Source organism: Grampus griseus, assembly GCF_964374135.1.
Source record: "Grampus griseus genome assembly, chromosome: 21".
Lineage (NCBI taxonomy): Eukaryota > Metazoa > Chordata > Mammalia > Artiodactyla > Delphinidae > Grampus > Grampus griseus.
The window spans coordinates 10436906-10580751 of NC_139015.1; the positions used below are offsets into that span (position 1 = coordinate 10436906).

A 143846-nucleotide genomic window follows, 5' to 3' on the forward strand; every position below is an offset into this window, starting at 1 on the left:
TGCTGCAGAAATGTGCCTTCAACTCCCAGAAGCTGTCAGGCAGCAAAGAACTCACTAACCCGCTTTGCAGGGGTTAATTCTTTCAGACTCTGAGGGCGGCGCTGCCAGCCCAACAAACGCACGGCACCGCTGGGGCCTTGGGCGGGGGCCGCAGGGGTGTGTGCACCCGCCCGCAGGGTGGCGGAGGGGATGAAGGGAGAAGAGGTTTCCCAGGGAGCAGGAAACGCCCTGGGCCCGGATAGAACTGACACACGGGTAAGGAAACTTCCAGAAGAGGACCACGCAATCATCTACTCAGTTTTCCTTCCATATTCACTCAGTTTTTGTTTTGTTTTTTTTTGCGGTACGCGGGCCTCTCGCTGCTGTGGCCTCTCCCGTTGCGGAGCACAGGCTCCGAACGCGCAGGCTCAGCGGCCATGGCTCACGGGCCCAGCCACTCCGCGGCACGTGGGATCCTCCCGGACCGGGGCACGAACCCGTGTCCCCTGCATCGGCAGGCAGACTCTCAACCACTGCGCCACCAGGGAAGCCCTCACTCAGTTTTTTTTTTAAAGAAAGTAAGTGAAGTGGCTGCGATCTCCACACACTGCTTCCCTCAGGAGCCGTGACCTGGCATCTGATGGCGGGTCTATGTCAATGCAGAGCTCCCGCTACTTTGAAAGCTTTATGCCTGAAAAATACCCAGTTTTATGAAATGCTTTCACGCGTGTATAAATCTAAAAGCCATCCAAAAAATGTGCAGTCGCTAGGGCTTAAATTCTGTCCATTTGACAGGTGAGAAAACTGCGGCTATAAATTATCCCTCTGTCCTCAGGATCTATAACATTTTTATCAAATTCAATATATGAAAATATTTACAGAAAAAGATACTTTGGGACGTGATTTAGAGAATCAAATCAGATGATTCCACTTGCAAAGAATCCCATTTCCTGCAGCTTGTCGGAGAGAGAAGCAGTTACACGTACTAATTCAGGGAGTCCTCCAGACCAGCATGAACTCTGTTCAGGCCCGGAGTCCTGTCACCGGAAAGAGACCATCTGGAAGGAAACCTCCTCTCCGGGCTCCAGGGTCCGGACTCCTGCTGTGAGCACTGCAGGTTCAAAAGGCACGGCGTCCCTCCCCCGCGCTGGAACCAGGGCTTCTCGGCAGGGCCGGGTCCCGGAGTGACTACTCACACTTTAATTAAAAGCTGGGAATAGAATAAAGTGATATTGAAAGCTTCACCACACAGCTGGAAAGTAAAACCTGGTGAAGTGACAGATGGGCGTGAGGGACAGCAAGGCTTTCCTGAATACGTCACCAATATTACAACGTAAGTGGAGACCTCGGCTGGCACTATTTTCATTGTTTACTTATTTATCCCATAAGAAAATGTGTACTTGTGAGTTGAGGTTTTTGAGGTACTGATGAAGACCAAACAGTCTTTGAGCATCAAGGTTTAAGTAAAAGGCATATCCAAGTACTTCTGTTTTATGTGGACACTGAAAACACGGAGAAACTGTATATTTTTAATCAGTGCGAACGATATGGAGCTGACTTTAGACACTCCTCTTCATATTTTATATTAAACTAATTCAACTCATGACGTCACTCAAAATAAAGACTGGCGCGCCTCTAGAGAGTTTCTCAGCACCGACATGGGATTCAAAGCGCTCTTTGACACGTACATTGTGCCCCTCTCTGGAATCCACACGTAAACTCCCAAACCAGCACGTGGGGATGCCACATTGGAAAGGACCACCTGACCGTCCCTCGAACCTAACTGCCCCTTCGCGTTTCACAGGAAAAAAGGCAACTCACGATATTGTATTTTTAAATAAAAAGACTTTATTCATGAAATAAGATAGCAGCTAATAGTTTAAGGAAGGCTGGGGGAGATATTTCTTTCACATGGGGGCACACATGCACCTTGGAAAATATTTGGCAAAGTCATAAAATTAGCATTTTTAGTCACCTGTAAAGTGCTGAGACATTAATCTCGGGTGGACCTGCATTGTTTTTCTTAACCATCCAGTAAGTAGAACATTGATAGATAACTACACGTGGAGCACAGCGAACTCACGGATCACTCGTGCACGACGCCCGCAGAAGGGGCCCTAAGTGCCAGTCTGCCGACCAAGGGCCACCTTTCCTGTGTCCTGTGTCCGCCGCCAGCACCGGCGCCCACCCTGACCAGCACCGTGCATCCTTCGGGATGTGCATTCAAAGCTAGAAGCGCTCCTGGTCGACAGATGCAAACACAGCAGGAAAGGATGGACCAAGACACCTTCTACGTCTCCTGAGACACTAAAACACACGCATCTCCAACGTGGGTATTTTGGCATTGACGCTTGAGTCTAAATGTTGACAGGCATTGAGGATTTTGGTTCAAAGCAAACGTTATTTGTGAAACGTTACAGATAACATAGTGCCTAAAAGTTTGTTAATATTTTTAATAGAAAAATGCGATATAAAAATACTACTTTGTTAAAAATATACAGTACACGCATTATACCACTTTGGAAAACGCAGTTCAACTCAGAAAGCACATAACGCCACCCGGCCTGGTATGTGTTACGTGGCTTTCTTCATTGTTACAAATTCTATTCTGGAGTTAAAAGATATACAACATAAATAAAAGTAGTGAATCTGAATCAAGTACAATTACTTTAAGAATTGTTAATACACCCCTCCACCAGTGAATATGCTGTATTTCCCCGTGAGTTCTGAGTCTGCGAGTTCTCTAGGTGACAGGCTACGAGAACAGGTCTGCAGCGTCCCGTGTTTATTAAGGACCACGGGGGTCAGAGGGGGAGCATCCTCCCGGGACCCCCATCCACTCAAACACGGCGTCCACCCCCCTTCCTCATGCGCGTTCACACGGGGCTCCCCTGCCTGGGGTGGAGGGAGGGGCTGCCGGAGATGCCGCCTTGACGATATTGCACTTTTCGGCCCCGAGACGGCTGGCGATTCACGCCCAGCCAGCTCAGAGGCGGCGGGACCGCTCGGGGTGTGTGACTTCACTGAAAGGCCACCCCCGAATCTCGACCCTGGCTCACACATTCAGCAGGGGGATCTGCCAGACCATGACGGACGAGGCCAACTCCTCCGGCCGCTGCTGCCTGGCCTTCCTGCTCACCCGCCGGTGGCCCTGTCCCCCACAGGCCACCAGCACGGAGCTGGCCTTAGCCTTCCTGGCCCGCCGCCCTCGGCCGGGGGAGCTGCAGGGGAGCCGCAGGGGGTCCTGGACGAAGCTCTCCTCTGAGCGGGGCCCCAGGGAGCCCGAGCCCTGGGAAGGCGTCGGGGACCCAGACGTGGAGGAGACGTCGCTGGCCTGGGCGAGGGAGCCCAGCGAAGCCCCCAGCCAGACGGCGTCGGGGCCGCTGCGGCTCGGGCAGGGCCCGGGCCCCTCACCGGGGAGCGTGTCCCTCTGGTCTTCATCCTGGGGGTCGGCACCGGGGGGCGGGCTGTCCCTGGGCTTGTCTCTGTCCGCCTTGGAGGCGGCTGTGGCCACGACCAGGAACTTGACGGGCCCATTGTGAGCATGGTAGGAGACCAGGCCTCGACCTGAAAGGACACAGCGCTCAGCAGGGCTCCGCATGCCGGGCAGGGCCCCGGGCACCCCCCGTCCACACGGCAAAACCCTGTACTCGACAGCTCAGAGTGAAAACAGCTTCCAGACCACGTTCTCGTGGATTTCTAGTGAAGTCCAAGAATGCTCTCAAAACCATGGTCTAAAATACAACCGTGGTTTTCGTCATTGGTATCTCAGTTCTGGTACTTGCGTGGTACTTTTAAAGGGATAAAGTAGATATTTTCCTGTTCTCTGTATAAATGCCTTCTCGCCTGCTCTAAGATAATATATTTAGGAAAAGTTTCCCTAAATCTTGGTTTTAAAAACTTAAATGCCTGGGGCTTCCCTGGTGGTGCAGTGGTTGAGAGTCCCCCGGCCGATGCAGGGGACACGGGTTCGTGCCCCGGTCCGGGAAGATCCCACATGCTGCGGAGCGGCTGGGCCCGTGAGCCATGGCCGCTGAGCCTGCGCGTCCGGAGCCTGTGCTCCGCAACGGGAGAGGCCACAGCAGTGAGAGGCCCGCGTACCGCCACAAAAAACAAAAACAAAAACAAACAAAAAAATCTTAAATGCCTGAAACATGTCAATGCTAGGAATAAGATGCCTAAACTATAAGTAGTTTCCTGCCATTTTTCACTTTAAAAAGATTCTGTGGTTTAGAATAAGTTAGTCCTATGGTGTCGATTAAAATGGGGGCTCTTCAGTTCAAGGGTGATGTGAGTTCAATTTTAAAAGAAGCACCAGAAGCTCCCTGTAGGCCTTTTTTATGAAATGCAGACTCCCCCATAACAGCGGGACTCCAAGGGCCAGGCGGGAACGGGATGTCCATTTTTAAGCGCCTCGCAGGTGAGGTGACAGAAATGGGGGTAGATGCCCTTTTCACCAAATGCTTTGAGGCTGAAACAGGGCCCTAGCACCTCCCTCCCACTCTGGCCGAAGCAGAGGACGTTACAGGATTCCTCAGCTGGGCGAGGTGACTTCCTCCATGAGCTGAAGGACAAGTCAAGAACTCCTCCAACAGCGGGTACTGGGGGAGGGTGAAGGGATGGGGACGCCCAGACACCAGGTATGGAGGTGCGATCTGACGCGACAGCCCAGGGGAACATCCCAGCATCACCGGGTGAACCTGAATGTGAGTGTTTCCTACACACCTGTGGTCCCCTCCCGGACACACAGCCAGAGGAACCCGAGTCCCTATGAGAAGGGGTGGCCAGAGGAACCCCCACAGAGGCATAGCACGTAACACACAGAACAGGACACAACTGAATACCCACTGTACGTCACATGGGGAACAAAGCCACGCTACAGAGCAGTGACACGCATGAGCTACGGTCACGTGACCAACAAGGATGCGCCTCAGAAATAACATGGAAAGAAAGCAGTCGGAGAGGAATACATACACTACGAGACGATGATAGAAAATGTGAAAATGGCACAATTAAAGACTTCTTTTTTAAAAAAGGTACAAGTTAGCAAAACTATGGAGAAAAACCAATGGAACGGTGACGTGAGACCCAGCAGGAGAACGGCTATGTTTGGTTGTCGGGGAGAAGCGTCCCCAGCTGTGACGGGAAGGGCTTCTGACTCCTGGGCCTTTACCACTCAAACTGCCCGTAGTCATCACGTACAGCTTCTGCATGTATCACAGGCAGGTCATAACGAAGACAGCAGTTAAGAAATGAATAAACCAAGTTGGAATTCCGTGATCCTAACAGGTGGATCACTGACAAAATAGGAATTTATCTAAAGCACAGACCTATTCGCAGTAGACCCGTGAAAGCTTGTTGAGGGAAGGAAGGGCTGCCTGCGGTCAGAGTGAAATAGTCCAGCGTTGACAGTAGAAAGAAACTATAGACAGAGATCTTTATTAACATTTCAATGAGTTTCCTACAAATCTTTTTCTCTGAGAGTTATTACATAATCGACATAAAATTTTAAGATCTTGGTTTTACTTAACTTACAGAATTAACATTTCTCTGTATCATTCCAAGCTCTCTGCAAACATCATTTGCACTGGCTGTGTTACATTCTAAAATGGCAACGCGACCACTGTCTTAGGCGTCTCCCTACTCCTAATTTTGGATGTTTAGGCCGTTTCCTGTTCTTTCTGCATCATGGTTTATTCCTAGAGTTGGCTGCTTCACGAGACAGAATTTCCTGAATTGGAAACCCTGACTCCTGACGCAAAAGCATCTTCAAGTCCTAAACACCAAAGTGCTTTCCAAAAAGGCTGTGCCCATTTGAGCTCCCCGCAACACTGCAAAACAGCACAACTGAGCTTTCTCAGATGCTGGGCCTCTTTCTTTGCAAAACATAAAAAAGCATCCATTTTCACTGAGCAAAACTGAACAGAATGATCAAAACCAACAGGTGGCAAAAAAGGTAACGTGAAAACACGTCCTGGGGATAAGGGTCTCCCTGGACCACTGACGTCAGAAACAGGAAGACAAAAGTATGACCTGATGATTCAAATTAATAGACATAGTCTTTACAGTAGGAAAGAAAGGAAGGAAAAAAGGAAGGGATGAAGGGAGAGAGAAAGCCACCTAAGTAATTTACACTGTTTAAGCAAAGACACAGCTGACCACGGACCCATGGGCTTGACGAGAGTACAGTACAGGACAGAGGCCTGGGAGACGCAGGCACTCGGGGGGTGCACTCACCGGTCACCTTGGGGATCCCCTGCAGACGAGGGACGGGCAGGGCCACCACGACGCCCAGGCTGGTGCCAACCATCAGCAGGCCGTGGCAGACGAGCAGGCTGGTCACAGACAGCCGCTGGTGTCCTGGGGGACAGGAGAGACTTGGCCCCGCAGTCTGGCCTCTGCAGCCCACACGCTGGGGCAGGGGCCCCGGGCACTGCCCAGAAACCCTACAGACCTGCCACAATGCTCCCCGGGCAGCCCCGAGCCCTCCCGGCCAGCGGGTGTCACCGGAGCCCTAGCCACACACCGCGGCTCCTTCAGCCGGACGAGCAAGAGAGAGATCTGGGGGGCGTCCTGGCTGCACCCCGGCAGAGCACGGCACGTGGCAGGCACGGCCACGGCCTCAGGACACGTGCACGGTGCTCTCAGCACCGCTGGCGCGGCCCTTCCAGAGCCGATCACACACTCCCGCCCCGAACCGTCCACGTAAATCATCCACTTCCAGGCAGAGCTGCACACACACACGTACACACACGCGCACACACGCACACACACGCATGTCAGACGGCAGCCCCGTGTGCGCAAGAGCCCACCTAGGCAGGTAAGAGGGAACCTCGCAGGTAGGACGGGCTCCCAGCGCAGCCCGCGCTCAGCATCACAGGGGAGAGACGCAAGCGAGCACCCAAAGGTTCCGTCGGAAGGAGACCATCCACGGCCTCGGTGGGAAAGTCCGGGAGGCGCGGACACCCAACGCTGGATTCCAAGGGCTTTGGAGCTTCTGGCTGTCTGCTCCGCCTTGTTTTGTTTTGTTCTGTAGTCGAGGCTCTGAGGCCCAGAGAGGTGGGTCAGCCTGACAACGTTAGGAAGTGGAGGGAAAGGTGCGTGCCTCCCCGTGACTCTCGTCTCAGGGACTGAGTCTGGGCCCCGAGCATCCCACCCCTGCCCTGACCCTGCCCACAGCACCACCACCTTCGACAGGGGCTTTAAGCCCCTCCTGGCGTCTCTGCTCAGCGCTCAAGCTCGAGAGCAGAGAAGGGTCACGCGGCTGCTCCCAGGAAGGCATGGAGGGCGCTTCGAAACAGCTGGGTTCTTCTGCTCTCTGGAAACGAGTCATTTTCAGTATCTCTGTGTTTGACCTAAGTTCATCTTAGATAAAAAGCATGGAAACAAATGGTCTCAACACCAAAGCCAAAGGCAGGTCACCACGCCCACTGAAGTTATTTTATGATTATTTAGGCAACGGAACACTGAAGCCAAACCCAGACAACAGCTACGAAAACTAAAGATCTGGTTTTACCTCTAAATACAGGCATATTTTTTGAAGAAGAGCTAATGTATTAAGTTCATCCAAATGCGTGCCCGTGGAAGCAGCTGGGGCTTCAGAGACGCCTGGGACCTGCGTGTCTGTCTACACCTGGGCCGGGAGCTGCCATTTCCAAACGCCAGGGAGAACTGCAGAAGCCATTTAGAAACACGGCTCTGGGCACAGCTCACGATTGCTATCCAGGGGCAGGTGGTCCCATCGTGGGGCAGCCCTTCGGAGAGGAGCTCCAGGGACCAGGGAACGTCCCAGGACACACGGGTGTGCCTTCCAGAGCAGAAGCCTCACTTGATGCCACGTGACCTAAAGATTCCCCACAGCTACGCTCGAGACAGAAAGCAAACCCGCAAAGCGGAGACCCTCCTCTCCAACCCTCTGGGAACCTTTGGTGGAAGCAGCTGATGGAGGCGACTTTTGGAACTGGCTCACTGCTCTGTGTTTTGTTTTGTTCCAGTGACGTACGGCCTCCGCCACTACCCTGGTGCACAGGGGCGGCAGGTTACATTCCATCTGGATATCTTACTTCTCAACACCAACGTGGAGAATGTCATGACAACGGGATGGACAGGGGACAGAGCTATTATTTCCCTTTTGCAGCCACTTTCTGAAGCTACCCTCCTGGAAGGAATACAGAAACTGGGGCAGTGGTATAGTCCTGTGGTCCTAGACGTGAATAAATTTCCTTTTTAACACACGAAAGTACTGGCAACAATAAAAACAAGCAGACTCTCATGACGTGGTCTCAGGGCTCGGTTCCGAGGTTGGCTGTGGGTTTTTATATCATTTAAGTCCACCCACACCCTCATTTTGGTAGCCAAGTCCTGCATATAAGCAAAAACTGTTTGTATGAATAAACTGTTTTGTGATTTATTTGATCGTCCTGAAATATTTTGGTCTGGGAAACTGAGTTTCCTTTAATTCTTCTCCAAAAAAGGAATTTGTGAGTTAAATTTTCTTTCACAGAGAATATATCATTTTTAAAATATCGGCCTAGGACTATTAAAGAAGCATCTGAAATACTTTTAATCTACCGCTTGGCTTTAAAGAAAACTAATGAGGAAAAGGGAATTTCAAACAGCCCACCTCCACAGTGAGAATTAACAGATCCTCGTAACATATGATGTGAAATAGTTCCAACCACTAATAAAAACATTAAGAAGATCTTACTTTCAAATTACAAAGGATAAAAGTTTACTACTTATTTTCATTCATAAATGCATTTTGAAAGTGACCTTCTATCCCCCTTAGGAATTTTCCCGCCTCTTTGCCTGTAAATAGCATATTAGGAACATCTGACTTTTCATCCTGTCTCCAGCTTTTACATCTGTGTTACGTTATATGCAGTGAAAATCTGGGAAACTCTCTAGTCTCTGTAAAGAAACTCTCTCCAGAAGTGGATCTCTCTAAAGAGAAAGGACAAAACAATTCAAAGGTACAGAAGGTGCCCTGTGTGGCGTCGGGATGGGGAAAAGTCACCGTGTGGGGAAAGGTTACGAAACATGACGAGAAGGGGAAAAACTACATGGTCGGTGGGAAAGACCAACGGAAACAACCCCGGGGCTTCTGGGAGGTGCTCCTGGGAGGACAACCCCAGACCTTCACTTCATCATAACAAACGCGAAAGCAGGGAAAACTGGGATGTTTTTCTTTCTAACTGGTTTGAAAGCCGTCAGTTCCAGCGAATGATGGTTTGTTCCATTTTCAAAGTAGTCTAGGATTCATCTTTAATTTCACATATGAAAGTTTAACTGAATGGTAATTAGGGAACGTGGAGATTTTCCCATTCCGGAGGGTCTGCAGACAGAGCTGCTGAGAGGTGTCCAGGCTACTCCTTGTGGAAGCACCAGCTGTGGCCTTCTGAGCTGGCCAAGCTGCAGGCAGAGGGGCCACCCACTCAGCATCGAAGGGGGCGGCGAGGTGGGAGGGGCGGGGCAGAGATGCCGACAAAGGCTGCAGTTGGCATGGGCCAGAAGTGAGTTATCAACGAAGGGGCAGGGGGAGCTGGCCGCTGTGTGATGCACGCTCTCCAGAAACCCTGCTGTCCTCTCACACGGGGACACAGGAGCACAGGAGAGGCCGCCAGGTTTATTCAAATGCTCACGAGAAACACACAAACAGGGGAGAGAATAGGAGAAGCAGCCAGCCTTCCAAGTGTGCTTGGAAAGCCTATGACTGGAACCCACTCCTGGCTCCCACCCGGGACAGAGACCAGGGAGGCGGGCAGGTTAGCGCAGGATTAACTGCTGGTTAAAGAGCCGCTGGTTAGCGCAGGATCAACTGCTGGTTAAGGAAGCTGCTAGTTAGCTCAGGATCATCTGCTGGTACAGGAGCTGCTGGTTAGCGTGGGATCAACTGCTGCTTAAGGAGCCGCGGGTTAGCGCGGGATCAATTGCTGCTTAAGGAGCTGCTGGTTAGCGCGGGATCAACTGCTGGTTAAGGAGCCACTGGTTAGCGCGGAATCAACTGCTGGTTAAGGAGCCACTGGTTAGCGCGGAATCAACTGCTGCTTAAGGAGCCACTGGTTAGCGTGGGATCAACTGCTGCTTAAGGAGCCGCTGGTTAGTGCGGGATCAACTGCTGGTCAAGGAAGCTGCTAGTTAGCTCAGGACCAACTGCTGGTTGAGCAGCTGCTGGTTAGCGCAGGATCAACTGCTGGTTAAGGAGCCGCTGGTTAGTGTGGGATCATCTGCTGGTTAAGGAAGCTGCTAGTTAGCTCAGGACCAAAACTGCTGGTTGAGCAGCTGCTGGTTAGCACAGGATGGCACCAGAGCCCAGGGGACACAAAATCCACTCCTCGGTCTGTTCCCTAACTCATAAATAACCTTGAGTCTGGTTTAAGTTGCTGAATTCCCTTATGATGTGGTTGATGGTACTTAGAAGAGTTACACTGACTTTTGTATTACATAGAAAATCGTGCCACTTGATTTGGTTACGTCACCCCTGGAAAGCAACGTGCTCACTCAGCGGGGACCTGGGAAGGCTAATCTGACAGGGGGCGGGGGTCTCAGCACTTTTTCATCCAAATACCCTCCCCTGACTGTTCTGGACAAAGAGGAAACAGCTGCATCCTGACATGACTCACGCAGCCTCCTGACCCGGAGGAGATGCCGCCCTCTGAACCACGGGCTGTAACCACCTTGGGGGCCGGGAAGGTTGACCGACGGCCCCTCGAAATGTGTGTGCTGACCCCAGGCGCCGTCATCCACTGTGTCTGCCAAGTATGATGTGGTTTACGGCAAAGCGCTCGAACTAGTGGTGCTCAGAACAGAGCCCCAAACCAGACAGAAAGATGCAGCTCAGCACACGAGTCCCAGTCCACAGGGGAAAGCACGCTGAGACCTCGAGGGAACTAAATAGGTTCTCAGTTCTGCTACAAAAAGTCACGAGTTACAGTATAGTATAGTAATTTTTTTTTTCCAATTGTGTTCTTTTTGGCCTGGGAAGGCTTCATCTCTAGAACCTACTGGAATTTTATATTCCAGTGAGAGCACGAAAGGACAGTTTACACGTTATTGCTATATATACATAAAAACCCCACTTGGGCAACATCACGAACACAACTCTAGAATGAGGTTTACACACGTGTCCAGGATGACGGTGGTCCAAGGACCTGCAATTCCACGGGCTCACATAGGGTGCAAACACGCACTGACACAAGTATTGAAGTGTCAGAGAGGACACAATGAAACACTTCTCACCGCGAAACACTGGCCCAAGGGTAAGGCGATTCAAAGAAGGACAGACAAGACGTGGGTGTCTGGCCTCCCTGTTCCCAAAAATGCAAGAAAATCAGACCAACGTCAGACGCCTTTCTGAGGACCACATTCAAGAACCACTGCCCAGGCGTAGCAAGAGGACTCTCATTCTAAGTGCTCCTGATTTCTGCTCTAACTGTCCACCTTCCTCACATCCGCCAGGTCTAGCAGCTACAAACCTGGGAGTAAAACATGAGATGCAGAGAAAGCACAGAATCCCCGGATACTGGTGAACCTGGACGTATTTCGCACACAGCAGGCAGATGCGGGAGAACACGCCACCCAAAGGCCCCTTCTGCATGGGGCTCGGGCTCGGGAGAAAGAGCCCTAAGTCCTGGCACAGGGATAAGAGGCCCAGGGCGGCGGGGGCCCCAGGGGGGGCAAGGACTGTGTGTGGTGATGGTGACAGCAGGCGGGGCACACCTGCCAAGGGGCCCAGGGACGTGGGGCCGCCAAGTGTCCCCACCTAACCACACGGTCTCCTGGCTCCACAGGAGCCCAGGCGGATCCTGACCTGAACAGTGAAAGCCACGCAGGTGGATAAGAAACAAGGGAGTCGTTAACTGGGGGATGGAAAGAAGGAAAGAAAACAAGATGAAGTACAGCCGGTGGCCCAGGTGCAAACAGGTTACGTGGCCACGGGTATGTGACCGCTGGGCTTTGGTACAACAGGGACCGGGGATTCGAGCACCCTGGGAGGGCTTCCCGCACAGGTCTGTTCACGCGGTGTGGGTGGCAGCCCACGTGCTGCACACCGGATCTTTCTCTTCTCCAACCGGGAGCCAGGAGACGCAGCCAACGTGGGAAAGGAGGGGAATGCCGTGCGGCGTGAGCCTGGTCCTTAAAAGCCCCGTGGAGACGTGGGCCAGTACACACCAGGCACACACACCTGTACACAGCAAGCAACGCATATACACACGAGTTACATACATACACACATTTGCAACATGCTTACACACACTAGCCACATGCCCTGCACAACAAGCCCACACGTGTACATACTAGCACACACCCGTACATAACAAGCCCAGGTGTACATACTAGCCACATGCCAGTACACAGCAAGCCGTGTACATACTAGCCACACGCCCGTACCTAACAAGCTCACGCATGTACATACTAGCCACACACCAGCCACATGCAGCCCCCACACCCCACTCCTGCACCTTGGCTCGTTTGACTCCCACTGCCAGGAACACCCTTCCCGCGTGGGGCTGGCGGAGCCCCGTGGAGCCCCCCCACCAGAGAGTCTCCTTTTCTCTGCCCTTCAACCTCAGATCCTTGCCCCCGCCCCCCGCCCCAGTGCTTTACTAACAGCACTAAACCGTCTGTGATGGGCGGCTCTGAGCTCTAAGAAGGGCGCTTTAGTTCGGGTCACCCGACAGCCCCGAGCCCCGGCCCCAGGGGATGTGGCACCGCCCACCAGCGCCCCAGGGCCCACCTGGCAGCATGTGGTGGACCGGGGTGGCGACGTTGACGTCCTGGAGATGTTTGAGCGTCTCTGTGTGGAAGAGGCGGAGCGTGGACCCCGAGGTGAAGGCGATCCAGATGCCCACGCCGGCAATGGCCATGTGTGAGACCACCATGCCCTCCTCCTGGTGGGCCTCCAGCTGGCTCTGCGGAGACCAAGGAGAAGGCGACGGCGGGGTGTCGGGGGTACAGCACGGAGCTGCACCCCACGTCGCCGTCACGGACCCGCCCTCTGGGCTGCGCGTGAAGCCTCGGGTGGCGCTGTTGTCCCCACCATGCCTGCGTGTCCAGCTGGCGCCCCGGATCTCACCTGCCCTCAACCACCTACAGCAAGGGCACCGTCACCCCAGATCCGCAGGTGCTGAGCAGCGCCCTGGACGCCTGTGGACCATCAGCACCCCCAAACCTGAGCGGGAACGAGGGCCACGTCTGCCTGCGAGGAGGCCTGTACAGGCAGCTAAGCCCCTGCCGAGCTCGCAGGGTCCCCTCGGTGTCCAGCCCCGTCTGGTCCCCGGATGGCCACCTGCTGCTTCTCCGTTTGGCCAGGCCCTTCCCGAGCCTCCGGGCTGGGCTCTGCTCCAGGTCTCCATCCTGACAACCCTGCCCACGGGGCCCCCGGGAGGGAACTTTTGGAACTTGTCCCCGTGGTGGATGGGCTGGTGCTGGGCAGCTGTGGTCACTGCCTACCAGGGATTGGCGGGGGGCCGGTGGGGTGAAGCTTGGAGACACAGTGAGAAGAAACACTACCCTCAAAGAAGTCCTCTTAGCCCACAGCACGTCACAATCCTGCACAGCTCTCTAGCCTGAAAAGAGGTAACTTAAAACCCCCTAGGAAAAAAACAGGCTTATGCCTCTGTCCCCTTCCTCAAGGACTGAGAACAGTGCGGGACGCTCTTTACAACCCACTATGCGGCCGAGGGGGCCAAAGGCGCCATCCTCGCACGCCTACCCGCGTGGAAAGGGCTCGCCGGTTAGCCCCTCACGCTGCACCCACGCCGCGCGGCACTCCCGAGCTGGACCGAGGGGGACACGTGAGTCTCTGATTTTGTCGGAAGGGAGGCTGCCCGTCCAAGGGCACCACACCTTGTTTTAAGTGAAGACTGCAGCTGGACAGGCAGGGCTGAAGAGCGGCCTGGGGGTCGTCCTGAAGCCGGGACTCAGGCGTGACAGTGATTCTGGAGTTCGCAGACGCCCCCGATGGCCTGAGCGCTCAGTCCTGCCATCACCACCTGCCCGGGGCCGCACGTTACCTCCGGAGTACCCGCGCACCTCCCGGGAGGGAAGACGAGGACCCTGCTCTCGGGACGGACAACTGGCTCAGGCCCTCGGCCCCTCCTGCAGCCAAAGCCGGGGGGCCGCCGTTTCCTCCGAGATGCCCGTGCTATGCTCACCTCCACAGACATCTCCCTCCGCGCACGTGTGCACCCTCCCACAAAGCGACCCCGATCATCACAGGTCTAATTTAAACACGCGTCAGCGGGGACGAGCCGGTGCCGGCGGTTAGGAAGGACCCCCGAGTTCTTAAAGAGTGAGTCCTCCTGAGTAAACACGTATGACTGGAAACGCTGGGCCACACGGCAACTCCACGTTTCACTTTTTGAGGAAGGACAGACTGTTTTCCAACAGCTGCCCCATGTCACGTCCCCATCGGCGATGCGTGCAGCTCTCGACTTCTCCGCGTCCTCTCGGCACTTGTTAACGTCCCTTCTCTATTGCTGTCATCCTCGTGGGCGTGACGTGATGTCTCATGGTGGCTTTGGTTTGCATTTCCCTAAGGACTAAGGATGGTGCACCCCCTTCCCTGTGTGGCCGACTGTGTATCTTCTTTGTAGAAATGTCCGTTCGGATCCTTGGTCCGTGTCTGAACTGGACTATTTTTCTTTTGATCGTTGATCTGTAGTTATATAAGCTGTTTGTTACGCACTGTCGGCAGATACACGATTCTTAAGTATTTTCCGCCATTCCGTGGGTCGTCTTTTCACTTTGCGGATGGCCCGTGGAAGTGGCTTGGGCTGCCCTGTACCACAGAAACAGACATGGCTTTCCTCTCTGGCAGGCTTCAAGGGGGATAGCTTCCATGCTGTTTTGTGAACCGGCACAGATCCCCTCGGAGGAAGCCCACTGCCGAGACCAGGGCTGCAGGAAGCGGTAGTACTTTCGCGTCCCACTGCCCTGTGTGTGTATCACCGCGCAGTAAGGTTTCAGCAGCAGAGCGGGGCTGACGGGGAGGAACGGGGCAAGCGGCCCACCCCTCCCACATGCGCTGAGTCTCGGCCTCACGGCTCTGCGTCTCTGAAGAGGAGAAGCCCAGCTGGTCCTTCGGGTCAGCTCAGGACAGAGCGCTCCCTGCTCCCGGAAGGCCATCTCTGGCAGAGCAAGGCGGCTTCCAAAGAGAGGTTAAAAAGGGAAGAAAAACGTCACGTGATGCTGAGAAGTCCTTGTGCTACCTGAGCGTAAAGGAGCACAGGTACTCGCTCTCCCGGCTGCTGGCTCTTTCACAGTTACTGTTGAAACTTCTTGTGGAAGAAGAGAGAAACTCGCGGTCTGCTGGTCCTCAACCCCCGCTTCTTTCTAAGAACTCAGCAAGCCCGGGGAGGAGGCAGCCCAGAGCCGCTGCTGGTCGGGGCCCACCCCGTCCCTGCCGTCCAGCGGCTCCGTTCGGTTACTGCCTTGGCCGCCCCACTCCCATCCTCTGTCTTGCGGGCCATCTTGTCCCACGCGTCCTGCACGCTGCTTCCCGGCCGTCCTGTGGCCACCTCCACCGCTGCAGCGGCTGCCCGGGTCCACCACTGTCTGCTCACGGGTCTTCGGCGTCTCACAACTGGCTGTTTTTCTTTACAGAAGTGCCTCGTTTTGCAAAGTCTACCTCAGATTCTCCCTCTCTGTCCTCCACCCACGGGGAGTGGAATTCTCCCGACAGAGCTCTGGAACAACCTTCTCAGTGAGTCTTCAGTCCCCAGTCTCACCCCCCTTTCAACTCCTTGCAAAAAAAAGTCCTCGGAGAAGACAGATTTCCTGGCGTCTGTCCCTTGGTTAAATCCCCACATGGCCCCCGTCGCGCACAGCGTGGCGGGGCTCAGGACGTCACGCGCCGATCTGCCCCGGGAACCGAGCCAAGCGCGGCTGCCCTCACGGTCACGGCCTCGGCCTCACCAGAGCTGCCCAGACGGGCCCCGTGAGCACTCACGGCAACAGAGGCTGAAACCCCGGGAACCGAGGCGGGGACCGCACGCTCCTGCGTGCGAGGGACCAGGTGCCCTCCGACCACACCTGCGCCAACCCCACGTCCCCACGCGCGGACTCACCCTGTTTCTGGGCAAAGGTCCTCCAGGAACTGCCTTCTCGTGTCCTGACACACAGCACTCCTCCTCTGAGATGTCGTGCGTTTTTGCCGCCCGCTGAAGTCCTCCTCTCCCCGGACAGGGCGGCTTTACGGGCCTGTGACCCTCGCGGGGTCTCAGGCTCAGAGGGCTCCGCACCTGGCGTGATGCTCGGGCTGCTGGCATCTCGGAGTCCGGGCTAACTGACGTTGGACGTGGGGCCCTGCAGGTGCCGTAGTCAGTCCTGACCCCAGACCTGCCCCCAGGGGCCAGGTAGCTGGTGCTGCCCTCACCTGTTCCGGCACGGCACCTGGGCTGTGAGTTCTTCCTGGGCTTTGGGTTTTTTTGGACAGCACTGTACTTCTTAAATGTGTGACACGTTTGTGCTGGATGATGGGTGATGTGAACGATAATTTATCTCTGGGATGCTGGCCATTGTCTCCCACCTTCTCAGAGGCTTGGTCTTCTGTGTGAAAACAGGAACTTTGGGCAACAGGGTGTCGGAGTCTCCTGCCACCTTGAAATCATGCGGATCTGAAGGTCTCTGCAGGGTAGGGTAGCAGGGCCGGGACCGGCAGTAGGTGTTCAAGAACCGGTCTGCCTACCAGCTTGGGCCTGTCGCCTCTGTGCCCTGCATTTGTGTCTTTCTATACGATGACGGGAATTTATCTCATCAGGAAAAAAACGCATCAACTCAGAAAACGCTCTGCTACTAGGTCACCTTTAGTATCGTATCCATTTCATTCTTTCATTCTATTTTTGTCTTCAACGTTGGGGGTAGGGTTGGAAGGAAAGCTTTTTCTTCTTCTCCTGTCCTTCTGTCTGTCTGTCCTGAGTCAGGAACACTGCACATTGCAGAAAATCGAGAGTAAGGAAGGACAGGTCTTACTTTAAACAGCTCCAGTAATTAAACCGAAACTACCTGTGAAATCGGGGCTCCGAGAAACAAAGCTGTGAGGTCAGCACCCGCCGTATCCTCAACAAACCGCCCGCTCTTCAACGTCAGGTTGCTTTCAGAGCTGCGTTCATGTTCCTAAAGCTCAACGTTTTCTTAAAGGGCATGAAGTAAACCCCGTGAAGAAGGCCCTACGTAGCTGGGAAGGAAGAAAGAAGGCGCCCCCCCACCCCAGATCCAGGTGCAATGACTGCAGCTTCATTACGTGCATTTAACGCTTATCCTTCCCCGTCTGCTTCCCCTGACCTGGCGGGAAGGCGGGGAGTTTTATTGCTGCCGCGCTGGGCACGCACAGCCCGCCTGGCTCGGCACCTCTGGGTGAGGTGCTCGGCGCTGCCCCATCAGAACGTCGAGCTGGCACTGCAGCCCCGCTGTCCCCGCTGCAACTGTGCCAACCACTGCCGTGCAGAGGCCACCGCGAGAACGTTCATGCCCCTGGACATCAGAACTCACACCCTGCTCAGCCCACCGCAGAGCGAGTGCAGCCTCGTGGCCCCATGTCGCTGGCCCTACAGACAGGGCACATTCAGGGAGTTTCCCTGTAGCAGCTGCCCTCACCCCAACCAAAGAGGCTGCAGACGCATTGCGGTTTCAAGCCTGCAGAGCTGCACTGGTACCCCAACTGTGGTTTCCCTGCCCGGCGGAACTACTGGATAAATTACGTTTTTTTAATAACAGAGTAGATTTTGCTTCTCTCTCTATAAACACATTTCCTCATTTTGGTACTAAAAATGCACAGAAAGGAGGCTCTTATTTAAATCCAAATATGTTACTTCTGAGCCTTCAAGATTTACAGCATATACATCCTTTGGAGCATGTGGAAATAACCCTTTAATGATAATAAGGTCATAACGTTATGTTAGTCTGGAATCGCCTTGGCGGCAGCTATAGAAACCATCATTCCGGCTTTTGGTACGAATTTATGGCAAAATTAACGTATTGGTTTTGGAGAGATGTTCTAAAGAAAGATTGTTACGTTATTATTCCTTCTCTGTGAAAAGAAACTGAAATACAGTTAACAGAATGCTATTTCTGGCTCTTGTATATTTACTCTAATAATAATTTATTCTAGTAATAAATGGCAACCACTACTGGGGTGCTCTTTGCTGGCAATATTACCTCTCATTTTGATGAGGAAGTTGGTTGATCGCCAGCTTGTGGATCAGAGCCTGAGGCCCAGGTGAGCGGCTCACCTGCGACCACCGTGCAGTGCAGGGTTGAGTTAGGATCTGGAATCTGACCCTCACTACGTCACCGATAAGGTGCGACACTGCTGGTGTACAAGGCAGTGGAATACAGCCCAGCAGTGGTTACAGCGTCTATAAAGTGCCCTGCACAGGGGCCGTGGTTAATGACCTCTCCACACCCCACTGAGGGCTTCTTATTACTCTGAGGCACGTGAAGTAAAAAGGAGCAGGTGGAGAGAAGTAGAAACAAGAAGTTACCATAAAAATACTGGGCAGAGACTTCCCTGGCGGTCCAGTGGTTAGGACTGCGCTCTCACTGCCAAGGCCCTGGGTTCAATCCCTGGTCAGGGAACTAAGATCCCAGAAGCCACGCGGTGCGGTGGGGGAAAAAAAAAAACAAAAAAACGAGCAAAAGCAATTTCACAGGTTTGTCTCCTGCCTCCTATTCTGGACATCAGCCCCATCTCCTCTATGGCTGGCCGGCTGACCGGCTGACCCCGTCACTTGAGGAGGCTCCGTCCTGCGGGCCCCTGGGGAGCTCACGTCGGAAACAACACAGGTGGAAGAACGGTTTGCGGTCTAACAGCAAGAGTGCCAGCCTAGAGTCCATGCGGGACCGAGCTCCTGGCCGCAGCACCTCGGCTCCTGGGCGTGGACCTGTTCCCCAAGCCGCCCACAGGGATTCGGGGCAGCATCTGAAGAGGCCCCGGATCCACAGAGAGATGGGCCCACCCCCTGCAACCCTCACCTGAACACACTTCCCTTCCCACTACCTTCCTTGTGAGGGTTGCGAGATTTTCACTTGTGAGGTAGTTCACTGGCTGCAAAAGCACCCGTGTTATAGGAGTTTCCTTAGGGCAGAGCGGAGCGAAGAGACAGACGGTGATGAACAGGTAGGAAATAAGTAGGTCTGTCTCATCTTTAACAATAAAAGGAGTAATATGGCTAAACACATTACATGTGTATCGCATGTTTTAGTAACATGGCTAAAACATTCAAGAGGTCCAATGAGAAGTGAAATTCATCTTCTCCATGTGTATATATGTACACACACACATACACGTGTATGGCTACATGTTTACGTACGCCCACGTGTGAGTACACTATCTGTGTGTGTGTATTGTGAGTACGTCGCCTACTTGTATTTCTTCTTCTGTGAGCTGCCTGTTCATGTCCTTTGAACGTTTTCTATTAGCTTGGTTTCTTCTCTTTAACTTAGCAAGAATCCTCTTTCTATAAGAACACTAACACTTGGTGGCAGGTGCAGCAAATATTTTATCAGTTTTCATTTACGAGAGTTTTGATACAAACAACACACAGTAGATGTTAAAAAAAAAAAAAAGGTTCTAAAACTTCACCAAATTTATCATATTCTTTACCGTGGCAACTTCTAGGTATACGACGTATCTGGAAAGATCCCCCCACTGCAAAGTCACGGAACCATCCTACTGTTTGTACCTTGTCAGTCTGTGGCTTTGTTTGTAATTCTAACATCCCTCGCTCCAGAATGCCGCCAATGGTGAACAGCTGGGGCCTGAGACGCAGTCTGGTTTCTCCCAATGACTATGATCTCTACTGAATAATCCATTTATCACACTGACTTGAAACGCCTCTTCAATCAAACACTAATTTTCCACATGTCCTTGAACACTTACTAGTATGTTCATACCGAATACACCTTTTAAAGTAACGTCTGTGTTAAAGGTAAATAACAATCAGTCCCTGGATGTGGCTAGACAAGGGCTGTGGGACTTTCGAGTTAATCCTTCCTTCTAAGCCACACTAGGAGGGATTTTCTTTCCGCACAGAGCCGCAGGCAGGACACTGCCTGACCTTTCTACCCGCGAGGGGCGATCCTCGACATCAGCCTGGGAAGTTAGTCGCACTGGTTCTGAAGTGCATCTTCCCGCACTGTGTAGCCACTTAAAATGACTTACCTCCACGGCGTGAGTCTCCACGCTGATTACAGACACTTGACCTCCAGACGCCGCCCACAGTGTGTCTTCCATCATTAGCAGACTTCGAACTGGGAGGATGCCTAATTTTATCACTGTTTGAGGTTCGGAATTCCAGGATCCATCTTAAAAGAAGATATTTCTTTCAATTTCATTCAAATTCAGTTTCTCAAACAGACATCTCTCCAAAGAAGAAATACAGATGGGCAACAGGTACATGAAAAGGTGCTCAACATCACTCATCATCAGGGAAATGCAAATCAAAACCACAATGAGATGTCACCTCGCACCTATCAGAACAGCCATCATCAAAAATACAAGAAAATACAAGTATTGGTGAGGATGTGAAGAAGTGACAACCCTTGTGCACTCTCGGTGGGAATGTAATAAATTGGTGCAGCCACTGTGGAAAACAGTATAGAGGTTCCTCAAAAAACTAAAAATAGAACTGCCGTACGATCCAGCAATTCTAGTCCTTGGTATATAACCGAACAAAACGAAAACACTAATTTGAAATGACACTTGCACCCCAATGTTCAATGCAGTACTATTCACAGCAGCCAAGACCTGGAAGCAACCTAAGTGTCTATTAACAGATGAACAGATAAAGAAGATGTGGTACCTACATACGATGGAATATTACTCAGCCATAAAAAAGAATGAAATCTTGCCATTCGTGACAACACGATGGAACTTGAGGGCATTATGCCAACTGAAATGAGTCAGACAGAGAAAGACAAATACCGTATGATCTCACTTTTATGTGGGATCTAAGAAAGCCAAACTCATAGAAACAGAGAGTAGAAGGGTGGTTGACAGGGGCTGTGGGTGGGAAAATGGGAGATGTTGGCAAAGGGTTCAAACTTCAGTCATAAGATGAATAAGCTCTGAGGATCTAGTGCACAGCATTACGATTACAGTTAACAACACTGTATGGTACACTTAAAAGTTGTTAAGAGACTAGATCTTAAATGTTCTCACCACAAAAAAGCAACGGTAAGTATGTGACGTGATGGAGGTGTGAGCTGGCAGACGGCGGTGATCATTTTGCGACATGCATCTAATCAAGACACTGTACACCTCAAATCTACACAAAGTTATATGTCAGTTACAGCTCAATAAAGCTGGGAAAAAAGGTTCAAATACCCCCCTCTCCAATTAAATAACTCAAAGCCTAAATACATTCATAACACTGGAAGAAATGGACACAGACACTCCAAATCAAGTTGGGAGGCCTGCTAGACCAGACATATTATAGTAATTTCAAAATTTCAACTTGTTAATAATTCCCATGAAATTTAATCTCTACCGGATCAGTGGAAAAAACAACTTGAATGAGCAAAGCCGTGCTACCAAAGCCAGATAAAGGTCGAAGAGAAGAGAAACAGAGAATCCCACGATAACCACTCACATGGTTCTAAATAAACGTGTATTTAAACACAAATCCCATCCAGCAGGAGAGAAACAACGCGTCCTCGGCAGAGCAATCATGCCCCCCGAGGTGCCCCTGATCCTGACACCCACCCCCATCCCCCGAATCCGCCTTCAGAAGGAACGGCTCCTGCCCTTCCAGCCCCTCGCGTCCCAGGGACCTGCAGTGGCTCTAGCCTCAGGACTCCTGAGATGGACGCTCCTCCTCCAGGGCTCGCCTGACTGCCGTCCTCCAAAGAGCCTGGACCCCAATGCCTGCAGGCGCTCCTCCCAGGGCTCCTGAGCCCCCCAGTCTCCCCCGCAAGCTGGCCTAAGCCCTAGTTTTATGGTCTGTTTATGGTCCAACCCCTCAGGGTGTGAGAAGTAGGACTGCTCGAGTCTGTGGCCACAGGGGATCAGCCCAGGGTCTCCGGGCCCCCAGCCTGGTGACAGCCACACCACACCGAAGGGGCATGCACCTCACTCCACCCCAAAGAGAAGCCCCGAGGGCCCTGAGCAAGGGCAGGATAAAGGCCTGCACTGAACGCATCCCTTTGAGGAACACGGAGAAGCCAGCAGGAGGACTGACTTTGCAACGATGGCGGGTGGCTGTCTGTCTCACACACTCCTTTAAGGACCGAGCGAGTCACAGGTGCCTCGGGACGAGGGGTGATAAAAGCCGATGAGCCTCGCGTTCTGCGAGGCCCGGTGCAGAGTGACACTCCCTCGGCCCACCCCAGGCGCGGCCGTGGCCCCTGCCGCCCTGCAGACGCGCCTGTGTCCCGCTCACCGTCCGCCCTGGCGTAGATGGCCACGGCCCCGTTGACCAGGCCGGCGTACAGGCTCTGGGGCGTGCAGGCCAAGCTCATGACCGTGGATTTCTCGGGAGTAAAGAAGTGCTGGAGCCGCACCTTCTTGGAGCCTTGGCTGCTTTTATAAATGGAAATGCTGGAAAAGAGAAATGGCAGCTCATGGGTACGTTTGCTCACAGGAAGTGCAAGCCCGCCGAGCAGAACCACGTTCGACCTTCCTGTCCTTCCCCCGCATCCTGCCACTCCTTCCAGAAACATCCCACTTGGCCGTGTTGTAAAGACGGCTACCACTTTGATCTCCCTCTTTTTTCTTTTAAAAGAGAAGTTCTCCGTTATTAAACAAACAAACAAACACCTTAGTTCTTCCTGTAGATCTAGGAACTTCACATCAGGAAAATCATCGTAACTCTCCTTTATACTCTGACCATGTTCCGTGTGAGAATAACACAGAACAAGGCTCTGTCTCATTGCAAAGTGTAAGCGTGACGTGCACTTTAAAGCATGAACAAGGATGAAGCGTGTCCACGGCAAAGGGCAGGAAGAACTAGAACTTTCCCCGCAAGGAGCTGCTGCCCCCCTGGGTTTCCTAGGGTGACTTCCTCAGTCACTGGCTCCTTCAAAGTCCTGGACCCAACAGTCTCCACCCGCGTCCCAACAGAGGGGGGTCAGGGAGGGGCTGGCGGACTCCGCCGCCTCGCGGCTGGCAAAGCCGAGGGGCCCGTGTGCGACGCTCACCTCCCCTCCTCCGTCCCCAGGCAGACGGTGGGGATGCCCAGCACTCGGCCCCCCGTGCTCTCGGGCTCCCGGAGCCTGTCCTCTGCGGGCACATACACCATGCACAGGACGCGGGACTCCACGTTGAAGCACTCGATGACCTTGGGGCTGGAGTTTTGAAAGGAGACGATGGCTATCTGACCCATCTGACTGGTGCAGCTTCCGATCTGGGGGGTTCGGGAGGGAAGAAGTGGGCTGCAAGGGGCTCCACAGCACGTGCACGGCTGACACCCCACAGCCACGGCAAGATCCGGCTCCCACGTGGGAACCAGCTGGCCGATGAGGACCAAATAACCTTTAAACAGTCTGCTCACAGAGCCCCGCTCCCTCTGCAACATGTTTAATTAGGTCATCTTTTTCTTTTAATTTTAATAACAAGAACACAGCTTTGTTTTTATAAAAGTCACATTTATATCCTTTAAAAACCACACACCTAGCACCACAGGATGGTAAAGGCCTATCCGTGCACAGTTCAAAGTCTGAAAAAGCAGGCTGGTGTCAATTTTACAAGAGGCCTTGCCTGAAGAAACAAGGGCTTAAAAAGAGACAAAAAGGGGTGAGACTGGATCTCAAAGTGGGTCCCCGGCATTTAACACATCAGGGAGTGTTGCTGTTTTTCTAGAACTTGTACTACTGCTGCCATGATATTTATGAGCCCCCTGTTTGCTGGATCACTTAGGAACACTCGGCAAGGTTTGTTTCCCAACTTAAACCTAAATTTGATCGTCTTTTCAGTGGGAAGGAGCCGGATCCTGTTACCAGGGAAGAGCACGCCTGGCTCTACACGAGAACGCTCGCCTGGTTCCGGGCAGTGTGCGTTCTTCACAAATACCTCTTCTTTTCCATCAACATTGAGGATGTCGTGACCCTCTCCTTATTCTAACGGATTTTCCCCTTCTGATCAATAAGCTTCCTGCCTTTCCCGGGACAATGTCGAACTGCCAGGCCCGCTCGGGCCTACAGGAAGCGGGGGTCTGACCAGGTGCGGTCCTGAAATGGAAAAAACCTCCTCTAAAATTCAAAAGCCCTGAGGGAATTCAGCCCATCCCTTCGTTCTGGGCTGAGTGCAGAGAGCTATCAGCTCATCAGGCTGTTTTCTTTCCAAAACTCAACCAGGGACTCCAAGCAGGCCAGCGCTCTGGCTGTGAGACGGGGCGGGGTGTGTGGGGAGTTACGCGGGGTCAGGACACCCGGGAGAGAGCCAGGTGGGGCTGCAAAAGGACAGAGGGCCCATCGTGGAGGAGGTCTGGCAGCTCCCCACAAGGGGGGCACCAGGAGACCTGAAAACGCACCACAGAGCAATTCCTCTGGTTTGCATGAGCCAGCAACGTCTACTGCAAACGCAGGACCCTTCAAAGGCAGCGCTTCACTTGGAAGAAACTAATTTTAACTGCTAAGTTCCCAGCGTGAACAGCCAGCATTGTCTTGGAAGAGAAAAAACTCCATGCCATTTAACCGCCCAAACTGAAAAAATATTCCAATGCTTCTAGTAGTTAATGGACTTTGGATTGAATTTAATCTGGTTAAGTTTTACAGGAAAAAGAAAAGAGAGAAATGTTTTAATGCCTTAGAACTCGACACCTTTTCCAAAAGTGATCAGCCCCCTTTCCTGTTTGTGTCCCCCATGTTTATAGACACAATTTGGGACACACCAGCCACAACGAGCTATCGGACCACTCAAATCTGCCATTTCTCATCTCATTAGCTGTGGACATGGATTCTTCGTGAACTTGCATTAAAAACAAACAAAAAGGGGCTTCCCTGGTGGCGCAGTGGTTGGGAGTCCGCCTGCCGATGCAGGGGACACGGGTTCGTGCCCCGGTCTGGGAAGATCCCACATGCCGCGGAGCGGCTGGGCCCGTGAGCCATGGCCGCTGAGCCTGCGCCTCCAGAGCCTGTGCTCCGCAACGGGAGAGGCCACAGCAGTGAGAGGCCCGCCTACCGCAAAAACAAACAAACAAAAAACAAACAAAAGCATCTTACCCACAGGAAACCATGAGCCGTGGAAAACGAGTCTGGCTGATTCTCATTATTTAGGTAAGGCTCAGGATTATAAACGGCACATTCGATCTAAAGGGGAGAAAAAAATCAAAGGCCCGAATTTCAAATGGGACTCAGAGGAGGCCAGAGGGCACGTCTCACAGGGATGACAGCGTTCTGACATAAACCACGGCAACTCCAAAGGCTAAGAGAGGGAAAGATCGATGTATGAGTCTCAGAAATTTGCTTTTTAGAAGCAACACCTAAGTGTGCCCCGGGCAGCTGCAGCTCTGGGTTGAGGCCACACCGACAGGGCCCTCGCCTCTCCCGGGGAGCAGGTTCTGCCAGCGGGAACGGTCCCCATCAGCTGAGGGAGCTCCAGGGAAGCCCGGGTTCCAGGACTGAGTGTCGGCCAGAGACCAAAGTGAGAAAGGAAAATCCGTTTCTTCGAGAAAGACACACCCACGCGTCTCTGCAGTCTGTGTGGACACCGGCCGCAGTGCTTGGGTCCACTGCACAGCGACACCGACAAAACGCCACCCGCAGACGGGGTCTGCTTCAGCCAAGAGCGGCACCATGCCTCGGGCCACCGAAAGGTCTCCAATTATGACCACGTGGAAGCCGGGCCGCCCAGCGATGGGCACGGAGCTGCCGGACCTGAGCCGCGGGGCCTGAGCGCGGGGCCTCGGAGGAAGGCCCAGCACCGGCTCCGCATAAGCAGCCTCTGGCTTCAGACCACCACCCTCCTAAATGACTTCTACACAAACGGGCCCCGGAGGGGCCACGCCCAAGGCTGCCCCGGCGCCCCTTCCTGGTAACCGCCCGCCGCCCGTCACCTTGAACTCCTGCTGCTTGGCCACCGTCACGGGCATGTGTCCCACGAGGAGGGGGTGCCTCTCCTTCTTGATCTGATTCCCGTCGTCCTCCACGTAGAACCAGCCCAGGTGGTTCTCTTCCTCTGTGCCCGCGCCGGGGGAAGGGAACAGAGGTGGGCAACGAGCACAGCCCCGGGGGCTGGGGGAGAGTCTGGCCCCTACTTTGGGTAAGACTGGAGAACTGAGGGTTTTCCTTCTGGAAAACAGCACAGCCTCTTCTCACGGGGGAGGCTGCAGACTTGCGGCTTTATGAGGTAAGCGCTCTGCCCTGAGTCTAACGGACGCCCACCGCCCCGTTCCCGCCTTGTGGACCAGCCATCGGCTGGGGGCGGGGGCGCTGCGAACCATCAAAGCGCAAACCACCTGGGTCTGGTCTGTTTTCCTCTGTCCCTTTTTCAAACTAGCTGAGATGTTTAGATTCAAACACCAGGGACAGAGTGAGAAGTTTTCTAACATGGCACAAAACCATGGGACAAGAAAGTACGACGAAATCAAGAAATGTTTTACTACAAAGCAAGTCATCCATCTCAGCTTTGAAAACGTGACGCATCTGAAGATAAACGGGAGCTTATCCTCAGAGCCTATCCGTGTCCTTGTTCACGGGGTCACCCCGAAGCTGGCCTGATAAACCACTGAGTCATTCGGGGAGGGAGGGAGCCCTGTTCCGAGGATCACATCCCGGATGGCCTTCCTGCCACGAGCCTCAGATCACAAGGCCTATTTCTCTTCCGTATTTTATTTTCAGTTAACATTTCAGATTGTTTTGCACCTGAATGAGAGTTTTACACACACATGGACGCAGGACATCCCCGTGTCCTGAGTAACAGACCTGTGTGTGTGTAAATAACATCCAGGTATCTTATCCCACCCACCCATCTATCTAAATGTTTGCTACACAGATCAAAAGAAGGCAAGGCTAAAGGGACGTAGGGACAAGAAAATAATCAGAGCCACTCCCATCTCTGATAGAACCACAGGACTTATTTTTCATGCTTAGAGGGTCTTCAGGGACAATTCGGTCCACTCCTGTGTTTTATTTCACAGGTGAGGGGTGAGGAAACAGGCTGAGATGAGCCATCACTTTCTCATCCTGTGGGCCAGACCCTGGACTGGGTCCTTTCTCACAGGCCACAGACTCAGAGGACTTTCACTTGTGTTGAACCATCTCAACTCATATTAATGTTTTGTTATAATAAAAGTGAGGGTTTTTCCCCTACAACCCTTAACTTATAACACAAACGTCTTAAAAATCGCTGCACTAGGGTTGATTTTTCCCACGTGGAAACATTCTTTCAGGTGAATGGATGAACCTGTTGTAAAGTTTACTTCTCAGCCGTGACCTCGTCCTCTCGGGCGTGCATTTCATCACAGAAGAGGAACGGGCATTGTGCCTGGTTCGAACATGCCTCATTTAGCTGAGATCAACCGGCTCTTACCGAGGGCGAGCTTGGCCATCTGCAGGTTGTTGATCCAGGACTCCTTGATGGCGGCGGTGAAGGTATTGAACACGGCAGTGAAGAAAGTCGGCCGGCCGCACCTGCCGGGGAGAAGAAAAGACACTGCACTCCACGCAGTGGGCTCTGTCCTGTGAAACCCAATCACGGGGCCTGCCCCTCCGATACAATCCCCAAACCGCGAAGACATGCACGTCATGACAAAGGGCCCCGTTCTCGCTGCTGGCCCGGAGGCTCCCTTCCGACGTTTACTGACTTGTCCTGTTTCCCCGGGAGCTGTAACTGGATCCGACAGCAGTCGGCCGCTCTGATCTCCTCTTCCTTCTTCAGAATAAGCCTCTGTAACCCCGAGGTCCAGTCGTGGGCTACCGACTGGTTCAAATTCTAGGAAGGAGACACACAAGCACACGTAAAGGTGTTAATAAGACGGGACCATCCCGAGGGAGAGAAAAAAAGGGATGCTGAGACATGAAAAACCCAGGGAGACCAGTAACACTCATCGGATCAGGAAGAAAGCACCTTTGGGAGGCGGGTCACGTGGTGCTGGGACATTCCTAAGAGAACTGACGCTCAAGTCAGCCTCCGGATGAACAAAAGTTACACCAAAAGCGCTTCACCTTCTCCGAAATAGGAGAAAATACACAATCAGATGGATTCTTAAAGTAACATCAGTTCTTGCTTTTGACAGAACCGGGAGGGTGGGGTCCCGTGCTAACAATGACTTAGAAATTAAAAGAGAATTTGAAGCCAAGTGGCTTCGACCGTCACCTGATAGTTTCCTTTGAGGTTTCCAACCAGTTGAGTGATTTGACCGATGACATTTAAGTCATGCAGCAAGTTTTGTAAATCTTGATACAGCTGCCCCGGCCCCATGTAAACTCTGTCTGCAAAACAAGACAACAAAAAGAGCACAAATTTCAGGCGTGTTCACGCCGGGGCTTGAGGAAGGAGACACAAGAAGGGAGTCTCGTTCATCCAGATTTTTCTAAAAGTGAACGTTTTCAAGTAAGTAGATGCTTTTCCCTTTCCGACCTTTCATTTTGACGTAATTTTAGACTTTACAGAAAAGCTGCAACAGCACAGAGTTCCCTGCACCAGGTCTTGGATGTTAACCTTGTAGAACCACAGAAGCATCGTCCAAAGCAGGAATTCCCATTGCTGCAGCAACTCCAGCCAGCGCGGGCTCTACTCAGACCTCACTGGCTTCCCCGCGGAGGCCAGCTTCCCAGGGACGCGAAGGCGGGTCCCACGACGCATGAAGCTGTCACACCTCCATAAGTCTCCTCCAGTCTGCTAGGTCAGTGCCTCAGGCCATCTCTCTCTCACGACCTTGACATTTTTGAAGGACGCTGGTGAATTAGTCCATCGGATGTATCACAATTTGTATTTTTAAAGCACCGTTGATGTAATCACTATTAGTAAAAGATCCCTGGTCTCTAGAAATGACCTTTAATCGCAATCAAAGTTTCAACAACCGCGCTCTTCCCAACGCCAACCTGAGCGCCCCAGTGAGCCTTCTCTAAATGCTTTTCTAAAAGGATGGAGAGGAGGCCTGCAACGAGCTGGGTGGGTGCACAGGCTCCCAGCGCCCGCGAGAACAGCACCCACCGCTGACTTGGGCTGATCGCTTAGCCAAACGATCTAAGTCTGGGAACACATTAAGCAAACGGTTAGCACACAAAGAGTTCTGAAGCTACTGGAGGGTTTCGGGAGCGAAGTGGGTGGATGGTGAGGATGGTGACTTTCTACGCACCTCAGTGTAACTCTTGCCTGACCGGTGGAATCATCTGGAAGCCCTGTGTGAGCAGCCATCCCAGGGGGGACAGTGCAGAGCTTTGGAGCTGATTTAGAACTCTGCCTTCTGTGTCTGTAACCAAGACGATCATAAATGAATAGGTACCTGTAAAGCCTCTTTATTCTTTATCAGAGAGTAGGTAAAGTGCAAGGTTCAGACAGAGACGGCAGAACAAGAAAGAAAAGGAAGGAAGGAAAGAAAGGGCAGATTCCTCTGTGCACCTTCTGAACGCACAGGGACGCCCTGGAGGTGGGCGGATGGTCCTCGGTGTGAAAACAAGAAGGGCTTGGGCAGCCCCAGGGCAGCCGCACTCGGACTCCTGGGTCACCAGGAGCCTCCTGCCAACCCGACACACTGGACTGAGGCTGTCCACCACCCGGCAGCTGGGACCCGACAGGCCCAGCCTGTCCAAGCAGAGGGAGGGCGGGGTGGGAGCCAGGGAGGATGAGGCCCAGCGTCCAGGGTGGTCTAGAGTCACGTGTTGGAGCAGAGAGGTCGGCGGGCGCCAGGGACAGGCTCTGGAGACGGGGAAGGACAGGAAACGGGAGGTCACAGGACTGGGCCTGGTTCCTCCTTAAAGCTGCGTTCACGAGGCCCCACCAGCCCCATCCTATCTCATCAAGGATAAAACCAACGCTGCCTGAGTCACCCCATCCCCAGAGGGAGAAGTGGACTTTTCCTGGCGGGTTAGAGAATCTTCCTTATTGGGCAGAAAGAGTTTCTCTGCCTTTACCCAACGCGAAAACATCTCGAAGTTCACACGTGTGGTGAGCGTCAGAGATGCTTTATGGAAGAGCACGCTAGGGACACAAACACACAAACAGCGAGTAAGACGCTAATGAACCCAGAGGACGCGCACGAAACACCACAGCATCCACTCAAGTCACACAAGACAGAACAAAGAGCCGTCGTTCTTTTCCCAAACGTTACTTTCAGTTTAGGAAAGAATCTCTTTTTCTGGCTACATTCATATAAACAACAGATCTGCAAATCAAGATTTTTGTTGGGTGGACTTCCTACCATCTGGTCACAATGCCCAGCACCCTGGGTTTCTGGGAGCAGACGGCTTCTCACTGCGCCCGTCTCCATGGAAACCCCTGCAATTTGGCTTGAAAATTCAGGGTTTGAAAGCTAAGTGGAGTCCATGTGGCCAAGGAAACAGCAACACTGCCCAGAGACTCCCCGTGGTGCGGACTCAGGCCCCGGCGGGTGTGGACCGGCTGCAGCTCTGAGGCCGAGGCCCCTGCGTCACACCAGCCACCGAGGTGGTGGGAGAGTCCGGGCCCAGGGGTCTCCAGGCAGGAGGCGTGGCAAGGAGGAGTAAACGGGGTACGGAGACACTGCAGATGGAATCCAACCCAGAGACAGTGGGTGGTTCTGGGGTGGCGAGAGGGATGCAGGGCGGGGGCTGAGTAAACACCCCACTGAACGAGAGAGGCAGACCTGCCCCACCCAGCAGTCAGCAGGCCTCGGGACAAGCTCTCCTTTCCAGAACTTTCCTTTCATTCAGAAAAGTTTGATATCTTACAAATCAAGGACTTTTTTTTTTACCGAGGAAGAACGGACTGTTAAAAATTACACATCTTCGGGGCACAGTCTGGCGACCGGATACGCACACTTCTGTGGGAGCCTCTCTCCCACCCTCCCGCCTGGACTGCGCGGTGGCCTCTGCCCGGCAGACCAGCCGCCGCCGAGCACCCTGTCCCTCTCGGGCAGCTGCTTCCGCATGGGGAACACACTTCTCTGCTTCCTCTGATGGCGAGGCTGGTGCCTACAAAGGAGCCCGGGTCTAACAGGGAACTTTCCCTCCTTTTCCTTCCAGAATGGAGTCGACCCAAAGTCGCATCTGCAGCCGAAAGAAAGCTTGACGCCCTGCAGAGCGAGCATCAGCTCCGGCCCTGGACCCTGGGTCCAGGGCCCCTCCGTCTGCCTCAGAGCTGGCCTCACGTGCAAGATTACAGCCAACCTCATGCAGGTTTCACTTCTGTTTGTATCATGAAGAGCACCTCCTCCCTGCCCCTGAGCACCTGCTTCTTGTTTATTCTTCACACTTTGTCTTCAGCTGGGCTCACTTCTCCGGTCTTCGGTTTTATCTGCCCTTCTCCCACCCCGGCCTCTGCACTTGACTGTGGAGACCCTCCCTGCGTCCCCAGAGGGGCTCCGTCCCCCGCACCCCCTGCCCAGATGCTGCTCCCTGGAGTGTAAGGATGCTCAGGGCTCTTCCGGCTTTTTTTCTTTTTTTTAAGATTTTTTTTTTTTTGGATGTGGACCACTTTTAAAGTCTTTATTGAATTTGTTACAATGTTGCTTCTGTTTTATGTTTTGGTTTTTTGGCCGAGGACGCATGTGGGATCTTAGCTCCCGGACTTGGGATCGAACCCGCTCCCCTGGCATTGGAAGGTGAAGTCTCAACCACTGGACCGCCAGGAAAGTCCCTCTTCCAGCTTACTTTTTTTTTTTTTTTTTTTGCGGTACGCGGGCCTCTCACTGTTGTGGCCTCTCCCGTTGCGGAGCACAGGCTCCAGACGCGCAGGCTCAGCGGCCATGGCTCACGCGCCCAGCCGCTCCGCGGCATGTGGGATCCTCCCGGACCGGGGCACGAACCCGTGTCCCCTGCATCAGCAGGTGGACTCAACCACTGCGCCACCAGGGAAGCCAGCTTACTTTCAATCATGGCAGTAGCCCCCTCCCTCGTTCCTGAGCTGCTGTACCCACTGCCCCGGCTTCCCCCTTCACAGCCAGATAGCAGGGATCTCGGCACCTGTGTTAGATTTCAGCCTACAGGGGACACGCCGTAAATGCTTCAGGATGGGAAGTGACACTGTCAGGCTGGCCTTCCATTCTCTCTGCAAAGTTCCTGATGGCAAACAAGGGCCCCATTTCCAAACAGGGGCGGCGCCTGGCTCCCTGGAACTGCCATCTGTTCCCCCGCAGGCTGCCGGCAGGGGCGGGGGGCACAGGGCAGACCACCGCCGACACGCACGTCAGCGCCATGTCCACCACGGCTCTCCCTGGCCTGCGTCCCTGCCCCACGACAGGAAAGCTCCACAGCTGGACGCTGGTCCAGCCGCTCAGTGCCCCAGAGCCCAGGCCGGTCCTGTGCCCCTACAGTGTGTCTCACTGTGCGACAAAGAGGCCCAGCTACGCGTCTGGCTTTTGCTGCCCATTTTAAGGATTAAGTAACGAAGTGGAGAGCAATGGGTGCGATTTTTACAAGACGGCATGTATCAGTATTTGCACATGAAAAAGTGCTTCCCTTTAAACCAGATCTAGCTGCTTCTCACCTGTTGAAATGCCTCAGGAACCTCTCCTTGGGAAGCGTTTGCTGCTGGGTGGTGAAGGTTTCCCTTCTTGTGTACGTGACTCTCTGAGGGTCCGGCAGCTCATCCCCCCAAGGCCCCTGCGGAGCCGGCACTGTGGCCACGGCCCCTCACACCCTCCACGGCGCCCACCTGGTACAATTCCTTGCAAACTGGGGGCGCTTTAGGGCCCACTTGTGGGAACTAAATGAAGAAAACACTCTACAGCGTCACCTTATTTCTAGCAAAAGGGAAATTTATTTTCTCATAAACCCACCTCCTGAGAAAGCGTGGAGCAGGGTGAAAATAAGACGCTATTAGCACAGAATTTTGCAAAGTCAGTTCCGGGGGTTGGAAGCTTAAACCAACCCAGGGAGCCCAGCTTGCAGGGCCCTGCACTAGAGGGAAACGTTTAAGGCCATCACGTGTCACAACTCAAGGACACGGAGGGTGCAAAGCAAAGGCACGCAGCAGGGGTCACGCTGTCTCCACCGCTGAGTAACAGACCCAATCTTGCAGCACTGAGCTTCAGAACAGAGTCGTTCAAACAGCAGAACAGTCACATGAATATCAACGGGGAACAGGACTTCTAACTTAGCTGACAGGGCTTGAGTCCCGTCTTCCAGCACATTCAGAATTAGCAAACTTTAGTTTGTTAAAAACCATTTTTTTTTAATCTAGAAGGCATTTTGAAAACCATCTACTCCACACTCCCCTTTCACAGCTCAGAGCTGAAAATTAAACCCACTTTAAGGATGAGGAAACTACAGAGGCACGCGCTAAACCAGGATCCCAGGCAAACATCTGCGCCCACGGCGCTGACTGCGTCTCTGCCAGCATCGCCCCGATCTCCAGACTCGGTACCCAGAGCATCCTGTCCCCCGCCCGCCCCCCACACTGTCTGTCCACTTGGCACCTCGACTGGTAACACCCTGCACTCAACACTGGTGAACTGTGTTCACCTGTATCATTTTTTTCTGGGTTCTGCATATAAGTGATATCATATGATATCTGTCTTTCTCTGACTTACTTCACTCAGTATGACAAATCTCTAGGTCAACCAGAGGGAAAGAATCGGGGGGAAGGATAGTTAGGGAGTCTGGGATTGACATGTGCACACTGCTATATTTAAAATAGATAACCAACAGGAACCTACTGTGTAGCACAGGGAACTATACTCAATATTTTGTAATAACCTATAAGGTTAAATCTTACAGGGAAAAGAACTTGAAAAAGAATAGATACATGTATATGTATAACTGTATCACTTTGCTGTACACCTGAAACTAACACAACATTAGATTGTTAATCAACTATACTCCAAAATAAAATAAAAAGTTAAGAAGTAACATGTATCTAAGACTATTAAAAGAGTTTTGGACAACGTGAACACCAGCATGGGCAGCGGCTCTGCAAAGCGCCCTTCCCAGGACAGGTGGACCGAGAACATGTCCTCCCCGGGAGTCTCCCCACCTGGATACCTGCACCAAGACACCAGCCAGTCAAACTCCCACTGTCACAACCTGCTGATGACACAGACCTGTTAAGGGACGAATGGGCACCTTAATTCTTTCTCCTCAAGAAGCCAGCATTGCCTAAACATTAACAATCCCCTTCACTCTGCTCTCCTTTATTCCAAGAGACAGATATTCTACTGCGTTATCAGCAACTGTTTTGTTTTCCTTCTCTGACCTTAGCCTTTGTTCTCCTGGCGTCCGACCACACATGTAATGGAAACCATAAGAGTAAGAGGATCCTTGGATGGAGATGGATCCAGGGTCCCCGATTCTACAGCAACTTCTCAGGTCTTGAGGTCTATCTGCGGACCACTCAGTGGTCTCGGTCCTGCCTTTAAGGACTTAGCAGTATCACCAGTTGTAAAGCCAGAGTAAGCAGCTAGATAACCTGGAAGCAAAGTTCTCCTTAAACTCAGAATGAAGAAAAAGATGTACTCTACAGAGTGACATTTTCTTTTGACAGACAATGAGGATTACGTATCTGCATTTGCCACAGCTGACAGGAGCTCGAGATAACGTCTAGGGCCATAGCTGACAGGAGCGCGAAATAACATCTAGGGCCATAGCTGGCAGGAGCTCGAGATAACATCTAGGGCCATAGCTGACAGGAGCGCGAAATAACATCTAGGGCCATAGCTGACAGGAGCTCGAGATGATAAGATGTAGGGCCATAGCTGACAGGAGCTCGAGATAACATCTAAGGCCACAGCTGACAGGAGCTCGAGATAACATCTAGGGCCATAACTGACAGGAGCTCGAGATAACATCTAGGGCCATAGCTGACAGGAGCTCGAGATAACATCTAGGGCCATAACTGACAGGAGCTCGAGATAACATCTAGGGCCATAGCTGACAGGAGCTCGAGATGATAAGATGTAGGGCCATAGCTGACAGGAGCTCGAGATAACATCTAAGGCCACAGCTGACAGGAGCTCGAGATAACATCTAGGGCCATAGCTGACAGGAGCTCGAGATAACATCTAGGGCCATAGCTGACAGGAGCTCGAGATAACGTCTAGGGCTCAAATGCAGCAGGAAACAGTCCAGGTTCTTCCTCGCGTGTAATGTTTTACAAATTAAGTCATCCTGCTTTCTGCTTTTCGATACTGCTGACTTGAATCTTATTCTAAGTTGGCTCAGAACGAACCATAAATTAGAAGTTGAACGTGAGAACGCAGTGTTCCCTGTAACACAGCATCTACTTCATGGAGCGAAGGCATCCTTGGAGATCTGAACACAATGAGGCAATCTTGATCACAAATCCACCTTGGGATTGCTTCCACTGTAATACACACAAAGGCATTATTTTTGTTCACAAAACCAAGACATAAATAGGATTTGCTATACTTCCGAGTAATTTAAACGGATTTTTAAGAACATTTAACACACAAAATCTTCACGTTGCTCTTACTAAGTAAAATTTTAATCAATCAAGTCAACTGGGAGACCGCTTCTCCCTCCCGCCCTTTCCCACTCTGTCCCCCTCCCAAAACCACTCCTCAGCTGGTCCCTCCTTACAAAAGTCTGTGATACAGTTTGGTATTTCGATTGTTAGTTGAGACGGTATGCATGTTATTTAAACAGGAGCATGATTTTTTCGTCAGCAATTCAGGAGTTTAGGAGCACATGCTCAAGGAACTAGCATCCCAAGCAGACCACCAAACCGCAAGACTGTTAACATCAGGCAAAGAAGAAGAACAAACAATGAAAGAGACGCCCCATCAGATGGGACCCAACAGTCACCGCGACCTGTTCCTGTAAACCCAAATGAACGTGCGTGTTCGCTCAGAAAAGCTGCATCTTTCAAAAGCAGCCTCCTTCTGACCGTGTCAGAAACAACACAGTCTAAAAGGTCGTGGAACACAGGCTCCGGACGCGCAGGCTCAGCGGCCATGGCTCACGGGCCCAGCCGCTCCACGGCATGTGGGATCTTCCCGGACCGGGGCACGAACCCGCGTCCCCTGCATCAGCAGGCGGACTCCCAACCACTGCGCCACCAGGGAAGCCCTGACACACTTATTTTTAGTATTATAAATTTAAACATAAAGGCTCATTTTATATATAAAACCATTTATGGAAAGTTCCCATTCACTGTACTCTAAGTGCTCCACAATTCAGGGGCCAAGGCCAGTGAGTGAGTAAATTTAGCCAGGCTTTACTTGGATAAAAACAAAGCAAAACAAAAAGAAAACAGAAGAAGAAAGTAATGATTATGACACCAGGTTCAAAATCTAGAATCTTCAGACCGTTTAGTAACAATAACTGTATTATAAGACTGTTGGGCAAGCGCCGGGACCCTCTTCCCCCGATTCTCTGTGAAAGGCACAGGCGGGCACCACCTCCGTGGAGACCGAAGGGGAAGGGGTGGCAGAGCTGAGACCACCACCCAGGCCCACGCTCTCTCGGACCTTCTCTGCATCCACTCAATGCACCCTCCGGAGAGAGCAGGGCCCCCGCCGCAGCTGCTGGCGGGAAGCGCAGGACAGGACGCGAACCAGGAAGATGGAATGCATCCCAAGGGCAGGGCCCCCGCCCCCGGACCCTGACGGGGACAGGCTCAGAGAGGAGCCTCCCGGCTGGCACGTGTGTCCACGTGCGCCAGCCAATGTTAATAAGCACAGGCTCTAGGACCGTGTCACCCGACAGATTTACCATCTTAACCAGGTCTCCTGACACGGTGAGGGGCTGAGGACCGAGCAGGTTACATCAGAGCCAGGGCGGCCCCAGACCTGCAAGCGCGTCCCAGACGCATCACTCACTTGGCTTGGCGCCGGCCACCACTGCCAGGCTCTCGGGCGCGGGCACCACGGGACCCCTGCCATTCTCCCCCGCGCCCTCGCCGCCGCCGTATTCTATCACTTCCACGTGCCCGAGAGGGACGCTCCACTTCAACAAATACCTCTGGCCGGTCGATGTCAGGGCACCGCTGTCATGGGAGGTGCTGCAAGGGGCAGAAACCCTCGTGTCAGGCACAGCCAAGGAGTCAGTCACGGGACGCCTCATCCCTTGGAGACTCAAGAGAGACGCCTCTGAACTGCGGGCTTGGGTGCTTCTGGCGTTCCCACCAGGACTGACCACGTGGTTCCACAGTGGGTTTTCAGAGAGTATAAATATACCCAATTTTTTTTCTTTCTTTTTTTTTTTTTTTTTTTTGGTGGTACGCGGGTCTCTCACTGTTGTGGCCTCTCCCGTTGCGGAGCACAGGCTCCGGACACGCAGACCCAGCGGCCATGGCTCACGGGCCCAGCCGCTCCGCGGCATGTGGGATCTTCCCGGACCGGGGCATGAACCCGTGTCCCCTGCACCAGCAGGCGGACTCTCAACCACTGCGCCACCAGGGAAGCCCAATATACCCAAATTTTATAAGAAAAACCATCAAAAGCATATTTATAGAAAAGCAACTAATGAGAAAGGATTTGAACGATGATACGGACAGGAACCATAGCTGATTCAGGATGGCTAGAAACGGAGTTCGGTTCAGTTTCCAGCTCTGACATCTGCCTGATGTTTACAGAGAAAACCCACCCACGCGCCCCTCAGCTCCACCAGCAGTGAGTCGGGGACCCTCCCTGGACCCATGCAAGTCACAGGATGAGAGGCTGAGCTCTGCATACACATCTGTCCAGAGTGAAGGGGAAGCGAAGGCATCCGCTCACCGAGACACAGACCGCCTGTGACCACAGAGCTCCCCGCGGGGCCATGCATCTTACTGGACGCTGACCTACTGGGCGCTGACCTACTGGGTGCTGACCTGCCGGGCGCTGACCTGCCGGGCGCTGACCTACCGGGCGCTGACCGTGGCGCACATGAGCACGTCATTCAGCATGAAGAGCCGGCGCTCCTTGGTTTTCACGATCTCCCCCCGGTCGTTGTAGACGGTTTCTACCACGTCGTCGGAGCGGACGAGGTAGCGACTCCCGCTGCTGAGAAGCTGGACGTTCAAAGACCACCGAGAAAAAGAAAAACAATGAGAATGAAGCCTGGCAAAATACACGAGCAGACAACGTCAAGGTTTTATAGATTCTTTCTTCTCTACAGATAATCCTTATATTCCCAACCACGCTTCGTGCACGTACAGTATAGAGTTCAAAAAGTGGCTTTTTTTTTAAGGAATCTACACAGTGGCAGGGATCTAACTTCCTGACGTGAGCAGTTTCTCTGGCTATGAGATGCTCACGCAGCCACGGGGGCTCCGCTGGTTTTCACCCGTCACTCGATGTGCTCTCTCTCTCTCAGGGACTCCTCGGAATACACGCTCCGATCCTTACAGACGGTCGCCCCAACCTTTCTGTTACTCAGGACGCCGTATCAACCGGGAATGTCTGGGATTTTACTTTTCCCACGGACAGCAAACTGAAGAAAACCTCCTGACTGCTCATGGTTTGCCACGTTTTACTTCTCTGGGCCAAACAGAGGACTCTTGGTTCTCTGGAAAGAGGCTCCATATTTACTAGTGAAGTGACATAGGTCATACAGAACTCATTTTGGCCGTTCAGCCCAGAAGGAAATCCGGAGTCCTCGGCCCAGACGTCCACACGGGCCGGCCGACCTCACGGGGGTGAGGCTGCACCCTCACCAGCGCAACGGTAAGCAATGCGTCACCTCTGAGGGCCCTCGGACTGTCGGGGGTTCCCAGACATTCGGGTAGCATGGGAAGCAGGATTTTAAACAACATGGGCCACCTGGAGAATATCAGCGAAGGGAATTTTCTGCCTGTAAAAATTCCTGTACAAATCCTTTGGAGAATCAGGGAAAACCAAAGCTTAAAACATATGACAATAAAGTTCTTGTAGTTACATCACTGGATGTCAGTATCCAGTAGGAAAGTACCCCTGCTGACAAAACAGAATTATTTAACACGGCTCATATCCATTAACCTCTTCCTGTGGACTAGAGCTTCAGATAAAAACGGCAAAGCCTACGTGAAACTGGATTGTGGTGGCAGGAAGGTGGCTTTGTAAACAGGAAGCTGAGGTACAGCTGTGCTGCGGAGCGGCTTTCATGCTGTGTCCTGCGTCCCTTCTTCATGATAAATACAGCCCAGTCCACGCACCGTGGACACAAGTAAGAGTGCACGTGAGTGTCTGTGCTTCAAGTAGGACTGGGATGAAACGCTGCATCGTGAGAGTAAAATCCGGCTGAAAGAGTGGCTCTTAACCTTTTTGGGGTCCTGGGTCCATGTGAGGACCTAGTCAATCTGCGAGCCCCTTTCCTGAGAAAACGCACAGACTACGAAGGCTCTGTGCGCACCGTGCAGCGTTCGTGACCCCGAGGCTCGCCACGGACCCTCAGTCAAGAACTCTGGGCCAAGGGACTGGCCGAGAGGTTCCAGGAGGTTAGTGATAAGTGGCTCAGAGGGCGAAGGCTCGTTAGCACGAAGCAGGGCAGCCTCAGCACAGAGAGGAAAACTCCCCACCTTGTTCAGGTACCGCTCATTTATGGCTTTTGCGATCTGTTTGATTTCGCAGCGTTGATCAGCGTCCCTCTTCCTCTCGTTTAATTTCTCCGCCAGTGTCTCGAGCTCCGTCAGCGCCATCTGGAGGGGCAGCCGGTCGGGGTGTCCTCGGGGCGTGTTCTTCAGCATGTCCTTGAGGAGGAACAAGGCAGAGGGGAGGCGGACGTGTGATGCGGGGGTGGCAGCAGCGGGCGGTCACCGCGCACCCCCGCCGACAGCATCCCGCGACTCTGGCAGCCGGAGGCTGGCCCTGGCATCCGCTGCTTCTGGGGAATAAAGTAAGCCCTGGGAAAGGGTAACAAACTCAGTGAGTCACAATCTGGCTGAACGTTCAAAGCTCCTTTTGCAAAAACAAAACTGCCTTATTAAACGGGGATGGGAATGGAAACAAGACACCATTTTCCAGGAAGGGATCCATCCCTGCGGCGAGCTCGCCAGGACCTCAGAAATCTCTGCTCTCTGGTAACGGTCAGGCTGCTGTTCTCAGCGTGAGCCAGACCAGTGGACCCACAGACGGCCGGAGTCCCCTTCCCGCTGGTGGGTCTGCGTCCTGAGCGCCCAGCTCTGAGCCGTTGGTTCCGGCGGAGCGCGGCGGCCCTGCAGGAGCACAGCACAGGCACCAACGGCACCGCGAGCGTGGTGAGAGCCAACTCCAGGCTCTGAGTCAACTTTCGAGGGGGACGTCTACGCACCGGGTGCAGTCACCTTGCCGGCTTCGCAGAGGAGGGCGAGCCAGACCGAGGCCTCCCTGCCCGGGCCACCCGGCCCGCCCGCCCCCGGGAGCTTCAGCAGCCCTGTCTTTTTAAGCTTCCTGTTCTCTTCGGTCTGGAAAGAACTCGCCTAACGATCGCATGTTCCCCGTCTGAATGAACAACACACACTGCTCCACGCAATGGTTTCCCTGTGAGCCACGTCAAACCCTACAAGCAGAATGAATCATCTTCGCAGGAGCTCTGGTACCAGCAGCGCAGCTGGGTCGCGCCCGCCCGGATCCCAGCACCATCTGCAGAACCAGCGCCGCACGTGGACGGACAGCTGAGCGGAGGAACGGGGGGTGCGCGGCGGCTGCCAGGCTGTTACTTATTGGGGTACAATACGGGGGAGAACACGGGAGTCGGGATAAAGACAGAGCCTCCTGGGGGACCACGTGGTGGAAACCGGCAGCCCAGAAAAGCCACGGCCACAGCCTGATCCCGAGCTCTGGGGGACGGCTATAGGGTCATCGCAACTACAGGTAACAGGCCCCGAGAGCCAAGGAGGGTCAGGTGTGGTGAGACGAGGAGAGGCAGGGGAGCGGCCGGGGGTCAGAGGCACAGGCCCCTCCACGCCATCCCCCTTCGCCGCCCCCTCGGCGCACGCAGGCGCAGCAGGGCTCGGAGCTCGGCGGGAGGGAAGCACCTGCCCATCTCCCACCCCGTTCCTCTCCAGGACCAACTCCCAGGAGCATCTTACCCGCAGAGCAGGGTCCCTGCACACGGACCTGTAGGTATCTCTGAAGTACGGAAATACAGAAGTACAGACACCGCCCCTCTGACGCCGACTGCGTTCTCCTGGGAACCGGCCCTGCTCTGTCTGAGCCCCCTGCCCCTGAGAACTGCCTGTGCTCAGACCACAGGAAGGACTGAACACCTGCCCACGGGAACCGCATTCACACAAACCTGGGACCAGCCGTCTGGGTGCTGTGCCGCCATCAGGCCGGGGTGAAGGCTGTTTCCTGCCCTGGAGGGTCGGGGGCGTGGGAGGGGACGAGCCGTACAGGAAGCTCTAAGGGACCCGGGAAGGGCCAGGCCCAGGGGCCGCGTCTGTCCACGAGGACGTGTGCTTAAACCAAAACCCTGGAGTCTATCGTAACTGGATTCGGACTTTAAGAATTTTCATCTGTTTCTGCTCAGCAAACTGAAACATTTAGAGGGAAGTAAAAATAAAAATAAAAGGAAAGAGCAAACTTCTTACAAGAACCAATTTTTAAAATTTGGAACCGTGTGACGGGCGGGCCCAGCGAGGCCTCAAGGCCTTTGACGCACCCTCCCTGTCCCTGGGGATGGTTTCACGGTTCATCTTTCATCACTTTTAATGACTAGGGAAGCCAACAAGTCGCCTGATTTAACTCTAGAAACGAGCTGAGTGTTCACTGAGAAACCGGAAGAGGCGGAGGCCACTGCAGACCCTCCTCAGAAATAACCGATTCAAACGCCCTGACGCTCATCTAAGGAGGGTGAGCCCTGAGCCCGCAAGGCGCACGGTCCCAGGTCTTGGGGGCCTGACAGCACGTCACACGGCAGGGCAAGGCCTTCCTGATCCGACGATGCTTTATGTCTGCACTCAAAGCCAGCTCTACTCTTTAGATCAACGCACGTACCTAACTGAGAACTCTTAGTCTAAAAAAACGTACGGTCGGAGTATCTGGGAAATCTCTCTGCGCAGCTCCCGCTCTCCAAGCAGCGGGTCGGCTCTGCGGCTGACCGGCAGCTTTCTGGGCCTGCCCCTCCCCACTGGGCACACACCTGACCCCAGAGCAGGACCCTGGACATCTTGTGTCTACCTGCCTGGTGACCAGCCCGCCTCCCCCAGGGCACGAGCGCGTGTGGTTAATGAAAACTCACTCGGCTTTGCCCCCGTTCAGGTCCCTGGCCCGGGGCCCCTACAGCCCTCGGAATTTCCTGAGGGATGGGGGGAGGGGCATGTGGTGTTCATAACAAGTCCCTCTCACCCCCCCAGAGTCTATGCTGACGAGGGGGGGTCCCGACGGGCCCAGGAGAGGAGCTCAGCACGGGTGGGGGCCAGAGGGACCGGCAGCTGCAGGCTGGGGTCTCGCCGCCCCTGGCCCTGCCCTGATGTAAGCAACCTGGGAGCGGGGAAAGCTGAGAGCCTGCCGTCTCCACGAGGAGACGCTTGGACACGGAGGGACGGACGACGGCACGACGGGACCACTGGCCGGATCGCGCAGGAGGCCTCACCTGGAGCAGGAGGATGAACTGCGGGAACCTCTGGATGGGCTTCATCATCAGGCTGTGCAGCGTGACGCGGTCGGGGCTGGCCTCCTGGCACTGCTGCGGGGGACAAAGGGCCGGCACTCGCGGCTCCCGCCTGGACGCCGCCCCGGGGGGAGCTCGCCCCTGCTCCCCTCTACGGAGAGGCTGCCTCCAAACCTGCTCCAAACACCTTCTACACCTCACACACCGCCAGTGCACGCTGACGTCATTCAGGCTGCGGCGAGCCCGGGCTGGTTTCTGAACTGAAAGCTTCAATGTTTTTATTTGATGTTTTAAGAGCCATTTATGAGCTGATTTCAATACTCTAAGAGTCAAACTAGTTTCTAAGATTCTACAATCACAACAAAGTGCAGCTCCAAAAAAAAAAAAAGAAGAAAGAAGAAGAAAGTGACAGAATCCCAAGTTGGAGTAGCACGGGCCTCTAAAGGCACCCGCCCTGCACCTGGGGCACAGTCCCTGCGGCTGCCGCGGCGTGTCCTGCATTGGGACAAACCTCCCCACTTCAGCCCTCGCTCTGCCGTGGAGATTCGGGGTGTGGCTGGGGCGTGTCCGTGTCCTGGCAAGTCTCCCCAAGGGAGGCCGGGGGGGGGAGGGAGTCCAGGGCCAGGCGCCCCCTTCCCTCCGCAGGAGAGGCTTCTCTGGCAGGAGGGGACACCCCAGGCTGACCATTTACAAACTGGGGAGGAGTCCCCAGCTCTCTCCAGCTGAGGGGCCACGCGGTGCGGAGCCCAGAGCCCGGCTTGACCTCGTGGACACCAGGCGCCTGGGGTAGGACAGGGGACTGGATGGCCTGCCTTCCTAGGCCGCCGGGGGCTGGCGGCCTGACGGTGGGGCTGCGGTGGCCTCCTGTCAGCTACTGTCGGCACCAGCAGGACCACAACAAACTCCTCAGAAAAAGTATACTTTAGGTCGTCCCGTGTTTCCTTTCTCCTGCTGTGACAGGGGAAGGCCAGAGTGCCGACCGCAGCTTTCCAGAGTGGGGTCGATCTAAGGACGGGCCACCTCCACCCGGGTCCTGCCTCAGTGGGAACCACCATATCACATGAGAGGGAGGGGGTATAGCTCAGCCTAAATAAGTCTTCACCCTGGGCGAGGACACCCCCCAGGGTTCACTGTGCAGGTGGCAGAACCTTCCAAGAACACAGTTCACGTAACAGGAACAGGCTTTGGTCCCAGGTCATAATGCAAACTGGAGCCTCAGGCAGATGAGACTCTGGCCCCGGCCCGGCCCCGGGACTCAGTATCTGAAGGGGAACTTTATCCTGGTTCCACGGGCAGAGAGCCCTCTGGGCATGTTTACGTCCCAGCCTCGCTGATTCAATGTCACCCATCGACACCCGATGTCAGAGGAGGAGCGGACCATGCAGCCCCCCTACCCACCGCGGGGGCTCATCTTTAGGGGGTCTGCTCACTGCCTGACCCAAAGAAGCCACGGAGCCCCCGACCGACTCCAAAGCCCCCTTCTGTTACCCCTAACGCTGTGCTGAGCAACAGCTGGCCGCTTGGTTTGGGGTCTGATCTCCACTTCCTGACCCCTCCCATCTATCCACATATGTCTAAGGATGTGCAAATGAAGGTTATTTTCAAAGAGCTATGCTGTCACTAGAAACTTCATCATCCTTTCCAGCCCTGATCCAACACCTAGGGTCCTGCTGGTGCTAAAATCTTCACAATAAATAACATGATACATTTAGAGGGAAGGTTTGGTGAAATTTCACTACAAAGTATCTTGACATCAAAGCTGTTATCAGAGGGTGATAAAACACACAAAAAAATGTTTAAGTGCCTACCTTTAAAAATTCAAGAAAAGCAGGTTTTGTAGCACACGTTTTCTTAAGGATTGCCACAGCTGTGCTAAAATTATTCACATATTCACTGTAAGCATCCAGCACCATGGACTTAGAAAACTGCAATACAAGAGGAAATTGAGAAATGTCAGTAATGCAGAATCCAACTGCTTCCTCTCCAAGCTCACAATAAAAGGCCGGAACCCGTGCTGACGATAACCGCTTGGTCACCGTGATGTTTTCATAGGATAAACTTCATTATGACTGTGTGTGATCATTGTTTTCTTAAGCAGACTTGCTAGGGTTTTTTCAATGGCTGGTTGATCTTATTTGCCAATGGTCTTTAAGGCTGCCCTGCTCAAAACTGTGGCAAGTTTGGGTTTCAGTTAAGAAATGTTCCTGACTACAGTCTACAGTCGTATAAAGATGGTGTTTACAGACATCCTCCTTTAAATTCCTGCTGACTGGCACTTTGTGGATTTCACCTCCAGGACAGAATGTCCTGCACCTCAGCATGTGGACGTCCCAGCATCCTGACCTAACCATCCCCTTGAGATGCCCAGGGGAGGACAGCTGACCACACCTGTTTCCCCAGGCTGAGGGGCAACGCCACATAGGTCCACTGCCCAATTTTCCCAGAAGCGCAAAGGTCTCCAGAGGCAGAGACATTGGCCTCACTCCCTTTTATGCTTCTAAGATCCCACATATTCTTGAGGACAGACAGCGAGTCCCATAAGTAGATGTGGGGCCACTTAGAGAAGAAATGCTTTCATCTAAATTATATATTTTTAAAAAAGATTTTCTTCTACATTAAAAAAATGTTCCCAAGGTAAACATTTTAAGAAGGACAGACTAAGAGTTGAAACTAATATATAAAATAGGCAGAAATGCAATAAAAAAGTAAATGTCCGATATCTCTTCTTTGTTTTTCATAAAGATCACTGAAGGGGGTTATGCAAATTCATTTTAGTAAGAACTCTCTTTCCACGTTACGTTCAAAGCATACTTTATACACCTCATTAAGCACACGCACAGAATATATAGAAAAAAGGTTTCACGTATCACATTACAGCACTCCTCTAAGTATACGGACACTTAAAATTCTTTCAAGCTCTTGTCTCTTGACAGTGCTGTCCTCAATCAACTTCAGAATCCCTCTGCTACCTCTAGATAGAAAACTAGCCAGTCCGCAGGGTGGACGATTCACAAACGGGCCGAAGATAAAGGGCTCGGAGCCACCCAGCGCTGGAGCTCAGGGCTGCGGCGGCTCCTGCTGGGAAAGGTCAGCGCAGCTGTGGGACCAGCTCGTGTCGCCTCGCGTCCTGTGTCACCGCGGGGCCCGGAGGCTGCACCCGCACAACGGGACACCAGGTCAGGGAGCACAGGGCTGAGGGAAACAGGTGGGTATCTTCCCACAAGGCAGTTCCCAGGAGGGGTGAGACCCTGTGAGGGCTTAACGCCGACAACCCCACAAAACCGTTCACAAGCAGGGCCCTGACTCGGCGATGAAGACATCATCAAGGTGCCTGTGATGCCTCCCAAGCTGGACGGTGTGTAGTCTGAAGTGTTCCAGGGGCAGCTCCACCGGAGCCTCTGGACGTTTCTCTCTACATCCTTCCCCTGGGCGCACACGCGTGCTCAGCTTCCCGACCTCAGACCGGCCCCCGCGGAGAGCTCCGCAGGGTCAGCCGGGGCGCTGTGGGGTGCAGCTGGGCTCAGGCCGGCAGGACACCCACCCTGAGGCATCCGTGGGAGAAGGGAGGGGCCCTGAGCCCAGGGGAGCCCCGCAGACCCTCTGGGCACGCCGGCTCGGTTACCGAGGCCACGAAGACGTCTCCGATCATCTCCACCGAGTCCCACTCGGCCACGCGGCTGGCCAGCGCGATCTGGAACATGCAGTGGCACTGCAGGACCTCCTTGACCCGGTAGAAGACCGTCTTCAGCTTCCTCTCGCTCAGGATCTTGGGCTCCATCTCAGACAGCGGCTTCTCGTATTGCTGAGGCAGAAATGCACAAGGACGGCCCAGGCTTTTCTCAGGGTTCATGAAAGAACGCGGAGAAACTCACCTGTGCAGCTACGTTTGTGCCCCAACAGACCAGGCGACCTTTGATGTCAATACACAGACACAATTCTCAGATTCTTTTAAGAATTTTGCCAATTTGAGTATTTTATAATTCACAGGTTCACGAAACATATCCGTTATACAACGTGGCGTTTAGATACCTCCAGAATCCTCTTGAGGGCATCCACGTAGCTCTTCTCACTGTCAACAACCGAGCCCAGAATGTATCTTCTTACGACCTGTTGAGAATTTGAAAAGACAACAGTCAAAACCTGCCTCAGAAAACACAACAGATAAATGTGACTTCTGTTGAGGCTTGTGGACAAAAAAGTTTTTTGTTTTCAAGACAGTACATAAATGAAAACTCCCAAGGCCTTAAAATATATTAGTGCATTAACTACCTACCACTATGGGCACAAAACGGTGGTTCCCCATCACTACAATTCTGTTATTTGTAAACCTCAAATCATAAACCACAACTACAGTAACACAATTAAATCACGGCATTAACAACAATTTCATTTACTCATCCAACAATAATGAACTGAATTAACGGGTTGTATTTTATGTGCCGAGTATGGAATGACATGGTATTTCATGTATACATTAAGCATAGAAAAAAAACCTTCCAGTCTTGACTCAAAGAATGCTATTACCAACACATCTAAAATCATTATTCCAAAGTTTTTTAAAAAAAAAAAAAACTTTTGGAAGGTGGAGTATAGTTTTGTTTTGAGGCCATTCGAAGCCTACAAGGCTAGGAACGCAGAGAGTAAATTACCAACGTCAGTTCCAGGTGCAAAAACTCCTCCAGACCTGAGATGCCTGCATTTCAAACAGTGACATCACTTTGGGATTTGTTTTCATGACTGGAGGACACACAAGCACAAGTTTCTGGCTGTAAGATGCCTGTTTAAGGCCAATGACGACACTGGGCACTTTTGTCCAGTTTACACACCATTTGCAAAGTTGTTTTTGCCAATAAATGGCAAGTGGAGCATAGAAAGGACAAGGCTGCTCCTAACCCCACCCCCGGCAGCCCCATCCCAGGAACCGCGACGCCACCTGGCGGCAGAAGGCACATCCTCCGGGGGCGCGCCTCTTGTCGAGTCACCGACATCCACAAGGGAGCGACTCCTCTCCTTACGAAAGGGCTGCTCCTTCACAAAACGAAGGCAAAAAGCAACCTTCAAGGACACTTAAGGAAGAAAGTGATGTGTGTAAAAGGCAGATGAGTCTGGAATTAAAGCACAAGCACACGCAGCCGCAGCGATGACCCCTCCCTCTGAAACGAGGGTGGCACCCCACGACCCAGACACCCCCAAACTGCGGATGGTCAAATGTGGACCAGCCTTCTCCCAAAATTCAGATTCCCACACACTGTCTCAACTCTGGGGTCAGGATATTTCAGGATTTGGGCGGGGGGGGGTCTCACCTAGGAATTAAATATGTTTTTTTAAGTCCTGAGATGACACTAATGTATCAGGTCAAAGGACCTGGAACTGGTATTACTGAAAAATACAAAATAAAACCCCAAATCTCCCCCAGATCCCAGGGCTCCCGCAGGTCAGGTCAGCCCCTCAGTTAAACTCAGTGCGTGGACAGCACAGCCAACACGGGTCCCCAGGCCTCAGGCTTCCCGGGACCCTGACCCCGAGGCTGCAGGGAGATCTCAGCCCTGGACTGAGATCCTACGAGGCCACGGGGACCCACGGGAGATGTGCCTGGGCCAAGAGGTGATTAGAGCAATGGAGGAGGAGAAGGAGGGTGTAAAGGGGGGAGGGGAGAGGGGGAGGGGGGGAGAGGAAGAGGATAAGGAGGGGGTAAAAGGGGGGGGGGAGGAGGAGGAGGGGGTAAAGGGGAGGGGAGGGGAGGGGTAAAGGGGAGGGGCGGAGATGAGGAGGAGGAGGAGGAGGAGGACAGCAGCCCCTCCCTATGCCTGGACCCTGGATCAGAGGCTGGACGGCAGAGGATGCTGGCCTCATCCTTCAGCTTCAGTGCCACCTTTCAAGTAAATGACAACCCAGGAAATAAAGGCTTTCCTCCCACCAAACTGGGCATGTAAAGAACGCTTCACATGCAGCATTCTTCCTAACAGATATGTTACTTTATTTCAACTTTGGAAGAAAAAATTCAAAGAGCACTGACATCGGGTTTAATCTTTTAATGGAAAACTCCCCAGAGAACAAGCAGTAACCAGTGGGGAAAGCAACCTCTGTGAACCAGGGGGTAAGAAGGGAGCCTGCGGGGAGCGGCGCAGAAACCAAAACACAAACCCTCTCTGGCCGTCGTGCGCCTGGCATGGCGCCTTCAGCCGAGGGCCACCACACGCGTCGCGTCACTGTCTTGTGGGGCCACGAGGAAGACACCGCAGACGCCATGTCCCCGTTTCAAGGGAAGGAGGACAGCGCTGGTGGAACAAGTGAGCGGCCTGGCGGGAGCTTCCCCTGCCCCAGTGCAGAGCCCGGGGTGGGAACTGGGCCGGGGTGGGGGGCGCCTACAGAGGTGCCCTTTCTGCACCAGGGACCCGTCCTCGTTGTCACCACCCGGCCCTCCGGGGGACAAAACTGACTGGCAGGTGTGTGTGTCTGTTGAGATCCTGCGGGCTCGAAACTCCCTTGTCCCCCGTCCCCTGGCCGACCCACATGGCCCTGCTGTCGCCAAGTCGCGGCCTGGCCGGGGACGCCCCGCACCTACATGCGTCTGCACGGCGGCCACAGTCCCTCCCCCGCGGGCCCCCCTGGGGAGGCTCCGTGAGCCTCCCAACCACGTGACCCCCACACCGTCCGGGAAGAGGACCCAAGTCACGGAGCCCCAGGGGAGGCCTCCCAGAAACATCGAGAGTATTTTTGAGCAATCAGTGCCCTTTTTCAGACTCGTGAGGCTAAAATGAGGTAGGTGAGCCAGGAACTTGGGCAGCGAGCAGGGGGGCAGCGAAGAGCAGCCTCTCTGCTCCTGCAAAAACCGTCGGCACGTCGCTGCCAGCAACGCGGCCACATTTCAACCCCAGGAGCACGAGGGAGCTGAGGACGCGGGGTCCAGGGGGGCACCGGACCCGGACCTGCCCGTCGCCCAATGCCACCTGACCACAAGGCCCCTCTGGGCCTGGGTGTCCTCCTGTGAATGTGCTCCACAGGGGGCATGCAAGAATGAGGGGGGTGACCTTCACACCTGCCTGACGTGTCCCCTCCTGAGCACACGAGCCCGGCCTCTCACAGCCCAGCACCCACACACCAGACACTTCACTAGCACCTTCAACCCGCTCTGCTGCCCCCTGCAACCCAACCAAGAGCCAGCTTCCTCCTCCAGCCTGACCTACGGCTAACAGCCCCTCGGCAGCCTTTGCAATGCAGCTTGTCATCTTTACCAGACCCTGAACCTGCCACAGAGGATTTTTATGTGGTTCTGTCTGCACACCACATCTGTGCATGTGTGTCGTGTGTATGATGCATGCATCTATCAACCACCTTGTATACCTATCACCCACCTACGTCTATCTACCTACATCATCTATTTACAACATCTGTCATCTCTCTCAGTCTCCACGACCTGCATCAGGCTGCCCACGTGGGAAAAACTCAAATCACACCCCACCCAAAACCATCAACTCCTCCGCTCAGTGCCCCCAACTCTGTGGTACGCCCTTGTCTCTGACGCCCTTGTTTCCGAAGCTTTCCTTTCCTTTTACCCAAAGATAATCAAATGGAAACCACGGAATATCTTCCCTCTGCTACCTACAGTATTTTCAGAGATGAAGAAATTCATCGATATTCGGCTAACTTCGTGAGCTGCTGGAAATCTATCTTTTAATCTCAGACTCAGGCACTATGTACACACACACACACTTTACACAGTCACATCTAGTCCCTCTGTGGAGATGTCCCATCAGTGTGAATGAGTATAAATGACCCTCACAAAGAATGCAGATATTCCACGCAGTTTTACAATTACACTGGGGCTGATACTCAAAATATGTAGGCTCGCTGCTGGGTTAACCCCTTCCTTGCTGGGCAAGGAGAGGCCAGTGGACGAGCCCAGGTGGCTGGAAGGGCTGGGAGTCTGTGCCAGCAGGTAATTCCCAGCCAGCACAGCCGTCCTGGCGTAAGCACGGGGGCATCCGCCCTGCGCATCCTACCTGCTGCTGAGACAAGCCTTCGGGCATTGGGGTGAGGACGGCTTCTGGATGCTTGCAGTCCACGTCAATGAACAAGTTCTGTTCCTCTTCAAGACAGGGTCTGTGGTCTTAAAGGAAGACAGAATGTGCTAGTTTCACACTGAAACAGGATATAACATCACAGCGCAGTCAAGCTGGCTGTCAAAGCAACGCCCTGGGCAGACACCTCAGTTCTACGACTCCTTTCCGCCCAGCAATGAGTAAAGTGAAGTTTTAACAAACCCAAGAAAACATCCTTCCCCCAAGAGGAATGTGGTGTTTGTTGATATTTGAGACTTTCAATACTTGAAGTCTAACTTCAAAAAGCCGAGGTGTCATTTGAACACCTAGATGGCAGAGTAGAAATACATATTTCAATGTCTTAATCTATGACATATCAAAGTCAGAAACAAAGAAAAGCAGCTGTGAATGACTAAGAACCAACACTCAATAGTCAGGGAAAACGAAGGGAGACTTAGTAACTTCCTGACTTTCTCCCTTTCTCACTAGAAGTCTGTAAAAAGCACAACTTCCCCAAGATCAAAAATTCTAGACCAAAATTAAATTCATTTCTAAAAACTTAGATGCAGCTACGTAATCTAAAGAATTCACAATGGGGCTTCCCTGGTGGCGCAGTGGTTGGGAGTCCGCCTGCTGATGCAGGGGACACGGGTTCGTGCCCGGGTCTAGGAAGATCCCACATGCCGTGGAGCGGCTGGGCCCGTGAGCCATGGCCGCTGAGCCTGCGCATCCGGAGCCTGTGCTCCACAACGGGAGAGGCCACAACAGTGAGGGGCCCGTGTACCGCAAAAAAAAAAAAAAAAAAAAAAAGAATTCACAAAACAGCTAGAAACCAGAAAAGCACAGGAAATTTTAGGTAATAGGAACCTGGAGATGATCTAATTCAAAGATACAAAACCCTAGCTGCACAGAAGAACTGTCAGAAGAGCTTTAAGGAACCTATAGTGTCTATACACCTATTGGAACGGCCAAACTCCAGAGCAGTGACTACACCAAGTGCTGGTGGGGATGCAGGATGGCGCAGCCACTTCGGGAGACAGTTTAGTGCTTTCTTATAAAACTAATCATCCTCTTATCACATGACCCAGCAGTCATGCTCCTTGGTGTTCACCCAAAGGAGCCCAAAACTTATAACCACACTAAAACCTGCACACGGATGTTTAGAGCAGCTGTATTCACAATCGCCAAAACTTTGAAAGCAACGAAGATGTCCTTCCGTAGGTGAGTGGATAAAATAAACTGTGGTCCATCTGGACCATGGATGTTACTCAGCTAAAAAGAAAGGAGCTACCAAGCCATGAAAAGACACGAAGGAACCTTAAATGCATATCACTAAGTGAAAGAAGCCAATTTGAAAAGACTACAGGCTGTATGGGTCCAACTAGAAAAGGTAAAACTATGGAAGCAGTAAAAGGATCAGTGGTTGCCAAGGTCTGGGGGGAGGGAAGGAGGAACAGAGGATTTTTAGGGCAGCGAAACTACTCTCTATGATGCTATAATGATAGGTATGTTTCCTTATTCGTTTGTCCAAACCCACAGAATGTACAACAGCAAGAGTGAGACCTGATGTGAACCATGGACTCTGGGTGATGGTGACGTGACAGTGTAGGTCCACGATTGTAACACATGGACCACTTGGTGGGGATGGTGACAGTGGGGAGGGAGGCTGTGCCTGAGTGGGGCTACGGGTTTATGGGAAATCTCTGTACTTTTCATTCAGTTTTGCCGTGAACCTAAAACTGCTCTAAAAACAAATAGTCTTTAAAAAACACAACATTCCAGTGTGCGGACGTCTCCCTCAGAGGTCCACTGACGGCCTGGGGGTGGAGGCCTGGCACCGCTATTTGTAAGAGCTCCCGGTTCCCCGCTGTGAACTCCAGGGCTAAGAGCCAAAACTTTAGCCCGGGCTTCCCACCTGACAGCTCAGGAAGCTAAGGCCGCAGGGTTCAGGGGTGTGTGTAATGGGCCCCCCTCCCCCCAAACCAGGGACGATCCTGTGATACTCTAGTCACTCTCCCCCTGGAGCTGCCTTCCGGCCTGCCCCGTGCACCTGGACCCTGTTCCCTTGCGATCCTGGTCCAGGGGTCTCGGGTGGGCCCGAGTCGGCATTTCTGAGCAGCCCCCAGACTCCGGGGCCCCTAACCCCAACCTCTGCACCTGTGGGGCTCTGCCTGTGTGCCCTCCCACGAAGGGCCCCCTCTGGGGCACCTGCCCCGCAGCCAGCTCCCCACCGGGGAGCACACTCTATCAAAATCCCCATCCCTGTCTCAGCCCCTGACACACTCTCCATCCTACGTGAAGAGGCTGGGGGCTCCGTGAGGATCACACCTTCTTTAAAGGCCCAGGTGGCTTTACGGCCAATTACAGTCTTCCCGGGCCATTCGCAGGGGAAACACGTGACCTTAACGTCCTCTCCCTGCCCGGTTATCAGCAACCTGCACTGAGCCGGCACCCGCTTTGCCCATCAGAAGGGCGTAGTGGCAACACAGAAACGTGCTTCTGAAGGACCAAGTGAGAGTCAGGACGGTCATTCCGCACGTAAACCCTCAGCTGCCCGCACAGCCGGGTACCTCGTACCACACCAGCGCACAGACATGCTCAGACGCTGGAGAACCCGCGCCCTGAGCTTGCTGCCGACGTGAACACACGCAGACAGGCTCTATCTTTCTGACACACAAGCGCCACGGGCTCCTGCCCCTGAGTGAAATGTTTCACAAACCTGAGAATTCTGGAATCCTCTCACCAGCACAGAGGATCCTGCGTCCCCACTCAGAGCCCACCGTGCCCAGCCTCAGCCGTGAAGGGGCAGGAAACGTGCCCAGGAGCCCCAGGCACTGTGAACGCACCCCCGTGACTGTGTTCTATTATCCACGACCCTGCTGAGAATCCAGGGGCTCTGTGGAGGGAGAGCAAGCCCCCGGGGGGACCCCCGATCACCCGACTGCTGGAAGGAGCCAGTTAAGCGGGGGGCGAGATCCACCCACTGCGAGAATTCACTCAACCTCCTGCCGCCCCCGGAGTCCTCACTGCCCCGAGCCAGCCCCGAGCCCAGGCAGCCTCCCCGAGGCCGCGCCCCGCAGACCTGCAGAGGCGAAGGACTTGGTCCTGATGAAGGAGCGGCCCCGCTTCACCGCAGCCTTCGTCTTCTCCAGGCCGTCCTTGGTGCCCTCCTTGGCGGCCTTCACGAGCTTCTGCATCTGCGGGGAAGGGAGGCCGGGTGAGGGTGGGATGACTTGGCAAAACCTCCTTGTTGCTTTTGCTCCATTTTAAAAGAACACTGTCAAGTAGTTTGCTCTGGAAACATCATCTGAAATTGGCTCTTTGGTCTGGGAGAGCTTTCTTGGCTGTTGTGAAAGTGTGTGTGTGTGTGTGTGTGTGTGTGTGTGTGTGTGTGTGTGTGTGTGTGTGTGTGTGTGGTTTGGGGCTGTTTGGTTTTTATTTTGCTGGTTAAAAAAAAAGAAGGAAAAACAAATTTACAAACAGAGCCCTTCCTTAACATAGTTTTAAAAAAGTCTCCTGCTGTGTTTAAGTCAGTCTTCGTTTTTATTACAAACACTTGCAAAGGGCTTTGCAGAAGCCGAGTGCGGAGAGCTGAGGCCACAGGTGTGAACAGTTTGCCCAAGGTCAACGGACAGATGGCAGGAAACAGTGGAGCCCCTGGCTGGAGACCCGCCAGCCGGCTCAGCCGCTGGACACTCCCCAGCCTCCCCGGGGCTCCCCATGGAGGCCGGTCCAGCGGCTCACGGGCCCTTCGTACTGATGGTCACAGGAATGGCCAGCTGGAGAGACCTGCCGGGATACAGACAGAGGGACGGCCCGCGGGAGGGGTCGGCAGACCCCCTCCTCCGCGGAGACTGAAGGGTTGGAAAGACCACCGGCCCCCGCAGAGGAGTTTGTCCATCCTGGTTCCCTCAAGCCAGGCTCCTGGCATAACACTTAGACTGGCCGTTAGGGCCAAAAGCCCCCAATGATGTGCTTTGGCATTTCACCCCCATTTCTTATCCTTAGGACTCTAACGTCTGAGATATTGGGTACGGAGCGACTGATCCTTTAGAGAAAACCCAGATGGCCTCTTATGACACAAGCTAACACCCTTCGGGTCTGTCTAGGTGCCGGCCTCCCCGCCCTCCTGCGATCCTCCCCAGGGGAGAGGCTTCAACACCCGCCCGCTCCGCTCCAGGGCTTCGCCTGGCCTCCCTCCGGCGGCCCTTTCTACGGGGCCACTGCCCGGTTGCGCGTTTGCGCAGAGCGGCGCCGGCTGAGGGGCTCTCGGGGGCTGAGTGTGCACCCTGGACTCGGGAGCTGTGCCCCTGGGGGGTTCCCACTCGAGGAGCCTGCAGCCTGGTGCCGGACACGCGTAACTCCAGCCCGAGCGACTCTGCAATTCCTCGCTGTCCCCGCGCCTTAGGCTGTGTCCCTGAGGATGTGCCCCTGGCCCACCACCCACCTCGATGGACACCAGATCCAAGTCACACTGCCTGGCTGACCCCGACTCGGATGCCCAGCCACTCACCACCGCCCTACCCGCCAGGTTAAACGCGGCAAAGCCACTCTGCCTGCTCCGACTCCTGTATCCCTTCATCCAAACGCGGCTTCGTCTGCTGACGACCCCGGATAGCCGCCCGCCGTCCCCGCTTCTCCGCAGCCACCGCTGGCGCCTCGCGCTGCCTGTGCGCCCCTCCTTAGCTCCCTACCCCCCCATCGTCCAGATCCCGCCGCCCAGACCCGGGCTGCACACGCTGTCCATGCTCCCTCCAAGGAGTCAGAGAATTAGGGACAGACAGATGGCCAGGGAGCCTGCAGGGGGCCGAGCCCCGGCTCCAGGTGAAGCCACACAGGTGCCAGGTTCCGGGCGGAGGGAACGGCCGCCCAGGGTCGCACAGCTGCAGCAACACGCCAGGCCCTGCTTCTGCAGAGGACGGCAGCGCGTAGCCGGCCCCAGACGAGTCACCCTACCTGCTCCTTGCCGCTCTGCCACCGTCTGATCGAGCACATTCCCCTCTCTTTGCTGAGCTGGCCTGCCTCGTACCCCTGCCTGGACCACCCGGCCCTGTGCTCCCTGGAACCACCCCCACCCCGGCCTCCAGATCATCCCAGGGGCTCCGCCTGTTTCCTGCACGGAACCAGCCCAACGCTGTGCCGGAGGAGATGCCATGATTCCGGGGGCTTCGCTCCTGCACCGAAAAGCGTGGAACAGAGCCGTGATGTTCCAGAGATGTTTCTGAGTGAACACCTGCCTCAGGTAAGTGCCTTTCAAGACGTGTGAACAAATCACAAACGTCAGCAGGACGAAGATCCCAGTGAAGGAAAGGTTACTTGACAGTGCCCTTTTAAAACATCTCAAACAGTGGACACCACGACACTCACACCCAGCAGTTCTCAACTTTGTGGTCTCAGGAGCCCTTCACACTCAGAAAAGTCATCGAGCAGCCCAAACGGTTCTGGTTTACCGCCTTTATCTATGTTACGCTACGTAAGGAGTTAAAATTGAGAAAAATGTTGAATATTTTTATTAATATTCATTTAAAAAATATTTAACCTATGACATTTTGTCTCAGGTAACGTTTTATGAAAAATTACTACATTTTCCAAAACAACAAAAAAAGTGCAATTGTTTTGCACTTGGGGGAACCTGCCTCACGTCTGGCGTGGAGACGGCGGATCCCACGTCCCAGCAGGCGTGGGTCACGCCCTGGGGCCTCCGTCCACACGTTGGGGGACAGAGGGGGACAGAGGCGAAGGATGCCCCGGAATTGACAGGAACTCGCCACTGCCCGGGTGGCCCTGGGGTTCCCTGGACCGCACCGTGAGAACCACCACCCCGGCAGAACTGGCCAGCTCTGGGGCTGAGTTTTCTCGTTAAAGGACAGTCTGTTTTTTGCAGAAGCGTTTTCAGCGTGAACCACACTACCTTCAGTTCATGTTTGTGCTTTAGCTGCTGAATCTCTACCGCGCCCACCGCGTTTGCCACCAAATGTCTCATCTTTTTCTCATAGTGCTCCTTTAAGCGGGTTAGGTCATGGGAAAGCTACAGTACAAAGAGATACAAGCTTTTCACAACACGCTCTTTCCGGTGCTTTGAGACAATCTTACATTGAAAGGGCTTGAGCAGCGTCTGGTGGGTGATGTCCACACACCAAGGTCCTACTGCCCCGGGCCCCCCCTCCTAGCCCACCGGCTCTCGAGAAATAAACACATGAGTGAGGAAGACACATCATCAGAAGACAGACTCCAGGTGAGCCAGGCTGGAGACTCTTCTATGCTGAACAAGAGAAAGTAAATGCACAGAAATATGTGGACACCGTCACGCCTTTACGTTTTGGTGAAATTAAAATGATCAAAAATGTAGAAATACATATAACATTGTTCCGCTGTGTCAGCGCCAAAGCAAAGAAGCTTGAATTCAAGACTGTATCGATGGGGGAAACGATTTGGGGACGACCACGTAGATTTTTAAGTCTCCAAACTGACACAACTTTCTCTGCAGCCCACGGGGATGGGGTGAAATCTTGTAATTCAGTCCTCACGTGATCACAAACGTCTCCAATAGGCAAACCGAGGCCCCTGCTCCTTAGTGAGTGTTTCCCATGTCAGCCCGGACAAGGACACCTCAGTGATTTTTTTTATAAAATCTGAGACTATGAGGGGAGTCTTAAACGACTTACAGTGTCATCCTGGCAGCTTCTGAAATACGACTTTTTAAACTAGGAAACTTGGTACTCCTAGCACTGCCCTCAGGACGCTGCCCCACAGGACGGACGCGTGCTGGACCTGGTGAGGACTCTGCACGCACGGCCGCCCGGGGCTGGCCCTCCACCGTCTCTGCTGCTGGGCCACCCGGCCTCCTCTATCAGCATTGCTGGTGGTGCATCTGGGAACACAGGTCCAGCTGGGCGGCCAAGAGGGCGGAGTGTCCACTCAGTAATCGTGCCCACGGCTCAGGGGCCATCGCCTGACCAGCCCAGTTTGCACGTCATCTGCCAGGCCTGCTGGCGAAATTTACGAGCGTTTTAACCGCTCTCCAAGGCCCCACTGGGTGCCCCATCCTGCTGAAATCAGGCCCCGGTGCCGTATTTAAAATCCCCATTTAAACCTGGAATGCTGGACTCGGCCGTAACAAGCCAAGTGTCACCTTAGTTACCAGCTCCGTCTAAAATTACAGCTGTAGCTTCATTCGCTGGTTAAGTCTCAGCTGTAATAACTCTGGTGACAGAGACAGCTAAGTTCTGGGGAAAGCTCGTTAATGATATTGAGTAGCTGGGTTGACCACCACCAACTGGTAGAGTCTTCTTGAGTTTCAGGACAAGATTACAGACTATGCGAACCCTATGCGCCCGCAGTAATCTGTAAGCCGCACCGACGTGGAGGCCACGTCCAGGGGCCCATCGGCCTGGTCACGGGGGTGCAGGCAGGGGGAGGCGTAACTGATTGGTCCTGCCCTGACTTATCGACTCTGCTGTGATGACGAGGCACTAGCCACAGCCTCCACCAGCGTGCGGCCTGCATCTAGACCTCACACAGAAAGGCCATGGCGCGCTGACGTGACCGTGGACGGCAGTGGGAATCATCCTTTTACCAACAGCCAAAACGCCCAACGACAAGAGTATTCGGGGTGGCCAGTCACCCCTGGACACCGGACACCTCAGTGGGGTGATCTCCCTCAGCAGGGCCTCTCTCAGGTCCCCACCCTACAACCTCCAGCCCTGGAATCCACTCCTGCAACCTGGAGCTCCTCCCTGGACCCTCATCTCGGGAGCTTCACACACACACACTCCCTCCCTTTGAGGGTGCTCCTGGGCAGCTCAGCTGCTCTCGTCCTATAACATCCTTTTGTAACATGTTCTATTTTTATATCTTCCTGTTTGTGTTGAGAACACTGAGGTTCAAAACATCCCGTCAAGGACAGCAGGGCTGTGCTGTGTCCCACCCGGCCAGGCTCCATCCATGCAGCGGGCTGGGCACAGACAGCATTACGTGTACACAACACAAATATCCAGGGAATGCGTATTTACGTAAGTTATTCAAGATAGCGAACTCGCTTAGGGCCTTTGGAGGGATTTGGTTTATATAAATTTAATTTTCCCATCCTGCCGAGATTCTATTGCGTGAACTAAGGGGAGTCTTCTCTTTTGCCAACATCTAGTGCTTTTCTCAAAGCACGTAACAACAGCTTAAAAAACGACAGTTTAAAATAGTACGTGAATGAAAATGACATCTTATAGTCCCGTCCACATGTCCACGTGAGAACGTTTTATCTCTCAGGCACACACACTGGACACGTACTTGCTTTTTGTGGTCGCTGCGCAGGAAGGACTGGGGGACCCCGTTTCTGCTCTCCGAGTCGCTCTGTTCCTCGTAGCTCTCAAATTCGCTCGAACTCCACCCGTACTCCAGAGAGCTGTTTCCACCTTCATCTCCATTCTCAACATCATCATAAATCATTTCATCTGAATGCATAAATGCCAAAAGGAAATTTAAAACGTAGACCCTCACTGGCTCTTGTTCTGTCTGTGCACGTTCGTCATCTGACCACATCGTTGGGGGCTGGTACCTCGGAAAAGCTTGGAGGAACGGAACCTCAGGTGTGGCCGCCCCCAGAAAGGCGCTGGACTGATGGGCGTGGGGTGACAAAGCTCTGATAACCCCCCAGCCCCATCCGCGTCCTGAGGACCACTGGTCTATGAGAAGCCACCACAATTATACCAAATGATGTCTTGCCCATAGAGAACTTCTGACAAAGGAAAATTTTTCTTTAGATAAATGTATGGAATAGAAACAGATTAGACACACAGACAGATTAACAGATCACAAACAGATGGACGATAGAGATATTCAAATATGAATGCAAGTGAAGCTTACTGCAAACAACTATAATTTTGGCTTTTGTGCTAAAACTAGCCCAGAGTACCTATAACCTGTTACTGTATTTAAATATCTTCATCACATCAGTCATCTTAGAATTAGTGAAAAGCACATCTGTTTACGCCGCCAGATACAATGCCAAAGGCACTGCCTGCAGAGGGGACACACCGGTCTAACAGAACAGCTATCACCTTCGGCAGGGGCACCGCCAGCCCACCTTTTGTTGCCGTTTGGTTTCTGAGACCCCAGATCAGCCCATCTGAGCTGGGAAAGGTCTACCAGGGAGGATCAATTACTCAAAAATGCATTTCAAACTTGGTTTTACAGCAACCTGCCTTTAGTTTCCACGTTATTTGCAGCAGGTACTTAAATAACTACCCCGGAGCACACTTATTCTAAGGACCTGCCTGGTTTATGTAGAAAGAGGGCCGAAGGTAAGCACGGGTCTCCTGTCATGTAGGAATCTCGGGAGGAGGCCTCCGTTAGCTGAGGCCCTAACAGTGCTGGGGACCTGACAGCGTCCAAGGCATTTGTGGGATGAATAAATGAATCCACGCAGTTTGCTGTCGGTTTTAAGAACATGTCCTCTATTAGGCTGGGAAAGTTCCCTCCTGTCAGGAGTTTTTAACACTGGAAGGCATGGTACCAAGTACCTTCTAAGCGTGTACCAGGATGAGCGTATGGTCTGTGTCATTCGCCTGGTTCTGTGGGAAATGACATCTAAAGAACCAGCCAATGTTGAAAGATACTTGAACTCTGGACACAAACCTCCAGGGTTAGGATGGGCTTTGGCTTGTTTGCTGAGATGCTGCCAGACGTGGTTTCCTGACATTTCATTTGGGGTGTTCTGCATCACGCCTTTCGGGCAAAGTGGCTCTAAGTTTGTGCTAACACCCTCAGGGTCAGTTCACTTGCTCACTACTCTTTCCTGCCTTCTATGGGGTTCAGTACCCTTTTCCTTGAACTATTCCTCGAGGGTCTACGAGCGGTGAAGCTCTCCAATCTGTGTCTGAGGTTGCCCGTTTCTCTCTTGTTCAAGGACAAGACTTGGGCTGGATGTGAAGATGCGGGCTGGAACCGAGCTTTCTTCAGCACTTGGGGAACATTACCCTGCTGTGTCCCAGCCTGCTGAGAAGTTGCAGTTCCTCCCGGGTGACTGCGCCCTCGCTCCTGCTGCTGTTAAGATATGCACAGTGGGCTGTGCTCGGCAGTTGGAATTGTACACGCCTCGTGGCGGATTCATGCTCAAACTGCTTTGAATTCGTATTTCTACAACCCGGGAACTTACATCTGTAATCCTGGAAAATTCTTAGTAATTCCTTCCTCCATGACTTCCTGTATATCATTTATTAGAGACATGCCGGCCCTTCAAGCCTCCATGTTTCTTCCCTTTCCACTCATATTTTTCCCATCTTTAACTCCTCCTGTTTCTTTTTAGGATAACTGAGAAAATTACCCTACCTTGAGGGCTGGGATATAAACACGTGCACACACGAAATTGTACCACACAACATCGGTGAGACACCGTAACCTTACGAAACGTGATTACAGACACACAGAGCTGTGCACCTAAGGTTTCTGCCTGCCCGCCTACATCCAGAGGGAATGACGGTAAAGTGCATCTCATAAAACTCCAGCCCAGACAAAAATCAAACCTGGCTCAGAGTCTGAATTTTCTCTCGGCACGTCATCATAAATGGCTTCTTCCGGATCTGGAAGAAAAGGAAGGGGAACTTTAAAAACCGACCCCGACCCAGGGAGAACGTCCTGCACTTCACGGAGCTACAGACTCCTGTGATATTACGGCTACTCGAGAAGTTAGTGTTATGGTAAGGATGACTCGTGGGGCCTTACCAAAGCATGAGCGCTGTTTTTAGGGCAGAACACTTCCTTGGGATGGAAGGACATCTCTAAACGAAGCGGTTGTGAAATGTATCCAACAGGAGTTTTACGGTCTCCAAGCCAATTTATTCCATTATTTTGCATTCAATTGCACGTCTCTACATGGCTCTGTATAAACATTTTTAACTTTATGCAGTTGATGTGTTCTGATACACAAAAATTACAAAGGTGGCGTGCAGTCTCAGAAACAAAGGGACAGCTTCACTGCTGCTGTCGGGTAGGAAGCTTCAAAATCAACCGATAGCTTCATCTCATTTTTCACCCCTGCAGCTGAAACGTGGCCACACGCACGTATAAAAATGCTGAGCTTTGAGGACAAAACCTCTCAAACTGCATTACGTGAAACGTTAGCATCCTAGGAAACTGTAAGGTGTTTTCTTTAAAAAAAAAAAAAAAAAAAAGGAGGGATCCTCCACGGGCAGATACTCCGTGTGCGTGTCAGTGGTCCTACAGGAGAGCAATGGGGTTTGAAGTTCATGCACATATTCGTAAGAGCTCCATGCTCTACAGGGAAGCCAACCAAACTATAGGGTCCTCCGTCCTGGAACCCACGAAGGTGACTGGTTACTAAGAACGCAAGCCAAAATGACATAAATACAGCCTCGCCCTCCTCTGACGTGCGGCCACCGTCCCCTCCCCACATTCCCAGGACCCAGCTGCTTCTCGTGCTGCGCTCAAGCTCCCACGTCAGAGAGGCTTGCTGTCCCGGAATAATGTTCCTCGACTGCGACCACGGTATTTGCACCCCCGTTAGGCAGTGTGGGGGGCTGTTGATGTACAGACCTTACTTTCAAATACAGCTGTTCTACTAATAAAAACGAGTCATGGGGCTTCCCTGGTGGCGCAGTGGTTGAGAGTCCGCCTGCCGATGCAGGGGACGCGGGTTCGTGCCCCGGTCCGGGAAGATGCCACATGCCGCGGAGCGGCTGGGCCCGTGAGCCATGGCCGCTGAGCCTGCGCGCCTGGAGCCTGTGCTCCGCAATGGGAGAGGCCACTGCAGTGAGAGGCCCGCGTACCGCAAAAAAAAACAAAACAAAAAAAAACGAGTCATGGGAGAACGTCAGATTTTACTTGGGAAATAAAATTGCTTGAGGATAATGAGGTGACAACTTAATCCTGTAATGATCCAGAGGTAATAGCCCCCTAGCAGAAGCATCTACTTATGCTGAGTTGTTTGTTTTGGCAATGTCATAATTAAAGCCAGAATGAAACATTCCAGGGGAGAATTTAATAATTAGGAGATTAAGATGGTTCTACCTTGTAAGTCAATCATATAAGATGATTACACAGAAATTAGTGAGCCAGTGGATAGTAAAAGGGATAATTAGAAAAGCCTCACTTTAAAAAAAATAATAAAAAACAGAATTAGCTCTGCTTTCTACACCACACATGGAACAGAAGGTCTTCTGCACCATCTGGTCAGTGGCCTGGCTGAAGCATCTACCACTCCCTCTTTAAAATGGTACCATGAGAAATCACCTCTTTGGGGATCACAAGAAACAATGCCTTGTTCATGCCTCAGTCCCCAGATCTCTAACTTTTATGACAAAAACCAAGACCTGTACTAGAAAGAGTCAATCAGGAAGAGGGAGATGCTGGGATGCAGACAGCGGAGATGATCTGATGGGAGACGAAGGGACAGCTTCACGGGGCCCTGGGGAAGCATCTACGCAGTCAGCTCTGGTCAGTACTTCAGGTGAATGGACACAGGACAGGAGAATAACTGGCTGAGGCTGACAGATACGCACTGTCCCCGGGGGGCTCGGGGGTGGCCCTCCAGGCTCCCGGAGGCCGTGGTACTCACTTTCCATCCAGGCTGTATTCGCCGGATCTGCAACCCACCGGGCGAGGGCACTGTCCTCCTTATGGACTGGACCTTCGCTTAAAGAAAACACACCAGAACATCAGGATGTTGAGAATCCCTCCAGTGATTAAAAAGTCACTGTGCATGCAAATTGGGCACTTTCCCAGGTAGCATTACAGGATACACCAGGTTCAAGATTTCCTCCACAACCATGGATAAATAAGTGCATTTGAATGCCTACCACACACACACCACATGTCTAGCACAGCAACCAGTGCAACGAGACATGAAGAAATGCAGTCCCTGTCCCAAGAGGCCTGACTCGTCCTCCTGTTTCTCAGATCTTGCAGAGGGTCCACTATGTGCCCCAAAGGATGCTGGGTTGTACGGACACACCCAAGTGAGACTTGGGCCTCTCAGTTCCAGCAACAGGGCAGACTTCAGTACAGCACTTTCAATATTGGATAGAAAAACCAGGCAGGAGATCAATAAGGAAACAGAGGATGTAAACAGCGCTACCGACCAACTGGACCCACCAGACCTCTACAGAACACACCCCCCACCAGGCTTAAGAGCTACAATTATAAAACTCTCAGAAGTAAAGGATGAAAAAGCTTCAGGACACTGGTCTTGCCAATGATTTATTGGACAGGACACCAAAAACACAGGAAATAATATGAAAAAATAGATAAACGGGGCTTCAACAAAATTAAAAACTTTTGTGCCTCAAAGGACACTACCAAGAGAATGAAAAGACAACCCACAGAAAGGGAGAAAATTCATGAATCACTTATCTGATAGGGGTTTAATATTGAGCCTATATAAAAAAATACCTACAACCGGGGCTTCCCTGGTGGCGCAGTGGTTGAGAGTCCGCCTGCCGATGCAGGGCACACGGGTTCGTGCCCCGGTCCGGGAAGATCCCACGTGCCACGGAGCGGCTGGGCCCGTGAGCCATGGCCGCTGGGCCTGCGCGTCCGGAGCCTGTGCTCCGCAACGGGAGAGGCCACAACAGTGAGAGGCCCGCATACCGCAGGAAAAAAAAAAAAAAAAACCTACAACCCAACAACAACAAACCCAATTCAAAAATGGGCAAAAGGACTTGAATAACATTTCTCCAAAGAAGACATGCAAATGGCCAATAAGCACATGAAAAGATGCTCAACATCATTAGTCATCAAGGAAACACAAATCAAAACCACCACGAGGTACCACTTCACACTCACCAGGATGGCGATGATTTTGAAAAGCAGGAAATACGTTTAGTAAGCTTGGAAAAATTGGAGCCCTCACACACAGCCAGTGGGAATGTAAAATGGTGCAGCTGTGATGGAAAAAAGTTTGGCTGTTCCTCAGGAAGTTAAACATAGGATTACTGTGTGATCCAGCAATTCCACTCCTAGGTATGTACCCAAAGGAATTGAGAGCAGGGACCTGAACAGATACCTGTACACCAACCTTCACAGCAGCGTTATTTACAGTAGCCAAAAGGTGGAAATGACCAAGTGTCCATCAGTAGATGGGTAGATAAACAAAATGTGGTATATACACACAATGGAATATTACTGAGCCTTAAACAGGAAGGAAATTCCAACATACACTGCAATACGGATGAACCTGGAAAACACGATGCCGAGTGAAATGAACCAGACACAAAAGGACAAATACTGTACAATTCCAATTATATGAGTTACCTAGAGTAGGCAAATTCATAGAGACGGAATGCAGAATAAAGGTTACAGGAGCTGGGAAGAGGGGGGATTGTGGGTAGGGTTTCTGTTCGAGACGATGAAAAAGTTTCAAAAGTAGATAGTGGTGATGATTGCACAACAATGTAAATGTATTTAATGCCACCAGATTTTAAACTTTAAAATGGTTAAAATGGCAAATTTTATGGTATATATTTTTGCCACAATTTTAAAACGAATAATGCAATATACCAAAACCCACAGAATGGTCCACTTTAAATAAGTGAAATGTACTATGGTATGGGAATTATAACTCGATAGAGCCGTTTAAAAACAAAAAAATAAACACACCTACCATGCACCAAGCATGTTCCCATGCTAGGGGGTAGGTGCTCTAAGACTTGGTAAAACCTGGTCTTTGTCTTTGAAGAATTCAATCTAGTAGCAGAAAGGGACACAGAAATAACAGTGAGAGCACAAAGCAGAGCACAATGCAGGTGCGTGCACACAGCTCTGGAAGCGCAGAGGAGGACAGTTTCATGAAACGAGACATTTAAGCTGGGTTTTGAAGGGTGAGTAGGAGTTTGCCTAGGGGAGGGGATTTTCCTGGGAATTTCGAGCAGATGCAACAGCATTTGTGAAGGCAAGTGGCGTGAAAGAAAGACTTATAATCAAGTTAGTTTCAAGAATTGTAGATGAAAGCTGGGTTAGACAAAGTTAAAGATCCTTTCTCCCCCTCGGGATTCTGAGAACCTTTACAAGGTTAAGTACTCTGAACGTCTCTGGCAGGGAGACGGGAGTGGCGCGTCATCCAGCTCTCTGTGGCTGTGGACCCGCAGTTTTCTCTTTTTCTGCAAAGCATAATGTTAACGTCTTAAAGAGTCCTGGTGTTCAGGAAGACCCGATCTGGGGTCCCTGGGTGAGAGGGGAGAGGGTACGGAGGACAGAAGGACCACGGGGTGGGGGAGGGGCCTGGGCAGTAAGAGCCTCGGAATCACTGCGCACGACGTTTCAGGAGAAGGTCAGGGACTCAGAACATCCGCGGAATTAGTAAAGATACCTGTTTGTTGGATCCTCAGAACTCAAGGAATTCAACTGGCTGTCTTCTGCTCCTTCCTGTGTCTCTGCCAGGAAAAAGAAGAAGTTCACATTGTCTTACGCCCAAAAGAAATGTTGAGGAAGTTGCTTTTTATCCTCAAAATGGTTTCATATTTTCCTTTCTTATCAATGAGAAGTTTACCTTATTGTGAAGATGATCAACCGACAGATTTAAGATTTTCAGTTTTTAGATCAAACGTATTCAAAATAGGATTATGATGAAGAGTGACACCCAAAGGTCTTATGAAACTACCTGAAATACAACGGTGCCCAAAGAAACCAAGCTAGAGAAACACCCTAATTATCTCCTGTTTCTTAAGTTTTCATGGGAATTTGCAATTGTGATTTACTTGAAAATGTGTCTACGTGACAAGCTCAAAAGATTCTCAAGAAAGAAGTACTGAAGTTGGTGATATCTGACAACCAAACTCCCTGTTTTCCTCAACTGTCTTAACTGGGAAGGAAAGAACCCTCTTACTGAAATTTCACACAAATATGTCCTGCTCATGCTTCTGTGACGCCAATGTCCTCGGGGCTACTCCTGCCCATCAGGACGTCCACACCTGGGACAGTCCTCACGGTGTGTCCCAGCACAGAATATGGAAGCAGAGCAGGTGAGAGAAGGGAAAACTCAGCCGAGATGCCTTTACTGGGCTCATTCTGAACAGAACCGACTGCACTTCTCCAGAGGAGGGATGGTTTGTGTCTTCAGCTGCCCTCCTGACCTGGACGTGCAGGGGGTGGGAGGCGAGGAGGGAGTGGCAACTGCCCACGGGCTTCGGCCGGGACAACGGTGAGCTGCACACTCGGGCCCCGGCTGCTCCCACAAAGCACCGCAGCCTGCGCAGCTTATGGACAACCTGGAGGCTGGACGCGCAAGGTCAAGGCGCTGGCAGGTGCGGTGTCTGCTGAGGTCCCTCAGCATAGGTCCCTCTATGAGGTTCATAGACCATCTTCTCTGCGTCCTCACTTGGAGGAAGGGCTGGGGGCTCTCTGGGGTCCTTTATCAGGGCCCTGAACCTATGCGTGGGGGTCCATCCTCATGACCTCATCACTCCTGACACCGTCACCTTGGGGGTTAGGTTTCAACATGTGACTTTCGGGGAGACACACACTCTCCCTTTAAACCTAAAAACTGAAGCCCTGCAGAAACAGCTGATGCTGAAACAATGCAGCCAAGGGGCATCTGCGAAGACGACGGAGGCGGCTGTGTAAACCACGTCCTCGAAGCTACACGCCTGCTTCTTCCCGCTAAGTGGAGGTGAAAGCCGTGACTCACTGAACCAAAACCCCAGTCACGGAGCTGGTCCCCCTCAGCACCCCGGCCCCCGACAGCCAATATCACAGGTACGGGGACAGGCTCCCTGCACCTGCCCGGCTTCCTGAGGAACCTCCTGATTCTCCCGACTCCTGCCCCTCTCCCGGGTCCTCAGTGTGCCTGCTACACACGCACGCACACGCACACACACGCCCCAGGTGGGCCGTCTGCCCTGAGAGACGGAGAGCACCTTCTGCCCTCCCCCCCAACCCCGCCGCCCCGCCAGGTGAGGCACAGGTGTGGCAACGCTACCTGCGGGGCCCACGGGGGTGAGGGCAGGGCTGGAGTAGGCAGGCAGCAGCAGGGGCAGGCCGGAGGGCACGGCGTAGCCGCAGGGCACAGGCACCGAGTACCCGCTGGGCACGTGCAGGCCCCCTCCCTCCCCCTCGGCCTCCAGGTCCGGAGGCGGCGGCTGGTCCTCATGGAGGGGCGTGATGTCGATGACGGAGTAGGGGTTGACTCTCGTCGGGACCCCGGGTCTCAGCGGTTCCGCCAGGGCGTCTGTGTCTGCTCCCGTGCCATTTTCGTGTCCTGAGGGTGAGAGGAGCCCGTGGCAGACACCCGGCCGTCAAGGGCACGGCCGACACACCCCAGGCCTGGAAGCACTGTCCTTTGGGGCATCGGTGGGGTCAGCGCGACCTCGGAGGCGGGGCACGCAGCCTGGCTGAGCCCAGGGAGGCTCCTCCAATGAGGCGAATGGGTGACACGCTGCCAGAAGCGGGGGGGTCACTAACCACGTGGAGAGGTGGGGACGGTCCCAACCAGACCATCGGTGAGTGAATAAAAGTCACCAACTCCACCCCCAAATTTTAAAATATAAATTAAACTTCTACATTTCATCTCAAACAGCATTATTTTGAAAAAATGTTTTATGCAACACAGTGACAAACTGGTGAGGCCATTTTTATCAGAAAATAACAATACCTGTTTCCTCCAAAATATAAATAGAAAGGTAGGTAGACAAGACTGAAAATCACGGAAAATAGAAAACAAATAAGAGAATCTCGGCCAAACTTGAGTTAAGTCATTTCAGTTCACACCGTATCACAGAAACATCACACATCTCGGGCTCCCGGACCCCACCTTCCCCAGGACGTTCCAACCCACAGGTGGGCCGGCTGGTCCCTGGGTGGCCCGAGGACGCACCTGATCCGGCCGCGGTGCTGGTGGCGGGGATGGTGGTGTTGGCGGCGGGGATGGTGGTGTTGGCCGCGGGGCTGTCTGCTCCCGTGTCCCGGGCCTCGGGGGCGCCCGGAGCCCGTCTGTCTGCTTCTGGAGCTTCATCTGCGCCGTCGAGATCCAGCTGTTCCCCCTCCTCTTCCTCATTGTTGTTAGTGTCGTACTTGACTTCATTCTCTGAAGTTTAAAGTAACGTAAACCACAGTGTTAGCGTTACCGGGAAAACGGCCTCCACGCTCCAAAACACACCGCAGCCAAAGTCAGCCAGCGATGAGCACCCAGATGGGCACCCGGAGGTGCTGGCGGCGCCAGGACACGCCCTCCCCGCATCCCCCGCCGGGCTGGCCCACTGCCTATTTTTTTTTTTTTTTTTTTTTTAGGGTACGCGGGCCTCTCACTGTTGTGGCCTCTCCCGTTGCGGAGCACAAACTCCGGATACGCAGGTTCAGCGGCCATGGCTCACGGGCCCAGCCGCTCCGCGGCATGTGGGATCTTCCCGGACCGGGGCACGAACCCGCGTCCCCTGCATCGGCAGGCGGACTCCCAACCACTGCGCCACCAGGGAAGCCCTGACCCACTGCCTTTCTACTGGGGAGAGTTCGTGCCATCAGGCTTTGGGGCAGCGATCTGGCTTTCCTCTCAAAAGGACCCACAACTCACAGTCTGGAAAGAAAAAAGCAGGAGAGACAGAAAGGAAGAGAAAAAGCACTTCCCACACTTTACACCTGGACTGAGAACCCCATTCGTAAAAATCAACTTGGAATAACATTAAATAAACCACCAGGCGAGGAGCAACGTGTAACTCAGAAGTTCCTACGCGATCAGTATGATTTCATCCCTTCTGTTCATGCCGGCGGGCTGCGTACCGTCCTCACGGTTAAAATCCACAGCTGTGAGCTACCTGTGTCACCTTGGTCATGAGAATTCTTTCCAACACTGCTTTCTTTGGGGGAAAGTGAGAGGGGATGCAAGGATTTGCTGATATAAGGGTTTTTACATGACAAACAATAAGATCCCTCATGCAGACTTTTAAAAGAAAAAAAAAAAAGTCAGTTGAATTTAAAGGATCAGAACATTGTTCCTGCCATAATCTCAAATCACTAGGGGGTGACTTTCTTTAAAAATCTTTTTCAGGAAAAAAAAATGCACATGCTGGAATTAAAATGTGAAATGGCATTAAAATCCTCTGTGTCTATCTTAGTTTTCTCTACATTATGTATATAAATACTAAATAAATTACACTTACAAATGTTTTGTTCTAAAAAGAAATGGGTGAAGGTGGTCACGGGAGAGCCTGTGTCTCAGGTCCCACGGCTCATGTTTCATTCTGTCCCCTCCCAGATATTTTAGAGCCCATTTAGTGCGAGATATTGTAAAGCTTTTTTCTAACAATTTTCATAAATTCACTTGTAGGTATATTTTATCTAATTCTCAAAGTCTGGCAGTTGTGCGATATAATCTCAAACAAGAGGTTTGACAAGAGAAAACCCCAGCATGTAGTTCGGAGTCCGTGCTCTCGAGAATCTCAACACTGCCCGGCATGATTTGTTGTTACTAAGTCAAAACATAAGCTACTTTTTCCCCTTCACTTTTGTCAGGGTATTTAATTGGTATTATTTCCCTGTCACGTGTATTTGGCAAACGTGAATTTAAGGAAATGATGACAACTGTATTTAGAAAACATTCTGGAAAATTTTATTTTTCTGTCTCAGAGATTTTTTTTATTTTTTTTATTTTTTTTTTTGAGGTACGCGGGCCTCACTGCTGTGGCCTCTCCCGTTGCGGAGCACAGGCTCCGGACGCGCAGGCTCAGCAGCCATGGCTCACGGGCCCAGCCGCTCCACGGCATGTGGGATCTTCCCGGACCGGAGCACGAACCCGTGTCCCCTGCATCGGCAGGCGGACTCTCAACCACTGCGCCACCAGGGAAGCCCTGTTTCAGAGATTTTTTGCTCTAATATGTGTTCGCCGGTTGACTTCAGTGAATAAACTGAGTACCTAATGATTTAGCAAAAAAAAGGAGAGAAAGAGGCGGCAGCTGCAGGGAAAGCGGGGTGGGGTGGGGGAGGGAATCCATCAGTCCCAGCCCAGCCCGGCAGCCCGCAACTCCTGGCAGAAGTTAGGACCAAAGGCCACAGTCCACACAACTGACCAGGAACCCCGGGAATCAGGATGGGCTGGCTGGGGTCCCTGGCACTCCCAGTGGGAGAGCGCTGGCCGCAGGGGTCATCCCTCCTCTGTGAGCAGACAACCCTCCAGGACAGCTGAAAACCCATTAACACCTTTTAAAGATATGCCACAAATTAACACATTAAGGGAAAAAAATAAAAGAGTATTTGTAAATTCAGAGATCGGAGCTAGGCATGTTGTTCCTGGGGCTTGTAAGACCATAGCTGATTATAATATGCAAGCTGAACCCGAGATATGCTTCTCTTTATTTCAAATGAAGGCATTTGTTTCTTAATTCCTCTTACTGTTATGAAGGAGAGCTTTAAGAAGCAACAGGCTGCATACAGCCCCACCAACAAGGGGCTATTCACAGCCCGTCCTCTGCTGCCTCTAGGCTCTGCGTGTCACAGCTGGGACCAGGTCCCAGGGCAGCAGGGTGGCGGAACAATGCCGCCCCCTGTCACCCGCTGGCATGCCACCCGCTGTCCACTTCTGCCCGAGCTCGTCACCGTCACCGGGCACCTGGTGAGGACGGTCCCGAAGCAGCAGGAACATGGTGACATTGCTGACTTCCTTTCCCCACCATGACTCACTTTTCTTTCGTTTTGCTATTAATTATAGAAAAGCTTTAGCTGGTAGTGACTTTACCATCATCAAAGTGTTGAGTTCTGCATCCTGAGACATCCTGGACCATCTTGTAATACAGTGTTTACATCCCGGAGCTCTTCTCTGAGAGCCTCCAGGGGCCCCGCCTCTAAGAGCTTTATGGATGTTACCTCCTGAGGGCGGGGCTGCTCCAGCTGTTATCCCAAAGGAGAAGGAAACCGAGGCCTGGAGAGATGCACACATACCCCCGGTCATCCGCTCGCGCACCTCAGGGACCACGCTCAAACCCGAGCAGCTGTGTGCAAAACCCTCGAAGCCGCAGGCTTCTCCGCCACACCCCACCTCCTCCCAAATCCCACTTTACCCGGACGATTTGACTTGTCGCCAAGGAAGTTTCTGGAAAAGGCACAGGTGCCTGATGACAGGTAACAATGGACATGGATAGCGTTACCTCACCTGAACACGTTATGACACTGTGCACAGGACACTATGCAGCCACTGTTGTGAAAGCTATGTGGTGACACGGAAAATACTTGTAAAGTTTCAAGTATGACATAAAAATGTATACTCAACAATCTTAAAAATGTAAATTCAATGGCTGCAATGATGCAGAAAAGTAATATGAAGGAAAAGACAGAGAACAGATGCAAACACAAGTGTCCCAGTGGTGCTGGGGAGAACGGACCCCAGTGATTTCCAGCCCCTCTGTCATGTTCAAGGGAATTTTTTTTTTTAAGATTTAATTTTATTTATTTTTGGCTGCGTTGGGTCTTTGTTGCTACGCATGGACTTTCTCTAGTTGCGGCGAGTGGGGGCTACTCTTTGCTGCGGTGCTCGGGCTTCTCCATGCGGTGGCTTCTCTTGTTGCGGAGCACAGGCTCTAGGCATGAGGGCTTCAGTAGCTGCGGCATGCGGGCTCAGTAGTTGTGGCTCACGGGCTCTAGAGTGCAGGCTCAGTAGTTGTGGCGCACGGGCTTAGTTGTTCCACAGCATGTGGGATTTTCCTGGACCAGGGCTCGAACTCGTGTTCCCTGCATTGGCAGGTGGATTCTTATCTACTGCGCCACCGGAGAAGTCCCTCAACGGACTTTTTAAGAGGACAGTTTCATTTTCACAATGGGGGAAATTATACCTAAAGCATCACTGAATCATCAAAAACGATGCCAGGCTGTTATGCCCATTGCTAATCGTCACAAGTGTTAACTACCCAGAAAATCTTGTATCAGAGTATAATCATGTTTAAGGCATGGTACTAACATGTTTAAATCGTGGTCTTAGCCCTGGGCTGTCAACCAGGAAACAGCCATCAGCCCGGGGAGATGGAGCTGGTCCTCTCCCGGCATCCTCAACACCCCACGTCGGTGGGACCTCCCCAGGCTCCCCAGAGGAAACCTCCCAGGCGGCCCATGTAGAAGGTGGTCCACGTAGAAGGTCCCACCTTCTCCCAGCTGCGAGTCACCTCCCAGCTAAGAGGGGCCCTGCCTGGGGACAGGGTCGGGGGAATCACCCGTGAACAGCCTGGCAGGACTGGCTGTGCCCCGGGAGCGACAGGCCTTGCCGGTGAGACTCGCTCGCGACCGTGAAGACAGCAGGCGAGCAGGGCCCAGGAGCACCTGGTGCTGGAGCAGCAAGGGGTGGGGGGGGGCAAGCGGGCCACTGCGGGGAGAGGACGGACAGCGCTCGTGGGAAAGGGCGGTGAACTCTGCTCGGCCCTCAGCGCCCCTCCAGCCCCCCGAGGGACCCTTCGCTCTCTGCACCCGTCCTCTTCCGTCTTTATTGAGGCATGAGTGACACATAAAAACTGTGTATTTATGACGCAGGACTGGATGATTTGATCCACCTGTGCTCTGTGAAATCATCACCGCAATCAGCCTCCACCCCACACAGGTACCGTCTTCTCTCTTCTCTGCTTTTCCCGCCGGCAGAACATGTAAGCTGCCCTCTCAGCAGACAGGCCTGAGCATCTCATCCCTGCGGCTGGACCTCGGACGCGGCCTCCTGCCAGCTGAGTCCCCGCACAGGCCTGGCTGCCACCTCGCGGTGCCCAGGCGTCTGGCCATGCGCTCTGGGCCGAGGTCTGTCCCAGGCTTGCAGGCCCGCCCGCCAGGACGCGGTGCTGCTGGGCCAGGCCCTCTCCTCCCGGACCAAGCGCAGAGGTGCCTCCGGGGGTGAAGGTGGACGGGCGTTTCTGCAGAGCTCGGGGCGTGACTGGGAGGCCGAGCCCCTGGGGGGTGGGCACCGGCGGACACCGGGCGTTTGCCGAGAGCTGGGCGGGAAGGCGTGGCCTCCTCTGCGGAAAGCAGACCCTGTGTCCTGGAAGGACAACGCACCTGCCACCAGGTTTGAGCAGCGCGCACGTCACCCACAGTCCTAAAAACCAGGTGCAGGTGCTTCTGGGCCTGCCTTTTGTATTCTGATGCCCCCAATAGCCGACGCCCCCTGAGCACCTCGGAGCCCGGCAGCTCCCTATCCTGCGTGGGTGCCAAGGGTGCTGGTGCCCCATGGAAACAGCGAAACGGCACAGAAGACAGCGACGGCTGGTTTCAGTGAAAGGCCAGGAAGGAAAGGGCGGGAGGGCAGTCGGGGGGTAGGAGGGAGCCCACTGCCCGGGCCACACTCGGGAGCGTGCGGCCAGCACCAGGAGACAGCCCAGCGCACAGGGGGCCGTGGGGACCCCAGGCCTGTCCCCGAGAGGCCACGCTGCCCGGCATCGTCTGGGCATCACCTCCTTGACGGGGATGAAAAGTGGTGAGCGGTGTTGGTCTGTCTCGCTTTCAGTTCAAACAGTCAAAGTCGGGTCTAGCCTGGAAGACCTCAAAGGCCAGCCACTCACACTCAGATCAAACTGCGGCCCAGAAACAGGCCCCAGAACCCCTGGCAGACCTGGAGGGAGCCGACAAGGAGGCTGCCTTAAGCTCCGCTGGCAGGTGGCCAGTGGCCGCAGGGTTCGGCCTAAATCTCGTCTCTGAAGTGGGCCGTCACCCCCCTTACCACCTCCAGGGGGTTCTGATGGGTCGGGTGAAAGTAAACACAGGAGACCCTAGACACTGGTGTGGGCACCGCAGGGATGGGTGGAGGGGCTCGGCCAGGACCCCCAGGCCTCCGCCCCCTAGGGCCTGGGTAGACCCTCCTCCCTCCCAGGAGCTCCTAGCCCAGGCCCCACCCCAGAGGCCGCGGGTTAGTGATGCCCAGAGCATGGAGCCTGGGAAACAGCCCCAATTCACCTGCCCCGCCACCGGCCTGCAACCTGTTACCTTCCCGGGAGGGAGCCGGCGGGCCCGGCTGGTCCATGCTGCCGCGTCCACCTCGCTCCTGGGCTCGGAGGATCCGGGACCTGCGAGGATGAAACAGGCTGTCAGGGCCGGGGGGAGGGTGGCCCCGGACGCCTCTGGGCACCCCGCCGACAGCCTGAGAGAAGGAAAACGCAGATTCCATCCATAGCCGCAGCGAAAGATCTAAGGACGTGAGGACCGCAAACCGCCTCGAAATAACACTCAGGGCAAAGCCAGATGGAGACCGCCGGTGTCTTGACGTCACCTTGAATTGCAGCCAGGGGTTGATTTTTGCAGCTGGATTCAATGGCCGGACCCGGCCCGGCCCAGGACGCCTTGATTCTCTGCTTAATTTCACACATGTTCTAAGGGGAGAAATGGACACGCAAGTCCAATGGTTTTTCTTCCTCCTTCAACTAAATCTTTAACAGTTCTGAGTGAAGGATTAGTTTCTGAGGATGAAGGAGGAGGCTGACCGTTTCCACAAGCCCTTTCGAGCCAGCGGGTCAGTAAACCCTTGGGTCCGGGCCGGATGCCTGCATCCTGCTTTGTTTCCTTTCTCTTTTCTGCTCTTCCTGTTTCCTCGCACGCTGGTCTAAGAATGAGCGTGAACCGCCAGGCCGTGAGAAGGCTGGTCCCACACCCCTCAGCATCCTGTGAACCAAGGTCTCTGGTTATGGGTGTTGACACCACCAACACCTGCCTGGATTCTTCCAGAATGGTCGCAGGAAAGCAAACCTCACTCGGGAAGCCGCACTTTGCAGAAGCACCTTCCCGGTTCTCAGGGTCCCAGATGAGGCCCAGGGAAGCCCCTCAGTGACACCCTAGCCCCACGGACGACACACCACATTCAGTGACGCCAACCGAGGCAGTTCACCCTCTCAGAGAGAAACTGCAGTGCGGTTTCCAAACCATTTACGACAGACATGTTCAGACCACAAGGGTCAGGGAACTCGAGTCCCGGAGAACCTGGAACAGTAAGCGGACGACCAAACCTTTCTCCACGGGGAGACATGCCGGCTCCTGAGAGCGAACGTAAAACGACTGCTTCCGTTTCAGTCAACAAACCCTCAACCAACACCTCCCACATCCTGGTCTGCGAAGTCACAACAAGGGGACACGCATGCACACGTGCACGGCCATGTGACCGAGGTGTGTGCACACGCACACATGCTCACACGCGTGCACACACATGCACAGAGGTGAGTGCACACACACGCTCATACGTGCACACACATGCACAGAGGTGAGTGCACACACGTGCTCACACATGTGTACACACATGCACACAGAGGTGAGTGCATGTGTGCAAGTGCACACACACACACACACACACACACACACGGAGACCCGGGGGCTGCAGGGAAGGAACAGGAGGGAGGACAGGAGGATTCGGAGCCTCAGAAGCACACAGAACCGGGGCGACGTCCGCTGCCGTGTCCTCTCCCAAGAAGTAAATCAAAATACCCGAGTGCGAATTTAACATCCCATTGGATTCACATCGGCTTCGTGTGGCGCCAGGTCAGCAGTGACACGACACAGACACACGGACCGCATCCACAGTGCTGTGCCTTAGGTGACGCCCAAGAAGGAAGCAGGTGGGGCCGCTGGGCGGCCCTGGACCCGGTGCCAGGACCCCACAGGCACTGCTGGGCAGGACAGACATGGGTCTGCAGGAGGAAGACAGTGCGATCCCTGTCCTGGGAGGAAGCGAGGAAGAAGGAACTGGTCGGGGCTCCCGGGGCGATGAGGGCTCCCACGTTACTTTACATCCGCACCACTGACTGAGGACGGAGGCTCTGCCTCACTCCCCCAGCACGAACCAGCCAAATGCAGAGCAGTCCGAGGACCTGCCGGGTCGGTGAGAACAGGGCCCAAGTTGCCAGGGAGCTGGGCGTCAGAGCAGAGCACGCCCCATGCACCCCTCTGTGTGACCCCAGCACCGTCCCTCGCAGACACTGCTGGCACGTTGCCCGGGCTCGTCCAGAACAAGTGGGACGCAGAGCCATGCGGGACCTGACGGCCACGTGGCTTTCCGTGTCTTATAGATTCAGGTTTCTCAATCACGTCATTTACTCACCTTAAACCATGCTGGACAAATCTCATTAATGCTATTTGTTTCTACTGAAAATGCACAAAACAGAATCAAATTGACTTCTCGTTTCCCATTGCTAACGTGTGGGACAAAACAAAGAAAGACTATGCCTGTGCTTTTTCTTACTCTGATGCCTGATCCTATTAAACAACCACCGCTCACCCTCAGAGCGCTCCCAGGATGCCAAGATGGACCTCGCAGCCGTCCTCGTCGTCCTACCCGAGGGTGAGAAGCTGAGAGGGCACGGCTCTTGTCTCCAGAGGCAGAGCTGGGACCGGAACCCAGGCCCCTGGTGCCTCGGTCTGTGTGTGTGACTGCGTATGAATTTCAGTCAGACCACAACACTCAGGGACTGTTTTTTCTTCCCAAATCAGCATCCATAGGAAATTGCCTTCCTGGAAGCTCACACACACACACACAGGATCTGCCTCTGGATGTGGAGGGCCTGGGTGTCCGTGATCTGAATTCCACTCCACGCAGGCATCACCCAGCACTGAAGTTTCAGCCCCTGGACCTCCCAGCAGCCGTAGGAAGCCTGCTCCCCGAAACTGGGCACCTGCCGTCTCCCAGATGCCCTCCAGGTGTTTTTAGGGACGGGATGAAGCCCGATCGGCCCACGACCGACCTCGGGACGGAGGACAAGTCTCGCTTTCACGAGGCTCCTCCCCAGCAGACGAGCAGCAGGAAATAAGGCCAACCTGGGCTGCAGGGCCGTGGGGATCATCACTGCCATTTTCCAACTTAAGCATCCTAATGAGAGATTTCATTGTGCACCCAGGTTGTGGTTTCCAACAAAAAGATGACACACGCGGTAGAAGCAGCAGCCCGGAGAGACGGGCACAGAGATGGTCCCTGCAGTGCGGCTGTGACTCTGCCTCAGAGCCTGGGCGGCGACAGAAGTGCCCCAGTCACTTGATTTTTTTAAATTTCATGGAAATAGCCTGAGTCTTTGCTCCAGTGAGGTTTCCAGTATCTTGGCCGTCTCTGCAGACCTGCAGGGAGAGCACCGTGGACGTGTGGACACTCTGAGGGACGGGACCCGCCGCCCCTCCCAGCAGGTATTCCCTGCGCAGGGGACGCTCTGGGTCCTGCGGGTGTGGAAGGCAGTGGGCTCTCCACAAGGTCCTTTCCGCTGAGAAGCAGCATGACGAGTAAGCAGGGGGCTGGGAGCCTGGACTCGAGAGCCAGTCCGGGGAGACCCTGCTCGGCTCCGACCCTCCGGCCGGACGAGCTCGGTCTCCTCGCTGTGAACCGAGGTGACAGGGACATCTCTGCTGGCGGCCACGGGCCTGGGAGCAGAGAGCACTGGGGTTGGTTCCCCAACTCCCACCCCGGCCTCCGTGCTGTCCAGTCACAAAAAGTTGGTGGACAGACTACAGGCTGAGCCTGCCCCCGACCCACCCAGCTGGGACCCGTCGAGTCCACGCACCAGAGACTGCGCCGCGGTAGGTCAGGGGCACCCAGCGTCCCGCACGAGGGCTGGAGGTCCACTCAGAGCCCAGCGGGAGCCAGTGCACCTCAAGCCCGGGGACAGAGCCCGGGGATGCGGGGGACGCACGAATCCTCATGGCTCACGGCCGCTGGCGCTGGGTCCGCCGTTGCCTAAAACCACGAGCTTCCCAGCGACCTCACGTCAGGAAGGTTCTGTCTCCACATGGAGATCCAGGAAGGAAAAACTAAAAGCTCCCAGGACCTTACGGTATGAATCCTGTTGGAAAGGCTCCATCTAAGTTTAACCAAACAAACTCCAGGGCAAACCAAACACACCAACCCTTTTCACTGAACATTTTCATAAATTTTTAAGTAGACATAATGCTCACAGAAACGAGAAGGACGGAAGGGAGCGGGGAGAGAGGGAGGGAAAGAAAGAAAAGCACAGAAACAAGAAGGAAGGAAGGGAGCGGGGAGAGAGGGAGGGGAAGAAAGAAAAGCACAGCTTCTCTCTAAGCCGAGCACAGAACTTAGCCGTCAGGGACGTCTATTTCGTGCTCATCGAATTTGGACCGCAAAGGGCACAGGAGTGCAGAGCACACATGGTGCCTCGCTGGGGGTGTGTCCTGGGTCCCGTGTTTCTCTGCTCACATCAGACTGAGGCCACTTCCATGGGGCCTCCTCCCCTCCCCTCAGAAAGGAAAAAAGCGAATAGAAGTGATTTATTCCGTGTGGCAATGGCTATTACACAGCATCCAACCCACAGATGTTCACCTGCTCACCATCTTTTCCAAATGGTCCCCTGTCCAGGGGATCAACCCCTCTGAACTCCTGGAGGGGTGCTCACCTGGATGGAGGCTGGGAATCGTGCCCTCCCCGCCCCAGGCAGCACACACTCTGCCACCCACACCCGTGCTGCCTCGGCCCTGCTGCCCTGACTGCAAATCTTTATGAACCAACCCCCTCCTGCATACTCCTGACCCGAACTCACCCTGCGAACAGCTCCCGGGCACCTCTGCGTGTGTGTGTGGTGTGTGTGTGTGTCTCTGTCTCTCTGTGTCTCTCTCTCTGTATCTCTGTGTGTGCCTTTCTCTCTGTATCTGTGTGTGTGTGTCTCTGTCTCTCCATGTCCTCTCTCTGTCTCTCTGTGTCTGTCTCTCCATGTCCTCTCTCTGCCTCTCTGTGTCTCTCTCTGTATCTCTGTATGTGTGTCTCTCTGTGTGTCTCTGTATCTCTGTATGTGTGTCTCTCTGTGTGTCTCTGTATCTCTGTGTGTGTCTCTCTGTGCCTCTCTCTGTATCTGTGTCTCTCTGTGTGTATCTCTGTGTGTCTCTCTGTATCTCTGTGTGTCTCTCTGTATCTCTGTATGTGTGTCTCTCTGTGTGTCTCTGTATCTCTGTATGTGTGTCTCTCTGTGTGTCTCTGTATCTGTGTGTGTCTCTCTGTGCCTCTCTCTGTATCTGTGTCTCTCTGTGTGTATCTCTGTGTGTCTCTCTGTATCTCTGTGTGTCTCTCTGTATCTCTGTGTGTGTGTCTCTCTGTGTGTGTCGCTCTGTATCTCTGTGTCTCTGTCTCTCTCTGTCTCTCTCTCTGTATCTCTCTATGTCTGTTTCTGTATCTCTGTGTGTCTGTGTGTCTCTCTCTCTGTATCTCTGTGTGTGTCTCTCTGTGTCTCTGTCTCTGTGTCTCTGTATCTCTGTGTGTGTGTCTCTCTGTGTCTCTGTCTCTCCGTGTCTCTCTCTCTGTCTCTCTCTGTGTCTCTGTCTCTGTATCTCTGTGTGTGTCTCTCTGTGTCTCTCTCTCTCTGTATCTCTGTGTGTCTCTGTGTGTGTGTCTCTCTCTCTGTATCTCTGTGTGTGTCTCTCTGTATCTCTGTGTGTGTGTCTCTGTGTGTGTGTCTCTCTCTCTGTCTCTCTGTCTCTCTGTGTGTCTCTGTGTCTCTCTCTCTGTATCTCTGTGTGTGTCTCTCCGTGTCTCTGTCTCTCTGTGTCTCTGTATCTCTGTGTGTGTCTCCCTCTCTGTCTCTCTCTCTGTATCTCTGTGTGTGTCTCTCTCTCTGTCTCTCTCTGTGTGCCCACCCCCTGGGGAGTCCACGTGGCTCGGGAGGGGGATACAGCCCTGGAGCCTCCCCAGACACTGTCCCTGCAAACACCAGAGGCCGCGACACACAGGCCCAAAAGAATGAACACGTGGAAGCTTGGCTGATGCCCAGGCCATAATCTGCACTTTTATGGGGTGAAAACATGCATTTAATTATTTATTAGGGCCTCCTAATAAGGAACAAAACCCAGAACTGTGCCTGACACGGGGTCTGCTTTCAGAAGAACACTTGTGGGGGGCAGGGGTGGACAAGGGGGGGGCGGGGCGGGGCAATGCTCCTGTCCCCACTCTCCCTTACCTTCTCTGTCCCTCACTCTTCCATCCCTTAAACACCTGGACCACAGGCCAGGCCTGGCCCAGACCGGACTGGACTGGCCTGGACCGGACTGGCCTGGACCAGACTGGCCAGGCCTGGACTGGACTGGCCTGGACCGGACTGACCTGGCCTGGACCAGACTGGCCTGGACCGGACTGACCTGGCCTGGACCAGACTGGCCTGGACTGGACTGGCCTGGACTGGACCGGACTGGCCTGGCCTGGACTGGACTGACCTGGACTGGCCTGGCCTGCACTGCTGCTGTTCTGTGCCAGGTCCCTCCAGAATCCAGCAGGCCCTGCCCCCAGCCGCAGGCCCACATCAGCCGGGATGCACGCGCCCCGAGCCAGACTCAAGCATCAGGAAGACACCTGCCCCGCTGCCCCCCGAGGACCAAGGCACCCAGAGACTCACAGCACAAACGCTTCACGCCCCACGGACTCCTGAAGCCTGCCTGCATCCAAGGCCCCCCACACGGTTGTCCGTGGCCACACAATCCGGCCTGAGAGCCTTCTCTCAAAACCTCAAAACCACCTAGACAAAAAGCACCGTGGCTTCATCGCAAAACTTACCAAGGACGCAGTTAGTTCTGTCTTTAATTGGCAGTGTCCTTGAGAAATGTTTCCATCAAAGGGGGTATTATATTCATAAAACAAAACCGGACAAAGTTACTCTTGCAAGGGGGTCACCACCGGACTGGCCTCTGCGTCTCCGTGTGTGACATTCTGTGCCCTCTCAGTCGGCTGGTGGGCATCTCTTCCTCTGATTAATTCTTGGGCTGCAGCCTGTCCTCTGTCTGCCCAGGCCTCCCTGTCACCTCCCCCGCCACACATGCCCCTCCAAGGACAGGCACAGAGCACCCCAGCCACTGGCAGTTCAGGACTTGACCAAGGACGCAGAGCAAACAGGCACCAAATCACCCCAAGGGATCAGGGGAGGAGGGCGGCGAGGAGGCAAGACGGCAGCAAACGCCCCACCCCTCCTCCTGTGACCCACACGCGCAGCAATTTCTTGCATGATGTGAATCCCAACTTTCAGAAACAATTCTTACAGACAAGGACATCCAGCCTCAGGAATGGAAGGAACCTGGGAAAACCCTGGAGCTGACGTCCATCCCCCTGCCTTCCTTGCAGGGACACGTGGGTCAAGGTCAAGGGTGACGGACTGTGAGGGCCCTGGCCGAGGGGCTCATATTCCAGCAGGAGTTCCCGTTACTTACAGGAAACACAATGGAATTCTTCCACAGAGAAGGAAGTGTGCTGTGCGAATGTGTAATTACAGCAGTCGGATGCAGACGAAGCCACTGTCCCTGCAAAGCTCCCTGGAGCCTTTCATCACGCGTCCAGGGGCAGCAGCTCAGCCCAGGTGTGGGGCGGCCTGGCTCCACCTGGTCCCACCCTACAGTCGCCGTCCCCTGGGATGCTGGCACTGTCCACACACCCAGCACTGGCTTGGGCCACACTGTGGACCACTGTGGGGTGGGAAGGAGGGCTGTGTCCAGGCAGCATCTGCAATCACATCTGCCCTGCTGCAGGGGGCTGAGACTCCCCTAGGACGGGAGGAAGGAGGACAGAACCGGAGTGCAGACTCAGTGTGGGGAGCAGAGAGAGCTTTCCTGAGGAAGACTGGGGGGAGAGCAGCACGAGGCAAGGGCAGGCAGAGGAGGCTGTGGCCTGAGGTGGGGCCTGTCCAGGTCAGAGCCTCAGCTCGGAAGGTGCCACGGAAGGTGTTTGATCAGGGACTGATGTGGCCAGAGTTGCCTTTTTAAAAGGTCACACTGGGGCTTCCCTGGTGGCGCAGTGATTGAGAGTCCGCCTGCCGATGCAGGGGACACGGGTTCGTGCCCGGGTCCGGGAAGATCCCACATGCTGCGGAGCGGCTGGGCCCGTGAGCCATGGCCGCTGAGCCTGCGTGTCCGGAGTCTGTGCTCCGCAACGGGAGAGGCCACGGCAGTGAGGGGCCCGCGTACCGCAAAAAAAAAAAAAAAAAGGTCACACTGGCATCAGGTGGACAGGGCATCGGGGAGGAGGGCCAGGTGGATGGAGGCCATCCCCCAGGAGGCTGTAGGGCAAGAGGCTGGGCTCATGACCACAATGATGATGGGAATGAGGAGGGGGAGGCAAAGGAGACGGCACAGAAAGTGCAACTATGGCAGCCAAGCCACAGGGATGGGCACCTTCTGTGAATCTTCCCACTTTCTTCTGGTGGTTGATTAGCAGTTTCACACCATCGTGGTCAGAAAAGATGCTTGATATGATTTCAGTCTTCTTAAATGTATCAAGACTTGTTTTGTCAGCTAATGTGATCTATCCCGGAGAATGTTCCATGTGTGCTTAACAAAAATGTCCATTCTGCTGCTTTTGGATGGAATGTTCTGTACATATCTCATAAAATTCACTAAAGTTGCAGAACATGAAGATGTCACAAGAAAAGAAAGTTATAAGCCAATATCCCTGATAAACACAGATTCAAGAATCCTCAACAAAATACTGGCAAACCAAATTCAACATTAAGTGAAAAGGATTTATTCCAGGAATGCAAGGATGGTTCAACATCTGCAAATCCACCAATGTGATACACCATATTTTAAAAAATAATGAAGGACAGGGGCTTCCCTGGTGGCACAATGGTTAAGAACCTGCCTGCCAATACAGGCAACACGGGTTTGAGCCCTGGTCCAGGAGGATCCCACATGCCGTGGGGCAATGAAGCCCATGCACCACAACTACTGAGCCCATGCTCTAGAGCCTGCGAACCACAACTACTGAAGCCCACGTGCCTAGAGCCCATGCTCTGCAACAGGAGAGGCCACTGCAATGAGAAGCCCGTGCACCACAACAAAGAGTAGCCCCCACTCACCGCAACTAGAGAAAGCCCAAGTACAGCAACGAAGACCCAACGCAGCCAAAAATAAAATAAATTCTAAAATTACATAAAATAAAAAATAAATTAAAAAAGAAGAATAAAAATCATATTATCATCTCAATAGATGCAGAAAAAGCATTTGACAAAATTCAACACCCATTCAAAACAAAAATTCTCAACAAAGTGCGTACAGAGGGAATGTGCCTCAACATAATAAAGGCCATTTAGGACAAACCCACATCTAACATCATACTCAAGAATGGAAAGCAGAAAACTTTTTCTCTAAGATCAGGAACAAGCCTAGGATGCCCACTCTCACCTCTTTTATTCAAAATAGTATTGGAAGTCCTAGACACAGCAATTAGGCAAGAAAAAGAAATAAAAGGCATCCAAATCAAAAGGAAAAAGTAAAACTGTCACTATTTGCTGACGACATTATATATAGAAAACCCTAAAGATTCCACCAAAAAAATTGTTAGAATAAACAAGTTCAGTAAAGTTGCAAGATACAAAATCAATATAGAAAAACCTGTCTCCTTTCTATATGCTAATAATGAACTGTCAGAAAGAGAAATTAAGAAAACAATCACATTTACAATTGCATCAAAAAGAAAAAATCTAGGAAAAAATTTAACCAAGGAGGCAAAAGACCTATACACTGAAAACTATAAGATACTGGTAAAAGAAACTGAAGAAAACACACATAAATAGAAAGATATTCTGTGCTCACGGACTGGATGAATTACTATCATTAAAATGTCTATACACTACTCAAAGCAATATACAGATTCAATGTAATCTCTATCAAAATTCCCATGGTTTTTTTTCACAAAAATAGAACAAACAATCCTTAAATTTGTATGGAAACACAGAAATAGCCAAGAGAAAGAAGGACAAAGCTGGAGGCATCACATTTCTTGACTTGAAACTGCACTGCAAAGCTACTGTAATCAAAACAGAATGGTATTGGCAAAAAAATAGACACATAGATCAATGGAAAAGAACTGAGAACCCAGAAATAAACCCATGTGTATATGTTCAATTAATCTGCAAGAAAGGAGGCAAGAACAGTCAAAGAGGAAAGGACAATCTCTTCGATGATTAGTGCAGGGAAAACTGGACAGCTATATGCAAAAGAATGAAACTAGGTCACTACCTTACACCATACACAAAAATTAACTCAAACTGGATTAAAGACTTGAATGTATGGCCTGAAACCATACATCTCCTAAAAGAAAACACAGGTGATAAAGTCCTTGACATCAGTCTTAGTGATGAGGTTTTGGATTTGACACCAAAAGCAAAGGTAACAAAAGCAAAAATAAACAAGCGAGACCACATCAAACTAAAAACTTTCTGCACAGCAAAGGAAACCATCAACAAAGTGAAAAGACGACCTACAGAATGGGAGGAAGTATCTGCAAATTATCTATCTAATACGGGGTTAATGTCCAAAATACATAAAGCACTCATACAACACAATAGCCAAAAAACCACCGATCTGATTTCTAAAAACACGGGCAGAAGAACTGAATAGACATTTTTCCAAAGAAGAAATTCAAATGAAAAGATGCTCAACATCACTAATCATCAGGGAAACGCAAATCAAAACCACAATAAGATATCAGCTCACACCTGTTAGAATGGCCATCAACAGACAGACAAGAAATAACAAGTGTTGGTGAGGGTGTGGAGAAAAGGGAACCCTTGTGCACTGTTGGTGGGAATGTAAATTGGTGCAGCCGCTAGGGAGAACAGTATGGAGGTTCCTCAAAAATATAAAAAATAGAGCTACCATATGACCCAGCAATCCCATCTCTGGGTATTTATTCAAAGGAAACAAAAACAGGATATCACAAAGATATCTGTTCACACCCCCTCTCTCCTCCCCCTCCCTCCCTCCCTCCCTCCCTCCCTCCCTCTCTCTCTCTCTCTCTCTCCCCCCCCCACCATCTAATCCACCAGCAAATGCTGTCAGCTCCACCTTCAGAGCACATCCCCAATGAGGTGAGCCGTCTCTCCCTCCCTCCATGGCCACCATCCGTCTCTTGCCTGAGTTTCTGTAAAAGCCTCGTAACTGGCCTCCCTTCCCCCATTCCTGCTCCTCTGTAACCTTCTCAAGGCTGCACCCAGCAGGCCCCATGAAAGCACAGTCAGCGTTCGCACCCCTGTCTGTCACTGTTTCCTCCCCAAGGTGGAGCCCTGCCTCAGCCTCCATCACTCAGCACTGCGGCCACCAGCCTTCCTGCTGCTCCCAACACACTCCTGCCGCAGGGCCCTTGCACGGGCTGCTCCTTCCGCCTGCAATGCTCTTGGGTGGACATGAGCGCAGCTGTCACTCTCCATCAGGTCCTCACTCGAACATCACCTTCCCGGTGAGGCCTTACCTGCCATCTTCGTGAGTAACAGGCCCCTTCCCCCAGCACCCCCAGGCCTGTCTCCTGCTTTATTTCTATCATCATCTAAAGTACTATCTACTTTCCTGTCTACAGTGTCTCCCGGGCACAAGACACAAGCCCCATGAGAAAAGGACCTGGGCCTTCTGCTCACTGCCTAGTCTTGGGACTGAGGGCACTTGGTAGTCAGCACCCAGTAGGTGCTCACTAAATATCCATCAAATTAATAAATCCCTTCCAGATTTGCTGCAGCACGTGACCACCTGCACCTCTTCCCATCTGTAAAAAGGTCGTTCTTTTTTTTTTTAAGTTTAAGTACAAGAACTTGATTTTTAAAACGCATGAAAACAAAATGACATTGAATGTATTTCATCAGGGGAGAGACGGAGGCCTAAGGCGATGGCCTAACGTTAGATTCCCTGCTGGAAGCTCCGGACAGACGGCAGGCGCGCCCAGGAAACGGGGCCACGGAGCACACCCAGGCGCCGGCAGGGAATGAGCCGTGGGCACAGCACCCTGGTGTGAACCCTCCTCACCTTCCCCGGGGTCCTCACCCTCCTCCCACGAAGGTGGAGAAGGAGGCGGCTCTTCCGGGGCAAGCAGGAGATGAGGCAGGGTCCCGATGCCCTCCTGTGGGCCCAGACTGGCTGCAGCGGCCGCACACCCTGCAAACAATCTCTCCCCCCTGCAACTACCTGGGATTCGTTTCCCAAATACTTCTGTCGTCTGGCAAATGCTGCACCTTTCATTCCTTCCTATTAAATCACCAGGAGCAGCACGTGTCTAAACGCTCTTGCAGAACAGAGGCCGGCAGCAGGCCCAGTGGGCTCCCTCTAGACCCCGGCTCTGGGCCTGAGACGGGACTCTGTCCTCCACAGACCCTGGACCCCAACAGCCTGAGTCTGATTTTGGTTCCAACTGAAAAGCGATCTAGGGCACGCCAGCCGGGACAAGAACTTTGAGACGGAGGCCCATGCCCGGCACTGCTCTGGGAGAAGGGCCCCGCTGGCTGAGTCCCTGGCCACGCAGGTGATGTCCAGCCCAAGCTTCTCTGATGGACGTGAATCGGTGCTGCCCACGTGGCCGCTTCCCAGCGACCTGCGGAGTCAAGTGCTTGAGAACAAAGCATCAGTCAACGTCTTATCACTTTTGCAGCAAGAGGGCCGGCCGGCCGGGGCCAGGGGCCAAGTCCACGTCCTCGGAAGGGAGCAGGCGGCCAGCCCCACGACGAGCCCCAGCCCGGAGCAGGCGCCGCCACCCGGCCAGGCTCAGACCTACACACACAGGGAGGCAAGAAACATGCCGGATTCCTGCCCTCAGAGCTCAGCACTCCTCACCCAGAAGCAGGCTCTGGCTCCCAAGATGGGATCACGGTTAAATTTGGAACTCCTGGGCAGTATCTACAGTGGCCCACACCGCCTCCCATCCCCACCACCAGGCAGATGCCAACACTTTCGAGCAGCCCTTGCAAGCCATTGCTGAAGCAGGGCAGAGCCTGGCCCGAGGGCAAAGCAGCCAAGCAACTCCCCTGCGTCCTTCCAGGGGTCTAAGGCCTTCCAACCCCAGTGGAGATGGGCGCTGAGCACGGCCTCAGCACAGACGCTACCCCTTCTGCTCGATGTTCTCCGTCCCGTCAAGTCAGAAACCAGCTAAAGTCACCCCCCCCATCTTCCCTTCAGGGAAATAAGGCGAATAACAGAATAAAACACTAGGTGTGCACAGAACACTTTTATCAAAATAAAACTCCTCAGCTTTTCCAGTACTGTCAGCTCCCATTCTCCACACCACTGAGAAATGACTCAAGTTCAAAGTTCATATCTGTTTGACTTTGGAGTCTGAATGTCCACAGTGCTTTCTTAAAAAAAAAAAAAAAAAGATGTCCACACATGAGGCTCGGGTTCCCCACAGCCTGCTGGCCTCCAGCCCAAGAAAAAGAGCGAAACCTCAGCCCAAGAAGCAAAGCCCTGCCCTCAGGACCCTGACACACCTCGCGTGTGAAAGGTCCTCTGCTACATGTAGCTATCAGTGTACAGAGTATTCGGGCATCCTCACCTATTCCTTTTGTTTTCTTCCTAAATGCCCAGGTCAGGGTCACAGGGGACTCACTGAGCCAAGCCCTTGGAGTCTCAGACAGGCCACCAGGTCACCAGCCGCCCCCCTCACCCGGTGGAAGGCTAGCTCAGCCATCTGTGTGGGAGCGCAAAGCAGCACCCTCACCCACCCATGACCTTTCTTCACAGCTCCCCTTCCCAAGGGCACTGCAAGGCTGGAGAAGCTTTTGGCGCTGCATTTTACTTCAAAAAGTAATTTCTAGTATCAGAACGTAGCTCATGGAAGAGAAACACTTTAAACCTAAAAAAAATAAATAAAAACTTTAAAAAAATCTTTTGAACACTCTTTAATGAAACCATAAAACAACAACCCAGAGAAAGCACCTTCTACTAGCAGGTACGCATTACTTTCATGATATAAAGAAGAACAGGAAATGAAAGAATAACACCAGTGCCATGACTGCTCATTTTTATAATCAAAGTTTTGAAACTGTGCACACAAAAACAAAGAAGCAGCAAAAACAAACTTTGATGTCTGGATCTTTGAAAAGCCTGAGTTGGGAAGGAGAGACAACGAGGGGGGGGTATGGTGGGTAGGGGCTGGTGGCAGATAAGAGGGTCCTTTGCCAGCTCTCCTGTGCCTCACTGCTCACAGCCATCACCCCAGAGCTGGCCCTGCCCCCCACCCGCAGACCTGCACACCCCTCTGTACCGCAAAGCTCCCAGAACTTCCCACCTCGTTTTCTCAAATTACACTTCCAGAAGGCTTAACCGAGAAAGCAGTAATCTTACCCCATAAATGTTTAACATCTATGTTCCCCTTCTATCTTGTTTCACTCCACGTATGTTTCTACCTGTGCAAACTATGAATAATGTATGAAGTATACATGAATATGCTCTGAATATCCCAAGATGTGAATTTTTCGTTGCAGCTTTTCTATCATGCCTTGTGCAATAAGCACACTGTAGTTTTCAACAGGGGTCTGTATTATTGATATTCCAGAGTAATACAGCCAAACTCACAGCATTTTTATTTTGCTCTAACTTATGCAGAACGTCCTTATTTTAAAACACATTTCCACACACTTGCGGTCCAGCAATTTCCAAAGTGAGTAAACAAATTCTGTGGGGACCTGACTCCCCAGGGTGGGGTGAGCAGTTCCAGAACTCAGCCCAGGGTCCAAATGCCACCAGAACCCCTCGATCTCCAAGAATTCCCAAAGAGTCAAGAAGTTCTTCTAACCCCAGCAGAAAAACTGCAGAGAAAACGCGGCACGTCAAAATATCAAGATGACAAATTTGGTAAAACGAGAAAGTCAAGTTCGATTTTTAAAAGATGAAAAGCTATATTGAATAACTTTGGATTTTACCTCGTCCCTAGATGTCTACAACTGCTTTGATAGAATCTGGCCTGTATGGAGAGACTAATCTATTAGGAAATACCACTTTCTATGAGTGACTTTTCTTATGGACATGAAATTAGGAAACCATAAAGAGTCACTGAGTCACCTAACTGCACATGCGGCCACTAAATCATATCCCAGGGCCAATCAAGTAAACACTGTGCGAGCTTAAGGGGTAAATTATATTTTTAAATTACACAGAGTATATCTCATCTTTCCATTATAATAAAAGTTATTTCCTAGAAAACAGATGTCCAAAATATATTTTTTAAGCAATAAATGAACAGTGAAAACGTTATCCCTCCCAATGTTCTACCTGAAGGGATATTAAGTAACTCTTGCACAAAATCCAGAACACTGATGACTACTTTATTTTTTTCTTTGTGGCTCAACCAAAGAAGAGCTAAAAGTCCATTGCATTTTGAGTTAATGACAATTTTTACCTCTAGTAATTGAAAAGAATATTACATTGCACCAAGTACGTCTGCTGCTTTCTCAGAATGTTCACGTCCTTTTAAAAGCTGAAACATTTACTCAGATTTTTACGTTCAAACCGAGGGTCTCCCAGAGGGGAGGTGTGGCCAGGTGGGGATGAGCAAGGTACCTGCCGACCACTGGCAGCACACCCGCTTCAGTCTCCCCAGGAATGGAAGATGGGGGGAGGGGGAGGAAACACGTACGGGTTTTTTAAGTACAATAGTAATTATTTTCACCCTAAAGTGGGCCAAGGACTTTTTCCTCTATCGGAAAATATACATGACTGCTCCCCACCTAAACACCCCAACTCGCCACTCCTCCTGCAACGTCACTGGGGCCCCGGCCTGGGGTCCCTCCTGCACCCTCCTGACAGCCTGCGGGGTCTCGACCCGGCTCCCGTTACCGCCGGGATTCGCGGTAAATGGGGGCTTTCCCGGGCCTCAGCTCCGCCACCTGCACGGTCCGTGCCCGGGGGCAAGGTGCACCCCGAGTGGCCCTCGCACAGTCACCCAAAACCTGGGGCGGGCGGGCAGCCCGGACTTCAAGGAGCGGTGGTATCTGGCCAATTCGGGGGAGTTAGGCAGAAGTGCAACTTTCAAAGGAAAAAAGGAAACTCCGAATCCCCGCGATAGGTGGGCTCGCTGGAGGCGCCGTTCAAGGACCCCCGCCCGCGTCCCACCCACTCTCACCCCGCAGGACCCCCACCCGCCATCCGCCATCCGCCCCCCGCCCGCGCTCAACTCACAGGACCTCCGCCCATCCCCGGCCCGCACTCACCCTGCAGCCAGGACAGGACCCCGGCCCGCCGTCCCTCCGAGGACCCCTCTCCCCTCCTCTTGTCTGCGGCCCCGGGATGCGCCCTGGCCCCGCCCCGCCCACAGGGAGTCAGGCCCACCCACACGCCGTGATTGGCTGGATTGGATGGTGCCGGGCGCCCACTGGCTGCCGCGCCTGCCCGTTCCTCTGCGGCGCCCCGCCCCCGCGCCCGCGCATTCCTGCGGAGCCACGTGGCCACCCGCACCCCCTCCTTCGGCTCAAAGCCCAGCCTGGCTGCGCCCACGTCGGCTGGGGGCGCCAGGCAGGACCCCTAGACCCGTGTCTTTTCCCCACGGAGCCCTCGGGCTGCTCACTCGTGGGCAGGGGGCCGCCCGGTAGGGCACCCCCGGACCCCCAGACCCCCATCTCTTCCCCGGGGAGCCCTCGGGCTGCGCGCGCGTGGGCAGAGTCCGCCGGGCAGATCACACCCCTAGATCTCCCCACCCCCCTCGCTGTCCCCAGAGCACCCACCCTCCCTTCGCTCGCTGGCCCTGCCAGCAGGGGCGTTCCTGGCTCCTCAGAAGGTCAGCTGCCCCGAGGCCCGCCAAGTGTTTGGAGTTTGGAAATGCAATGATTTCACACATTGCCGAGACAATTTTTAAAGCTTGCCTTTTACTGGAAAGCACTCGTTTTCACCTTTACCTTGACGGTGAACATGGGTTCTAGAATTCCGTATCTTGTAAGAGCCAAAAAGCAATGCTGTAAGAGGGAGAGCTTGACCCTGCGTTTTCACCCTTGGAATAGACAGCGCTTATTGGGCCTAAAAAGCATCCTTATACTACGAGCCCATTTGAGGTTAAAAATCCACGCAGGGCTTCCCTGGTGGCGCAGTGGTTGGGAGTCCGCCTGCCGATGCAGGGGACGCGGGTTCGTGCCCCCGTCCGGGAGGGTCCCGCATGCCGCGGAGCGGCTGGGCCTGTGGGCCATGGCCACTGGGCCTGTGCGTCCGGGGCCTGTGCTCCGCGGCGGGAGGGGCCGCAGCAGTGAGAGGCCCGCGTACGGCAAAAAAAAAAAAAAAAAATCCACGCATATGCTTGGTTCCTCACAGAAGCGCCTAAGATAAACAAGAATTTCCTTCTGTGCTGTTGGAATTGTTTGCCAGGAGCATTTCTTTGTTTTATAATTTTAAAAAGGAAGCATATTATTGCTCTAATTTCTGCTATAGGACAAAACTCGAGACAAAGCATCTTTAACAAGAATACAAACCAAAATGACAGCTGAAGAATGTTGCCTGTTACCTGGTCAACAAGGTAAACAGATGAGCCATGCCCTAAGCCTCTCCCATCTCCTGCCCAAATCTCTCAACCGAATCTCTCTCTAGAAGTAATTTAAAGTCAGAACGTCAGAACTGCCAGACACCTTAAAGATCTAAGGTACCATTCACTAGGTTTATAGAAGGAAGACCATGTAGCTAAATGTCAGAAAGCTAATTTGAACATTGAGTGCCTTTAAAGCCCCCATGCTCTGTAAAATTTCTTTCCCTGGAAATTGTGACTCATAAATCATAGCTACCATATAAAGACTACAATGGTTGGGAACAAAATAAGAGTAGGTAAGGGAATATTTTAGCAATGTTTATTATTAGCATTCTCTAATTTTATGGAAAAAGACTGAGCTGTTTTTTTTTTTTTTTTTTTTTTTTTTTTTTGCGGTACGCAGGCCTCTCACTGTTGTGGCCTCTCCTGTTGCGGAGCACAGGCTCCCGACGCGCAGGCTCAACGGCCATGGCTCACAGGCCCAGCTGCTCTGCGGCATGTGGGATCTTCCCGGACCGGGGCAAGAACCCGTGTCCCCTGCATCGGCAGGCGGACTCTCAACCACTGCGCCACCAGGGAAGCCCCTGAGCTGTTTTTAAATACTATTTCAGACCTGTCTTAGAGCACCCTGGGAAGATACTAGAGCCTGAATCAATTGAAAAAGATACTTCCTCTCGGTGTCTTTAGTATCAGAAACATTATTTGGGGTCTCTTCTCCTAGGGCTCTTTGAGTACCTTATTCAAAGTTCTCCTACCCAATTTTCTTAGTAGCCATGGTGGACAGAGGTAGAAAGACCAAGTGAATTAGTTCTGTTCACCACACAACAGGAAAATCCTGTTACGTGTTGTGTTTCTGATCTAGTGGAGCAGAGATAAGAGGGAAATTATACTGTATATGGATGAAACAAGGGATTGGGAGTCGATTTGGGGATCCTATTTTGGTTTCTAACACTAACAAAATCCTGTGTGACTTACACAGGTCTCTGAGCTTCCATCTCACCATCTAGAAAATGTGACTAATAATATCTACATCATAGATAAGGTGTTTAAAAGGGAGAACTATATAAAAAACGCAGTATGATGTCTGTGAAGAGTAGATGCTCACTAAGCCATAATATAATTTGGGTCTAACTTTTTTTTTTTCAGGAGCAAGAAAACATATTGAATCACTATTTCTAATAGATGGCTCACAAGTTCATTTTAAGAAACTTAAGGAAGTTCAGGAGGCTGCTATTGTCATCATTTTTCACTCAGAAATCATGCTATTTTGGACCATGGGGACAATACAGCAGCAGCATCATAACTAGAAGCACAGAGTGCAGCTTCCCCATTTCCACAATGGCTGTGTTGACCCCCTAAGCTCAGGGCCACCAGGAAGGGCAATGCTGAAGTGGGTGGGGCATGGTGCTGGGGCAGAAAGAACTCCGATTGAAGCCTCCAGTCCTGTCTAGTTTATTCTAGTGTTCTTCAGATATATCACCATTTCCTGTAAGCCCTGATGTGGAAGAGAATCAGAATTTCCATTGTAATTTCCTCTTTGACCAGTGGGATATTATATACATATATGGAGAGAGGGAGAGGGAGAGGGGGAGAGAGAAAGAGACTGAATATGAGGGAGTGGCTCACACAAGTATGGAGGCTGACAAGCCCCAGGACGTGCCATCTGACTCAGGAAAGCTGGTGAACCAAGGGAGCCGATGGTGTGAATCCCAGTCAGAGGACAGGAGATGACCTGAGATGACCCAGCTCATCAATGAGGCAGAAAAATGGGGAATTCCTCCTTCCTCCGTCTTTTGTTTTTTTCAAGCCTTCAGTTGATTGGATGATCCCCACGCACATGGGGTGGGGGCCATTTACTGAGTCCACGGGCTCAAACGCTAATCTCTGGAAGCACCTGGAAAAAATGTTCAATCAGGGTAACCCATGGCCGTCAGTTGCCCCATAATATTAACCATCGCAACTACACACTGTTGATGGGAGTGTAAAATGGTACAATCATTTGGAACATTTGTTTTGCAGCTTCTCGTAGGACAAGCACAGCAACCGCCCTCTTAGGTATTCCTTCAAGGTACAGGAAAACATAAGCCCGTAAAAAGACCATTAAAAGAATTTTTTTATTCGTTAACAGTTCTAACTGTTCAAAACAGTGCACATAGTTCAAAACTGGGAAAAGTCAAATTGCATCAAAGGGTGGCTGTAGCCACGAAGTGTGGTCTGGTCCCACAGGAGAGCGCTGCGTGTAACAGTATCAGAAAGGACAGTAACAGAAAGGAATAAACTGCACTCAGTAGCTGAGATGAACCTCAAACACACTGCGTTGCGTGAAAAGAGAACAGACCTGGAGCACACCCCCTGCCCAGAGCTGCGTGTCCGTCTCTATGGAAACGACCGCCGTGGTGGGTGTGTGGGTGCCTTCGCTCAGCCCCAAACCAGCGGGCTGGGACGGAGGCGGCTGGCGAGTGGGAGGGGCTCCCAGCCCCTGTGCGCTGATCCGGGCCGCTCCCTCCCTCGCTCTCGCTCGCCTTCCGCGCACTGCCTGCAGCATCTCCGCCCCGCCCCGCCCCGCCCCTACCCGCGTCCCCTCCGAGGGCCGGCAGCCCAAGGAGACACGAGGGGGCGAGGGAGGGAAAGGAAAGCCAAGAAGCGGCGACGAGGCGGAGGAACCCGGCAAGATCAGTGAGGCGGGTCCCACGGCTGCTGTTTCTGGCGTCACGGGAATCTGGAGGGCGAGAAGGAAGTATTGTTCCAGGCGGAGACAGGGCTGTTCTGTTCCCAGAGCCCTTGCCATGAGGCCCGAGCTGTTTTCTCGCTTTGCTCCGTGTCCAGCGGGGGAGGGGAAGGGCCCCGAGAAGGGCAGGCAGCGCCCACCAGCCGCAGACGTGGGTCGAGAGCCGGGTGCAAGGCCTCCATCCCAGGGCTTCAGGTTCACATGCAGGCTCCCCTGAGGCCAGCAGGTGACACCTGGACTTGTGTGGGCTGGAGCGCTGTGTCTCTTCCCTCCTTCCATCCCGCCCTCCCCTCCTCTCCTCTGGCAGGACGGTTCAAAGTTTGGGGAGCTGGAGCTGGAAAAGAATGTCCAAGAAGGGACAGAGAAGGAGGACGGTTGTTCTAGAAGCTTCTTTCCTGCTCGGAGAGCCCTGGTCCTGCCCAGAATAAGCTCTGATTCTCAGCAGGGTGAGCACAGGGGTCGTCAGTGCCGAGGAGACACGCAGTCAGGAAGGTGCCATGATTCGAGGAGCCCAAAGGAACGCCCCGCACCCCACTCCTGTGTGTAGGTACATCTGTTTTTCTGACCTGGTGGCCTGAGCTTCTCCGCCGGTGAGAAGTAGGGCATCTGCAGCCCCTGCTGTCCTGTAAGAGGCCAGCACACCTCAGGGTTGGGCAGTCAGCCACCTTGACCTTATTATCCAGGACTGCTAGGAAGAGCAGGGGGTGGGGGAGGACCGTGTCCGGGCTCTGGGAATTCTGGTGCCGAGTGGTCCGAGCAGCGGAGGAGAGGAAGGAGGCTGCAGTGGACAGAGGGGCTCAGACCGACCCCACCCGCAGTCCCTGCTTCTAGTTCTCCCCCGTTTCTGGAGCTGCGTCACCCAGGACGATCCTCGAGGATGTTTCCTAAGCTCGGGTTCATTCCCATCCCCACAGGGATGATCCCAGCCTTGACCATCCCACGGGGCTGACCCCCTGACCACCGCTTCTCCCTCTCAGCAGGACGCTGACTCCCATTGTATCTAGAACTGCTGAGGCAGAGGGTGACCTCCCTCTGCCCACTCCCGTCCACACCAGAAGGACATGAACGCCTTTCTCGGGGACGAGTCGCCCTGCTCCTGCCCAAGGTCACCGCGGTTACTTTGTAGTCCAGGTTCAGACCTCTGCTCTGTCTCTGCTTCCATCCACCCCACAGATCCCCACCCCGACTTCCAGACCTTCATCACGGTGCCTGCAGGCGGGCCCCACCTCTGTTTCTGGGACCCTTCACGTGAACTCTGAACGAGGGTGTGTGTCTGCAGAACCCGACCTGAGATGCTCACCGCTTCAATTCCCAGCTCCCCTGCCCGCTGCGCCCCGTCCCACCTGGCTGTTGTGACACAGCTGTGACCTAGCGGACAGATGTGTGTCTGCCCCCAGTGCCCGTGCCCAGAGCTCCGCAATACCCTGGGGCTTCCTGGGTGATGGGAGCATGTTGGTTCTAGTGAGGCAGCTTCCGGATGGCTCAGAAATACTGAGCCAGGATGAGAGGCTTGGAACTTCCAGCCCCACCTCCATCCTCTGGGAGGGGAGAGGGCTGGAGATTGAGTTAACAATGGATCGTGCCTACGTGATGAAGTCTCCAAACAAATTCACAAACTATGGGGTTTGGAGAGCTTCCAGGTGGATGGACACATCCCCAACTCCCCGGGACAGAAGCTCCTGCCCCCAGGACCCTCCCAGACCTCGCCCTCTGTGCCCCTTCACCTGGCTGTTCGTCCGTAACCTTTAATCTTATCCCTCAGTAGGTAATAAACCAGTAAACGTAAGCAGTGTTTGCCTGAGTTCTGTGAGCAAATTACTGAACCCAAGAAAGGGCTTGTGGGGACCCAAGTCAGAAGTGTGAGAGACCTGGGCTGGTGTGTGGAGCTGGGCATCGTGGCACCAAGCCCTCAACTGCAGGACATGATGCTAACTCCGTGTGGATGGTAGCACACCCAGCTGGCGTCGGAGGATTGGTTGGCATGCGGAAAAACCCGCACGCTTGGTGTCAGAAGTGTTGTGAGTAGAAGTTGTTTCTCTTGCCATCACTCTGCTGAAACATCTGGCTGAGGACCTGGTTGGTCCCCGGCTGCTGCCCCCAGGCAGCGAGCGGGCAGCTCTGTCTCTGTGCCGAGCTCTGCACCCTGAGGCCTGGCTGCTCAAAGCTGCCTTCTCCCTTAGCTGACATGGTGCCTTCCTGGTTAAGGTGTTTTCAGACCTGCCCGTTTCTCCGCCTACACTCTCTCCCGCCCTACAGTCAGCTTTCAGGATCAGAGTCTGGTCTGTGTCATGTGTCTGTGTTTTCCCTTTTTAAGTTTCATCCTCCTGATGGCCAGTCTCTGCAGAGCAGCCAGAGACGCACAAAGCAGATCGGATGCAGCCACGCCGAATCTCAGGGACCTAGGATGGTTCCCTCCCGACCCCCGGCAGAATCAAGTCCCAAACTCTGCTTTACAGAAATGGGCAGCTTGGAGTGTATAATTGCAGCTGACCCTTAAACGGGTTTGAACGGGTTTGAACTACAAGGGTCTGCTTATATGCAAATTTTCTTTTTCAATAAGCGTAGTACCTGTATTTTCATTTTACAGATTTTTAAATTGACTAAGTTTGGGGAAAGTTTGTGTTTGATTAGAGATCACAATATGTGGGATCAAAAGAACGAGGGGTGGAGTCCTGATTCCATCCAGACTGTTTCAGCTTCCTGCCCTCGGCCGAGTCATGGACCATTTCCTTTGTTTTTGAGGCAGAGATAGCAGTACCCATGTTTTCGATGGCTTGGGGGTTAGTGCTCCCACCTCCACATTGTTCAAGGGTCAGCTGCATTGGTTTCTGCCTTTCCCACTAGACCGTGTTAGCAGATCACACTACAGTTTAATTCTTGTAGTTATTCGAAAGATTAACTAACGAGGCAGCTCCTGGAATGATAAAGCGGAGAATTCTGACAACACCAAGTGTCGACAAGGCTGTGGGACGACTGGAATTCTTGTATGTTGGTGATGGGGGCACAGATAGGACATTGTATTGGGAACACCACCTGCAGTCTCATAAATTAAGTGTATAAGTGCTCAACCACTGCATCACCAGGGAAGCCCCGAGTTCATTTTTTTTAAGTGAGTCAGATATCAAGGTAAAGAAGAGGCAGAATTTGAAGTGAGTTTTTTCTTTTTTTTTAAAGAGACTATTCTTTTTAAGATTTTTTTTTATGTGGACCATTTTTAAAGTCTTTATTGAATTTGTTACAATATTGTTTCTGTTTTATGTTTTGGTTTTTTGGCCGCAAGGCATGTGGGATCTTAGCTCCCTGACCAGGGATCAAACCGGTACCCCTGCATTGGAAGGCGAAGTCTTAACCACTGGACTGCCAGGGAATCCCTGAAGTGAGTTTTAATGTGATAAAGAAACACTGTGAATGTTAGAGTTCATCATCCTTGCGGCCTCCTTTCAGACTCTCAAGGCTCTCCCTCCTTCCTCTCTAATTAAACTTACTTCTTTGGGGGCAGCAACATTTGATAGAAAATTTAAATAATTTCAGGTTCAATTCTACTATTTTTCTCTTTGGTTTACTTATGTGGATAGAAACACTGTGTTCTATGTTATAGTTCCAAAGGCATGGTATTGTAGCTTTGTTAGGTTTCGTGCGCTTGCCTGGGTATAAAGCGACAATCAGAGCAATACTGTCACAGATATTAACTTCAACTAATGAGCAGGATAAGTTCTGTGTCAGAAGCCACCTTCAGCTTAGGGACACTCCGTCTACCAGACACTCCCCCATAAGGTGCCAATTTTACTGGCAAGCCCTTAGTAGCAATAGATTCAGTTTTCTTACTACGTCCCAAATCAGAGATTTTAATTAGCTTTTATCACTTTTTACCTTTTTTGATTTTCACCTAATTATCCCCAAATTTAAATCTGACTGAATTATTTAACAAGCAGACAACAAAGAAGCTATTCTCAAAAACAAAGAGCCCCACCCTTTCCGGTTCTTGGCCCCTGCTGGGTCAGATCCAGCCAAGATTTGAAAGCGTTTGTGGAAAAGCTATGACTCAGTGTATGCTCACAGTATGGTGGTTTTCCTATTTCCCTCCCAAATGAAACTTAGACAAGACCACCATGTTGCTGAAGATGAAAAAAATCAACCAACTAATTTGAGGGGGAAAACGATACCATTTTCTAAAATCTCCTAAGCATTTCCTTTTCTGAAAACAGACATGGGAATCTTAATGGAAAATGATAAGCTAGTTAAACATTACTCATAAGAAGCACCATCCTGTGGTAATAAAATGTGAATTTGGCTGAAAATAGAAAGATGTATGTCTTCACCTTAGCCATGCTTCAACTAGTTGGATGACTGGATAAAGTGTTTAATTTCTCAGCCCTGTGAGATGGGATGGATGATCTCACACTTCCCCCCAGTAATACAATGGGGAATAGACAGCCTGTTTTTCTGATAAGGGGTTAATACCCAAAATATATATAAAGGACTCATACAACTCAGTAGCCAAAAAAAACCAAACAGACAATCTAATTAAAAAAACTGAATAGACATTTTTCAAAAGAAGACATACAAGTGGACAACAGGCATATGAAAAGATATTCAACATCACTAATCATCAGGGAAATGCAAATCAAAACCACAATGAAACATCACCTCACACCAGTTAGAATGGCTGTTATCAAAACGACAAGAAATAAGTTGGTGAGGGTGTGGAGAAAACGGAAACCTTGTACACTGTCGGTGGGAAAGTAAATTTGTGCGGGCACTGTGGAAAATAGTATGGAGATTCCTAAAAAAATTAAAAATAGAACTACCATATGGTCCAGTAATCCCACTTCTGGGTACTTATCCAAAGGAAACAGAACCGCTATCTGGAAAAGATATCTGCAGCCCCATGTTCACCACGGCATTATTTACAATAGCAAAGATATAGAAACAACCCAAGTGTCCATCAACATATTACTGGATGAAGAAGGTGTAGTGTGTGTGTGTGTGTGTGTGTGTGTGTGTGTATGTGTATATATATACACACTTATGTATACATATATATATGTGTATACAGAGATTGTATTGACAGTTGCCAGAGATGAGGGTGGGGAATGGGCGAAATGGGTGAAGAGGGTCAAAAGCTACCGACTTCCAGTTATAAGTTCCAGGGATGTAATGTACAGCATGGTGACCAAAGTTAACAATATTGTATATTTGAAAGTTGCTAGGAGACTAGATCTTAAAAGATCACAAGAAAAACATTTTGTAACCATGTAAGGGGATGGATGTTAACTAGAATTACTGTGATGATTATTTCACGATATACACATATATCAAATCATTATGTTGTACACCTAAAACGAATACAATGCTATATGTCAAATATACCTTTTTAAAAAAATTGGAAAAAACCAATAAAAGTCAAGCCTGAACTTCCTTGTAAATGTAATGAAGGCTTTCATGACACAGGGGAAGAAAAAGAGTGGTGGTGGCTGTGCTCTTATCCCTTTTATCACTGTTTATTACTTGTACTACTATTTATTGTTTCTATAACTATTTATTACTTGTGTCACTATTTATTACTTACACTACTATTTATTGCTTGTATCATCACTATTTATTATACTACTATTGCTTGTATCACTATTACTTGTATCACTATTTATTACATATACTACTATTTATTATTTGTATCACTATTTATTGCTTGTAACACTATTTATTGCTTGTATCACTCTTTACTACTTGTACCACTATTCCTTGTATCACTATTACTTATACTACTATTTATGGCTTGTATCACTATTTATTGCTTGTATCACTATTACTTGTATCACTATTGCTTGTATCACTATTTATTGCTTGTATCACTAGTTATTACTTGTATCACTATTTATTGCTTGTACCGCTGTTACTTGCATCCAGCTGATGCTGAGGGATTGTTTTGCCAGGCACCAAAGTAAAGCAGGGCGGATTCCTGCTGAAACTGGCCCCCAGTCTGCTCCCTTCTCCCTCCATGAAGTCCCAGTTCTAGAAGGTGGTGCAGCCCTTCTCCCTAAACCCACGCTGATAGATTCTGCCCCCTGAATGAGGTTCATCACTGCCCTTCTCCTACTGGTCCACAAAGTGGAAGTACGGGGCTTGGTGAGTGGAGCTCTTGGATTTCAGCTGCCGCAAGTCCCTCGTGCAGTCAACAACCATACAGGCCACACCTGTGCCCTCAGAGCTCCCATCTAACTCGGGGCTTAAGACTTGTCTCCGTTGTAGCCCCCGCCGCCTAGCGGTTTCTTCTTTCTCTGAACCCCTATAGGTCAGGTTGTTTGCTTATGTGATGCTCTAAAACGCATTTTAAACTTGCGTTGTATGACTTTTAAGGCTTCCGTTCCTGAGGTTCTGATCCTCAGAAGGGCTGGCTGTCAGTTTAAAACATGAGAGTAAGTCGAGATATTTGCTTTCCTACATTAAGTCATTAAACACTCGTCAGAGGCATTGCCCCGGGGTTTCAGGAGGAGGAAGCAGGCATGAGACACGCTGTGCCCCCACCCAGACCCTGTTATTAGTCGGGCCAGGTTTCAACCCCGGACACTGACCGTGAACAATTGAACGTCTCCTGGAGGCTCTATTCCTGTGAGCAATCTCATTTTAAAACCTCCTTATAAGTCAAGGATCACAGCCACGTCCCTCGTTTGAGGCTCAAACTGAAAGCGTGGGTAATGAGTCAATACATTGCACCTGCCCTCACTAATCAAGGTCATTTTAAGACTTCATGTCCTCCAAGCGGCAGGGATCCTAAACAGTAAGCTGTTTGCCCGAGCTGTTTCCCGGCAGCTTGGAGGCTCAGCTGCCTCGAGCTTAGGCTGAGCCGGTTGAGACTGGATAGGAGCACTGACCACTCAACTGGGCCTGCCGAAGATCTGGAGACCTGGTGACCTTGGGGAGGCCTAGCGCCTAGTTACGCCTGCGCAGAAGGTCCATTACGCACCTTATCCGTTTCCCCGCGCCCTCCCCGCACTGCCCACACCCCCCACGCCCCCCTCGCCTCAGCCCGCCCCCACGTGCCCCACGCCGCCAGCCTAAGCCCGCCCCCCACGTCCCCCACACCCTGCCCTGCCCCGCCTCAGCCCGCCCCCCACGTCCCCCACGCCCCCGCACGCCCCGCCTCAGCCCGCCCCTCACGTGCCCCACGTCCGTCCCCCACGTCCCCCACGCCCCGCCCCCCGCCTCAGCCCCCCCCCCCACGTCCCCCACGCCGCCTGGTCTAAGCCCGCCCCCCACGTCCCCCACGCCCCGCCTCAGCCCGCCCCCACGTGCTTCACGCCTCAGCCCACCCCCCCCCACATCCCATAGCTGCCCGGCCTAAGCCCGCCCCCCACGTCCCCCGCGACCCCTCCACGCCCCGCCTCAGCCCGCCCCCACGTGCCCCACGCAGCTCAGGCCCCACCCCTCCCAGCGGCTTTATTCCTGACCCGGCAAGGCCCCGCTTTCGCTGAGGTGGGCTTGAGGCTACCTGTCTTCTCTTGGTCTGGCTGTGAGTAAACCTCTCCTTGCTTCAAACCTCAGTTTGCTGTGCGTTGAGCAAAACGAACTTGGTTTGGTAACAGATTTGGAAGCCGGCCGGGAGGGAGTCCAGAGGAACCTTGGCCCGAGGGTTGTGGCCCTTCTTGGGTACTGGGAGCCGGTGGCCGAGCCTGAGCCTCGGGTCCCTTGGCTCCAGGGCCGTCCCCCAGTTCCCCACTAGGCACCCCGACCTTCTGTGCTTGTTTCGGTTTGTGCCAGAAAAACGGTTTTTGGGTTTGGTTAGGAAGACATTTTCTGGGTGAGTGGAACCGCACCTGCGTCTCCATCGTTGGATGGTCCTGACCCAACGGTGGCTGGAGGCCCGGCTGGCGGGCGTTTGGGGGACAATAGGAAAGGTCGCGGCTGCTGAGGTACCGGGGTGGGAGGCTGGGGCTCTGGTTTCTGGCTTCATGTGTTCATGTCTGTCTGTGTCTGCTTGTTTTGTTTTTAATCGCAGGGACCAGGTTCAGGAGAAAAGGGAGCAAAGGAGAATGAAACAGGTTATTCTGCTGGCGGCCGCCTGAACCCAGGGAAGAGCCGGACCAAACGGAGGCCCCCGTGAGGGACTCGGCAAAAGGTAGGAGGCCTCAAGGCCCCCCTCCTTGAATGCGGAGCCTGATAGAGGGACCCCCCCCCAAATGTGGATATTGCAGGCAGGAGGGACGCTGGGAGAGTGCCCCATCCTGAGACTCTTGATGGTAAGCAGGTGGCGCCTCAGGTGCCCCAGGTAACTGATGATGCTGGTGACCAAGGATGATCCTCAGGTGCCCCAGGTAACTGATGATGCCGGTGACCAATGATCGCTCCGAGTCCATTATTGTTTTCCATATGGGTGACGTGGCCGTGGGAGTCAAGGGTGGGGCTTACCAACACAGGTGGTGGTGGTAACTTGGTTTTAAATATCTGGCTTTCTAAACTTTGTTTTGAGACTGTTAGTAATAGGGGTGTGTGGAGAGCCCTTGAGAAAACCTTTTCTCCGGCTGGGAAAGAACCACTGATAGCTTTCCGTACATGCCTGGTGGCCTCACTCCCTTTCTGGGATGAGATGGACTGAATTAAACACCAGGGTTGCCTTTGCATCTGGACGCTGAGTGGACATTAAAGCACCGCCTGAGCAGACCTGCACGCTCCAGGCTCCATCACTCTAACCTCAGAAACAGCCTGCAGTGATTCCGGGAGCGATACCACAGAGGGTGAGTCTGGGGGATGGGCGGATGGGGGGTGCTGGGGAGAGCAGAGATGGCCACACCTGTATGGGCCAGGCTCTGCAGGGGGCCAGACATTCCAAACTTAATGCAGTATCCAATAAGCAAAGCGTGGGGTGAACTTCTAACAGCCTCCTTGCATTATGAGCCAATATGCTCTTGCTGGTCATGTGGTGATTGACTGGTCCACAGCTGAATGTGCGTTACGTGATTGAGCAATTAACAAGTTGTAGGAATTCATCCCTAGCCCCTAACCATACTCTGCTAAGGACTCTCTCCACAGACGCTTGTTGGGTTACCATCTTGGACTTGAGGTCTGTTTTGCACACCCTTGAGTTTTGAATCCCGAGTTGTCTGCTTTCGCTGCTGGACAGTGCTTCCTCAGGGAGTTAAAATTTCTCGCAATACTTGGAGAAATCCTGGTGAGACCTGAGGGACCTTGAACTAAACACGGGAGCCCTGCTTCAGGCTGTGGACAACGCCCTCATTACCAGTGAGACAAAGGACTTTTGAGACCAAGATATGGGTTTGACTTCCAACTTCTTGGCTGAAAGAGGCTGTCAGGTGTCCAAGAAAAAGAGAGATTCTCAGCCCTCTGTTAAATATTCTGGGGTTTTGAACCCAAGGACAGAGAGCTGCTCCCTGCCGGGAGGGAAGCTCTAGCCAGGACTGCAGTTGCCACCAGGAGACAACTGTGGGATTCCTGGGAGCGACTGGGTGCTGCTACACCTGGACCCCCAGTTTGAACTCATAGCAAAATCCTTTTAATGAAGCTTTTAAAGGCAGTTACACAGAAACCTTAGGCTGAAATCTTGAAGGATAAACATACAGGAGACCGGCTTCATCCCTGCAGGATGGGACGTTATGAGAAATGCGATGGGAAACCGCGACCAAGGTCATCCAAACCTTGCCTGGTTCCAGCCCCCGACACTGACTTCTTCCAGCGGCAGGTGAACCCCAACAGATCTTCAGCTGCTTTTCAGAAGCTGCGAGAAAGAAATCAGGGTGAGTGGGTTTGCTGCAGTGGTGGCTTTGGTCACATCAGATGCTTCAGAAGGCAATTTAAATAACTTGTTATAAGAAGGATCTGTTCTCTTGTCAGTCCTTTGTTTCTAACCTCCCAGGCTTGGAAGGACTTCTGCTTTGGTTGTGCTGGTAACCTATCAGGCTGATCACCTGACCCTTGTCTTTCCCTGGATCCCTAAAAATCCGAAATGTTAACCCTGGCTGGTATTCTCTGTGCCCCTGAGGGGTATGTCTTTGCAGTTTCAATTACCAATCTTGGTCCTGTGGCTACCTTGACAGCGGTGTCTGGGTGAAATTTGTTTATTGGGATCAGTGTTAATGTCAAACCAGAAACAAGAAAATACACTCAAATGAGTGCTTGACAGTTTGACTTCTCAAGCCCTTGTTGGATCTATGCCCCTTACGAGCAGGGAGTAGCCAGAGGCATCCTCACCCCTTCCTTGAGGTTGAGGAACGATGAGAAGATGGGGGTGCTGAACCTTGAACCGTGGGTTAAACGCACTCCACCTGCCGTCCCTAATGAAGGTTGTGAAGACTTGCGTGGCAGCCTGATCAGTAAGTGTTTGTCGGAGTTGTTCTCCAGGAGCTTGGAGTCAGCTGTGTCGAGTTAGGGCTGAGCCAGTTGAGATGGGGTAGGACCACCGGCCCCTCAGCTGGGCCTGCGCCTGCACTGGAGACCTTGTAAACGTGCAGAGGCCTGGAGCCTAGTTACGCCTGCGCAGAAGGACGAGTACACACCTTTTTCCCATTGTGGCTGCCGTGTTTGCTGTCCCATTAGCACTCCAGCGCCTTGCCTTCTGGGAGGCAGACCTGGGATTTGTTCTCCAGCTTGCTTGCTTGGCTGCCTTGCAGTTAAGCACTATCTTGCTGCAGACCTCAGCAGCTTAGCGTCTTGGCTGGCTCTGCACCAGGCAGAGCGAACCTCGTTCAGCAACCATGACTAATTGTGACACGTCCCCTAGGAGGGTGCTCGAATGCACCATCTCCAGAAAGCCCCCGATGGGAAACCTGGTCCAGCTGGGCTCAGCACCCTCAGATGCTGGGCCTTCCCAGTTGGTCTGAAGACACAAGCAACTCGTTACCAGAAATAGCTAGTCTTTCAGTTGTTTAGGTCTCAGAACTCGGAGGCAACTCCTTCCTCCCAGGCCCGCAGTCCTCCCTTCCCTCCTGGCTAGCGCACTTCCTGAGTGGAGGACGAAGGCTGGAGGAGCCCAGGGCACTGGATCCGGGGGGTGTAGACCGCCCCCCCTGCCTCCAGGATGGACACCAGCTGGTCCCGTGGACCGGTCCAGCATCTCAGCTCCCAGGGAGGCGAGCCTGACCCGGAGCGAGGAGGTGACTGCCTGAGGTAAACATCTGGCTTTCAGCGCAGAGGACTAGTAAACGGCTCTCCTAACGCCTAACCCTTCACGGCAGGTGAAGCTGGAGGGGGAGGCTGACGCACCGCAGGCAGAGCTGTGGGCTGGAGGGAGGCCATCCCAGGGGACAGAGGGCACCTGCTGAGGGAACCTCATCTGCGCTCAGCCCGCCTGGGGACCTGAGGCTTCTACCCATCCCCAGCCCCTCACCCTCGACACAGACTGGGTCCTGTCTGTCTGTCCCTGGCAGCACGGATACAACTCTGCGGCTGTGAGGGCCAGGCTCAGCTTGCAGGTGGAGGAACGAGCCGGAGGGAGGGCCAGCTGCCCGTGGCCGCAAGGCCAGTCATCGCAGCTGAGACCCAGGCCCGGGGCGCTGGGCTGTGTCCCCACGTGCCGTCCTGTGCTGCGGGCTGAGCGGATGTGCCCTTGGTGCAGCGGACAGAATGCGATTCTCAGCCCGGGGCTTCAACACGGTAAGACCGTGTTTGTGGATTTCATCAGCTGTGACACAGGATTTCCATTCCCTGATTGTACAGGTTTTTTAAATTAATTTTTGGCCACATTGGGTCTTCGTTGCTGCGCGCGGGCTTTCTCTGGTTGTGGCGAGCGGGGTCTACTCTTTTTTGTGGTGCACGGGCTTCTCACTGCGGTGGCTTCTCATTGTGGAGCACAGGCTCTAGGTGTGTTGGCTTCAGTAGTTGTGGCACATAGGTTCAATAGTTGTGGCTCACAGGTTCCAGAGCCCAGGCTCAGTAGTTGTGGCACACGGGTTTAGTTGCTCTGCGGCATGTGGGATCTTCCCAGACCAGGTCTCGAACCCATGTTCCCTGCACTGCCAGGTGGATTCTTAACCACTGTGCCACCAGGGAAGTCTCTAATTGTACAGTTTTAAATGTAACGTAATAGAAACCACAGGTATATGTATTTCAGTGTCTTCTGAGCTACGAGGAAGTGGGGTCACTTCACAAGACGTAAGTTGCCTGTGCTGCCACTTCAAAATGAAGATGCGACAGGCAGGCTCCCCTCCGGGGTGGATCAGGATAAGATACTCAGGCTCTACGCAGGGAACCGTGTTGTCACGTCCTGGCTGATCCTGGGGCGTTGTCGCGTGACCCCCGGGCCAGAGCTGGAAAGGGGGTCTCACCCCAGCAAAGCCTCCGTCAGGGCAAGCTGCTCACCTTTAAAAGTGAGAAGCGGACCCCGTGCCGTCGGAGCACCGAGTTCTCTGGAATTGCCTGGGGCAGCAGGGGAGGAAGGTGGCCCAGGCCTCTGGGGTCTGGAGGGCTGGCCCGGGGCTGGCCTGTGCAGCCCCTCCCGATCAACCCGAGGGGCCGACCTGCAGGATGGAGCCCTGAGGAACCAGGTATGAGGCAAGCCCAGGGTCACTAACGCTTTTCCAAGAGATGGCAGTCTCTGAATGTGAAGGACAAGGGCCGAGTCCCCCGACCACTGTGGGAAATGCCGTCGTTTGCAGGGCTGAGGAGAGGGTGGTGCGCAGCTGTGCTTCCTGCACGTGAGACCCCCCTGGTCCTGCACTGAGGGTAGGTGCTCCTTGAGTGGGACCCTGGGTGACTTTCCTGGCACTGGGTCAGATAACACATTTCTCCCGGGTAGCTGCCGCTCATGTTTCTGCTGTTCCCCACGGGCTCCGGCGACCACTGCTCTGTGCTCTGCAGATGCTGCGTTTCTTACAAATCCAAGGTTTGTGGCAGTCCTGCGTTGAGCAAACCTGGTGCCGATTCTCCAACTGCGTTTACTCACCTTGTCGTGTTTTAGATATTCTTAGTGTTTCAAACTTTCATTATTTGATGTGTGACAGTGATTTTACTGATTCTGACTTGGAAAACTCAGGTGCTGGTTAGTGTTTTTTAACGATGAAGTGTTAAGGTGTATAGGCTGTTCAGATGCAAGTCTGTATATATAACAGGTTGAAACAGTGTGAGCAAGCTTTATATGCACCGGGACACCCACCAAGTCATGTGATTCGTGTTACTGTGATCAGTTTCCGGTGATGGAGAGATCTTGGATTCACATCTGAGGTCTGCCTGTCACACGCCCTGGGGGAGCCTGTGGAGCTCTGGGAACAGGACTGGGGCTCCAGGAACACTGTGCCCCCCTGCACCCTGTAGAAGGGACAGCCTGGACCAGTGTGACAGAAGTGATAAGTGGTCTGGAGCAGAGGAGGGTCACCGTCTCTCCTGGACCAAACTGGTTGGGCTTCTCTGAGCAGTTCCCAAGTAGGCCCTGACCCTTCAGGCTTCAGCGTCTGGATTTTCATTGTTCATTTTAGCAAGATTCCTGTCAGTTTAGTCAGAGCTCCCCAGGCTCAACTTCTGACCACCATCAACATCTGGCTGGATTCCTTATTACTCGTCCTCCCCCTAATGAGGTCTCACTCTCTGGTCTGCCCTCAGCATGAATCCTGTACGTCGGTTCAGTGCTGTGATCTGAATGTGTGTCCCCCAAGCTCCTGTCGAATCCTAATGCCTGACGTGATGGTGTTGGCCTTTGGGAGGTGATGATGTCATGAGGGTGGAGCCCCTGTGAATGGGATTAGTGCCCTGATGAGAGCCCCCAGAGAGCCCCCAGCCCTTCCCCCATGTGAGGACACAGGGAGAAGATGCTGTGAACCAGGAAGAAGCCTCACCAGACATTGAATCTGCTGTCACCTTGGTCCTGGATGTCCAGTCTCTGGGCTGTGAGGACTTGACTTGTGTTTAAGCCCCCAGTCCGGTCCTGTTAGAGCAGCTCAGACAGACGCCTCCACCCCTGCTGTTTCCTCTGACTGCCCGTTGGTGGCACCACCCTGCTCCTGGCTGTCACCCCCGCACTGCAGTGGGAGGTGAGTCCGACTTGTCCCCCATGTACAACCCCAGGGCAGGAATGAATCCCTGTCGCCTGGATCTTCTTCCGTCTTGACAAGTGTTGGGTGGAACAGCGATGGGACCTAAGGATAGAGGGGTGGCTGCCGTGCGTCCTGTCAGGCAGTGTCCTCATGTGTTTGGTCTCAGGACTGGACAACTCCTGACTTCACAGAGGAGAGTGTAGAGCTGGGATTTGGTGGGCTGTATCGATAGTTGTCTCGGTTTTCACTTATAGTAATCACTAAAGTATAGTAAGCCCTGTTACATACTAACAAAACATTTCCTGTTTTATGAGAACTGCTTTCCAAAAACAGCTCTCCACTGAGAAGAGTAAATTAAACATTTTTGTCATCTTCTCCTCGACTGACAGAAGCGAGAAGTGTTAACACCTGTTTCTGAATTTGTTGGTCGTAACAGTACCAGTGCCTGGAACCCTGGCCCGTAACTGGGGGAACGTGAGTGTGGAGGGAATAACGCCCTGGGGCTGATGGGAACCCAGCTGTGACCCCTGGGGCCCCGGGCCACCCCCGGGCAACTGCATCGGCAGCCTGGCTGACATGTGAGGTCTGTAGCTCCAACCCTGAGAGCAGGGCTGCTGGGGGACCTTCAGCCGAGGGCGGCTGTGTGCCCACTCCAGCACCAGGGTCGCTCTGCCGTGTGGGCCGGGCTGTAGGGAGCAGCGGGACGACGGCGGAGGCTGGGAAGCTGGGGAGACGTGGGTGGAGGTGACGGTGTGCCTTGCGGGTACCTCTTGCGGGCAGAGCCAGCGGGGCCTGCTGACGGAGTGGATGTTCAGGAATCACACGGTGGAATCGAGGACGCTGCCAGGAGTTGTGACGTAAACAGGCAGTAAAGATGAAGCTGAAGGAAGACAGACTGTCGAGAAAATCAAAGCCGGTTTGGGGTGAAGTGGAGCCCGACGCCTGCCCGACACGGCGGACGAGATGTTCGAGGGAAGCCGGCTGTGCAGCCAGGGCGGAGGTAAAACCTGGGAGCCTGTGGGGAACAGATGTAGCTGAAAGCTGGGCCGGGGGGCGCCCGTGGAGGGCCCGATGGGAGAGGCTGGGAGATGGGGGAAAGCAGCGGGAGGACGGAAGGATGAAGACGGTCGTGTTCAGGACCCCCAGGAGGAGCCTCGCGAAGGGGGAGCGAGCGAGCGAGCGAGTGAACGCCGTCAGCGTCTGGAAACGGTGCCCATGGGGCAGGGCAGGGCGGTGGGAGGTGGTGAGGGAGGCAGGCCTGTCGATGGGGGGGGCAGAGGGCGCGGGGGGCCGCGTGTATAGGAGATCTTTGCCGGGTGTTCCGAGAAGAGGGAAAGTGGCGGTTGGAGGAGTGAACTCCCGGACCTCTCAGCGTCGGGAGCTGTCGCTGCGTTTGTGGGGTAACCTTCATAAAGCAGAAGAGGAAACGGTCAGGTACAGGGAGAGGGCGGCTGCTGAGAAAGGCCTGGATGGGCCCTTGGCGCCAGCGCGAAGAGGCCTTAGATGGGTGCGGACGGGGCCCTCGCGGCAGCGGGAGATGGTGAACTTGAAGGTGAGAATATCTGGATGTTCTCTTCGGTGCAGAGGCTCAGATCCCCCTCCCCACCGCCTGGGCTCTGATCTCCGAGACCCTCCGGACACCCTCTGGACACCCTCCTCTTACAGGGCCGACTTGATCTGTCTCTGACCGTGGTGGGTCCCAGCTCCTGCCCTGTCCTCCCCAAACCCCAGCCTGTATCCACACAGGTGCAGATTACTCCCGGGTGCACAGTGAACACTCGTGTACCCAGTAGCGTGGACGCATGGTAAAACCTTTACCTCTGAGATCTTGTTTTTTTGTGTTCTGCCCATAAATACCCAGAAGCAGGATTTCAGGGTCGTGGGGCAGGTCTGTTAGCTTCCTGAGCAACCTCCCCAGTCTGACAGAAAGAGACCGGGTGATGCAGGAGGTGGACACCTGGAATGACCCTCAGGCTGGGCAGCTCCGTGACCCTGCTGGGCGGGGCCTGGGGGAAGCTGAGCGGGGAGGGTGGTGGGATGCAGGAGGGTGGGCCGTGGGGCTGTGTGTGGACGGAGCCACAGCTGCGGGTTGGGGAAGCCCGGATCCTGCAGGTCCTGGCTGCGTCCTGTTCTCTGCAGACACACGTGCACGGAGGCCTCCCGTTCTGCTCCGCGGGCAAGGATGCTGGCGACTGGGGCAGCCAGCCTGGGAACACGGCCACCTGCCCCTCTCCCAGCGAGGTGACCACACGCAGAGCTGGTGACTACTGCCCTTCGCCCGCTGAGCGTTCTCCAGAGACACTTCTTCTACTGCTCCTGCTGCGACAGGTGCCGTCACCTCTGCGCTCAGTGCCTGCTGAATGCGTACCGCGCAGCACGTGCTGTGGGGCCTGGAGCAGGTCATCCAGGGGCCCTGCAGCAGCCCGTGTCACAGCGACGGGGGGACCTGGCGGAGGACTGTCTCTGGCTCCCGACATGGCTGGGGCTGGCTCCAGGTCCTTCGCTGGCCGGCTTCAGTTATAACGCCCACCGTGCTCGCCAGTCTGGGGGTGGCCTGGGCCAGTCGGGTCTTAGGCGCCTCCTCACAGCCCGGTGGGTGGGCGGGTGGCTGACAGAGTGAAGGCCGGAGCTCTCAGGCTGCCCACCCCGTTCTCCTGGGCAGGCATACAGGGCCAGGAGACACACGTGGCCGTGCTTAGACCTCGTCCATCTCAGGAGCAGGGCTGGGGCCGGAGCCCAGGGGGCACGAACCTACCCGCTGTGCCACGTTAACGCTGGAGAAGGGTCACCTGCAGATGCTCAGGCCAGGCTGAGTCCTCATCTCTGAGAGGAACAGCCTGAGGCAGACCAGAACTGCCTCCCCTCCCAGGAAGAAGAGGCTGGAGAGACGGGAAGAAGACCCGGCAACGCCAGGACAGCGGGGACTGCAGGTGACCTTGAACAGTGTAGGGGATGGGTCCCCTGCGCCACCCTTACGGTCATGTCTGCACTGCACTGAGGTGTAGTCAGTTAGCAGCGTTCCTTTCGGATACACAGTGTGGCGATTCCGAGCTTTTACAGCACGTACATCGTGCTCCACTTACAGTTACTGCGCAGCATCGCCTGTGTTCCCTGTGTTGTACAGTACGTTCTTTGAGCTTACTGTATACGCAGTAGCTTGTATCTCTTGATCCCATCCCCCAGCATTACCCCGCCCCCTGCCTCTCCTCGCTGGGAACCACTAGTTCATTGTGAGTGTTTTTTGTTCACGAGTTTTATTTTTTAGATTCTGCATTTAAGTGAGACTCATACAGTATGTTTTTCTCTAACTTATTTCACTTAGCAAAATACCCTTTATTACATCCACGTGGTTGCAAAATATCCTCCACTACACGCATGTTGAATGAGGTTTGGTTTAATCCACCTCAGCCCCCAATTAAGATGGATAACAGGGCTATAGATAATATGAGGTTTAGGTTGACAGATGGTGAGATGCGATACAGTACTGACGGGGGTGCAAGTTTTTGTCGTGTTAATAGCATTGAGCCTGCTATTAACGGGATGCACTGAGGTGGGATTGGGGATAGGCCTGGTTTTATGGTTAGGGCTATTGTTGCTGCTGTTGGATTGAATATTTTGGTGATGGTTCATTGGCCGGAGTGCAAGTTAACAACTGCTATTATAAGTAGTATTGATGCGGCAGCTTGTGTTAGAAGGTATTTAGTGGATCCTTCTATAGCTCACGGATTAAATTTTTTTTATTATGGGAATAATGGCTAGTATATTTATTTTGAAGCTGATTCAGATTAATAATCAGTGGGAGCTGGTTATTACAGTTCCTGGGATAATGGTTGTTAAGATGATAATAAAGATGATGGGATTAATTAGTGCAGGAAAGGTATAAACCAACATTTTTGAGGCCCAAGAGCTTATTTAGCTGACCTTATTATAGAATATGGTGTAATATGGAAGCACGAAAAATTCTGAATTCTGAAAGGTAGGTTCAATTTCTATGATCCTAAAAATAAGAGGATTTAGACCTGTATCATTTACTCTATCAAAGTCTTTTGTCAGACATACTATGTTTGTGGAGGGATGCTTGATATTATAATAGGTGATGAGATGGGTCATATGCATAGGGTTAGCGTTAGTAGTAGGAAATTTTTTCAGAGTAAATGTGTTAATCATATCAGAGTCGAGGATAGGATGCTTGAATTCATAGGAAGGGGACTGTTAATAGTAGGTTTTTTTTTAATTTATTTTTATTTTATTTATTTTTGGCTGTGTTGGGTCTTTGTTGCACACCGGCTCTCTCTAGTTGCGATGCATGGGCTTCTCATTGCGGTGGCTTCTCTTGTTGTGGAGCACGGGCTCTAGAGTGCAGGCTCAGTAATTGTGGCGCATGGGCTTAGTTGCTCCGCGGCATGTGGGATCTTCCTGGACCAGGGCTCAAACCTATGTCCCCTGCATTGGCAGGTGAATTCTTAACCACTGCGCCACCAGGGAAACCCAGTAATAGTGTTTTGATGATAAAATTGGTTGTATAGAGTTCTGGTATGTATAGGCTGTGGAATGCTTCTAGGAGTAAGATTGTCACAAAGATATTATAATAACGTTGGCATATTCTGCTGGGAAAAACACAGTGAATGGGCTTGCTGCGTATTCTACATTGAAACCTGATGCGAGATCAAGATTCTCCTTCTGTCAGGTCAGAGGGGTCTCAATTAGTTTCTGCTAGAATGGAAAGAAATATTGTAGCCAGTGGTCATATGGGAAAATTATCATAATTGTTCTTGTGTTGTGATGAGGGTTGAAAGAGTGAAAGATCCATTTATTAGGAGAACCAATGAAAGAATAATTGCTGGTGTTACTGCTCATAGCGTCCCGATTAGTGTGTATTTTGAGTTGGAAGCCCATCGGGATCACGTAGAGTATACAGCCAGCCTTGATGTAGCTAGTATAAATAACACTCCCAGGCTTCTATTAATGAAGGAGTAGGGGGACTCATACGGTTAAGGGTAGCTAGGATTGGGGCGATGATGAGTATGGAGATGGAGGATGTAGCTGGTAGTAGCCGTTCTTTGATGAATAACTTGACTGCATCTGCAGTGGGTTGTAATAGGCCGTATGGTCCCACGATATTTGGCCCTTTTCGGAGTTGCATATAACCTAAAATTTTTCGTTCAGTTAGTGTTAGGTGTGCTGTGGCTGAAAGAATAGGGATAATAGGCATTAAGATGTTGATTATAAACATTTTGCTGGGGAGAGAATTTGAGCCTCTGGTAATAAAGGTTTAAGTTTTACGCAATTACCGGGCTCTGCCGCCTTAACAGACCCTGGTCTAGGGTGGCTATTTTGTATTTGTTAATTAAGTTAAGATTATATCATTAATTATTTTAAGGTGCTTATGTGAAGTGGGTCTTACTTCTCTTGTACTTTCATACTGGAAGAAATATATAATAGGAACTGACCTGGATTACTCCGCTCTGAACTCAGATCAGGTAGGACTTTTTTTTTTTTACCACCTTTATTGGAGTATAATTGCTTTATAATGGTGTGTTAGTTTCTGCTTTATAACAAAGTGAATCAGCTATATGTATACATATATCCCCATATCCCCTTCCTCTTGCGTCTGCCTCCCACCCTCCCTATCCTGCCCCTCTAGGTGGTCACAAAGCACTGAGCCTGATCTCCCTGTGCTATGCGGCTGCTTCCCACTAGCTAGCTATTTTCCATTTGGTAGTGTATATATGTCCATGCCACTCTCTCACCCTTCCCCCTCCCCGTGTCCTCAAGTCCATTCTCTACGTCTGCGTCTTTATTCCTGTCCTGCCCCTAGGTTCTTCAGAACCACCTGATCCAACATCGAGGTTGTAAACCCTGTTGTTGATATGAACTCTGGAATAAGATTGTGCTGTTATTTCTAGGGTAACTTGTTCCGTTGATCAGTTTTTGGATCAATAAGGGATACTATGTTTTGACTGGTAAGTCTAGATTTTAATCACTTGGAGGCTTTTTTGTTCTCCGAGGTCACCCCAACGAAAATTGTTAACCCATGTGAAATTTTGTTATCCCTTGGTGGTTTAATTATATATTTTTGGATTAACTAATTAAAGCTCCATAGGGTCTTCTTATTTTGTTATTCCTGCCTCTTCATGGGAAGGTCAATTTCACTGATTAAAAGTAAGAGACAGTAAAACCCTCGTGTGGCCATTCATACAAGTCCTTATTTAGAGAACAAACGATTATACTACTTTGCACGGTCAGGATACTGCGGCCGTTTAACAGTTGTCACTGGGCAGGCAGTGCCTCTAATACTGGTTATGCTAGAACTGATGTGTTTGGTAAACAGGCGGGGTTTGTGTTGAGTTCCTTTTACTTTTTTTAATCTTTGGTGCGTGCCTGTGTTATATTAACAGTGTAGTTAATAATTTAGTGTTGAGTTGTATTTATTTACTGTTAATTATCAGCATATTATTAGTTACTGATGTAAACTTACGTAAGGAGAAATATTTCTTGTTACTCTTATTAACAGTATTGCTTCTATAACTTAACAGATTGGTCCAGTAGTAAGAATAGGAGTTGATTTGTTTATTGTTGGTATTGGGATATATTTATTGTTGAGCTTGAATGCCTTCTTAATTGGTGGCTGCTTTTATGCCAGCTGTGGTGTTTGTTTTTTACTCTCTGGTTATGGTCATATCCATTTCTAAAAAGCTGTACCTTTTTAGACTAACATTTAAAAATACATTAAAACTTACAACGGGGCTTCCCTGGTGGCGCAGTGGTTGAGAGTCTGCCTGCCGATGCAGGGGACACGGGTTCGTGCCCCAGTCCGGGAAGATCCCACATGCCACGGAGCGGCTGGGCCCGTGAGCCATGGCCGCTGAGCCTGTGCATCCGGAGCCTGTGCTCCGCAACAGGAGAGGCCACAACAGTGAGAGGCCTGCGTACCGCAAAAACATACAAAAAAAGACACTTAAAACAGTTTTTAGTACTTTTTAAGGTTGAATTGAAATTCTTTTTTTGGACAACCAGCTGTCACCAGGCTCGTTAGGCTTGTTAGCTCTACTTACGAATCTTCTCACTGTTTTGCCACATAGATGAGTTTGTTCTAATAAACTGTTCATGAGTAGCTCGTTTGGTTTTGGGTTACTTAAGTTCTCTTTGTTAAATTTTTGCTAGTTAAATCATTATGCAAAAGGTACAAGGGGTAAACTTTGCTTTTTATTACTTTTAATATTTCATCATTCCCTTACGGTACTTCCTCAATAGTGCCACAGGGTAATTTAAATTCTATCTCCTATACTTTAAGTGTTGAGTGAATGTTTAATCTGCTTATGCTAATATAATGGGAGGGGTGTTGGGCTAGCTTTAGTTCAAGGCATTCATGGGATATGAAATCTCCTGGGTGGACAGGTCGTTTATTTAAGCTATGCTTTGATTTATCCAAGCACACCTTCCAGCATGCTTACCTTGTTATGACCTGTCTCCTTGCATATGATTAGTATTTGCTGATAGATTATAGGAAATTATTATACTTGAGTAGGATGACGGGCGGTGTGTGCCTGCTTCATTGCCTTATTCAACTAAGCACTCTATTCTTAATTTACTACTAAATGCTCCTTTGGTTTTTAAATTTCATAAAAAGTTTCGTGTGACGAAAATATGTTCTTGATACAGAAAATGTAGCCCATTTCTTCCCACCCCGTGGGTTACAACTTGACCTAACGTTTTTATGTATAATTGTTATGCTTGCTTGTATGCCATTTTAGGGTTCGCTGAGGATGGCGGTATATAGACTGAACTAGCAAGGGTTGGTGAGGTTTATCGGGGTTCACCGATTATAGAAGAGGCTCCTCTAGAGGGGTGTGGAGCAGCGCCAAGTCCTTCGAGTTGAAGCTGTTGCCAGTAGTACTTTGGCGAATAATTTTGTTCTTGTAATTATTTGGGTTTAGGGCTAAGCATAGTGGGGTATCTAATCCCAGTTTGGGTCTTAGCTGCTGTGTTATCAGGAAATAGTAAAGTCGTCTTCATCTACTTTCATTTGAGTTATGGCTTAATTAAAACTTAACTTTATTTTGCATTACTCTTTAACACGCTTTATGCCGTATTTCTTATTATTTGAGTTAATCTATGACCCTGGTGGCTAGTGTGAAATTTACCAACCCTAATTAATATAACTTAGTCGAACTTTCATTTATAGCTTAATTTTTACCATTGCTGTTTGCCGTGGGGTGTGGTTAAGCAAGGCGCTGTGAGCTGCTGGTGTTAGCGTGCCTGACGCCTGCCTCTCGATCTCAGTGGTTTAGAGGGCATTCTCACCGGGGCGTGGATGCTTGCATGTGTAATTTTATTAAAAACGAGAACGGCTGGGACCAAACCTATGTGTTTATGGAGTTAATGAACTCATCTAGGCATTTTCAGTGCCTTGCTTTAGGGTTTAAGCTACATTAACAAGTTGATGTATGTGATGGATTAATATTTGTGATTATTTTATGTGGCTTATGTCAGATTTAGTATTAAAATTTTGATTAAAATGGCCACTGGATCTAGGGAGATGTCTGTTTATATAAGTGGTGAATACCTAAGTAGTTTATTGGTGCTGTTAATGACAGATTGGTGCTGGCCATCGACCTCTACAAGGAGTGAATTCTGTGCTGCTGCAGCTCTCCCTTTCAGCACCCCTGAAAGGAGTTCAAGGTGGAGAGCTGGAACGAGGCTCTCTGTGCTGGGAAGAACTGGCAGAACAGGTCTTCAGATAGTTAGATACTTCCGGGAGCCCATTTTATGAGCCCAATTCTTGTATCTCTTTATATCTAGAAAAGCACTAAAATCCTTCATGGCAACGTCTGCTCTTCGTGACTAGCAGAGTAACCTGCACAAGACCAGCAGAGTAACCTGCACAAGACCAGCAGAAACCTTCAGTAAAAAGTATGTGCTTGATTGCAGGTACTCCCCCTGCACCAGAGTCACATATATACTGACCTTCCCCCTGCCTCTTGGGAGCAGTCTCTCAGAGCCATCTGGGATGCTCTCTCCCGGGCTGCAGTCCTCATTTTGTCCCAAATAAAACTTAGCTCGCAACTCTCATGTTGTGCGTTTTTTAAAAGGTCAACAGTGTGATTGGGTTGTTTTCTTGTCTGTTTAATTTTGGGTAGGTGGTTAAACTCTACTCACACACGTGCATGTAATCTTCTTATGTCCTGTAACCATTGAACAGCAGCTTATGGTTGATGATGTTGGTAAATGATGTTCAATTAAAGTCCAGTTACAATTTATTTGAGTTAAGGCCTCAGATGGCCATAGCTGAGTCCAAGCATCCCTTAAAAGTTAAGAAGTACCAAATGCATGTCACCACAGTTATGTGTGAGCATGGGCTGATTAGTCATTAGTCCATCAAGATGTCTTGTTTAGGGCCTCCCTGGTGGTGCAGTGGTTGAGAGTCCGCCTGCCGATGCAGGGGACGCGGGTTCATGCCCCGGTCCGGGAAGATCCCTCATGCTGCGGAGCGGCTGGGCTAGTGAGCCATGGCCGCTGAGCCTGCGCGTCCGGAGCCTGTGCTCCGCAACGGGAGAGGCCACAGCAGTGAGAAGCCTGCGTACCGCAAAAAAAAAAAAAAAAAAGTCTTGTTTAAGAGGAAAGAATGGGCGATTTTAGGTGAGATGGTCCTGAAATAAGAAACAGGTGTCTGATAAAGTTCATCAATAGAAACCTGCAGAGATCACGGGCCTGGCACGAGAAGAGGGACACCTGCCAAGTGGGTTGATGGTCTCACTCGGCCTGGTGATTAAGCTCGTGATCTATTGGATATGATATGCATGTTGACCTGAATTGATTTGACTTAACGTGCTATGTACGATTGACAATGTATATGTTCTATGTAATATCAATAATACAATTACATGCTTATAAGCACGGGGTAAATGTATGATTATACATAAAATGTATTATGTATGATACGGCATGTATGTATGTATTGATGTGGTGATGCAGATATGCACGAAGTACACACTAGTTTATTGTAAAATGAGGTCATTTTAATACTGAAATAGTACTCAATTTTGTAAATGGCCCATGACCAAAGTTTCAGGGAAGAGTGTAAGGAGCATTTCAGCTTTGGGTGCTGACGGTGGAGCTGGAGCTACTTCCTCGGGTCTTAGGGAGATGTGTTCTTCTTCTCTGGTTTATAAGACCAGGATGATGTATCTTCTACAAAGACTCTTCATTTCAGGCGATTGTTTTCCACAATACTGGTTACTGGCATTAGTGCTAGGATTAGAAAGAAGTATAAAATAGATGTTAGTTGTCCAGTGATAACGAAAGGATGCTCTACATGTTGTCCTCCAATTCACGTTAGTGTGAATAGGTCTGCCACTAGGATTCAGAACAGGCATTGGCTAAGGGGTCAGAATATTATGCTTCATTGCTTGGATGTGTGGAGCATTGGGATAAATGCTAGGATTACGATCAAAAAGATCAGGGCTAGTATTCCTCCTCGTTTCTTGGGGGTTGATTGTAGGATTGTGTATGCAAATAGGAAGTACCTTCTTGTTTACCGTGAGGTGGTATATTGAGAGGATTTGCTGGGGTGTAGTTGTCGGGGTCTCCTAGTAAGTAGGGTGAGAGTAAGACTAACACTATCAATGCTAGAACTAGTAATAAAACACCTAAAATGTCGTTAATTGTATAGTAGGGGTGAAATGGAATTTTGTCCACGTCAGATGGGATTCTTTTGGGGTTATTAGGTCCTGTTTCGTGAAGGAATAGTAGGTGGACGGCTGCTAGTGCTGCAGTGATGAATGGGAGAATAAAAGGGAGGGTGAAGAATTGTGTAGAGTTGCTTTGTCTACCGAGACGCAGCCTCAGATCCATTCAACAGGTTGTACTGATGTGTGGGATTGCTGAGAGGAGGCTGGTAAGAACTGTTGCTGCTCAGAACGGTATTTGTCCTCAGGGTATACTTAGCCTATGAATGCTGTGGCTATCGCTGTAAATAGGATAGTTCTGATCTTTCATGTTTCCAGAAAAGCACAGGACTCATAATATAGCCCACGTCCTACATGAATAAGTAGGCAAATGAAGAATACGGAAGCTCTGTTTGCATGTACATACCAAATGATTCATCTCTGATTTACGGCAGATGGGTGTCACTGATCAGAAAGCAGTTATTGTGTCTGACGTTGTGATGTATTGCTAGGAACAAGCCTGTTAAGATTTGTAAAATCAAAGATACCCAACAGGGAGCCAGAATGTCATCATGATGAAATGTTTGATGAGGCTGGAATATCAATGAATGCACTGTTGATGATTTTTATTAATGGGTGTGATTTTCGGATGTTGGTCACTAGTGTTCTTATAGTTGAATAACAGTGATGATTTTGCATGTCATTGGCCATGGTTAGATTCCACGGAAGAATAATGATACAACGTATTTATTTTGAGTCCTTTGTGATTTTATGGGGTTTTCTTCAAAACCTTCCCCTGTCTCTGGAGGGCTTGGACTGACTGGGTGGTGGTGCTGGTTGTGGGACTGTGTTGACTTTTGGTGGTTCATTTTTAGATTTAATGGTTTTTTCTTTTTTTAAAAAAGCAGGAAAGTAGGATGTATTGGTGCGCCCGAGTAAGGAGGGGACGGCGCCAAGGCCCTCCTGAGCGCAAGGCCTGCCACGTGTCCAGGGGCCGTGACTAGGGCTGTATTTTACCCCACCGCCATCCGGGATGAGCCACTTTTCTGCCACCATGTCATCAAATTCATCCGCAGTAAACTTAGTAAGTCCCCACTTCGTGGAGACGTAGATCTTCTGGAGGCCAGAGCACGTGCGTGGACTGGGCCCTGCAGAGGGCCTCAGTCACAAGCTCCTTGTCCTGCGCTTGGTGTGGATGTGCATGACTTGGCCATCGTGGACCCTGGCCACTGTGCTCTGGAGCTCTCCAAGGGCACCTCGCATCCCTGTCTGCAGCCTAGACTGGGGACAGCATTCCAGTCACGAGTGTCCACTGGAAAGGGCTGAACCCAGCGTCCCTGAGGACAACCCGTACAGGCAGCAGGCTGCATGTACCACCGAGGAGGTGCACACCGGGCCCCCACGGGGAAAAGGGCATAGTTGGCTTAACTGGCTGAAAATTAATGGTACTTTTGATTTATTTAGGGGGGATGTTGGTAGTGTTTGGTAATACGACAGCTATAGCTACTGAACAGTACCCAGAAGTGTGGGTTCTTAATAAGACTGTCTTGGGTATATTTCAGGCTTAATAATAGAGTTTTCAGTGGTGTTTTATGTTTTGAAAGATGAGGAGGTAGAAACTGTACTTCAGTTTAGTGGGCTAGGGGATTGAGTAATTTATGATACAGGTGGTGAGTCTGGTGTTTTAGGGAAGAGGCTGGGAATTGTGGCGTTGTACAGCTGCGCTTCTTGGCAGGCGATTGTTCCTGGTTGATCACTGCTTATTGGTGTTGGGGTTATTATAGAGGTTACTCGTAACTAGAATCGTGCTCAGGGCGAGGGTTATGAGGAGTGAGAGGGGATATAGCTTGATGAGGCCTTTTTGTTCTGATCCTAATGTAGAGAATTTTATTTGAATAAGGGAGGTGGTTTTTGGTAAAATGCTTTCTAGTCAAATTAAGTCTCGGAGAGAAGATGCTGATTTTTGGCTTGTTGACGGGTTCCAGTAGGGTGTTAGATGGTGTGTGAGAGTGGGAAAGTATCCTGAGGGGTTGGAAAACTTGAAGATGTCTGAGAAATACTTACATTTTAAGTTCTGAGAAGTAAGATTAAATTCGAGGGCTAGAGTCAAGCCGAGGATAGTTGCAGCAAGGGCAGCTGGTTTACGAAGTAGGGTATAGGTGTTTGAGGGACTGTTACTGGAGGAGTATTGTTGGAGATGATAAACCCCGCGAAATGCTCCCCGTTAATAAGCGTTTGATAGAATAGATTAGGAATGGGTTACTTTCACTCATGAAAGTTAAGGTGGGAAAGCGAGGTTGTCCGAATAATGCAACGAAGATAATGAGTACTGTGAACAGCTGTGAGGGATGTGGTGATTAGGGTTATTAGCAGGGCTCAGCTGGTTGGTATAAGACGTATTAGCAGTCTTGATAATTAGGTCTTGAGAATAAAATCCAGTACAGAAAGGTATTCCTGTTAGGGCTAGGCTTCTGATAACGAGGGCTGTTGTAGTAAAGGGTATTGCTTTGATTAGGCCCCCTATTTTTCGAATGTCTTGTTCATCGTTTAGGCTGTGAATAGTAGACCCAGAGCATGTAAATAATATGGCCTTAAAACAGGTGTGTGTGTGCAGATACGGAGGAATGCTAGATGAGGCTGGTTAATACCGGTTGTTACCATTATAAGGCCTAACTGGCTTGAAGTGGAGAAAGTGCCAATTTTTTTAATATCCGTTTGGGTAAGAGTGCATATTGCTGTAAATAATGCAGTATTAGCCCCTAAGCACTGTGTTATTGTCTGAATAAGCTCATTCTTTTCTGTTAAAGGGTAGAAGAGGATGAGAAGGAAAATACCTGCTACAACTATTGTGCTTGAGGGGAGAAAGGCTGAAACGGGTAGCACCTTCTATTGCTGAGGGAGTCAAGGGCGGAGACCAAAATGGGTGGATTTTCCAGCTGCAGCTAGTACAAGTCCTATTAAAGGTAGGTTTGAGTGGCTTAGGTCAAGTATGAAGATTTGTTGCAGATCTCACGCATGTAAATTAAACAGAAATCATGCTATTGATATAATAAATCCAGCGTCTCCAATACGGTTACACAGAATTGCTTGAAGAGCCGCTGTATTTGTCTGCTCGTCTGTACCATCATCCGATAAGCTTGTTAGTGTACAGAAATACAACAGGTTTCTGTATATTAATTTGGTATCCTGCAACCTTACCAAATTCATTGAGCTCTAGTAGTTTTCTAGTGGCGTCTTTAGGATTTTCTGTGTGTGGTATCATGCCACCTGGAAACATGACAGTTTTATTTCTTCCCCAATTTGGATCCCCTTTGTTGCTTTTTCTTTGATTGCTGTGGCTAGGACTTCTAAATAAAAGTGGAGAGAGAGGACATCCTTGTCTTGTTCCTGATCTTAGAAGAAATGTCTCAGCTTTTCACCATTGAGTATGTTAGCTGTGGGCTTATTTATATGGCCTTTATGTCAAGGTATGTTTCTTCTATACCCACTTGGAGGTTTTATCATAAATGGCTATTGAGTTTTGTCAAAAGCTTTTTCTGCATCTATTGAGATGATAATATGGGTTTAATTCAATTTGTTAATGTGGTGTATCACATTGATTTGTGGATACTGAACCATCCTTATATCCCTGCTTGATCATGATTTACGATCCTTTTAATGTATTCCTGGATTCAGCTGCTAATTCACTGAGGATTTTTGCATGTATGTTCATCAGTGTTACTGGCCTGTAACTTTGTTTTTTCTTCGATTTGTCTGGTTTTGGTATCAGGGTGACGGTGGCCTCATAGAATGAGTTCAGAAGTGTTCCTTTGCAGTTTATTGGAATGATTTCAGAAGGGTAGGTATTAACTCTTCTCTGAAAGTCCAGTGGAATTCACCTGTGAAGCCATCTGGTCCTGGACTTCTGTTTGTTGGGAGTTTTTAAATTACTCATTCAGTTTCGCCACTGGTAATTGGTCTGTTCATGCTTTGTTTCTTCCTGGTTCAGTCTCAAGATTTTGTACATCTCTAAGAACTTGTCCATTCCTTCCAGTTTGCCCATTTCACTGTGTATAGTTGCTCATAGTAGTCTCCTTCTGATCCTTTGTATTTCTGTGGTGCCGGTTGTAACTTCTTTTTCACTTCTGATTTTTACTGATTGGGCCCTCTCCCTTTTTTTCTTGATTGAGTCTGGGTAAAGGTTTATCTATTTTGTTTCTCTCTTCAAAAAACCAGCTCTTCGTTTCATTGGTCTTTCTGTTTTTTATTCTTTTTCATTTATATCTGCTCTGATCTTCAAGATTTCTTTCCTTCTGAATGTGGGTTTTGTTTATTCTTTTTCTAGTTCCTTTGGGTATAAGGTTAGATTGTTACAGATTTTTCTTGATTCCTGAGGTAAACTTGTATCCCTAAAACTTCCTTCTTAGAACTGCCTTTGCTGCACCCCATAGATTTTTGGATCATTGTGTTTTTGTTTTCATTTGTCTCTGGGTATTTTTTTAATTTACTCTTTGACTTCTTCAGTGACCCATTGGTTGTTTAGTAGCATATTATTCAGGCTCCATGTGTTTGTGCTTTTTGCAGTTTTCTTGTTGATTTCTAGTCTCATAGCATTGTGGTTGGAAAAGATCCTTGATATTATTTCTATTTTCTTACTGAGGTTTGTATTGAGGCCTAGCATGTGATCTATACTGGAGAATGTTTCATGTGCACTTGAAAAGAATGTGTACAGTAAGTTCCCTACACATGAATGAGTTCTGTTCTGAGAGTGCGTTCGTAAGTCCAATTTGTTTGTAAGTCCAACAAAGTTAGCCTAGGTACCCAACTAACACAGTCAGCTATATAGTACTGTACTGTAATAGGTTTATAATACTTTTCACACAAATAATACATAAAACCAAACAAGATTAAAAGGGTTTTAATTTTTAACAGTACAATACCTTGAAAAGTACAGTAGTACAGCACAACAGCTGGCATACAGGGGCTGGCATCAAGTGAACAGGCGAGAAGAGTTACTGACTGGAGGAGGGAGAGGAGGTGGGAGATGGTAGAGCTGAAGGATTGTCAGCAATAGGAGACGGAGGGCGACCTGCCATTTCGCTCACCCCTGATGTTGATGCCACACGTTCTGGTTCCTTGCTGGATTCAATTCTGTCTGCCCTCTTGAAAAAATGACCCAGTGATGTCTGGGTAGTAGCTCTTTTTTCCTCATCATAGATGACACGGTAGCGTGGAATTACATTCTGAACAGCGGCTGCAACCTTTGTCTACCATTCTGCATTCGGGTCCTGTGCCTCAAACACTAACAGTGCCTCCTCAGATAAAGCCCCCATGCCATTTCCTGCATCGTGAATCTCTTTGGTTCTTCACTTACTTCTTCTTCCTCTTGTTGCTCCACTCTCTCAACTGTTTTCACTGTTGTTTCAGTTGTTATCGCTTGGCGCTTCTTAGCAGTACCAGCTACATCACCACTGCTTTTACACTTGCTTCCGGGCATCCTGGGCTTGAAATAAAAATACTGTACCTACTGTACTCTATGCTGTATAGTAAACTACACAAAAGCACAACAGCTTGTAGAGGATGCACGCATGTGACAATGCACGCCAGACATGAACTAACTTATGTGATTGGACATGCGAGTGTATGTTTGCATCTTTAAAAGTTCACATCTTGAAGGTTCATGTGTAGGAGACTTACTGTATGCTGCTTTTGGGATATTCTAAATATGTACATATCAAGTCCATCTGAACTAATGTGTCATTTAAGGCCAGTGTTTCCTTATTGAATTTTCTATCTGGATGAGCTGTCCGCTGATTTTAAGTGGTGTTGAAAAGTCCCCCACTATTACTGTGCTGCTGTCAATCTCTCCCTTTATCTCAATACTTGCCTTATATATTTAGGTGTTCCTATGTGGGGTGCATATATATTTACAACAGTTGTATCTTCTTGGACTGACCCCTTGAGCATTATATAATGTCCTTCTTTGTTTCTTGTAACAGTCTTCGTTTTGAAGTCTCTCGTCTGATAAGTATTGCTACCTAAGCTTTGTTTAGATTTCCATGCACATGGAATACCACTTTCCGTCCCCTCGCTTTCAGTCTGTATGTTTAGATCTGAAGTGAGTCTCTTGTAGGCAGCGTATATACAGGTTTTGCTTTTGTATCCATTTCAGCCACTCTGTCTTATCGGAGTATTTAGTCCATTTACATTAAAGTAACTATTGATACGTATGTACTTATTGCCATTTTGTTAATTGTTTTGGGGTTGTTTTTGTGGTTTTTAAAATTCCTTTTCTTTGTGATTTGATGACTATCTTCAGTGTTTAGATTTCCTCTGTTCTTTGTATCTTTGTGTAACATTATAGATTTAGGGTTTATCATTACCATGAGGTTATATATAGTAATATTCACGTGTGATTACTTTAAGTTGCTGATCACTTAATTTTAGATGCATTTTGTCAATCCCGCATTTTTACTCTCCTCATGATTACTATCTTTGTCATACCTTACGTCTGTTTTGTAGATGATCACACTAAATTGACTTTTAACTTTCTTACTTGCTTTGTACATGATTTAGTGCCTTTACTAAATATTCGCCTTTACTGATGAGCTTTTTCCCTTTGTAATTTTCCTGTTTTTAGTTGTGGCCTTCTCTTTTTTGCTTAGAGAAGTCCCATTAACATTTCTTGTGAAGCTGGTTTGGGGGTGCTGAACTTTTATCTTTCGCTCATCTGTAAATTTCTTGATCTCTCCATCAAATCAAAGTCTTGCCGGGCAGAGTATTCCTGGTTGTAGGTTTTTCCCTTTTATCACTTTACATATATTGTACTCCTCCCTTCTGGCCTGCAGAGTTTGTTGAAAAGTCAGCTGATAGCCTTACGGGAGTCCCCTTGTTACCTGTTGCTTTTCCTTTGCTGCTTTTAATGTTCGCTCCAATTTTTGCTATTTTACGTACAGTGTGTCTTGGTGTGATCCTCCTTTGGTTGGTCCTGTTTGGGACTCTCTGTGCTTCTAGGACCTGGATGTCTGTTTCCTCTCCCAGGTTACAGAAGTTTTCAGCTATTTCTTCAAAAGTGTTCTCTGCCCCTTTTTCTGTTCCCTTTCTAGGACCTTTATATGTAAATGTTAGTGCATCTGAGGTCCTAGGAGTCTCTTATACTGTCATTTCTTATTTTTTCTCTTTAGCATCAGTGATTTCCACTACTGTCTTGCAGCTTACTAATCCGTTCCTCTGTATCAGTCTGTTGATTTCTCCTACTGTGTTCATTTCATTACACTCTTCACCTCTGTTGGGTTTTTTATGTTTTCTAACTCTTTAAAACTTCTTACTTCTTGCTCCGTTAATGTATTCTCCTCCCGAGTTCTTCCATCAGCTTTATGACCATTTATCCTTAGGTAGGTTGCTTATCTCCACTTCATTTAGGTTTTCTTCTGGGGTTTTATCTCATTCCTTCATTTGGAATATGTTCCTCTGCCACTTCATCTTGCCTGAATCGCTGTACTTCTATGCATCTGGTGGTTGGTTATGTTTCCCGCCCTTGGAGAAGTGGCCCTCTGTAGGAGGCATCCTGTGTGCCCCAGAAGCACACTCTCCTCCTGTCGCCAGAGCTGTATGCTTTAGTGGTTCCCCCAGTGAGGGCTGCATAGGTCCTACTGCTGTGGTGGTCTGACTACTGAGGGTGCCCTGGTAGGCGTGGCCAGCCCCCATCCATTTGGTTGCCAGGCCCTGCCTTGCACAGAGGCTGCCGCATTCTGGTTGGTGGGGCCAGGTCACGAGGTGGCTGGCTGCAGAATCCCCAGGGGCACGCCGGGCTAGTGCTGGCTCACGGGTGGGCAGTGCCAGGTCCTGGGAGCTGGCTGCAGGGCCCAGGGGTTCAGTAGCTGGTGTCAGACTGCTCATGGGTGGGGTCCAGGGGTCCTGAAGCTTGTGTTGGCCTGCTGGTCAGCGGGCTGGGTCCTGTCACAGCAGGCTGCGGGGCTGCAGTTGTCCTGGGGCTGGTGTCCGCCCACTGGTAGGTGAGGGTGGCCTCAAGGCTGGACTAGGCTTGCTGGTGGGCAGGCCTGAGGCCCAGGATCTCTGACTGCAGGACCTGGGGCTCCCTGGTCTAGTGCCTGTGCTCCGGTGTGTGGGGGCAAGGTCCTGGGCCCTCTGGTGGGCAGGGCATGTCCAGGGGTGGCTGTGGGCTGGGGTTTCTCAAAGAAGCCTGTCTGCTGGGTGGGGCTGTGCCCCTGCCCGCTCACTGCGTAGCCTGAGGCATCCCAGTACTGGTGCCTAGAGGCTATTGGGCAGGGGTGGGGCTGGGTCCTGAGGCTGAGAAGCTAGAGGGAGGATTCCACAGTGCAGGTTGCCAGTGAGTACATGTGGTACACTGGCCTCCCAAATGGTGGCTGCCAGTGTCTGTGTCCCCAGGGTGAGCCCCCAGCCTCTCCAGGAGGATGAGATGATCGGCAGGTGGGTGTGACCCAGGTTCCTTCAGATCGCTGCTGCTGCCCTGGGTTTTGGAGCTTGTGAGAGCCTGTGTGCATCCTTTAAGAGTGGAGTCTCTTCCCCACAGCCCTCGGGGTCTCCTGAAAGCAAGCCCACTGGCCTCCAAAGCCACGTGGTCTAGGGACTTGTCTTCCTGGGGAGCCGATGTGGGGCCCAGGCCCCTTGCTCCTTGGGGAGCACCTCTGCAGTTGTAACTCTTCTCTCATTTGGGGGCCACCCACTCTGGGGTATGGGTCCTCTTTTTTTCTATTGAAGTATAGTTGGTCTACAATATTGTTTCAAGTACACAGCATAGTGATTCAGATTCAGTGTTTCTACAGATTGTACTGTTACAAATTACAAGATGAGTGTAGTGCCCTGTGCTATACAGTAAATCCTCGTTGCTTATTTTTTTTATCTGCTAGTTCGTATCTGTTACTCCCTTACCCCTAATGTGTCTCTCCCTGCTTCCATCTCCCCTTTGGTAACATAAGTTTGTCTTCTAGAAGTCTGTGAATCTGTTTGTTTTACATATACATTCATTTGTGTTTCTTAGATTCCACACGTGAGTGATACCATATAGTATGTCTTTCTCTGACTTATTTCTCTAAGCGTAATATTCTGTAAGTCCATCCATATTGCTACAAGTGGCGTTACTTCATTCTTTTTTATGGCTGAGTAATATTCCATTGTATATACGTACTACATCTTCTTTATCCATGTCTCTGTTGATGGACACTTAGGTTGCTTCCATGCCTTGGCTATTTACATATTGTAAATAGTGCAGCTATGAACATTGGGGTGCACGTATCTTTTCAAATTAGTGTCGTTTTTTTCCGGAAATATGCCCAGGAGTAGAACTGCTGGATCACGTGGCAGTTATATTTTTAGTTTTTTGAGGACCCTCTGTACTGTTCTCCATAGTGGCTGCACCAACTTACATTCCCATGAAAAGGGTACTTGGGCTCCCTTTTCTCTGTAACTTCTCCAACATGCATTATTTATAGACTTTTTGATGGTGGCCATTCTGACTGATTTGGGATAATACCTCATTGTAGTTTTGATTTGTATTTCTCTATTGATTAGCAAAGTTGAGCATCTTTTCATGGGCCCATTTGCCATCCATATGTCTTCTTTGGAAAAAATGTCTATTTGAGTCTTTGCCCATTTTTTTGATTGGATTGTTTTTTTTTGGTATTGAGTTGTATGAGCTGTTGGTGTATTTTGTATATTCACCCTTTGTTGATGTGCATGATTTGCAAACAGTCCCTCCCATCCAGCAGGTTGTGTTTTTGTTTTGTTGATGGCTTACTTTGCTGTGCAAGATCTTTTATATTTAATTAGGTCTCATTTGTCTTTATTGTTATTATTATGTGTTGTTGTTTTGCTTTAATTCTTTTGCCTTAGGTGACTGATTCAAGAAATAGTGCTACCATTTATGTCAGAGTGTTCCTATGTTCTCTTATGGTTTTGTCTTACTTTTAGGTCTTAAAACCATTTTGAGTTTAGAATGTTCCCTCACACCACATGTAAAAATAATCTTTCTTTTACATGTGGCTGTCCAGCTTTCCCAGAACCACTTGTTGAAAGAGATGATCTTTTCCCCATCATATATTCTTGTCTCCTTTGTAGATTCATTGACTGTAGGGGCATGGGTTTATTTCTGGGTTCTCTGTGACATCGCTCTGTCTGTTTTTCTGCCGCTACAACACTGCTTTGACTACTGTAGCTTTGTAGTATAGTCTGAAGCCTGGGAGGGTCATGCCTCCAGCTTTGCTCTTTTTTCTAAGATTGCTTTGGCAATTCATAGTCTTTTGTAGTTCCATACAAATTTTTGGATTATTCCAGTTCTGTGAAAAAATCTCCTTAGTATTTTGATAGGGATCGAGTTGAATGTGCAGATTGCTTTGGGTTTTATGGCCATCTTAATATTCTTCCAATCCAAGAGCATGGGGTATCTTTCCATTTCTTTTATCAATGTTTTATATAGTTTTCAGCATATAGGCTTTTCACCTCCTTGGTTAAGTTTATTCAGCTAGGGTTTTTTTTTTTTTTAGTGTGACTTTTAAATGGGATTAAAAAAATATCCCTTTCTGATATTTCATTATTAGTGTATAGAAATGCAATATATTTCTGTATATTAACAAGCTTGCTGAATTCATTAGTTCTCATAGTTTTTAGGTGGAGAAACTTTAGGGTTCTTGATACACAGTATCATGTCATCTGTAAATAGGGACAGTTGTACCTCTTTGCTTCCAGTCTGGATACCCTTTATTTCTTTTTCATATCTGATTTGCTGTGCCTAGGACTTCCAATATTATGTTGAATAGAGGTGGTGAGAGTAGGCATCCTTGTCTTGTTCCTGAATTTAGCAGTAAGGCTTTCAGCTTTTCACCATTGAGTATTATATTGGCTGTGGGTTTGCTTTAATGACTTTTATTAATGTTGAGACATGTTCCCTCTCCACTTTGGTAAGAGTTTTTATCATGTTGAATTTTATCAAATGCTTTTTCTGAAAATACTGAAATGATCATGTGGTTTGTCTTTCCTTTTGTTAGTGTGGAGTATCACACTGGTGTTTTTGTTTTCGTTTCACATATGTTGAACCATCCTTGCAACCCTGGAATGAATCCAAATTGAGAATGGTATATGACCCTTTTTATATATTGTTGGATTTTGTGTGCTGACATTTTGATGAGGATTTTTGCATCTTTGTTCATGAAAGATATTGGCCAGTAATTTTCTTCTTTTGTAGTGTCTTTGTCTGGTTTTGGTATCAGGATGATGGTGGCTTCATAGAATGATGTTGGCAGTGTTCCCCCTTCAATTATTTGGAAGAGTTTCGGAAGGATAGATAGAAGTTCTTTGTATGCTAGGTAGCATTCCCCTGTGAAACAGCCCACTTTTGTTTGCTGGAAGTTTTTATTTATTTATTTTTATTACAGATTCAATTTCACTTCTGGTGATCAGTTCAAATGGTCTACTTCTTGACTTAGTCTTCAGTCTGTAGATTTCTAGAAATTTGTCCATTTCTTCTAGGTTGTCCAATTTGTTGACATATAACTAGTCATAGTAATGTGATTTTCTTTTATATTTCTGTGGTGTCAGTTATTGATCCTTTCTTATTTTGTTTACTTGGTCCTCTCTTCTTGGTAAGTCTGGCTAAAGGTTTATCAATTTTATCCTTTCAAATAGGTCTTTGTTTCATTAATCTTTTATTTCCCCTCTGATCTTTATTTCCTTCTTTCTGTTCACATTGGGCTTTGTTCTTTCCTAATTCTTTTAGGTGGTAGGTTAAGTTGTTTTGAGATTTTTCTTGTTTCTTGGAGGCCTATATTGCTATGAACTTCCCTCTTAGATCTACTTTTCCTTCATCCTATAGATTTTGTAGAGTTATTTATTTATTTATTTTTGCGGTACGCGGGCCTCTCACTGTTGTGGCCTCTCCTGTTGCGGAGCACAGGCTCTGGACGTGCAGGCTTAGCGGCCATGGCTCACAGGCCTAGCTGCTCCGCGGCATGTGGGATCTTCCCAGACTGGAGCACGAACCTGTGTCCCCTGCATTGGCAGGCGGACTCTCAACCATTGTGCCACCAGGGAAGCCCTGTAGAGTTATGTTTTTATTTTCATTTGTCTTCAGGTATTTTATTTCCTCTTTGATGTCATTGTTAACCCACTGATATTATTTTTAGAGGCATGTTTAGTCTCCACATGTTTGTTCTTTTCCCATTTTTTCTTCAGTTGATGTAATAGTGGGAAAAATGCTTGACATTATTTCTATCCTCTTATATTTGTTGAGGCTTATTTTGTCATGTGGTAAGTGCTCTATCCTTGAGAATGATCCATGTGCACTTCAACAAGGATTTGTGGGACTTCCCTGGTGGCGCAGTGGTTAAGAATCCACCTGCCAATGCTGGGGACACAGGTTTGATCCCTTGTCCGGGAAGATCCCACATGCCATGGAGCAGCTAAGCCTGTGTGCCACAGCTACTGAGCCTGCGTCTAGAGCCGGCGAGCCACAACTACTGAGCCTGCGTGCCTACAGCCTGTGCTCTGCAAAAAGAGAAGCCACTGCAATGAGAAGCCCGCACACCACAATGAAGAGTAGCCCCCGGTGGCCACAACTAGAGAAAGCCTGGGCACACCAACAAAGACCCAATGCACACAAAAAATAAATTAATTAAACAAATTAGTTAATTAATTAAGAAAAGGATTTGTATTCTGCTTTGTTAGATGTAATATCCTATGGATATCATTTAAGTCCAACTGATCTGTTCTGTCATTTAAGACTACGATTGCCTTCTTGACTTTTTTTTGGTCTTACCTGCCCACTGATGTCACTGGGGTGTTAGTCTACTCCTGTTGTCAATTTCTCCCTTCATGTCTGTCAGTATTTGCTTTATATAGACTAGGTGATCCTATATTGGGTGTGTATTTGTTAACAAATATTCTCTTCTTGCATTGATCCCTTTATCATTATATAATGCTCTTCTGTGTCTCTTTTCATCCTTTGTTTTAATGACTGTTCTACCTGATAGGAGTATTGCTACTCTTGCTTTCTTCTTTGTTTGCGTGAAATCTTTTTCTATCCCCTCACTTTCAGTCTCTGCGCATCGCATCTTTCACCCTGAAGTGAGTCTCTCGTAGACAGCATATTGAAGAGCTTTGTTTTCTTAATCCAGGCAGCCACCCTGTGTCTTTTTTATTTACAAAGCTATATTTTGAGCCACTAAAGAAAAAAGATACTTATTTAATGACAGTAAATAATTCAATGTACATAAATGACTAAACTCCACAACTACTTACAACATTAAAATATAAATTGCTAATTGTAAGTAACAGCAGAATGTGTTGAATAATGTTAATTCCAAATGTGCATGTATTACGTACTATTTCACATGGGAATGACTTTACCTGCAACTAAAATATTGCTACTGAAGGTAAAACAACATAATTATCTAAACTTATAAGCAAAAAGGATAAAACAATATCAAAGGAAGGAGTAAATAATAATTTGGTTTGGGGCATTTGTTTTCTTTTTAATTTAAATTTTATTTTATATTCAGGTATAGTTGATTTACAATGTTGGGTTGCTTTCAGGTGTACAGCAAAGCAGTTCAGTTATACATATGTCCATTCTTTTTCAGATTCTTTTCCCATATAGGTTATTACAGAATACTGAGTACAGTTCCCTGTGCTATACAGTAGGTCCTCACTGATTATCTATTTTAATTATAGTGGTGTGTGTATGTTAATCCCAAACTCCTAGTTTATCTCTCACCCCTCCACTTTTTCCCTTTGGTAATCATAAGTTTGTATTCAAAGTCTGTGGGACTGTTTTTGTTTTGTAAATAAATTCATTTGAATCATCTTTTTAGATTACACATATAAGTGATATCATATGAGATTTGTCTGACTTCACGTAGTATGTCAATCTCTAGGTCCATCCATTTTGCTGTAAATGGCATTGTTTCATTTTTTTATGGATGAGTAATATTCCATTGTATGTATGTACCACATCTTTTTTATCCATTGCTCTGTTGATGGGACATTGAGGTTGCTTCCATGTCTTGGCTAGTGTAAAGAGTGCTGCAGTGAACACTGGGGTGCATGTATCTCTTTGAATGATCATTTTCATTGGATATATCCCTAGGAGTGGGACTGCTGGATCATATGGTAGTTCTCTTTTTAGTTTTTTCAATAAACCTCTATAGTGTTTTCCACAGTGGCTGCACCAAATGAATTACATTCCCACCAACAGTGTAGGAAGTGCCCTTTTCCCCCACCCGCTTTAGCGTTTATCGTTCATAGACTTTTTGACGATGGCCATTCTGACCAGTGTGAGGTGATACCTCGTTGTAAGTTTTTTTTTTTAGATTGGGTTATAGTTGTTTTACAACGTTGTGTTAGTTTCTGCTGTACAGCTAAGTGGAGTTCCCTGTGCTATACAGCAGTATCTCATTAGTTATCTGTTTTATACATATTAGTGTATATATGTCAATCCCAGTCTCTCAATTCATTCCACCCATCCTTTACCCCCTTGGTGTCCGTCTGTTTGTTCTCTACATCTGTGTCTCTATTTCTGCCTTGCAAACTGGTTCATCTGTACCATTTGTTTTTCTCTTTCTTACTTCACTCTGTATGACACTCTAGGTCCATCCACATCTGCTGGGTCATATGGTAATTCTGTTGTTAGTTTAAGGAACCTCTGTACTGTTCTCCATAGTGACTGTGTCAATTTACATTACCACCAACAGTACAAGAGGGTTCTCTTTACTCCACAACCTCTCCAGCATTTATTGTTTGTAAATTTTTTGATGATGCCCATTCTGACTGGTGTGAGGTGTATCTCATTGTAGTTTCGATTTGCACTTCTCTAATAATTAGTGATGGTGAACTTTTTTTCATGTGCTTTTTGGCCATCTGTATGTCTTCTTTAGAGAAATGTCTATTTTGATCTTCCACCCATTTTTTTATTGGCTTGTTTTTTTGATATTGAGCTGTATGAGCTGTTTATGTATTTTGGAGATTACTCCCTTGTCAGTTGCTTTATTTGCAAATATTTTCTCCCATTCTGAGGGTTGTCTTTTGGTTTTGTTTATGGTTTCCTGTGCAAAAGCTTTTAAGTTTAATTAGGTCCCATTTATTTACTTTCGTTTTTATTTCCATTACTCTAGGAGGTGGATAGAAAAAGATCTTGCTGTAATTTATGTCAAAGGTTTTTCTTCCTGTGTTTTCCTCTAAGAGTTTTATAGTGTCCGGTCTTTAGGTCTCTAATCCATTTTGAGTTTATTTTTGTGTATGGTGTTAGGGAGTGTTCAAATTCATTCTTTTACATGTAGCTGTCCAGTTTTCCCACCACCACTTATTGAAGACACTGTCTTTTCTCCATTGTATATCCATGGCTCCTTTGTCATAGATTAGTTGACCATAAGTGTGTGGGTTTATCTCTCGGTTTTCTATCCTGTTCCATTGATCTGTATTTCTGTTTTTGTGCCAGTACCATATTGTCTTGATTACTGTAGCTTTGTAGTATAGTCTGAAGTCAGGAGTCTTGATTCCTCCAGCTCTGTTTTTTCCCCTCAAGACTGTTTCAGCTATTAGGGGTCTTTTGTGTATCCATACAAATATTAAGATTTTTTTGTTCTAGTTCTGTAAAAAAATGCCATTGGCAATTTGACTGCATTAAATCTGTAGATTGCTTTGGGTAGTATAGTCATTTTCACAGTGTTAATTGTTCCAGTCCAAGAACATGGTATATCTCTGTATCATCTTGAATTTCTTTCATCAGTGTCTTATATTTTCTGCATATAGGTCTTTTGTCTCCCTAGGTAGGTTTATTCCTAGGTATTTTATTCTCTTTGTTGCAGTGGTAAATGGGAGTGTTTCCTTAATTTCTCTTCCAGACTTTTCCTCATTAGTGTGTAGGAATGCAGGAGGTTTCTGTGCATTAATTGTGTAGCCTGCAGCTTCACCAAATTCACTGACTAGCTCTAGTAGCTTTCTGGTGGCATCTTTAGGATTCTCTATGTATCATGTCATCGGCAAACAGTGACAGTTTTACTTCTTCTTTTCCAATTTGGATTCCTTTTATTTCTTCTCTGCTGTGGTTAGGAGTTCCAAAACTATGTTGAATAATAGTGGTGAGAGTGGACATCCTTGTCTTGTTCCAGATCGTAGAGGAAATGGTTTCAGTTTTTTACCATTAAGAATGATGTTTGCTGTGGGTTTGTCATATATGGCCTTTATTATGTTGAGGTAGGTTCCCTCTGTGCCCACTTTCTGGAGAGTTTTTGTCATAAATGGGTGTTGAATTTTGTCAAAAGCTTTTTCTGCATCTATTGAGATGATCATATGGTTTTTATGCTTCAATTTGTTAATACGGTGTATCACATTGATTGATTTGCATGTATTGAAGAACCTTGCATCCCTGGGATAAATCCCACTTGATCCTGGTGTATGATCCTTTCAATGTGCTGTTGGATTTTGTTTGCTAGTATTTTGTTGAGGATTTTTGCATCTATATTCATCAGTGATATTGGTCTGTAATTTTCTTTTTTTGTAGTATCTTTGGTTTTGGTATCAGGGTGATGGTGGCCTCATAGAATGAGTTTGGGAGTGTTCCTTCCTCTGCAATTTTTTGGAAGAGTTTGAGAAAGATGGGTGTTAGCTCTTCTCTAAATGTTTGATAGAATTCACCTGTGAAGCCATTTGGTCCTGAACCTTTGTTTGTTGGAAGATTTTTAATCACAGTTTCAATTTCATTATTTGTGATTGGTCTGTTCATATTTTCTATTTCTTCCTGGTTCAGTCTTGGAAAGTTATACCTTTCTAAAAATTTGTCAATTTCTTGCAGGTTGTCCATTTTTTTGGCATAGAGTTGCTTGTAATAGTCTCTCAGGATGCTCTGTATTTCTGTTGTAACTTCTCTTTTTTCATTTCTAATTTTATTGAGTCCACTCCCTTTTGATGAGTCTGGCTAATGGTTTATCAATTTTGTTTATCTTCTCAAAGAACCAGATTTTAGTTGTATTGATCTTTATTTCTGCTGTGATCTTTATGATTCCTTTCCTTCTGCTAACTTTGGGTTTTGTTTGTTCTTCTTTCTCTAGTTCCTTGAGGTGTAAGGTTAGATTGTTTGATTTTTCTTGAGGTAGGCTTGTATTGCTGTAAACTTCCCTCTTAGAACTGCTTTTGCTGCATCCCATAGGGTTTTCTTTTTGTTTTTTGCGGTATGCGGGCCTCTGGCTGTTGTGGCTTCTCCCGTTGCGGAGCACAGGCTCTGGACACACAGGCTCAGTGGCCATGGCTCACGGGACTAGCCACTCCGCGGCATGTGGGATCTTCCCGGACCGGGGCACGAACCCGTGTGCCCTGCATCGGCAGGCGGACTCTCAACCACTGCGCCACCAGGGAAGTCCTGCATCCCACAGGTTTTGGATCATTGTGTTTTCATTGTCATTTGTCTCTAGGTATTTTTTGATTTCCTCTTTGATTTCTTCAGTGATCTCTTGGTTATTTAGTAACGTATTATTTACCCTCCATGTATCTGTGTTTTTTATGTTTTTTTTCCCCCTGTAATTGATTTCTCATCTCATAGTGTTGTGGTCAGAAAAGATGCTTCATATGACTTCAGTTTTCTTAAATTTACTGAGGCTTGATTTGTGACCCAAGATGTGATCTATCCTGGAGAATGTTCTGTGTGCACTTGAGAAGAAAGTGTAATCTGCTGTTTTTGGATGGAATGGCCTATAAATATCAGTTAAATCTATCTCGTCTATCGTGTCATTTAAAGCTTGTGTTTCCTTACTAATTTTCTGTTTGGATGATCTGTCTGTTGGTGTAAGTGAGGTGTTAAAGTCCCCCACTATTATTGTGTTGCTGTCGATTTCCTCTTTTAGAGCTGTTAGCAGTTGCCTTATGTATTGAGGTGCTCTTGTGTTGGGTGCATATATATTTATGATTGCTATATCTTCTTGGATCGATCCCTTGATCATTATGTAGTCCTTCCTTGTCTCTTGTAACCTTCTTTATTTTAAAGTCTATTTTATCTGATATAAATATTGCTACTCCAGCTTTCTTTTGATTTCCATTTGCATGGAATATCTTTTTCCTTCCCCTCACTTTGAGTCTGTATGTGTCCCTAGGTCTGAAGTGGGTCTCTTGTAGAAAGTATATATATGGATCTTGTTTTTGTATCTTTCAGCGAGCCTGTGTCTTTGGGTTGGAGCATTTAATCCATTCACGTTTAAGGTAATTATCAATATGTATGTTCCTGTTACCATTTTCTTAATTGTTTTGGGTTTGTTTTTGTAGGTCCTTTTCTTCTCTTGTGTTTCCCATTTAGAGAAGTTCCTTTACCATTTGTTGTAGAGCTGGTGTGGTGGTGCTGAATTCTCTTAGCTTTTGCTTGTCTGTAAAGCTTTTGATTTCTCCATCGAATCTGAATGAGATCCTTGCTGGGTAGAGTTACCTTGGTTGTAGGTTCTTCTCTTTCATCACTTTAAATGTGTCATGCCACTCCCTTCTGGCCTGTAGAGTTTCTGCTGAGAAATCAGCTATTAACCTTATGGGAGTTCCCTTGTATGTTGTTTATCCTTTTTCCCTTGCTGCTTTCAATAATTTTTCTTTGTCTTTAATTTTTGCCAATTTGATTACTATGTGTCTCTCAGCATGTCTCTCCTTGGATTTATCCTGTATGGGACTCTCTGCACTTCCTGGACTTGGGTGGCTATTTCCTTTCCCATGGTAGGGAAATTTTCAACTATAATCTCTTCAAATATTTTCTCAGGTCCTTTCTCTCTTCTCCTTCTGGGACCCCTATAAAGCGAATGTTGTTGGATTTAATGTTGTTCCAGAGGTCTCTTAGGCTGTCTACATTTCTTTTTATTCTTTGGTTTTTTTTTTTTTTTTTTTGGCGGTATGCGGGCCTCTCACTGTTGTGGCCTCTGCCGTTGCAGAGCACAGGCTCCGGACGCGCAGGCTCAGCGGCCATGGCTCACGGGCCCAGCCGCTCCGTGGCATGTGGGATCTTCCCGGACTGGGGCACGAACCCGTGTCCCCTGCATCGGCAGGCGGACTCTCAACCACTGTGCCACCAGGGAAGCCCTCTTTTCATTCTTTTTTATTTATTCTGTTACATGGCAGTGAATTCCACCATTCTGCCTTCCAGGTCACTTATCCGTTCTTCTGCCCCATTTATTCTGCTATTGATTCCTTCTAGTGTATTTTTCATTCAGTTATTGTATTGTTCATCTCTGTTTCTTTGTTTTTTTAATTCTTCTAGGTCTTTTTTAAACATTTCTTACATCTTCTCGATCTTTGCCTCCATTCTTTTTCCGAGGTCCTGGTTCATCTTCACTATCATTATTCTGAATTCTTTTTCTGGAAGGTTGCCTATCTCCACTTCATTTAGTTGTTTTTCTGGGGTTTTCTCTTGTTCCTTCATCTGGTACACAGCCCTCTGCCTTTTCATCTTGTCTATCTTTCTGTGAATGTGGTTTTTTTCCCCACAGGCTGCAGGATTGTAGTTCTTCTTGCTTCTGCTGTCTGCCCTCTGGTGGATGAGTCTATCTAAGAGGCTTCTGCAAGTTCCTGATGAGAGGGACTGGTGGTGGGTAGAGCTGGGTGTTGCTCTGGTGGGCAGAGCTCAATAAAACTTTAATCTGCTTCTTTGCTGATGGGTGGGGCTGGGTTTCGTCCCTGTTGGTTGTTTGGCCTGAGGCGACCCAACACTGGAGCGTACCTGGGCTCTTGGGTGGAGCTAATGGTGGACTCTGGGAGGGCTCACACCAAGGAGTACTTCCCAGAACTTCTGCTGCCAGTGTCCTTGTCCCCACGGTGAAACAGAGCCACCCTCTGCCTCTGCAGGAGACCCTTCAACACTAGCAGGTAGGTCTGGCTCAGTCTCCTATGGGGTCACTGCTCCTTCCCCTGGGTCCCAATGTGCACAGTACATTGTGTGTGTCCTCCAAGAGTGGAGTCTCTGTTTCCCCCAGTCCTGTTGAAGTTCTGCAATCAAATCCCGCTAGCCTTCAAGGTCTGATTCTCTGGGAATTCCTCCTCCCATTGCCAGACCCCCAGGTTGGGAAGCCTGGCGCGGGTCTCAGAACCTTCACTCCAGTGGGTGGACTTCTGTGGCATAAGTGTTCTCCAGTTTGTGAGTCCCCACCCAGCAGTTATGGGGTTTGATTTTATTGTGATCGTGCCCCTCCTACTGTCTCATCATGGCTTCTCCTTTGTCTTTGCATGTGGGGTATCTTTTTTGGTGAGTTCCAGTGTCTCCCTGTGGATGACTGTTCAGCAGTTAGTTGTGATTCTGGTGCAGAACGTCCTTGTACTCTGCCATCTTGAACCAATCTCAGTTCCTTTTTTTTTTTTTTTTTTTGTCAATGCTTGTTCAGCAGTTGTGATTTTGGTGGGAATCCTAGGAGGGGCTGCAGCAGCAGTGATCAAGTTGAAGAAGAGGCTGGAGAGCTTTATCCCCTTCTTGCCTCTAGTTTATCTAAAGTTTTCTCCAGCCCAGAAACTGATTTATGTCCTCACACTTGTAGGAGAGGAAATCAGACCTTTAACATTTTTGGCCAATGCAGAGCTCACCTTTCGGAAGGTTTGGATCCTTTCCTTCCAGGCCCGGGCAGCTCATCAGCCCCTTAGGGATAGTCAGTTGTGGAGGAGTTCCAACCCAGAGAAAAATGCACACTTTGAAAAATCCACTCTGTGTCTGCTGATTGGAGCATTTAGACCACTGACATTTAAAGGCATTAATGGTAAGTACATACCTATTGCTATTTTTATTCTTTGTTTCCCACTTTTTATAGTTCTTCTGTTTCTTGTTTCTCATGTTGTGGTTTGATTTTTCTTCAGTAGTATGCTTGGTTTCTTTCTTTTTGATTTTTGTGTATCTGTGGTAGGTTTTTGATTTGTGGTTACTATGGGGCTTATATGTTGACCCATAATTATATGTACTTGCTTTAAACTGATAGTCATTTAAGTTCAGACATGTCCTAAAATATTTTTTTTTACTCCCCTCGTACACTGTGTATATTTGATGTTATAGTTTACATCTTCACGTTCATCCCTTTTCTGTTAGTTGTAGTTATAATTGCTTTTACAATCTTGTTTTGTGTTTCAGTCTACCTACTGGTTTCAGTGATCTTAAATCCTTAGTATATATTTGCCTTTCCTATTGGGCTTTTCCCTTTCCTACAGATTCCTGCTACTTCTCCGTTTCAAAAAGACCCTTCAACACTTCTAGAATAGTTTTAGTATTACTGAATTCTTTTGGTTTTTGACTGCCTGAGAAATTCTTTATCCTTCTGTCTCATATGATGATCTTACTGGGTGCAGTATCTGAGGTGGCAGGGTTTTCCCTTTGAGAACTCTGTGTATATGCTGCCCCCTTTAGGCCTGCAAACTTTCCACAGGGGAATCAGCTGATAGCGTTATGGGGATTCCCTTGTATATAACTCTGTTTTCCTGTTGTTGCCTTTAGAATCCTCTATAACTTTTGCTGTTTTAATCGTGGTATGTCTCAGTGTGAGTCTCTTTGTGTTCATGTTGTTTGGGACCCTCTATGCTTCCTGTACTTGGGTATCTGTTTCCTTTTTTAGGTTTGGGAAGTTTTCAGCCATAATTTCTTCAAAATACATTTGATCCCCTTCCTTCTCCTTGTGGAGAATCCCTATTATGGAAATGCTGACACAGTTTTATATTATCCCATAGATCCTGTATGTTGCTTTCTTTTTTTCATGCGTCTTTCTGTCTGCTGTTCTGATTGGGTGATTTCTATTCTCTCTCTCAGTTCACTTATGTGTTCTGTGTCATTCAGTCTGCTATTCATTGCTTCTAGAGTGCTTTTTAATCTCAGATTTAATTACCTGTTTTTTAAAAATTATCTATTTTTGATTAGGCTGTCTTTATAGCTTCTAGTTCCTTATTAAAATAATCTGTGCTTAGATCAATTCTTAATTCAGTTAGCATTTTTAATTCATTGTCTGGTAGACTCATTACCTTTGTTTCATTATTTTTTCAGGGCTTTGCTCTCTTTCAGTTGAGAGTAGTTCCCCTGTGTTGTCATTTTTCTTAAATTTCTGTGTCTGTGAATTTAGGTGAAACAGTTACCTGCTGTGATCTCGAAGGGAGTGGATGGCTCTGTTTCTTGAAGTGTGTTTTTCCTTCTTTCTGCATTGGGGCCGTTGCTCCGAAGGAGGGGATTGCTGGAGCAAGTGGGGCTCGTGTGCTCACAGAGGTCTGTGCTGGTGTCTGCCCTTCTGCTTGGACGCAGCCCAGTGTCGCGTCTTTTCCCTGTTGTGGCTGTCCGAGACCTAGTGCAGGGCTGTGGCGTGGAGTGGGTGGGTGAGCAGATTAGCTCAGCTGGGAGTGGGGGATCGTGGTGTGCTGTAGGGGTTCCAGCAGCCCCACTGTTGTTAGAGGGTCTGGGCTGCCTGCGTGGTGCACCGACAGTGGCTGCCACCACCCCATCTGGACCTCACCCTGGGCCCCTAGGCCACCCCTGTGGCCCTCGATTGAGTCTCCTCCCAGGGCCTGGCTGCCCTAGAAACACTGCTGAGGTGTGGCATGGAGTGCATGCTGTGTCTCCTCACTCGGACTGGGGAGCCTGGCAGGCTGGGAGCCACTAGGTCAGACCTCTCTCCAGCCTGTCCAGTGGCAAGCCAGCACCTTATGCACTCCTCGTGAACGGAGCCTAGGCTTCTCCAGCCTTCATACCTATCACAGCAGTTCTCCAACCAGCCAAGGGAGACTTGTGTCCACTACGCAGGGCCCCAGGCCTGGGAGGCCCAGTCTGGCTTGCCTGGCTCACTCCCAAGGGCAAGTGTCCACCTGCACAATCTCCCTCTTCTTAGTACCCTCCCAGGGGCGGGGGTCCCGAACCAATACTTTTCTTCCTGTCCTCGCTGGTTACGTATCTTCCTGCAGCCTTGGTTGTACAGCAGCTCTGCCAGATTCCACGTAGTTCCCCTGAGAACTGCTCCACGTGTAGATGCATTTGACGTCTGTGGGAGGGGGTGAGCTCCACGCCCTCCGCTGCCACCTTGTTCTCCCTCCTCTGGGGGTCTTGACGGTGCTGTGGCTCGGCCCCTCCTACCCAGCTTGTGCTTCCTTCTTTGTCACTTGCAGATCTTTTCTGGTAGGTTCGAGTCTTTGTCAACAATAGATTCTTCGCACACTGTAATTCTGGTTTGCCCTTGAGAGCAGGCGAGCTCAGGGTCTCCCCTCTGCCATCTTGGGAACTCTCTCGCCTGCGTGTAACTTTTGACTCCCCTAAACTCAACTACTATACTATTGACCAGAAGCCTTACCAATAATGTAGTCAATTAACATATTTTCTATGTGTGTATACACTGCATTGTTACAGGGAAGTAAGCTAGAGAAAATGTTAACATCATAAGGAATACCTATAATACTGCATTTATCGATGATGTACGTTTACAAGATGAGTCATCTGTCAGTATTATGATACAAAACACTGCAGAGGTTCCATATATTACTAACGCTAGACATCAAAAACAATGCGAAAATTCATTTTTATTTATAGGAATAATGGTTCAGGCATTGATAACGAAGCAACAGCAATATGATGTATGTAGTGTGGACAGGGAGTGTCACCTGCCATTCCAGTAAACAAAGAATACTGGGCATGATCAAGCCATCAGCTGCTGCAGCTGCCCTGACGGCATGCCCTGTGGGGATTCAGGAAACATTCTGTGCTCTGGGTACCAGCCCTAGATCGTTTAAGTGCACATCTAAAGAATAATTTCAGTGAGGCCAGATTCTTCATCTTCCCATACATACAAAAGCACTAAAATTATTAACCTGAACTGTCTGGGGCTTTGGTGTGTGTGACAAGCAGTAACCTTTGACTGAATTCTTGTCTTCCAGCAAAAACTCGCTGCATCTTGGCACCTCCCTTACCTCCTGAGAGGCTGTCTCCTGGGCTTAAAACTTTAACTTGCAGCTTTTGGGTTGTATGTTTTCCTTCAGTCAGCAGCTTTGGTGACCGGAAGGGAACTTGGAGCAGGCTTCTCCTCTGCCTGAGCCCTGCAGGGACTGGCGGACTGGCCAGCAGAGGCCTCTTGTGCCCAGCCGTCTCCTTGGTGAGCCCCCCGGTCTCAGATCTCCTGTTACTGGCTGATCCTATTGTATTCGGTGGTGGATAAATCCCTCACTGGAGGAGGAGGTTTTCCTTGAATTTAATTTCAAGAAGTACCTGGGTTATCCCAGTTGAGAGATGTTGGGGAGATTTTACTCAGTTGATTGGTTGGACTGGGAAATTAGGTGGGAGACTGACATGTCATTTTTCCTTTATTTGGATACTTTAACAGATTAAAAATGAAGATGTCCCTTCTTCGGAGCTGAAAGCCCTTATGAGCCATCTCCTTCCTGACAGCACTGGCTTTCTCAGGCAACTGGGAAACTTGTGGGAGTGGTGGAGGTAAGTCCTCATACTGGCTGCCAGCTGTAGAGGGAAACCCACTCATCTCAGCTGGGGACACACATTAAGAGCCGGCCACTCGGTGCTGCAAGCACCCACTGTGGTCTTAGGCTACAGAAAGTAGGACCTGTAAGAGCGCTGCAATGGCTCTGGGCTAAAATCCCGAGGAATCAGGCTCACAGCCAGCACGCTGGCCCACCATGGGATCATCAGTAATGATTCTTATCTCAACAGGGATCATCAGTAATGATTCTTATCTCAACAGATCGACCTTGGAATGGGAAACAAAGCTTTCAAAACAGAAAGGACAGATTGCTAGCCTCCAACTAACACCCAGGCCAGGTTCAGGTACAATATGTATGGAATTTATACCTGCAAATACTTACTTGATTTGAGAAACCACACTAAAGGAGATCACAACC

The 143846-nt window shown here is 50.5% G+C and overlaps 1 protein-coding gene across 1 annotated transcript; it reads right to left on the minus strand.

Moving 5' to 3' along the window:
- Positions 1-1851: 1851 nt before the first annotated feature.
- ARHGEF10 (Rho guanine nucleotide exchange factor 10) lies at positions 1852-90574 on the minus strand (the record flags this gene model as incomplete). The annotated part of the gene is given in 31 exon segments (XM_082680255.1): positions 1852-3546; positions 6217-6339; positions 12716-12890; positions 20144-20286; positions 22362-22519; positions 23119-23324; positions 25141-25227; positions 25974-26095; positions 27449-27549; positions 27723-27850; positions 28235-28350; positions 36837-37018; positions 37863-38008; positions 39494-39664; positions 42490-42582; positions 44316-44432; positions 46130-46309; positions 46537-46614; positions 50511-50617; positions 53632-53746; positions 56461-56577; positions 58833-58996; positions 61067-61123; positions 63118-63194; positions 65866-65929; positions 67474-67752; positions 68368-68577; positions 74430-74509; positions 90359-90420; positions 90423-90469; positions 90472-90574. Coding segments are annotated over 31 exon segments (4320 nt in total). The 3' UTR covers positions 1852-3034.
- Between the last annotated feature and the right edge of the window lie 53272 nt (positions 90575-143846).